The sequence below is a fragment of the Zeus faber genome, assembly GCF_960531495.2.
Source record: "Zeus faber genome assembly, chromosome: 7".
Lineage (NCBI taxonomy): Eukaryota > Metazoa > Chordata > Actinopteri > Zeiformes > Zeidae > Zeus > Zeus faber.
In genome coordinates this window covers 8,181,006-8,318,213 of record NC_137203.1, presented here as the reverse complement: position 1 = coordinate 8,318,213, position 137,208 = coordinate 8,181,006, and the positions used below count along the sequence as shown (strand labels likewise).

General features: G+C 43.0%; 1 protein-coding gene across 2 annotated transcripts; it reads left to right on the top strand.

Annotated features, from left to right (window-relative positions):
• The first annotated feature begins 16,273 nt into the window (after positions 1–16,273).
• Positions 16,274–103,390, top strand: smarca2 (SWI/SNF related BAF chromatin remodeling complex subunit ATPase 2). Of its 2 annotated transcripts, none has more exons than XM_080004441.1 (35): positions 16,274–16,554; positions 20,701–20,768; positions 21,418–21,686; positions 22,557–22,686; positions 22,791–23,213; positions 24,282–24,377; positions 26,984–27,260; positions 30,995–31,121; positions 35,443–35,616; positions 37,711–37,884; positions 38,624–38,794; positions 44,303–44,350; positions 45,296–45,426; positions 46,017–46,074; positions 47,275–47,375; positions 50,273–50,420; positions 54,424–54,587; positions 58,647–58,713; positions 58,810–58,920; positions 61,964–62,206; positions 66,067–66,180; positions 66,723–66,827; positions 69,802–69,888; positions 70,614–70,660; positions 71,602–71,768; positions 79,250–79,413; positions 81,144–81,371; positions 82,241–82,318; positions 86,433–86,651; positions 88,613–88,836; positions 94,677–94,782; positions 95,947–96,048; positions 97,097–97,217; positions 98,419–98,555; positions 101,669–103,390. In XM_080004441.1, the coding sequence occupies exons 3-35, from the start codon at positions 21,453–21,455 to the stop codon at positions 101,702–101,704; spliced, it is 4,812 nt and encodes a 1,603-aa protein (XP_079860567.1). In that variant the 5' UTR covers positions 16,274–16,554; positions 20,701–20,768; positions 21,418–21,452; the 3' UTR covers positions 101,705–103,390. The 2 variants fall into 2 exon arrangements, with proteins under 2 accessions (XP_079860567.1, XP_079860566.1); XM_080004440.1 differs by having other exon boundaries at positions 44,300–44,350.
• Positions 103,391–137,208: the final 33,818 nt, after the last annotated feature.

Genomic DNA, 137,208 nt, shown 5'->3' with positions numbered 1-137,208 from the left:
CACCATCATCATCTCCTCCTGGTCAGGGCATCACCACAACCTTCTGAGTCTTAATGAGCTTGGAGTACCAGGCGCCTTGGAGAAGACAGAAGGATCCTCTTGATCCCAACACGATCTTCAGCTTCATTTCACATGCCGTTTCTCCCCTCGCTATTCGCACTCCCACCATTCAAACACTGCCCTGCAGCATTAACTTCTTAACAAGCACTCCATGTTCCGCATTTGACCATGTCGGCATCCCATGCTCCTAAGGGTGCCAACGACTCGAACCTCCACTGTCTTCCAAGCGCTCTCTGCTCTACACTCACTGCCGGCCTCCTCCATCCCCTCCGTTCGGGCTCCCTCTCACCCCACGTAGACAAGACCTTGGAATCCGGTTTCTCTCTGCTTCCTTCGGTTTCCTCCGATGCTCTGAGCCACCTTATCCCCCTCCTCTTACGACCCTTGTCGTCGCTGCCCATCATCATGACTTCCTAATTTTCACCCTTAAACACAGCAAAACCAGTAAAGGCCAGTTACACCACCTCCATATTCTTGTTCCCTCTCGACTCCTACCTGCCATCTCTACCGAACTTTACTCCAGCCTCTCTTTTTGCATCGACGTCGCTTCATCGCCTTGCCACCCTGGTCCGTCAAACCACACCTTCCTGGTCCTAGGTCGCTGGTCCTCCCAAGCTTTCCGTAGATACATCCGCATTTACATTTCTTTTGGGGATCGGCATGGCTGAGGCCTGACGCCGTGAAGACTCCTTCCCCCATCCAGAGGCAAGATTCCTGGTGGTCCATCTTTCGGCAGTCATGCATCATCCCTTCGCTATCATCATTGTCACCATCACAATCATCACATCACCTTATCTTCCATCCCATCAATCCAAATTTCTTGCTTCTCATCAATAAACCTACAACTCTGTCTTTTCGTTGTGGTGTGGTCTCTAACTCGTGAAATGAGTTCGAAATAACTGAGCTTTCGGGAGAAGAGACCACACCTGCTACCAATCAGCACTTAGCATATATATACCTGTCAGATGCACGTGACATTGGGTTGTTCCGCCTTTTGCTCCCCACCACCTCCCCAGCTCCACCTCTCTCGCTGTCTCTTTCCCTTCTCCATTTCTCTGAAACCACCAGACTCCTGGTGGTCCATCTTTTGCCAGTCATGCATCATCCCTTCGTCATCTTCATCCTCATCACCACATGGAGAGGGAGCCACGGAGAAAGAATCTCACATCACCTTATCTTTTCATTTATCCATATTTCTCCCTTCTCAACTTCAGTAAACCTACAACTCAATCTTTTCGAAAATGGTAAATGTCCGTCTGCGCAAAACTACTCGCTGTTGTACTTGACTAAAACAAGCTCTCCAATTTTATGTGACAAACAAACCTCTGGAATCTTGAATCTTGAATCTTGAATCTTCCCTCAATTAGTGATAAGAAACCTAGATGCAGTTCATCCGACGTCCAACGGGGGGAGGATCCGACTGTCGGATGCGGATGAAGATACGCATTCGGTGTGAAGTCCACTCTACAGAGAGGCTCACTGACAAATTCTCAGTTTTATTTGTAATTACAGTTTGTCCTAGATAGAATGAAGAGTTTGAATTAACTCATGCCTCCATCATTGTATACACTCATTTTTTTTGGGGTGATTTTTCCATCAGCACAATAAGGAAAGAAAGATAGGAAGAAGACGAAACTGAGTGTGGGCTGCTTTTGTTCATGCAAATATTATGTGTATCAGTCAACACACCTCGAAAGAACACCAAGACATTTTTTTTCCTCAAGGTCAAATATTTAAGACTTTGAGCATTCTTTAAAACGGTTCCAGGTCACATAAGTACACTTCAATATATGAAACATCTCGTCCACTAAAAAAAAAAATTAAATGCACAAAGTCTTTCATTTTGCTTGTAACCAGAGTGGAGCTGCTCATTTCGAAGCCCGGTTTAATAAACACAGTGGGCAGGTTTTGACTCGTCGGATCTCCGCTGTCTTTTCAGGACTTGAGATTCGGTTGTCGTGCTCAGTGCTCGGCCCTGGCGTCGCGCCAGCAACCGCCTGCGTTTTCCCTGACGGACCCGAAAAAGCAAACTAAGTGAACAAACCTCTTCCAGCTGCAGCGCTACACTCCTGCGAAAATGAATCATTGTGACAATTCCAGGCATGTTGGGCTCCGGGAAGTGAGATGTTCTCTATCTCAGAGACATGTTATTTGAGTCGGAATGAAAATAAGATGGAAAAGGACTGGTGTCATTAGCACACTGCCCCGAAAACACTGATGAGGGGAAAATTGTCACCGTACAAATAAGTCAGTGCACAACGGTCAGACGGTACTTTAGGAGTTAAACATTCTTTAATGAGGTAACAACGTTTCTCAAGAGCAAAGCATTCAGCGAGGCTGTATCTATGAACAGTTAGAAATTAGGGGTTTTTCAGGGTTTTATCGACTCCTCGGCACGTCCTCAAATCAGCCCTCTCTGCTACATCCATGAGGCTAGAAACGAAAAAACAAGTAAACTAACATCCGGCATTCGTCATCAGTGGGAAGGTAAAAACAGCCAGGCCCGGGTCAAATGACCCTGCCATAGACACAGGTTTAACGGCTCCACCTCTGAAGTGAACAGGACACCCGGGTTAATATAAATAGATGGCACATAAACAGACAGGAATATCAGACAGGTATCATTCCATCATTTCATATCCCATTTAGAATCCAAACTCAAAATCAGAAGTTATTGACTTTCTTTTCCGCATGGGGGACCATGAAATGTTGTGAGCGTGTTGGGATTGCACCGTGGGGAGCACAGCGGAGAACCCCCACGCTCCCGGCCGGGCTCCAAGGGACCTCAGCACCGCCCCAAGCCGCTCCCCGCTCCCCGCCGCAGAAGGCACAGTGCGGCATGGAGTATCCATGCATGGATACTCCATGGGACTATACTCCACGCGAGTATCCATGCATGGAGTATCCATGTTGCCAGTGCTCCATGCTGCTTCTACTGTAGTGTTGGGTCATTTGTGAACGATTTGATTCTTTTGAACCTTCAAACGTTTGCCCCATCGGACTGCACTGAAGCACAGTGACAATCTGAAGCCGATCGGTACGTTCCTCGACAGGAAAGCGTTCGGCGAGGTTGCCGTGAACAATTATAAATGATGGGTTTTTCAGGGTCATGTTGACTCTTGAGACTCATGAGACTAGAAAGAGGAAGTTGTGTTCCTCCTGGCAACCTGTTGCAGTCAACGTTATCCTCTGGATGTAATGCGACAATTGCAAAAACTAGTTCTGGATAAAATGTGATATCGTCATATTGATGTATATGAAAAACATGTAAAAAAAAATAATACACAGATACATGAGTACTATGTGAATTTCCAGTTGTTGAAAAGTTAAAAAGATCATCTGTCTATCTATCTATCTATCTATCTAACCATCTATCTATCTGACAAGTCACCACAGGACTTGTGGGGGTTAAAGGAGGAAAAGCTACATTCACACATCTGCAGCGAGAAAAGGAAAATGTCACCTGAATGCCGCCGAGATGTGTGAATGCCGAGGGATTTCAATGAGTGAAAGGACGGGGAGGAGCAAGGAGGAGCAGGGAGGAGGAAGGTGCGGCGGCTTGACGGGATCCTTTGTCTGGCGAGGAATCCCAGGTCCAACAGCAGAACAGGGCGGCTGCCGCAACTGTCAACGGAGCTGTCGTGGCGAAATACCTCAGACCCTGATCCAATAACCAAACACTTAACTCGCGTATTGTTGCTCTCAAACCCAAGTGCTTAGTCCCAGTCAAAAGATGAGGCGCGAGGTATTTTCGGGGGAGAAATGCCTCATCATGCTTCTCAAGGAAAACAACTGGATGGTTAAGCCCACTGATATGACTGGCGCTGGTGCTATGTTGATACAATGATTAAACATTTGTTTTCATAATTACTCACGGACTTGAGTAAAGCTGGATCAGCGACAGTGAGGAAAACGACACCAACTCCAAACATCTTCATTTCAAGGCAACTTTATTTATACAGCACTTTTCCTACACAAAGGCAATTCAAGGTGCTTTATTATAGTGCATAAAAGACTTTCAGAATAAAATAAATAAAAAGACAATTAAAAATGACAGATGATAGACATGAATACGTCAACTTTTGAAAGTTAGACATGGGCCATCTCTCAATACCAAGTACGCGAAGTCCGGACTTGCGGACTTGGTAGTTCAGACTTGGCAAGTTCGACTCGGGAGTACAGACTCCTGGGGACCAATACCATTACCACCGCTTGGTGCCAAATGCATTCTGGGATATTTGGCTGTCCCAAATCCACACAAGTCTCCACCGATGCATCCTCGATAAAATGGGCAAGTCCACATCCGGACATTTGGACTGGACTTGGCTTGATGCGGACTTTGAATTAGAACAGTACTTGGGATGCGACTGATGACGTTTCACAAGTCCACAAGAACACAAGTACAGACAAGAACGCAGATTGAGAAAGGGCCGTAGTAAAGAAAAATATGGTGAACTACTGGCAACATGGCCCCAAATCAGCAACATGAACCCAGATGAATGGACACTTTCCCTGCATCAGAAATGACATACTAGGTACATTCTACATACTACATACTAGGTACTACATACTACGTACTATGTACGACATAATACGTAATACATACTACATACCACATACTACATACTAGGTTCTACGTACTATGTACTGTATTACATACTATGTAATACATGCTACATACTATGTACTACATACTAGGTACTATGTACTACATACTATGTACTACATACTACTTATTACATACTATGTACAACATACTACATTTTAGGTTCTACATACTATGTACTACCTACTACATACTATGAAATACATACTACATACTACGAACTAGGTACTATGTACTACCTTCTATTTTCTATATACTACGTACTAGGTACTATGTACTACATACTGCATACTACATACTAGGTACTACATACTATATACTATGTACTATGTACTACATACTACAGTATGTACTATATTTTAGATACTACATGCTACCTACTACATACCAAGTACTAGGTTCTAAATACTACCTACTACATACTATGTACTAGGTATGACAAACTTTATACTACATACTAGGTACTACATACTACATACAAGGTACTTCCTACTACATATTACAGACTACATACTATATATAAACTAGGTACTACATAATACTTATTACATACTATGTACTACATACTACATATTACATACTAGGTACTATGTACTACATACTACATACAAGGTACAACTTACTACAGTACATACAAGATACTGTATACTACATACTAGGTACTATGTACTATATACTACATTCTACAGTATATACAAAATACTGTATACTACATACTAGGTACTATATATTACTTAATACAGTACGTACTACAAACTACATACTAAGTACTATGTACTACATACTACAAACTAGGTACTATTCACTACAGTATGTACTACATACTGTATACTACAGACTAGGTACTACTTACTACAGTACATACTAGATACTGTATACTACATACTAGGTACTATTTACTACTTATTACAGTACGTACTACATACTACATATAAAGTGCCACATACAACATACTACAGTACATACTAGGTATTAGGTACTACATGCAAGTCCTCCAAATATGTTGAACACGAATCACTCGCTCCCCTCCTGCCCGGCAGACCCTGGTCTGGTGGAGCGTTGTTCAGAGGAAGATTTATATGTGAGTGTATGTGTTCCAAGCTAATATGAGTGGTATTAAAATTGCCAGACAGACGAGAAGCACGTCGGGACAGGAGCATGATGGGCACGATAGCAGCCGCCCACCACATCCCTACCCGCATAGCTTGTACCTCAACAGCACCGCAAACGCTCGGCCTATTGTGTGGCGTAGGCACTGAATTCGAGTTCTTGCATCGCCCCAAACCCGCAAATATACGTCTCAAGCCAACAAAATGGACGCCAGCTGCGGGCACTGCCCACCCCCGGAGACCGGCCAGCTCAACCCAGGGACAATAGCAGACGCCACCCCCCGGCCCCCCTGACATCCCCAAGGGGCCCGGGACCCCCCCATGCCCACAGCACCAAGCACCAGGGACGTCCCCACAGCTGCTCAGCAGCTACCGACCGCAGAGTCCCGGTGAGACCCAAAAGACCCCCCCACATGCTCCCTAAACACTACGACATTGCCCCGACTTATGAAGACTCAAGTACTGATGGATGGAGTTACTGTATGTCAGTGATAAAAGAAGCTCATATTTCATTAAATGAATCAACCTTGTTTTTGGACATTGCCAATAGTTTTTCCATTGAGATGTATTCATTGGCATGATTATCTCTGTTTTGCAATGAAGTAATATCATTTTCTTGGCAATTGTTAAGGCGATCAAAATGGGTTGGTAGTGTTTGGGTGATGGGTCAACTGAGGAGAGGTCACCGAGGAGAAATACAGACGGGGAGACTGGAATGCTGCGACCCAGAAGGGTTGACAGCTTCTCGGTGATGTTGGTCCAGAATGTCTTGATAGGTGGGCAGAGCCAGATGGCATAAAAGTAGTCATCTCTGGTATTAAGGGAACGGTGAGAACAAACGTCTTTATCCACAAAACCGATTATGAACCTTTGGTGTTGGGTGATATGACCTCTGTGCAATCTTATATTGGATGAGTTGCATTTTGAATTGGAGGTCACAGAAAAGGTGTTGCAAGTAACCTTCCACAGGTTAATATCGGTGGAAACAGCAAGGGCTCTTTCCCATTCCATGGGAGGAAAAAAATAAAGTGTCATCTGTTTTGAATAAAAGTTTGTTTATTCTGGAAAAGGGATTTTTTTAAATTACCTGTATGAGTTAAGATGTTCAATCATCGGAGGTGGTTGTCGGATGATGTTGGTTAATTCGATTTTTTACTTTTAGAGAGTGCTGTAGTTGGAAGAATTGCAGAAAACTGTGACCACCGATATTATACCTTTGGATTAAGGTTGGGAAAAATATAAGAGAATTGACTTCAAAAATGTATTCCAGATGAGTTATTCCTTGTCTTTTCCAAGACCTGAAGATTATTGGTCTGTTTTTAACCAGAAAACCCGAGTTGTGCCAGATTGGAGTGAATTTGTTTGGAGATGGAGTGTAACCACTGAGTTTATTGAATTTCCACCAGGCTGACAGAATCCTTGTGAGGAATGGGTTTTTAAAGCAATTCTGATTCTTTATAGATTCAGTAAGGAATGGGAGATCCAATATAGATAAATCCTGACATTCTGTTTGTTCAGTGTCCCGCCATCCATGGCCCAATTGTTGCCCTGGTTGTAACCATTTATTACCAGGTAATTGTGGGCCCAGGATCAGAGTGGCTGCATACCTGTTGCTCGTTGGTTGGCCTAACGGGCAACAGGTAAAACCCCCATCCCCACACACTCAGCAGGGGAGCTCTTGTCTCTACGCATCTCTATCTGCTCCTGGGCCTATTCCAACTAGCCCACTCTCTACAATAAACTGGTGTCTACTCCCCTGTCGACTGTGTCTCTGTGCTGGAGGTCCCTGAAAACGGCACTTAGGTGGCGGGTGGGAGCTGGAACCGCAACAAGTGGTATCTGAAGTTTCGGGCTGCTAGGCCTCCACAGTCTATGTTTTTCTGTAGTGTTGTTAGTTGAATACTCTGTTTCTTGTGTTTCCAATATAATTTATTTATTATAGAGTCTAGAGTATTAAACAAATTTGCTGTTGGTTGGACTGGGTTCATCGAACATATATAGGTTATGTTTGGTAGTATATTGCTTTTCACTGCTGCTATCCTACCAATTAGTGAGATCTACCCATCTCACTAATTGGTAGGATAGCAGCAGTGAAAAGCATCAAGCGAGGTCTTCAAGCATCAAGCGAGGTCTTCTTCTGTGGATTTGAGCAAATGAGTAAAGTTAAGGGTGAACAAATCTGACAGATTGGTGGAGATATCAATACCAAGGTATCTACTGTTGCCTGTTGTGATGATTAAGGGAAGTTTCTGGGTAACAGCATTCTTCCCACTGAGTGGTCAGACCGTGGTTTTTGTTAGACTCACTGACTCAGACCAGAGGACGACACCGGGGAGCGGGTGACAGTTCACAAAGCAGGGGTTTATTCGAACAAACAGGCCAGGGTCAAAAAAACAGGATATCCGTCAGCGGGGGCAAACAAGTGCACCAGGGAATAGGCAGGGAACCAAAATCTGTGTGACAGGCAGAGGGTCAAAAAACTGGGGAGTCAACAAGGTAATAGAGAGAGCACTAGACGACACGCTGGAGAGCTCAGCCCAAGCAAAGACAATCTTGCACAGAACAGAGGAGGGAGACCAGTATAAGTACTGGGTGACTGATGAGGAAATGAGCTGCAGGTGAGGAGAGGAGCGGGAAACCTAGGTGATGTCGAGCAAAGGGGAGTGGCCGGATCTGAAATGACAGGAGAGTTAATGATGAGGCTAAAGGCAAAACTAGATTACCTTTAAATGAGTAGACAAATGAATATAATACTGGGTCTCAGTAAAGGATTCATGACAGATTGAGTGAGGTTTATTGAATCATCTGAGATGACTGGAAATTGATATAAGATTGAACACGTCCGGTAGGGATGATATTGGGTTCGGTAAATATAACAATGTCCGCAGCATTTAAATTGATTTTGCGAACATAGTTTCTTGTTTGTATGCTAATGATATAATTGTTTTGACAGAGGGCTGCCCCGTGGGGTTCAATGCTTCACTACCTTTCAACGCATTGAGGGTTGTTATGATGATGCTGCCGAGAAATTCATACCAGCTTATACTTATACTTATACTATAGTGTGCAGGGTTTGCGTACTACCAAATATTCTTTTAATAATTTGGCGTACTAAATAGTATTCTGGTACGCTATTTTGGATGCATTTTTTGAGTGCGATTGTAATGTGTTTATCTTTTCATTGACTTTGTTTCTTACACCTTAATACAAGGTGATCTATAATTTGGTTGACTTCCCATAAATCAAGATGGTTTTTTTTATGGATATCTGGACACCTGCCTTTTTCTTTCTACATTAACTTCTTAGAAGTTAGAACTCAACTTTTTATGTGATATTTGTACTGTTTTTGTTCTCTTCTCCCTGTACTTCACAGTAAGGTCTCATGTGGACAAAATTGCATCAACGTGCTGAACATTTTCTCTGATTAATGCTGTTTGAAATCACATTTTATTGGCGGTATAAGGGCCCTTAAAGTGACAATCTGTAAGAATCTGTGGTTTGCATCATTGGCATATATAGTATACAGTATATACGGTAGTTATATACTACATTGCGTTCCACTTCTTGGAACAGAATTCGCAGTTGAAAGAACTACAGTATGAAGTCAAAATGACACCGAAAAAGCAACAAATCAGAATGTGGTGATATAAATTTCATTTTTTAACCAAAGTTTTTTTCCTTTATATTAGTGGGGAGCCTCAGCCCGACATCAAAATAGCACATTCTACATACAATAATACTTATTTTGCGCTTCATGAAAAACCGCTAACACCCGCTAACATCTGACTTTTGTCTTTAGTGGGAAAGGTTACAATCAGCATTCAGTCCCAGGACAAATGACTCTGCAGTAGTCACAGGTTTTTTTTATTGGCTCCAGCTCCGATCCGGTGTGATGGAAACATGGTAAACACTGTATTTTTCGCCCCCTTACCAGCGCGATCTGACACACGTTGGTGTCCCGCACTTTGGCACATAAATAGACAGGAATATCCGTGTATCATTTGATCATTTTATATCCCATTTAGAATCTACAATCAGAAGTTACCGACTTTTTTCCCGCATGCGGGACCATGGAATGTTTTGAGTGTGAGGACTGCTCCGCGGGCACTGCAACGGAGGACCCTGCACTCCCCGCCGGGCTCCGAGGGCCTCCAGCACCGCCCCGGTGGGAGGTGAATCGCCTATTTTTAGTGGGTTTACCCGCGCTTTTAAAAAACCCAGGTATACACACTAAATTTGGTGTAAAAACGGTATAACATACCACACCATACCATACAGTTTAAGCCAAAACAGATGAAAGGTCAGGCTCAGAGGTGAAAAAGCCTCTAAGCGTGTTAAACTCTTTACCTCTGGCCGGTAGATATCTGAATTACATTACGCATTGAGTGATCCTCGCTCGCACATTAACACCCCCTCCTGTAGGAGCCTCCCCGTGCATTGTGGGAAGGAGGCTCCTAAGCGCTTGCAGATGCCCTGCGTGCTCTGGACAGCCATTCAGCACTGACCTCATCCAGACGGCAGAGCCTCAGATCCACTGTGACAAGTTTAAAACACGTGGAGCTTCAGTTCTGCTACAAACTGAGAAGAATTGGAAACAAATTTGGGAGCGCGAGGAGCTAAACCACCCCGTCAGCTTCCTGTTTCCCCCAAAAACCCACGACCATGACACGGGATGCGTCTTAATGACACAAGTTACTGACGTTCCCTAGAAAGTGTCAGTGTGTTAACCGTATCCGGGGATGAATAAATATATCAAATGATCAATGAGTGTTGATTGGAATACTGATGTCTATTGTTAAATGTGTAACATATTAATATACCATACATACTAATTTTGCGTGCTAAACTGATCTGATCTAAACTGATCTGTAATCGAATGTAATCTAATCTGCGTCCAACCACACTGAATCCGATCTAATGTAATGTAATGTAATCTGATCTAATGCAAACTGATCTGATCTGATCTGATCCGATCCGTTCTGATCGTGGCTCTGCTGCTCTGGTCTGGCCCGGGCCGCCACCACATGTCTGACAGCTTGTAACATGGAGCCCCGCGCACTAACAATGACTGGCAGAACACCTGCAACAAAGGCAACTACAAAGCGCTCGTCTTGGACAGCGTTTCCTCTTCCCTAAGCCTCCCAAATGACCCCGGCAACCATCTTGGAAAAACATTTCATTGCCGATGCTCTGCACCAGACGCCGGTCCCCAGAGAGCTGCTGCAAACTGAGTACCAGCAGGAAGGGATGGAGGGCAATACGCCCGTAAATCTCCGAGCTCACCGTCTTTTATTCTTTCTTTCATGCGAAGACCTTGAAGCGAGAGTCAACAATCCCTGGTCCGCGGGCCGGGTCATGGGAGAGAGAGAGAGAGAGAGAGAGAGAGAGAGCGAGGGAGCGTTTATGTTTAGGAAACCGTTAGAAAGACGCTCCACCCAGGGCCAAACTGGAGCAAAGTGGGCAGAAGCTCCGTAGAAAACACTGGGACCTCCACAGCTCTCCCCGAAAAGCTGTGGTTGTATACGGCTTCTCTTGCAATGTAATACTCAGAAACGTGTAGTTTTTCCTGAGAAGTGTTTATTTAAACGGCACTGTCATAAAACCGACACGCCTTTGTTTACACACCCCGGAGTGTGTTTAGTGGCCAATGAAAGCGTGTGTGCGTGGCTGTTGGTGAATGTGTGTGTGTGTTTGAACATGTGTGCTGTGCGCCTTTTTTTATTCAAATTTCATATTTATGATAACAATACAAATAGTACTTATTATGCTTAACATTAATTTGCCTTAATAACAACAATAATGATTGTTATTATTATCATTATTCTTATGTATTTCATATGATATATCTTTTATGAATACATATTATATTTTTATAGCATTATATTAATTAATATATTATATTTACGATATATATATACGTATACGTATGTATTATGCAAGATCAGTTTGTTTTTCACCAAAATCTTTTTCTATGTTGATCAATAACAATGACGCCTTAAATAAAAGTATTTAATAAGTATTAAATACGTATTTAAAGTAGTTGACATATTAATATAGTTTATTTAATATGCATGAGCTGAGCCCTGTGTTCACTTCAGCCTCTTTATTTAGAAGTTACAGTCTTTCGTCCCAAAGATTAATAACGTCTTCAATTCTTGGGCATTGTTAATGTATAAATGTTTTAATGTATTCATTAACATCCATCTCATTTCACTGCCCGCTGCTTTAAAAGCAAAAATGTCCCTGGCCTATAGATGCGCTGCTTGGTCCCACCGCTTAAGTGAGAGCATCTTTACTTTCCTTGGAAAATTGTAAAATACTTATCGTTGGAAAATACTTATACTAAAGGGTGGTTCAGAATTGCTATGTAGTTTAATATTGTATTATATTCATGAAACCATTTAATTTAATAATCAATCATCTTTTTTTCCCTCTTGTCTTCAGGTCTATCTTTCTGGTTCCCTGTCAGGTCGTCTTGGACACCTGGCTTTTTACTTCTTTCCTTTTAGGTCATTTAAATGTTAATTTCTATTTCATTCTATATTGTTTTTTCTCTTATTTTTTGTATATATTTGTTGTTTACCATCGGTCTATCTGTCTGTCTGTCTATCTATCTATATATCTATCAAACATTAAAAGCATCTTATTCCAAAATTGTCCACCTCCTTTACATCATCCCTTTCCTTGGTGATGTATTTCCCTGAAAGCAGTGTATGAATAGAGTTAACTGAAGAGATTACAGAAGGATCATGGCAGGGATATGTTGGACTCCCTGTTGTTGGAGCCATTCATTGCAGACATCAATGCACTTTGAGTAAAATGTCACGGCACTAATCCCCCACTGGAGCCTCTTGCTCGGGGTTTCAAGGTGAGTGGGAAAGCCACAACCACGGGGGCTTTTCACTGACAAATGGCTGCGGCCGAACTCTTTCCTCTGGGGGGGGTGGCGGCTTCCACCACTTGGCCAATTAGATCAAATATTTACCTCCGAAAGCCTTGGGTGTGCACCCCATGATGTGTGAGAATGGGAAGCGTTGTTTGGGAGCGGAAGTCAAGATCAAAGATGAAACGCACTCTGCTTGTGTAACTGTCAGGTGTTGAAATTACCTTGAGATTCCCTCGGGCACTGCGCCACGCCAGGTCACTGGGGAGTCGCTGGGGAGTTACTGGGGAGTCATTGGGGAGTCACCCGGGAGTTACTGGGTAGTCATTGGGGAGTCAATGGGGAGTCACTGGGGAGTCACTGGGGAGTCACTCGGGAGTCACCGGGGAGTTACTATGGAGTCATTGGGGTATTACTGGGGAATTACTGGGCAGTCATTGGGGAGTCACCGGGGAGTCACCAGGGAGTTACTAGGTAGTCATTAGGGAGTCACTGGGTAGTCACTGGGGTGTTAATATGGACTCATTGGGGAGTTACTGGGGAGTTACCGGGGAGTCATTGTGGAGTCACCGGGGAGTCTCTGGGAAGTCACTGGGGAGTCACTGGGAAGTCATTGGGGAGCTACTGAGAAGTCTCTGGGGAGTCTCTGGAGAGTTTCTGGGGAGTCACTGGGGAGTCGGAACACATAAGAAAACAAAAATACCACATGGTCACAGGCAATATTTTCAATACTTCATTATTATTTACCAAATATTTACTGTTCATTGTTTGTCTCTGGGTTCATGTTCTGGTTTATTGTTCTTGTACTTCTTGGTTTATTGCACATGGACAATTTACACATCTTCTGGTTTAGTGTTTTGGTTTATGTACATTGACAAATTATTGTTTATCAACAGGTTTATTGTATATTCCATATTGTATTTTACTTTACTGTTGATCGTAAGGTATATGTATATTCCATATTGTATTTTACTTTACTGTTGATTGTAAGGTTTATTGTATATTCTCACATTCTTCCCATCTTCTTGTTAATTGCCTTTTTTTTTCTCTGTTTTTATTCTATTGCCTTATTATCTATCTATCTATCTATCTATCTATCTATCTATCTATCTATCTATCTATCTATCTATCTATCTATCTATCTATCACACTTTAAAAGCATCTATCACCACACATGGCTGTTCAGGTATTAATGGTCATGCCTTTAAAACTAGGGTACAAAGGCATGTGGACAGACATTAAAAACATTGGTAAAATCAGGTTTTTTCATCAATCATCAACTCTAATTCCCATAACCAACCCTGGGGCTGCCCCTTAAAGGCCTCTGTGGGAATATAACTTCCACTTTGTGTTATCCATCACTCTAAATCACCTATTAAATAGGTCAACACTACTCAAAAAGAATGTGTAATTTCACACAGCTATCACATTTTTTTTCCACGGATCCCTGAAGTCCCCTAGGTTGAGCTGCGATCATTTTCAAATAAAATTTCCAAATATCCTATTTACAAATGTACCTTTATTTGGATATGATACACTTAATGTTAATACAGGCGTGCAGTTCCTGGTGGAGAATAGAAATGTTGATTCAAGTTTGAACACACAAGTGGGCAGCACAAACAGCTTGTTTTCTAAACAAAACAAAGGTTTTTTTTTTGTTTTTTGTTTGTTTTTTATATCTGAGGGATGCAAATGGAGCCGAACAAACCCTTGTGTGTGATTTGCATGCCGTGCCTTTGGAAATCCACATTGTTATTTTCAGAAAGCCCTGAATTAATGGTCATGTAAAATGGGTCTTGCACTCATCACTCCTGCCATGGCGCTTGTTTTAAAGTCAGTGCCCACTTGCAGGTGCAGAACACAGCGGATCCACGCAGGGCACAGTGGGGACAGGGAGGCTGAACGAGCGGTCACTGCTGCCACCCAGCGGTCAACACTAAACTGGACACCAGGGCTGTTCCACTGGATTGTATCATTTAGTAGGTGCATGATTATATATAATATATAATTTGAAGCCTATATACCCATACCAATAATTTATACTATGCATAGAATCATCACATTTTGTGTATTCTGTACATTTTTATAGATTTGACTATCAGTTTTCGAATGTTTGTGTATATTTTATGTGTTTTATGTGTGAATATTTGTGTATATTTTATTTTACTTTTTATTCTATATATATATATATATATATATATATATATATATATATATATATATATATATATTATTTGCAGATAGTTTTGTCTGTAGATAAATGCACACGCACTTACACGACAAATTCCTCTGGCAGATTAAACTCATTCTGAGTCAGATTCAGATTCTGATATGGATGTTGGTACTTTAGACACCTACCCACAACTATTTCAGAATTGACTGTGATGAATCTACAGTTCATGGCTAACCTTCAAATGTATTCAAAGGGGCCGGTCTGCATTAATGCGTGGGCCACATTTGTCCCACGGGCCGCCAGTTGAATAGGCCCGCTTTACAGAGTGGGTCAAGAGGGCAAATAGCACAAGGAATCCTGATTCGATTCAATGCAAAAACTATAGCTATCCAGTTGTCACCGAAACAACAGATATACACACTCTCTAATTATGTTGGACGGACAAAGGTTTGCACAGGAAAGCCTCATTGGAAGCTTTTTGGTTTATCCTTGTACAGCCACAGACCCTAAAACCAGCCCCGTGCCTGGTTGTGACCGTCTGTCTTTTATTATTGTGGCAGGGCTTTATTGATCAATACAATCAGGTTCCCACTAACGAATTTCATAAAAAGTTGTTAAATTATATTACAGTGATTGGTACCTTTTGTGAACCATCATCACATCTTTTCTAGTGTTGCTCACATGTCAAAGTGAATTTTTCTTTGGAAAGAATTGCGTCGCTTGATCACTGGTAATGTTTATAATATTTTGCTTTACTTTGGAACCATATTCTGCACTTGTTTTTTTGTAATGTATGCCAGCTGTACCAAATGTATTCAATTTAATTCATATTGCTTGTGTCACTTTTTTTTTTTTTTTTTTTTTTTTATATTTAGGCTTTTAAATAGCGACCACTGAGTGTTCATGACACGTTTTAGTAGACGTAAAAAGTGTAGGTTCTGAGTTGCAACTTCTGCATGAAATTCAACTTAATATATAATAATAATAATAATAATAATAATACCGTAATAATAATAATAATAATAATAATAATAATAATAATAATAATAATAATAATAATAGTAGTAGTTTGACGCTCGAGACACAAATAGGACGCTTTGGGGAAGACTGACGTGCGGTTCAGCCAATCGCTGCGCCGCTTGAGCGGGACTTCCGGCGCCCCTCACCAATCAGATCATCGAGACCAAAAAGGGAATTAAAAAAAAAAAGGATTGACGCGACATAAATAATAATAATAACAATAATAATAATAATAGTTATGATAAAAAATAAATAATAGTAAAATCCTGATCAGTGTGTTGATTTTTCAGCGTTTGATTATTTTATTTGGATCTCAACTCTGCTGTGCATCTTTTGAACCCCCCCCCCCCCCCCGCCCCCCTTTGTCCTGTAAACTGAATCACGTTTTTATTCCGTTCGTCGTTTTTATTCGGTCCGATCGCGTCGCGAAACCAGACGCGTAGCCCTACACTTTACGCTCCGCGCGTTTTGTTTTACCGCCGCCTTTATCTGCACGGAACTTTGCCTTTACCAGAATAATGACGTGAAGGGGGCGAAAAGAAATCATTAAAAAAAAAAAAAGTGAAGCGCCGAGGGGAGGGAACTTGTACACAACTGTCACTGTACAAGTGGCGTCGCTTTCTCCCGGACTCGCTGCTCCGCGCTCCCGTCCCGTTCCCCCCCGTTCCTCCCCGTCCCCACCCCCTCGACCCCCCCCTTCCAGGTAAAACGTTTGTTGTTTTTTTTTTTTACTGCTTTTTAAACTTTTATCTACCGCACTCCGGAGACCAAACTGGACAAACTTTCTTCCCCGGCGTCCGCGGTCCTCCGGTTGTCTGGCGGCGCTGCGTAGCTCGGCTGCTAGCGCCCGTTAGCACGGAGCTAACACCCGCTAGCATAACAACACTACGTTATAACGTTATTTGTACGTTTTAAAATAAATGCCACTGGAGCCAGTTGTAGTCTGGTCACGGTGTAATAATAGATATTGCATATCGATATTCATATATATATGATAATCAAAACCACGTTGAAATGAAATGTGCGAGAGAGACACTGATAAACAGACAGGTAGATAGATAGACAGACAGGCAGACAGATAGACCAGCATACCTGTAGATTTAACCGCTATTTGTGTATGAAGCAAATATTTTCCACGTATTCCACTCCAACGGTCTTACCGTTAACCGTGCCAGGAGTCCCGTTAAACTTCCCCCGGTTCATAACGCTGTCCACGTTACACCGTGTAAAGTGTTTAAATCAGACGGGACCGGTTCGCCCGAGGCCTCAAAGACAGCGATTTACGTTTAAATTGGGAGTCAGTGGGATCCGTGGGTGACCCGAATTTTGCTTTAAATAATTCAGATCTGGTTGACAACACGCCATGTAAACCCTCTAAACGACAGCAGTTTCTATTATATGTGCTTATTTTAGGGATGTGCAGGAGTTAAAAAAGCAACGAGCGGGCTTGATCATGTTGCTTCTTTGTTTTGCAGGACTATAGAATAACAGTAGTAATGGGCAGTATAAACTTATTTAGGCACGTTGTAGGTTGTCCAATGCTTAATGCTCGGCTGTATTGCGATAATGGTGCGTTTCTGTGTGCTGTTGTTTTGTGTATTGGTTTTTATTGATCCGTTTAAAAAAAACAAAACAACTCATGTCAGTGGAATTGTAGTAGTGTACATCATTAGTCATCGGCATGAAGGCCTCCACACGCGGTGCCGTTTTAGCCGTAGTTTACATGCATTTTACACGTAATCATTTGCCCATTGTGTAGCGCGAAATAACAACAAAAGTCCAACGAGTATCAGCCGTGGTTAGTAGGAATCGGGGGGTTGGTTGAAAGCCCATAATGTCCTCCGTCGTGCCCATCGCTCTCCCCTCCGCTTTGACATGTTTATGAGGCAAGTGTGGCGCGCCAACATGACGTCATCTCGTACCGCGCTCTGATTTGCCAGCCGTCGGGACGGTCTCGCGGCACCCTACCCTGCAAGAGCAGGGGGCGTCTGCAGGGGGTCTACAAGGTGTCTGCGGGGCGTCTGCGGGGGGTCTGCAAGGGGGTCTGCAAGGGCGTCTGCAAGGGCGTTTACAAGGCGTCTGCAGGGCGTCTGCGGGGGGTTTGCAAGGGGTCTGCAAGGAGTCTGCAGGGGATCTGCGGGGGGTCTGCAGGGCATCTGCAGGGCGGCTGCGGGGCGTCTGTGGGGGGTTTGCAAGGGGGTCTGCAAGGGCGTCTGCAAGGTCTTTTGCAAGGGGGTCTGCGGGGCGTCTGCAAGGCGGCTGTGGGGGGTTTGCAAGGTTGTCTGCAAGGGCGTCTGCAAGGGCGTTTACAAGGCGTCTGCAGGGCGTCTGCAAGGGGTCTGCAAGGAGTCTGCGGGGGGTCTGCAGGGCGGCTGCGGGGCGTCTGTGGGGGGTTTGCAAGGGGGTCTGCAAGGGCGTCTGCAAGGTCTTCTGCAAGGTCTTCTGCAAGGGGGTCTGCGGGGCGTCTGCAAGGCGGCTGCGGGGGGTTTGCAAGGTTGTCTGCAAGGGCGTCTGCAAGGGCGTTTACAAGGCGTCTGCAAGGTCGTCTGCAAGGGGGACTGCGGGGGGTCTGCAAGGAGTCTGCGGGAGGTCTGCGGGGGGTCTGCAGGGCGTCTGCAAGACGTCTGCAAGGCGTCTGCGGGGCGCCTGCGGGGGTTTTGCAAGGGGTCTGCAAGGAGTCTGCGGGGGGTCTGCAGGGCGTCTGCAGGGCGGCTGCGGGGCGTCTGTGGGGGGTTTGCAAGGGGGTCTGCAAGGGCGTCTGCAAGGTCTTTTGCAAGGGGGTCTGCGGGGCGTCTGCAAGGCGGCTGCGGGGGGTTTGCAAGGTTGTCTGCAAGGGCGTCTGCAAGGGCGTTTACAAGGCGTCTGCAGGGCGTCTGCAAGGGGTCTGCAAGGAGTCTGCGGGGGGTCTGCAGGGCGGCTGCGGGGCGTCTGTGGGGGGTTTGCAAGGGGGTCTGCAAGGGCGTCTGCAAGGTCTTCTGCAAGGTCTTCTGCAAGGGGGTCTGCGGGGCGTCTGCAAGGCGGCTGCGGGGGGTTTGCAAGGTTGTCTGCAAGGGCGTCTGCAAGGGCGTCTGCAAGGGCGTTTACAAGGCGTCTGCAAGGTCGTCTGCAAGGGGGACTGCGGGGGGTTTGCAAGGGGTCTGCAAGGGGTCTGCAAGGAGTCTGCGGGAGGTCTGCGGGGGGTCTGCAGGGCGTCTGCAAGACGTCTGCAAGGAGTCTGCGGGGCGCCTGCGGGGGGTTTGCAAGGGGGTCTGCAAGGTCGTCTGCAAGGGGGATTGCGGGGCGTCTGCGGGGGGTTTGCAAGGGGTCTGCAAGGGGTCTGCGGGGGGTCTGCAGGGCGTCTGCAAGGCGTCTGCGGGGCGCCTGCGGGGGGTTTGCAAGGGGGTCTGCAAGGGCATCTGCAAGGGGGTCTGCGGGGGGTCTGCAGGGCGTCTGCAAGGCGTCTGCGGGGCGCCTGCGGGGGGTTTGCAAGGGGGTCTGCAAGGGCATCTGCAAGGGGGTCTGCGGGGGGTTTGCAAGGAGTCTGCAGGGGATCTGCGGGGGGTCTGCAGGGCGCCTGCAAGGCGGCTGCGGGGCGTCTGTGGGGGGTTTGCAAGGGGGTCTGCAAGGGCGTCTGCAAGGGGGTCTGCAAGGCGGCTGCGGGGGGTTTGCAAGGTTGTCTGCAAGGGCGTCTGCAAGGGCGTTTACAAGGCGTCTGCAGGGCGTCTGCAAGGGCGTCTGCAAGGTCGTCTGCAAGGGGGACTGCGGGGCGTCTGCAGGGGCGTCTGCAGGGGCGTCTGCAGGGGCGTCTGCCAGGGCGTCTGCAGGGCCTCGACGTTGAAAAATGTCCTGGCCTGGGGGCCACTGGCCAGGGGGCCCGTGTTGAACTTCAAGGGAAAACCGGCTCATATTTTGTTTTGTTTTCTTTTCTTTTTCTTCCGCACAATAGTCAGCTGCCTCGTAATCCTGTTAGGAATAGCTCTCTTAAGATATATCTAATTTTGTGTTATATTTTGAAAACAATGAGTACATTTGTGTGGATTAAGTAAGCATTGTGATTTGAAAAGAAATATTTGCGGGCCAGCTTTTATATTATTATCATGTATCGGGCCACATTAAATTGTCTCGCCGGCCGGATGTGGACCCCAGGGCCTGTAGTTTGAGACCCTCTGCTTTATACCCACCTTCATACTTTCCTGGAGAGAGAATTCCAACAAAAATCTTTGTACCTACCCTTTCAAAGTTCTGGAGAAAAAAACGTCATTGTTTAATTTATTCCAGTTCCTAATCCCTTACCTTGCTATCTGACCTGAAGTAAACTGTTATAATAACAATCATAGAATCATCTAGTTTATAACCTACCCTGTTTCGACCTAATACGCAAGTATGTAGTAATTACCTGCAATACCTCATTGAACAAAACAGAGCTGTTATGTAAAAAAATCGGTCTTCAATATTGTTAACATTTTATTGAGGGGTATTTAATCAAACTGTAATACCTGCAGACACCCTGGAAATTTCTGGCACTGCCAGAATCTAATCAGAATTTTTTCTGGAACTACTTAAAGGCAGCCAAAGTCGCACAGTGCGTGAAAGCCTTTAATAGTATATTGTGATCATTTGAATTATGATTCCTGTGTCCCTGAGATGCATCATACTGCAGGAGTTTTGCCAAAACACAGCCCTAATACTCTTGGCTGCCATGGCTTGTGATTTCTTCACCATTTTTCCATAATCCTCTCTGTCAATTTGTGGGTGTGCTGCAGGGCTGAGTTCTGTGGGCGTATTGCCTGAAAAGACCTTAATAATGTCTGTTGCAACTCTTTTACATTTGTGTTGAATTACAAGCGTTTATTCTCATTCGTTTCTCCAGGAATCTGTCCCGTTCAATGTCAAGAGTAATCAGGAACTCAGAAAGAGTCAAGATATGAATATATAAAGGTATGAATCTGTACAGATATGAATCTATGCTGTTTATTATGACTTACAGCCGGGCAGAAGAATAATTAATAACCACAATAATATGACATTTTATGAGTTAGCAATATTCTATCATAGCTACTTATCTATTAAAACATGGTATTTAAGTTAACTGAGTCCAATTAAACTCTATGGCAAAGTGAAGTTTTATACATATAAAAATCCTTCAAGACCCGCGACCTCATATCATGAGAAATTGTAGATTATGTTTTATTATTGTCATTCATTTTGACCAGATTGTATATCTACAGTAGGTAGGACTTGGTCATGGTCCTGTTTTTATTATTATTATGAAATTAATGAATTCCTGCCAAATCCTGAAATACACCCTGCCATTGATTTATTGTCAAGTGTTCCCTCCTATCTTTCTCCCTTTACAGCTGCAATGTTACACATATTATTTGTCATTATTTGTCACTCCTACCTCTTAGTAATATACATATATCTATATATATCTATATATATCTATATATATCTATATATATATATATATATATATATATATATATATATATATATATATATATATATATATATAAATAATAATATAATATAATAATGCACCATGTTGGGTTTTTAACGCTTTAGTATATTTTTTGTATTTATGCAGCCCTCATCATCCTTTTCAATTATTCAATCCGGTCGATGTCCAACCCCACGGACCCATCGGGTGCTATGGCTCATCCGGGTCCATCACCTGGGGCAGGTTTGTCTCCGGGGCCCATCCTAGGTCCCAGCCCTGGCTCTGACCCTTCCCCGGGCTCCGTTCACAGCATGATGGGTCCAAGCTCGGGGCCTGGGACCCCCAGCGGACCCCACGGCATGCAGGGCCAGGGCCAGGGTGACTACTCTCAGGACGGAATGTACCCCATGCACAAGGTACAGAACAAGGCCAAGAATCAGAATCAAAATCTGTTTATTCGGCCAAGTACGTTCTCATATACAAGGAATGTGTAGATGAGGATTGGTGTGTTGCTTACAGACAATAAAGATAATAATAGATAAATACAAACAGTGTCGAAAAAGATAAATGAGAAACAAATATATAAAAATACAGTATACAGATTCAAAATGTGGTCCTATGCACAGGATAAATTTATTTAAAGGGTGCGGCGGGACTATAAGTGGCAAGGGCAAGTATGGTTACTAGTATGGCTGTGGGTATAAATATAGATGGTATACTTCTGCACAGATGAATAAATTTGTATACAATAATACAGGCATGGATCACTATGGATGAGTAGATCTAAATTATTATGATGTGATTACAAAGTTATTAGTGTCTACAGTCTAAGTTATTGCAATGTTATTACAATAGTATTACAATATATAATCTTCAGTATATTGTATATATAATCTAATATACATATAATATAATGGCCATAACATTATGTTTTTGACTACATACCTTGATATGAATGATGGTATGTATATTGTTTACGCACACATGTTAAGAAATTGAGAAGACATTCAGTGTTCTTTTCACTCAGCACCAGTTGAATAGGTCTAGAAAATATAATCAGTTTTACTTTGATGCAGCCTTTAGTCCTTGAGAAACGCCATGTTAAGGGCAATTTTCCAAGCCACCAGTTTACTAATGTCGATGGAACTTTTTCCTAGACTTGGTAGCAGATAAAGTTTATTTTTGAATTTCCAGTCCCATTGGACGGCCACACTGCAGCCAAAGGAAGCTCATACTGAATTGTGATCTTGGTTTGGTTTATATTGGTTTATTTTATCTTTTCTCAGCCTATGGAGGGGTTGAATGACAAGGCCATGGCAGATGCGATACACTTTGGTCACATGAAGGGTGTGGGCATGCGGTCCCTCCACAGCGGCATGGGGCCTTCACAGAGTCCCATGGACCAGCACGGCCAAGGCACGACCAGCTCCTCTTCACCCTTTCACTACTTCTCATAACCTTTGGCTCAAGTTCAGCTGCACTTTGAACCTAAATGAAAGATTCCTTTCTGTTTTCTACAGGATACATGTCCCCCCATGCGTCCTCCATGGGAGTCCCCGAGCACGCCTCCAGCCCCATGTCCGCAGGGGGAAGTGGGGGTGGACCTACACCACCCCAGATGCCTCCAGCCCAGTCCAGCCCTATCATGCCTATGGATCCCCAGGGAGCCATGCCTGGTATGGGCCAACCAGGTCGGGGGCCCTCCTCCTTCAGCCCCGTCCAGCTGCAGCAGCTCCGGGCCCAGATCCTGGCCTATAAGATCCTGGGCCGTGGGCAGCCGCTCCCCGAAAACCTTCAGCTGGCGGTTCAGGGCAAGAGGAGCTTGCCCACCATGCAGCAGCAGCAGCAGCAGCAACAGCAGCAGCAGCAGCTCCACCAGCAGCAACAGCAACAGCAGCAGCAACAGCAGGGGGCCGGTGCCAGCCCGTTCAACAGGCCTCCAGGTGGGAGCATGCAGGTTTAATCCTCGCCAACTTCAAAAGCTCAGCTTTGTAGTGCTCAGCTTTTTCTGAATTAAAACAGTAGTGAGGGGAAATTCACAAACCTTGGTGTCCCCCATCATCGCCTTTTTCTAATGGAACGTGAGCTTGAACTATCCCATAGGTCATTTATGTGTGTATGTGTGTCTTTTGTTTTAATTAATAGATAGAAATATTTATAAACATGTCAAACAGCTCTAGAAACTAGAGACATAAAAAAGTAAAAAAAAACAAAAGACCGTATTAAAGTACAGGAGCTAAGTCTAGTTTGGCTTAGTGCCAGTCTAAGCTTGTCTGAGGCCTTCTCTTGGCACAAAAATAACATATATGTTATTTTTTCTCGACTGTTATAGACAGCCTGTTCCTCCTGTCTGTCTTCAGTTGGAAATTTCATTTTATACAACATACAGCTTATATTTATAATAACACCAGAAAAGCCATATAAGCCTTGGGAATAAGCTTTTATTTTTTCCCCGCTGGTAGGAATAATCCAAGCTTGTGTAGTGGCCCACCATGTGTCTTAAACACATTTAATCTTGGACAAGACCAACTTATTCTGATATTCTTTTTCAAACGGCAGTGGCAGCCTTGTGCGCCAAGATGAGCTTATGTCTGGGAAACACTGGCGGAGTGATGATATGCGGCTCTTGTAAATAAACGACAGTTAAATACAGTCCCTTGTTGACAGTTTTTGTGTGTACAGTCTTACTCAGGAGACGTCAGTGATGTCACATAATAAATTAAGGCAGCGTACAGGGAGGTAGAGGTAGAGTAGACAGAGGTAGAGGTTGACTACAGTACAGCAAGAGGGAGGTACAGTATTTTAGAGGTAGAGTAGAGGGGTGTAGAGTAGGGGAAGAGTAGAGGGTTCTTGAACAGGCTTGTTTGGCCTTGTTTAGTCTCTATTACCTTGTGTCTGTTTATTCTACTTTTACAAGAACCGCAATGTGCGACTGCATGGACCTGTTGGGACCTGTTAGGCACTGCTGGAGTGAGAAAGAAAAACTAATCAAAAACAAAATGTATTTACAGGCATGCCAGTGGCGCCTATGAGTGGTCCCCAGTCCAGCCCCACTCCCGCCATGCAGGGACACGGCCAGAACACCGGACCCAAGTCCTGGTCTGAGGGTCAGTACTTCCTAGCCTGTCTCGTATACATTGAGCATTTCATTTGAAGTGCCATACACTTTGTTATAAAGGACCCCTTCTATCATAGTTGGCATTTTTACTCCTTGGTAAAACTTTCCTTGTTATTCCACAGCGATCCCGGTCATAATATTAAAGATTTTTTTGCAAATGTGATCAAATCAGCATTTCAGGTAGTAAGTGCAGCTCAGCACGCCACCTACTGGTGGTCTGGCCACTTCCCTTCTGCAGATGTTTACTTCTAGGGATATGCACCAGCCAAATAGAATCTCGTACTGTCTAGCTTAACACTCTAGTGTATCGTACGTAACCTAACCACTTGGCATCCACTGCAGCCTGGTCATCCTGGACGGGAGACTCCTCCTCCTCTGGCCTCCTCTCAAGGTTCCTCCCTCCCCCCCCCCCCCCCTTTTTTTCTTGTAGTTTTCCTTGCCCAGATTGGGTTAAGACGAGAGGATGCTGTTGCTTTATATTTGAAATTTGGGCCTATGAAGCCGTTCGGGACTGGACTGTGATTAGGGCTATAGAAATACACTTTACTTGACTTGACTACCGGTTGAAATCAGCACAATGTCAACACAGGACGCTGAAGTAAATGAGTACTTTAAGTGGCTCTCTACATCGCAAAAACAAATGAAGGAAAAATAGAAAGGCCGCTCAATCCCCACTAACCCTGCCTGGACTAAGCGGAGAATGTGAAGCCACTCCCATTTTCAAACCTCGAGGAATTGAGACACGACCCTCCTCCACACACACACACACACACACACACACACACACACACACACACACACACACACACTCCTCACCCACTTCTTGGTACTTTTTCAAAATTGTGCAAAATTTCCACTTCACAGTGAAACTCTTGACACTTGACACATTTTTACCTAATCTTTATTTTTCCGCCATTGGGATTCCACCCGAGTGATTGGCATCAGAAATTTGGATCACGTCACCGAAGAACGTGGACCACTTCCCCGTGATGGAAAAATAAGGCTTGTGTTGAAAAATACCTCCTTCAAGCTTTCCTTCAAGAAGAAGCTGGGGTTGGGCGAACAGCGGCCACCAAGCTGTTGTAACCGTCCGTTTGCAAGGAAAGTTTGACACCATGTGGTCCCTTCTCAAGCTTTTGAAGGGAACTCCCGCATGTGAATGTCTTTGAAAAATATTGAGCCAGACGCATTGAAGCCACTTTGAGGCGGGCAGTAAGCCTGCTGTGGCGTCTCCAGTGGTGCCATCTGAATCGTTTACCACAGATTTATAAGCAGTGTTCCTGTCTTAACGTAAGGTGCTGTCGAGCCGTGGGTTCCAAAGGAAAAATACTCCAGGCTTTCGATTGGATGGATTGTCTTGTTATCGGCAATAATGTATTGTATTGGCATTAACAAGATAACAATAATTTTACATTATTGTGTGACGTATTACTAGAAGAGTTATCAATAGTGTACCAATCTAAAAAAGGCTTTTTTAAATTGTCCTCAAATGTGCCCTGCCATACATAACTATATGAGTAAAGAAATATAAAACAAGTCTGCACAGGAGTAAACATTATTATGAACCATTCAGTGTTAACCAATATATAGCAATTTATCATTATCATTTTCATTTTATCACAATGTTCTCATAATATTGACTCCAAATGATTTCTGAATGAATCTAGAAATCCGTAACTCTGTGCATCTATAGTCACTGTGTACTAGCCCTTCCAGGCACTATGTCCAAAGGCCACATAAAATGAACTCTGCTTTTATACTATGAATGGAAATGGAAGAGACGTTACAGTAGCAGTGAACTGGGATAATTTTACTGCTAGTTGAAGGGGTGAAAGTGGCAGAACAATTCTATGTGCCTTTGAAAAATTTTGATTAGGTTTTTTTGTTGTTGTACTTAATCAAAGCACTCTAAAACCAAATTAACTTCCTTTGACAATGGAAGGTGTATTCAATCGCATCGGGTCGACTGGGTTCCACGCCGCTGGAATTCATGACGTTTTAGAAGCACAAGCCTCTTGTGGAGACAAATGAATTTGACTTCGGTTTGTAAGCTCAAAAGCTAGCATGTGGAATATATATGTTTTCACAGCATTGTTTTTCAGAATCCTGGTCTACCGGCAGGGGGCGCTCTCTGCCTGCTGGGCTCCCAGCGCCGGACAAAAGAAATCTGACCAGGTGTTTGCTGTACAGAGGCCAGTAGGTTTTAACTGTTAAGGCTGTGGAACCACCTGTACCAGAGGTGCCCCAAATGTTTTAACATAATAAGAAAACAAGAAAAAAGAAACGAAAAAATCAATTAAATTAGTTAAAATAAATTAATTGTAAATTAAATAAATTTAAAAAGGACAATAAATTAAATTAAATCATAACATTGTCAAACATTAATAATGACGGTATATAATGTTAGAACAGAAAAAAATAGTTTTACTTATTATTTTTTATTAATACCTACTGTAGTAAAGATTCCCCCTCACGACCCACCCCTTCGGCCCACCACTGGGGTCATGGGCCACAGTTTCAAAACCCGCTGCACTGCACCACTGAGCGTCTTAACCGACTCGCTGACAGATGTGTGTTTGTGTTTCTGTGTCTCAGGGCAGAGTGGGGAGAACCCGGGCATCCCTCCTCTGAAGCAGCCGCAGCTCCCCGCCCCCGCCGGCCCCGGCCCCGGCGGGCGTCCGTCGCCCGCGGCCCCGCTGGCTCCCCTGGCGCCACCCGGGCCCCTGCCAGGAGGCCCCCCAGCGGGCGCCCAGCCCCCCGGACCGCAGGGCTCCCCTATGCTGCAGCTGCAGCAGAAGCAGAACCGCGTGACGCCGGTGCAGAAGCCGCAGGGGCTGGACCCGGTGGGGATCCTGCAGGAGAGGGAGTTCAGGTCAGCAAGCCCCGGCGCCTCTTCCTCCTCGGGTGGCGGATCATTTGTGTCCCCAGTCAGAGGCCACTAACACGATTAGGGATTTGAGTGTGGATCCTGATTCAATTACCCAGTTACAATTACACGGCTGCAAGCTGGGAAAACCAAAGCTCTGCAATGAGGAATTACTCACTTTTCTGTAGCGGAATCCATAACAGAAGAGAGACCCGTGTGTTGGACATGTTCAGTTTGGTGCATTTAGAAAACTAAAATGATGGTTTTGTTATGAGCTCATTCACCAAAATTTTTTGAGTCACAATTCAATATTGCTTTACAAATACAACAGCAGCAGAAGTTGTCATAACACAGTGCAAGTCAAAAAGAGAGATAAAAAAAATGTAATAAAATAAGGATAGGATAATGATAATAAGGATAATAGGGTCATTGGAGCTCTAACTGAACAATGTTTTGATCTGTATTATGTTCTAAATTCCAAATCAGAAATATTCTGTGGGTTTCGGCAATGTTTGTGTGCAGACCTCTTAAATTCATTTCCTTTAATCCCACATGTTCTTAAAATAATAACATGTGGAAGAAGAACAACCACCGACTGATTTTAGGGCTGGGATCTTTATTTGCGGTGGGCTGCCTCCCACTAAGGCGGGTGTGTGTTGTAAAAACAGTCATTGAATGGGAAACTGGGAAATAAGAATTATCAATGGACCCGAAAATGTAACGGTGGCTTGTAGGAAGATCTGTTTGTTCCTTGGAAGGAACGTCCAGTGCCGTGTGGATCCAGCCGTTCTCTCCGGTCCTGTGCTCTACCTCTCTTTGTAGCCAATCATGATCTGGCACTGGTGAAGAGGGGGGGTGGCGGAGAGGTGTTGGACCTTTGATCCACTTTTGGCTCTTGAGGCGGCCGACGTTCACTCCTTCTTCTTCTTCTTCTTTGGATCAGATCCCCTCAGCGGGCGTAGATCATTCCTGACTGCTCGGGTGGCTCAAGCATGGCTCTGAGACCAGCGTGTGTTCTTGTCTGTTCAGCCGGCTCCGAATGACTTAAGCAGGTTGAACAAAAACGACAAGGTGGTGTAAGGGGCTCATATGTTTATGACCGTTCATCTGGGCCACCTTGACCGACCGACGCACCACGCAAGGTCAGCAACAGCTTACATAATAAAATAGGCAATAATAATAATAAACCACAATCACAAAATTAAATAAGAAAATGGCAATATGTGGAAATATATAATAAAATGGTCGACTCTACACAATTAAATACGACAATATACACTAAACCTAATGATGAACCAAAAAATATGTAACCATAAAAAATAACAGAATAACAATAAAATCAAAGTGACTCAAAAAAATGTACTGGAAAAAAATGTTATCTACTGTACAAAAACAAATTAAATATAAGGGTGGTGAACCAGAAAGATTCACCTTAAGATGATAAAAAAATGTAGTGTACAATACACCTAATGACAAAGCATTAAATGGACAAAAAAATAAACAGAATTAAAATTAAACGGTAATATACTGTATAAACAAGAACATCAATGCCGCAATGCAAACCTCACTACATACATCCAGTACAACCATCGGACACTAAAACTCCATTGGCAAACGACCCCACGCTGAACCTGGGCCTATGCTTTCACACCTCCCATCCCCGAGAGCTACAGGGTCCTCAAACTGACAGAAAGTATTGCAACTTCGAAATTAAATTAAGTTAAAAGTAAATAATGTCAAGTTAAAAGGAAATGTTGACCTTAGGGAATCAAGATTGTACTTACAGTAACTTAACTTTTTCTTCCCCACCCCGGCTGTGTAAGTATCAATTCATATTGATTACAATATGAAATTGCAATATGATTACATATTTTTTATTGACTCAAAAACTGTTGTTTGTGACAAGCTGTGACAATGTCCAGCTGTAGCTCGGAAACCAGCCAAATAGTACCAAAGATTTTTTTTTTCCCCCCAATATTATCTATATTACAAATGATTTTGGTTATATAGCTTGTTTTTCGGTTAGAAACTGTGACTTTGTCTCTCCAACTATGTGCTAGTTTGGCATATCTTGAGGAGTTGGAGTTAGAGATTGTTGAGATAAGGTGTAACATGAGAAATGGGTCTACTATGGTATTTGGGAAATTGGGAAATTTCAGTGTCACAGCAGCTCACATCATAAATAAATAGGCAAAAAAAAGAAACAAGGCAATAGAATAAAAATAGAAAAAATAGATGAACACAGTACACAATAAACCTCAAAGTTAATGAGGGGATGGGAAACCTGTGAAAATATACAATGTACCTAAAAATCAACAGTAAAGTATAATAAAAATATCGCAATATACAATAGCCCTGTTAAAAAACAATATATATATAAACCCCAAAAATAACTGGGGATAAAAACCAAAAGACCCCTTAAAATTAAACAAGAAAAAATTGACAATATACATAAAACCTATTTGCTAAACCAGAGGGAGAATACACAGCGCTTCCCCTAGATTTTTTTTCAGGCCTGTTGCTACGCACTTACTGTGAAAAGCCCTTATCAGATGAGGCGGGCCGGAGAGCATATTGGTGCGGTCGGCTTTGGTCAAATGGCGCAGCAGCTGGTTTGCAATTTATAAACAAAGTAATCACAAGGAGAGGATGACTTAATTAGCTGCATCTATCACATTAAAAAAAGCCAATGACCTTTGCAAAACATTAGCACATCATGAACACAGTGTGCATGATTCATTGCTGCACTTTATCTTCCTTGGCTCTGAGAAAAATTTCACCATGGCATCAGCATATGGAAATTTTGCCATGGGAGACCCATTAATTGACATATTCATGCAGGCCCCCCAACTGCTCTCCTTGCACCGCCCGGACACCCGCTACCGCTCCCATTTGGAACACAATACCGCTGTTTTTTAATTTTATTTTGAACATTTTGAATAGGCTATTTTGGAAAACAGTAAAGTTTTGAGAATGTTTTGAATAGGCCGGTTAGTCAGCACATCTTAAGATCCCCGGTTTGTACATGTGTTTAAATAGCATAAATGGACTGTAAATTCCAAAAAAAAAAAAAAAAAAAGAAAAAGGGGCGTAAATGGTTTGCTTTTGGACCGTAGGATGAGCTTCCCGGGGGTTATTTGATGAACAAATTTCCTCCGTAGCTAATTCATAATGAAGCTCAAGCTTTGTCATCATGGAGGCTCATTGCACCTCAACTTGTGAGGCGCCTGTTCCGGGCAAAACATTTCTTATATATTCATGCCTGATCAAAGCTGCGTTTATCAGCTTTCATTCGTTCAAGGGTAGGTTCTCAGTTTTTCATCCCAGGCCATTTTAAAATGTTGCTTCCCATCATGTATAATGTTGAGAAACTTACCACTCTGCTGCAGCTTCTCACTGTGCTTAAATGCAGCCCAATAGGGCAAACGTTTCAAGCCTTTAACAGAGCAAAGTGTTTCTAGGCTGTGCATTATCCAGTTGGTGTGGTATAGTGATTGATTCCATACAGCATCAGCCGTAAGTGTTATATTTTAATTCACTTTTAAAGCAGACCAACGTTCTGTCAAAACCTATAATTACTTTGCCGTATTTAAATTAGTTCAAAATGGGGAGTGGATTAAGTCAATTTTAAGCCCATTTAGAATTAACACAAATGAATACCCCAGGTCCACCCTGCTGACGCGATGCCGCTGTTGATGCCGCAGTCTCAGTTTTTTGTTTTCCCTGCTGGGACTCCGCAGGCTGCAGGCTCGCATCGCCCACCGCATCCAGGAGCTGGAGAGCCTGCCGGGGTCGCTGTCGCCCGACCTGAGGAACAAGGCAACGGTGGAGCTCAAGGCGCTGCGTCTGCTCAACTTCCAGCGCCAGGTACTCAAGGATGCCCCACACATCACACTTTCCCTTTTTGCAGAATCCTTCCAACAAGAGCGGCACTAGAGAGACGCAAACCCGCTGTGCTCGGCGCAGTAAAGCTGTTCTTTGAACGCCTCTGGTGGAGGGCAGAACGGTTTAAAACACCAAGGCACTTTAACCAGCTATTAGTCGTTGCTGAAAATCCTGTATTTTAAAGGCATGCCCGCAAAGAATAGGTTCTATACAAGGTGAAGGCTACCACCCAGGCACACCTTCAGCCTTCATCAAAGTGTGGGCTGAAGATTCACAGCTTTAAATAAATCAATGTTATGTTTTGATCTCTCCATTGCCCTCAACAGGAATCTAAACTTCTAACTTCTAAAATAAATTAAATGCATCATAGATACAGTCTTTATTCATTATTTTATATGCTTTTCTTTAATTGCTTTTCCTAAATTTGACATTATTTTGATGCAGGCTTTTTTTGATAACCGTGGGTTTAAATGTTTGGGTGAAGCACTTTGAGCGGCTGTAGTGGACATTAAAGTTAAAATGTAGACCACAGCATTTGCCATTTTAGAGTTTCTCCCATTGGGGCAAAAAAGGCTGTTGTTCACTAAAGGGCGTGTTTTAAAAGTCAACAAATTCACTTATTACTGTCCGGAATATGCATCATTTATTTTTATTTTTATTTTATTTTTTTTTGGAAACAAAACGGCTGGATATCGATATCAAAAGAGGTGTCCCCAACTCGACAGACCCCTGTTTTAATTAGAAGATTGGAAGGTGGGGGGGACTGTTTCTCCCAGAGAGATGCAGAAATGCGGAGGGGAGTTGAGAGCAGGGTGTTTTCTTTTTGTTGTTGTTTTTTCAAAATCCAAATATCGATTTGGACTTGCTTTGGATAAAATACAATAACATAAGCCCAAATAGTAGCTATATTTAAATGGGCTCCACTGTGTGGTTTTAGTCGGGAGAAAGAAGACAATAACTCCTTTCCCGATATAAGTTTTTATTATCACGGCAGGAGAATAACGTGACAATACTAGTGTTTGAACGAGTCGCATATTCCAGATTAAATGACTTTATTTAGCTGGTAGGAAAAAGGAGAAGAGGAAGTCCAGACAAGCAGAAAGTAGCAGATTTATTTTCTGGGCAAGAGCTAAATATTCATGTGATATGCATTCTGAACACATCGTCATTGATCAAGTCCAAATAAGTCTTTATTATTATAAGCTAATAATTTATTATTATTATTATTACATAGTCTACTGCAAAAGAGAGATTAAAAACAATGCTCTCTTTGCAATGCACTGTAAACTTGAAAGACAGTGCAGTCTTTGCGGCGAGATGTACTGTCGGCTTTGTTTTAGAGAGATTGTGTGGTGTTTAAGCGTACATGAAACTATTTATTTATATTTATAGGAAAGGTAGATAGATTTCTTTTATACGTTTTATAAAAACATTTAGCGATTATGCGTTTTTTTGCATGTGTGTCGATGACCGTTGATTACCCTCAATCACCTGATTGACGGTAATAACCAGCCCAGCCTGGCTATTACCTTATTAAAAAGGGAAGGTATCATAAAGTTCACATGGTGGGCATCAGGCAATTAAAAGGAGAAGAGGATGGACGGCGAATGCGTCCCCCCCATTCACGCATCTGTGGAAGCGGAGTGTCTCGGCACCCCAATGGTGGTGGTGGACTTCTCTATCAGGAGGGAAACTGTTCATTATTGTGAGGAATCAGAACATCAAAGCTGCCTCCTCCAGGTTCAACCACCAAGTTCATGTGTGAAATGTGCTCTGTGCTCCTCTGTGAAAGTGCTCCTCTCCAATTTCTGACATTTACTTTGACATTTCTATTTGAATCCCTTTAAGGCAGCAGTTCCTGACCTATGGGACATTTTTAAATGTAGGGAAAAAAAATAATTTCATGGTATTTTTTCCTTTAAAACCTTCAAAAATACTACGTTCGTTGATCGATCGACCAAGCTGGACCACGATCGATGTGCACCTGTACATCTTTGGACTTGAGGTGATAATCAAAATGGATGGTTGGCGAGCATCAGGCACACTGAAAAGGGCAGAAGCCATTGGTACATCATTCACAAGCGATGTCCCGGTGGGATAGTCCTGCCTGTCAAACAAAAAAAAAAAGGTTCGGAGAAAGTGTAGCGCTGAATATTTAGCATTGGGATTTTTTTGGACTGGTACGGAAGACGAACCGCCACCGCTGTGTGGGGTGTGTTCCGTGATTTAATCGAACGTAGCTCTGAAGCCCTGTAAACTGCACCGTCACCTCGAGACAAAACACCAACAGTGCATTCTCGACGCATAGTTTGACGCATTTTTTTTCTCGACGCATAGTTTGAACCAGCGCATCGCTTCAGTGATTTTGAGCGGCTGGCTAAATTTGGATACCTGGCCGACATTTTCAGCCCCGTAAAATGGACTCGACCTCAGTCTCCATGGAAAAGCAGTGGATGTTCAATGTCCAGAATAAAATGAGAAGCGACCATAAGAAAAATGGATATTTGGGCCGGGCGAGTTGACCGGTCAAACTTCGACTCGCTTGAGAATCTGTCGGATTTTTTGACAAAGGAAGAAACGCGGCTTCCCGTCACCGTGATCCGTCATGTCAAAGAGCAAGCTGCGCGAATACTTCCCCATCCCAGATGTGCAGTGCAGCTGGATGGAAAACCTCCTTCGCCGGCCGCAGCGACGAGACCCTCGCAGGCCTGAGCGCAGAAGAGGAGGACGGTGCTGTGGATCCCTTCTGCGACAGAGCATCAGAGCTGTCTTTCTCATAGAAGTACCTGACAAACCTTTGGCTTCATGTTGCTTCTGAGTGTCCCAATCTGTCCGACAGTGCTGTGCGATTTCGGATGCCTTCCCGCGACGACGTATCTCTGTGAGACTGGCTTTTTGGCGCTTGCGGCATTGAAGACGAAATACAGGAATAAACAATGTTGAGCCACATCTTTGACTGAGAGTGTCGTCCCTTAAACCAGACATCAAGCATTTGGTGTCTGCCATGCAACATCAGCCTTGTCATGAGGTGAGTTAATATTAATGTGCTCCTGTTATTGTTGGTTTCATCAGCGCTGGCGTTAGTAGTTAGGCTATGTTCAAAACACTGCGCCCTGCAGACAGCGCTTACTAGATACCGTTACTAATGTTCCGCAAAAGTTCCATGGATATAAGGGTATTTTTAAACCAACTCTTTTTTTGTTTTACCACTAGTGCACTGTATGTATGAGAATGCGTATGATTGTTCAAATAAACGTCCTCTGAGAACGCATCGTTTGGCTCCCGTTATACTTCTGGTCGGATGTGGGCCAACACTTTTGAGGTTTTGAAGTTCGCCTTGAGTCCGAAAAGGTTGGGAACCGCTGCTTTAAGGGAATCCTTGTTTTTCCTCTCGCCTTCAAGTCGGGCCACGTGGTGCGTTGCGAAGATGTCAGTTCAGGTCTTTGTTGCTCCTCAAGGAGAAATCTAGTTTGCAGAAAAGATGCGCAATAACGCAAACAATAAGGATGTACGTGAAAGACATGAAGGACCCAATAAAACAAGCATCTAGTCATGCACAGCATGCAACCATGAGAAATGCTGCGTCCGGAAAGTGCTATTGTGCAGTGTGCAATTTAAGCATATTTATTGCACGGGGAACAAAGGCAAATTCCCAGGGGAGGCTGTACCTCCGAGGCCAAATTTCTCTAAAAGAAGGTGGTCAGCACAGCTTTTTGTTTTGCACATTTAGGCAAGGTAAGGCAAGGCCAGTTTATTTGTACCACACGTTTCATACACAAGGACAAAGAAAAGTGCTTTACGTAAGGCATGGAAGACATTGAATAAAAGCAAAGACAGATAAAACCTTGAAATAAAATGCTTAAAAACGAGTAAAAAGTTGTAAAAATCAAGGAGAGAATAGGTTAAAGTGCAAATGTTGAAAACATACTTGAACACGGCAGAACTCAAACCTACATCTACTTTGGTCGTTAGGACTCAAACCCAGCGCCACACACTCGGGATCTGGGGATCTGGGTTACGGATTCGGGGGATTGTAGCCCAAATAGAAACTGAGTAGGAAGATAGAAGGTTACAAAACAGTTTTAAAATAGGCTGATTAACTGGAAAGCAGTTGCAGATATAAGAGTTTTCAGCCTAGATTTGAAAGTAGTACGTATGGGGATGAGTCTGAGACCTTCTAGAAGTTCAGAGGTGAACCCAAAGCAAGTTAAAATGGACTCTATAAAAGATCTGCGGAATATACTGAACGTGTCCATCGTTAGGGCTACTACTAATGATTTCCCCGTCTTCCAAACGGCCGCAGCTACGGCAGGATGTGGTGGCGTGCATGAGGAGAGACACCACGCTGGAGACGGCGCTCAACTCCAAGGCCTACAAGCGTAGCAAGCGGCAGACGCTGAGGGAGGCGCGCATGACGGAGAAGCTGGAGAAGCAGCAGAAGATCGAGCAGGAGAGGAAGCGCCGGCAGAAGCACCAGGTGATTGTTTTTCCTCCGACAGATCCGAGTAAAGGATTGCGTTGGGGCTTGTCGGGATTAAGGTGGGAATCCACCACATTGTCGGTGTTGGCTGGGTTACGCTACACGTCCCAGGATTCCTTCAACATCCGCCTTTACCCCTGTCTTCACTTTCTTTGTCCTTTGCCTTCTTCTGGTCAATTGATTTGTTTGGATTTTCTGTGTCATTTGATATGGTTGGGATATAATTATATCAATATATTAATAATAAAATTAATATATTGATATGATTGTATATATGATTATATAATATGAATATATTATTATATATAATGGCAATATAACTGCAGCTGATTTCACCGATTACTCTGATTTTACTGAAGCTCGTGTCATTTGCAAGGGTCACTTTTATATGGCGCTTTCACTGCCTCTAAAAAGCAGATGTAAATTAGGGAAAGGTATATTAAAAGGAGGTTGTGGTGGCAGATGAGTTTCTCTCACAATGGCGGGAGTTTATTTCAGTCCTATCAATGCATCTAGCCCTCCTCTCCTGAGGCCTCCTCTGCTGGCTGCTTTGGCTTTTGTTGATAATATCAGCAACCTTTATTTCCGTTAGGTGCAAATCGCCCAAATTGGATTTTCTCTCATGAGCCGGGCCCTAAGAGAGGGCCAGGGTCAGTTGAGCAGCGCACATGTAATGACTGACATTTATCTGTACAGATTTTCAGTCTCCACACACAAATAACAAATTCTCTCTTTGAGGAGCACAAATCCTAAGACGAGAGAACAGCCGGACGTGGTTTTGTGGTACTCCTGCAGCCTAAATATCTCACAATACTTGACACCAAATCCAACATGGATGCCATACTGCGTGGGGGGGGATGCTAGAATACGGTCTATGTTGTGGACGGAGAAGGGAGTTCTTCTTCGTGCAGGTACATTTTTTCGTTTTCGTAAACTTCCGGTTTTCTCTCTTCTCCTTCCTTTCTCGTTCCTTTTCACAATTTTCATTGGCTTTTTAAAAATTACCGTCGGGATTTGGGGCTTTGATGTGCACACACCAAATGATCATGGAAAGATTGGATTACATCTCTCCAAATTAGATTTAATCTCCATGTCACTTCATTAATCAATATTTCCTAGTTCAGGGCTTCTGTGGTGCACACCACCATGCCCTAGAAGGTGGTCCCATTCGCTGATTACGTGTTTTGTTGCTTCCTTAACAAATCAGATGTTAATTTTATGCAATTTAATTTAATTTTGTAAGGTGCAGTGAAAGATTGTGCTGTAAATAAACCTAGTTTGTGAGTTTGGGTTTAGTGTAAAGCTCAGGGAGTCAAAGCACTAAGTCGCTCTAACTTTCCCCAAGTTGCTTCTGAGCTGCTCCCTGGGTTCTACACCACGTGGGGTCCTAGTTACTGTCCAATTACTTGGATTGTTATTAGGGGTCCAGCCCTGTTGGCTGGTTCCCCTGCTGATATTGTTACGGGAAAAAGCTCTGAATTTTGAAATAAAAAAACATTTGAAACAGAAGAACGGCAGAAATTACGAACACGGTTGACATCTTGTTTGAGCCGTATGTCACAAAACACCTTGTGGTTGAAGTTTCATCCAAATCGATCCACAGACGGAGCAGAAATTGGTGAAAAACTGAACTCCGCGTTGCCCCGTGCGATAGGGGAAAACGGAGAGCTGTGATAAAAATATATTTATGACTCCCCTTATTTATAATTTCCCATTGAACTGTTGTCCCTGTGCGTTTTTGTAAATTTCTATCTGTTTTATCATGTTATTGTAATGCACTCTGACTGACTGGTGAAGGGGAGATACCTTCCGCACACACATTATCCGCCCACCTGCAACTTACGATCCGTTCTCCGTGATCCAGCATTAACGGCTCACTGTCTATCCAAAGAAAACAAATACAGTTTTTTTTATTATGCATGCATTTATTTTAATAATACGAAACCAAAAAACGCGATGTGCAATTGTGCGTAATGGGAACACTTTCTCCGTCACTGCCTTCTCCCCCTCCCCAGATTGAAGTATCTTATCTTCTTTTGTCATCCTATGATCACTTTTTCCTCATGTTATCTGTTGGATGTCGTCCTCCAGGAGTACTTGAACAGCATCCTGCAGCACGCCAAGGACTTCAAGGAGTACCACCGCTCTGTTTCTGCTAAAATGCAGAAGGTCACCAAGGCCATCGTCACCTGGCACACCAACACGGAGAGGGAGCAGAAGAAAGAGACGGAGAGAATCGAGAAGGAGAGGATGAGGAGACTGATGGTACCACCCTCCGTTTCATCTTCCATCTGTTGTAGCGCGTGATAGGATTTACTAAGTATTAGATATAGTGGGGAATTACAGGGAATGTTTAAAATATTTATATCCAAATATAGGGAGATGTGTGATAGTTGTGAAAACAACACTACTACAACTGGGGTGTGCTGCGATTCTATAATGCTATATCATTTTGCAGATTGACGTGATATTGTAAGTGATTTTTTATTATTAATTTTATTTATTTATTTATTTTTGTCCAAATGAACAGTTAACAAAGAAAGAGCGAAACAATGAAACAGACTGAAACAGACTTTGTGCCAAAACATCATCTATTTATAAAATCCCTCTCGCAGAGGGGTGAGATTCACAGCAGAGTTCCTTTCATTACTCGTTCTAATCAATCGTGCCCACGCCTCTCGTGTTGATTGGCAGCCATGAATACGACGTGCAGAGCAAATAACTATCCAGCCTAATTTCCCTTCTCTGAAACTCTTTTATTTCTCGGCAGGGTTTTATTTTTATTTGAAAAAAAAGTCAAACTTTATTCATTACCGCCACCAGGCAAACTAAATTGGAAATTTCAAATTCCATTTGCTTCGAAAAGCTCCCCCCTTCAAAGAAACGGCATATTTCGTTATGCTTTGTTTCCCCAACAGCTTTATAATTGGCTGATAGTTGAGTCGTTGCCGTTCCTTTAGTCGTGTTTTAGAGCGCTGACCTCTGCCCGCCCTCCACCTCGCAGGCGGAGGACGAGGAGGGATACCGAAAGCTCATCGATCAGAAGAAGGACAAGCGCCTGGCGTACCTGCTGCAGCAGACGGACGAGTATGTGGCCAACCTCACCAACCTGGTGTACGAGCACAAGGCCGCGCAGGCCGCCAAGGAGAAGAAGAGGAAGAAGAAGAGGAAGAAGGTGGGTAGAGGAATGCCTGCCAACGTCCACCTGTGTACCCGCTGTTCTGCTGTCTGCTCAGGAGGCCTGTTTATTCCTAAAAAGTCTTACGTTTGGCATTAGAAGTCATTGCATTGTCTCACCTGCGATATTTTATTGGATAAGAGAGGGATGCTTTCTCCAAAAATCTGCCTTAAAAGATGACATTTGACTGTCAGATACCTGCAGAATCCCTGTCATCGGAGGCCTTTGGCGATAAGTTGTGGCACTATTCTATTGTCCAACGCTTTTGTCCAAAGCGACGTGCAGAAAGTGTCGGGTGCGTCTAAACAACTGTGAGTAGAGTAGGATCCTAACCCTAGACCTAAAATACGGGAGGTGCTTTAATAGATCCAAGCGGGAGTGATGTAACAGGACTTCACACAGCTTTAAAGAGTAAGCCACAGATTGTTCAAAACGCCAGAAGTTCAAGTAATTGAACTGGAATCTTCGAAAAACATTGCTTCTCATCGGCATGGAAGTGTTTATGAATTACGGATGCCTTTAACTATAGCTCATAAAGTTGCTAGCTAGCTATTTAATTTCACTTTTAGTTTCCTCCCCCTATGATGTCATGTACAAATCCATTGGCGTATTCAACCCTTATGGTTTAACTTTTCTAATCTTCTAACTTCTTCTAACTATAAAGGAAGGAATCGCTGTCTGTCTATCTGTCTGTCTATCTGCCTCTGTCCGATCCGATATCTTATTTACCTTACTTTTAACAGGTGTATTGCTAATGACCCAAGGTCGTGCATTGTCAATTTGGTGCAATTTGGACACGGGACATGTGTAATATTAAAACAACACGTGGCCGCTCAGCTCTGTGCAGCAGCGGGGCGGGGCTTCAGGGCTCCAGGGCTCTGTGACTGAACTGCTCCAGCCTGTCTAATATCTAATTTCCATGTCAAATACAAAAGCAGTCTAGATGTGGTCCATTTTGTGAACATCTCAAGGTGTCTGGGATCTGTTTCTTACCATTTAACGGCACGGCCCTTCACCGGCCCTCTGGTCTTTTTGTCACAGTTTCAATCTGAGGTCACTTCCTATTTTAATTTCTGTTTCTTAATCTGTGGGAACCACGATGAACTGGACCCGGGCCTGTGCCGCGGTGACAGTCTGATTGTCGCCCTTAACTTCTGGTAATTCGATGGAATGTTTTCGACGAGGCGGCCTTGGCTCCTCCATGATCGTGGGAGAGCCAAGACCGATGCAGTTTAAAAAAATAAAAAAGAAAGTGAAACCTTTTCCCTGTATAATAATAATAATAATAATAATAATAATAATACTATAATCATGCGGTTGCAGAGGGTTATGAAAAGCCTCTTAAAACGTTGCCTTGGTCGGGCTGAGGCACAACAGGATCCTTTGAAATTGTGCTGGATATTGACCTCACCCTCTGAAAGATGAGTGGTTCACAAACCAATCTATTAAAACACTCGACACCATCACAGAAGCATCGGCGGCCGGCGGACACCAAGCCGGGCTGTTGTACGTTTAGTCTGGAAATGCTCGGATACCAACACCCACACCGAGGGGAATTGCCCGCTACCGAGAATGGAGACAAATAATAGAAACGTGATGACAGCTATGGTAGTAGTGAGAGCACTGATTCTTTCACTGTGACCGTGTCCGAAGAACAAATCATGGAATGGGAAGTTAATGCATCTGCTTCGTGTCGGTTTTCAGTTCAGTTACCAAAGCATTTTGCCTTGAGTTGCATTGTTTTATGCAGTCCCAAAAGCACAGCGTCGCTGGGGCCGGTATCCACCACGAGTAGTGGGGGAGGAAGTACTCAGACCTTTTACTGAAGTAAAAGTACAACTACCTGGACACAAAATTACTCCAGTCTAGGTGAAAGTACCACATTGACCTTTGTAGTTAAGCAAAACTATGGAAGTACTTGCTCTTAAAGGTATTAAAGGTAAAAGTACTTGTTGTATCCAGTGTCCTGTTATATGTGTACAGTGGTACCTTGATTTACGAGTGCACTAACATACGAGTTTTCTGAGTTACGAGCCGTCTTTCCGTCGATTTTTTTGTATTGACTTGCGAGCAAAAATGTGAGTTAGGAGAAGCGAGCTTGAGGTGCCGCTGCTAGTTGGCGTGGCGAGCGAATGCGGCCGGCATCCCGCGTCTCACTCCTTCACCTCACGTGGTACCCTGAGCGTAGAAGCATCTCTTTTGTGTTTTGTGCTCGCGATTTGTGCTTTTTGTGTAGTTATTTTGCCAATTTTTTTTTCCCAACCATGGGTCCGAAAAAAGTAAGTGCTGAGAAGAAGAAGCGGATGATGTCCATTGACTTAAAGCGCACAATCATAGAAAAACATGAGCGAGGTGTGCGTGTGGTGGGATTGGCGAGGCAGTACGAGCGTAGTACTTCTATGTTATGTACCATACTGAAGCAGAAGGAGGCGATAAAGGGTATTACGCCAGCCAAGCGTGTTAAAATAATGTCTGAGCTGCGGACCGCTGTCCATGAAAAGATGGAGAATCTGTTGTTGGTGTGGTTGACGGAGAAGCAGCTCGCAGGGGATAGCGTGACGGAGGGTATCATCTGCGAGAAGGCAAAAATTAGATTAGATTCAACTTTATTGTCACTAGCAGAATACAGGTACAGAACCAATGAAATGCAGTTGACGTCTAACGAGAAGTGCAAAAGAAGCATTTAAATACCAAAGTGCTATTTGAGTACAGTGTTTCTGTGCAGTTATGTAGGCAAAAGATATGTATTATGTACAACAGTGTAAGGTTATAAATACAGGTTTGTCAGGAGTATAGGGGGATTATGTACAGAGAGTATAAATAGACATTTTATGTAAATACTATATATATACATGTCTCTATGTATATTGTGCAGGTTTTGGTCAGGTTATGGATTATAAAAAAAAAAAAAAAAGTTAGGTTAAAAAAAAGTATTGTGCAGTTTTTTAGGTGATAGCAGTGCAAGGGCAATTGATGAAACAGTGCAGTAGTGAGTGTAAACAGTTATACAGGGCAAGGCAGTAAATTTAAACAGGTGAACCTTGCAGAAAGTGAGATGCAACAGGTAAGCAGGTAACAACAGGTAAGCAGGTAACAACAGGTAAGCAGGTAACAACAGGTAAGCAGGTAGCCATTTAAAAGTCCAGTGCTAGAGGGTGGGTGGGGGTGTATTCAACAGGGTTACAGCCTCTGGAAAGAAGCTGCACTTGAGCCTGCTGGTGCGGGAGCGCAGGCTCCTGTATCGCTTGCCAGATGGGAGAAGAGTGAAAAGTCCATGGTTAGGCTGGGTGTCATCCTTGACAATGGATTTGGCTTTGTTTAAGCAGCGGTCATGGTATGTGTTGTGGATGGGGGGGGGGAGTATACAACCAATAGTCCTCTGGGCAGAGTTCACTAGTCTTTGTAGTGCCTTGCGGTCGGCAACGCTACAGTTACCGTTCCAGACAGAGATGCAGTTTGTAAGTATGCTCTCAGTGGTACAGCAGTAGAAGTCCGATAAAATCCTAGGACAAAGCTGTGCTTTCTTAAGGGTCTGTGCCCTGCTCCTGCTTCTCCTGAAGTCCACAATGATCTCCTTGGTCTTCTTGGTGTTGAATTCCAGGTTATTGTTTTTACACCACATAGTAAGATGTTTAACCTCATCCCTATATGCTGTTCCATCCTTATCTCTGATCAGGCCCACCACAGTGGCGTCATCTGCGGACTTGATTAGTCGTGAGTGAAGAGAGAGTAGAGCAGAGGGCTCAACACACAACCCTGCGGCACGCCAGTGTTCAGGGTGATAGTGGAGGAGGAGAGACTCCCCAATTTAACAGCCTGGGGTCTGTTAGTAAGGAAGTCCATAATCCAGTTGCAGAGTGAGTTGCTGGTGCCAAGCTGGCTGAGCTTGGAGATCAGCTTGGAGGGGATCACAGTGTTGAATGCAGAACTAAAGTCAATAAACAGCATTCTAACATGTGTTTTGGGGCTATCCAGGTGGGTGAGTGCTAGATGGAGCACTGTGGAGATAGCATCCTCTGTTGATCGATTGTGTCGGTAGGCAAATTGGTACGGGTCCAGTGAAGGGGGCAGGCAGGCTTTCAGATGTGAGAGGACCAGCCTCTCAAAACATTTTGCAATGATGGGTGTCAGTGCAACAGGGTGGAAATCGTTCAGTTCCTTGGCTGTAGAGTGTTTAGGCACCAGAACAATGGTGGCAGATTTGAAACTGTGGGGGACTGTTGATTGGGCTAGTGACATATTGAACATGTCAGTGAAGACACCAGCCAACTGCTCTGCGCAGGCTCGCAGCACATGTCCGGGGCCTCCATCAGGGCCAGCAGCTTTCCGAGCATTCACCCTGCTCAGGATGTCGCAGACCTCTGAGGTGGAGAATTGGAGTGTGTCCTCGTCTGGTGAAACAGCTGACTTGAAGGCTGCCTCCTTGTTTTCACGATCAAATTGAGCGTAGAAGTGGTTCAGCTCGTCTGGGAGGGAAGTGGAGGAGGGTTGGGGAGAGTTGCATGGGGATTTCATGGGGATCCTTTCCTCAGATTGGATCTGGCAGAGCTGTAGGCCTCCTGGTCTCCCGACCTGAAGGCTGCGTCCCTGGCCTTGAGGAGAAGGCGAACTTCTTTGTTCATCCAGGGTTTCTGGTTAGGGAATAATTTCACTGATTTATGTGTCGTCACTCCCTCTGCACACTCGTTGAGGTAATCCATGACAGATTTGGCTACTGTGTGAATGTTGGTTGGAGAGACCTTGGTGGCGTCAGCAAAAAACGATCTACACATTCTCTTTTATTGTCTTTTATTATGTTTTTATACAATATTTGTTATTTATAAATACATTTTTCTTATTTAAAAACACGTAACAAAAAAAAGTTGGGGTGTTTTTTTTGGGGGCTGGAACGGATTAATGGCATTTCAATTAATTTCAATTGGGAAAATTGATTTGCTATAAAGCAGATTGAATTACGAGCTCTGTCATGGAACGAATTAAACTCGTAAGTCAAAGTACCACTGTATATGTTATATGTTATCTATCGTATGATATAAAATAGCTACTGTAGCCCTCTTTCATATGAATGTTCATCCTGATTACAAGTTAGAAAAACAATAATCCTGATTTAAAAATAAATAAATATATAAAAAACTAGCACAACTGTGTTAAATGTAGTGGAGTTATTATAGATATTTGCTTTGTCGTGGAGTGAAAGTCGAAACCCGAGCATACAAAAATTGTACTAAAATGTGGCGGCAGTGCTTTTATATGTCAAAATATCCAAACATAGTCTTTGAATATCTTTAAAAGAATCCACACCATGAATCAAGAACAAATCCCAAACCCTAAACTTCCTCAAAGTGTCAAATCGCAAGCGTCTAGATGCAGACTAGAGTGCTTGTCTTCGTTGTTGTTGTTGCTGTTGTTGTTGTTGTTGATGAGGGTGGTGTTTCCTTTGTAGCCACGTGTGTTTCATGAACATCTGACGTTTTCCCTCACGCTATGTCAAATCATATCTAGAAGCTGGACGGGGACAGTGAAGGCACCAGCGCTATAGGACCTGATGGAGAGGTAACACACACACACACACACACACACACACACACACACACACACACACACACACACACACACACACACACACACACACACAATTGACCTTTTAATATCATGCACTAACGATTATTTTATGGTTATTCTATTTTGAGCCTGGTTGGACTAGCTGGTCATTGTAAATTTCAAGATTCAAGATTCAAGATTTTTATTCGTCACATACATATACAGATTTGATTACTGTCTTAATGTTTATCCGTTACTAAAGCAACATGTTGAAAATAAGACAAACAACACTTATAAGACATCAATATGGATTCCATCTTCTACTTTTATATTATATGAAGACCATGTTGAACATGTCATGCTGACTGCTCTCATGTGGCTCACCCTCAAAATAACACAACCTGCACTTAAGTTTTGATCTGTTCCCAAAGTTGAATTTTGAGATTCTTGGTCATCAGAGTGCAATAACAGATATTCACAACTTACGTGTTATCTACACCTTGTTCAAGATTGAAAAAACTTTACTGTCTATCACATGATGACAGAAAATTGTAAAAACATACACCCATGACAGACTCACATTAAATTGCATTAAAACACAAACAACTCCATAAATAAATAAGAGCAGTTGTGCAAAGCCGCATTAAAAAGTGGTAACAGCTTATTTGGCCTTGTTTAAAATGGATAATGAAGTGGCAATGAAAGAGTTTTTCTAAGTTCTCTTTTTGGCCAGCGGTGCTCTGCAACGCCTGCCTGGTGGGAGAGGCTGAAAGGAGCGGTGAAGGGCTTGTTGTGGCGTCAACAAATGTTTTTTATGAGCTCTGCCCACAAAGAGGAAAACACCAGACGCCAGCAGAGGCTCAGAACCGTCTTGGCCATCCCAAGTTTTTAGATCTTGTCCCATGTGAAGCTCTGTGATTAGCATGTTTTCCTCCTGGTGATGTCGTTGTCTCGTAGCCCATGGACGACAGCAGCCAGATGAGCGAACTGCCGGTCAAGGTGATCGAGACGGAGACGGGCAAGGTCCTGCAGGGGACGGATGCTCCCAAATCCAGCCAGCTGGAGGCCTGGCTCGAGATGAACCCTGGGTTAGTCCCTCCGTCACCTACACCTGTGGTTCCCAACCACAGGTGTAGGTTCCCTTCAAGAGGTTCCAGGGGGTCCCCAGTGAAATGATTAGTAGATAGTTCAACTTCAACATTGTTTCATTTACAAGACCTAATTCTTATCATAAATTGCAACCATATGCGTATCAAATTATGGATCCTTGATTTGGAAAAGGTTGAGAATCCCTATCTATACTAAACTATGTTGTATTCCCTAAAAACCAAGCTCTCTCGACCATGAAATTAGAATTCAGGCAAAAATGACAGCAGACCGCTAATGAATAGAAAAAAAACTCCAGGAAAAAAACAACAACCTGTGTCACACCTTTTAAATTAGGGGGTTCAGATTCAATCAGGTTTGATTTAGGGCGTTGTCGAGGAAAGACGATTAGGAACCGCCGCTCTGCACTGTATTCCAGTCCATCACACATTCATACTTTGCAGCACAGATCAGGCTGAAAGACCAATGGAAATGGCCGACAATTATCCTTTGAATGAATGTGGAATTACGGTAAAGCAGACAATATAATATGACTGTCTCCTTTATCCTTTTTTTTTCTTTCAAACCCCAGATACGAAGTGGCTCCGCGCTCTGACAGCGAGGACAGCGGCTCAGAGTTTGATGAAGAGGTCTGTGGTCTTTTCGTTTCAATTCTCCCCGGGTGGGGGATTTGCTGGCTGCCTGCCCCCGACTTCCTTCCCGCAAACTGATGAAAATGTCATGAGCCGGGATCCACCAGGGGGCTGTAGTTGCACTTGCATGCCTCCGTTCCACATTGTTAGGGGTCCAGCTCGGAAGGGGCCTTTTGCTTTTGTTTATGACAAACTGATGTCAGTAGTCTATGGATGTCATGGATCCTCCGCACTCACAGACAAGATGAATAAAATGTGTATTGAAGAACAATAGTATTTGTATTACCAGAAGACAGTTGGGTTAAATAAAGCGCAGCGTATCAAACCTAATCAATATTTATGCTTCTAAAGACAACCTGACACGCATCAGAGTAAGTTCTAAAAAATAAAAACACAATAACATCACTGTCAGAATTTATAGATATTGCGGAGATATCAATGTATACAAACTTCCTGAATTCTAATTACTGGTAACGATAACCATAAGCAATTACATAATACAAGGAACGTGTATTAATTGTGTATGTGTTTTGAAATATTGTATTATTTTAGTTTTTGGGTTCCCTTCCAGATGCCTCAAAGTTTTGTTAGAATTGCAACAAATATGTGTAGCCCACTAAACACAATTTATTTCATTATATGTCCTCTACAATTCCAGTCAGTTCAACCACTTACCTGAGTTTATTTATTTATTTATAGGTTTATAAAATACATTATTATTGTGAAGGCAGTTTTCTGTTGCTTTACAAAGTGCCATAAAATAATTCTGTCCCCCAAAATGTATTAATAATCGTGATATATAATTGGCTCATAATATTGACTAAAATAATAATTTATTAATGATATAAATTATAATTTCAGCTTTAAACATGCAGCCCTACCTAGGAAATACACCCACATCAGGCGCAAACACTTCCCAGTCATAGCATTACACTGTAACCAGGCCGGAGAGAATGAACTTCTGCAGTCACAAAGCACACTCATCCATTGAACTTTAACGAAGGGCCAACTACCCTGGACCCCGCGTATTGCTGCCTGCAGCTATATTTATATTTATTATTATGATTGTTGTTACTCTGATCTTCATCAGTGTCTCTTTCTCCACCTCTCTCTCTCTCTTTCTCTCTCTCTCTCTCTCTCTGTCTCTCTCTCTCTCTGATTCATCCCTCTATGCGTCACCGCGTGTTGTTGAGGAAGGAGGAGGAGGAAGTCGCCCCGAAGGCAGAAGTGGAGGAGAAGGTGGCCATCGATCCGAATGGAGACAAAGCATCTGGGCGAGCAAGCAAGCACATCATCGAGTACGTGTTAATGTAGCTTCCCTGCCGGCTGCAGCTCTTTATCTGGCAGCCTGTCACCAAGCATCCACGCAGGGCCCCGCTTTTCTCCTTACATCTGGGCTTGTAGCCCTGAAGAGTAATTAAATAGGACTGTCACGACTGTGAAATTTTATGTGGACGTTAATTGTCCTACAAACAAATTACATTTAATTGTTTTTTGTTTGTTTTATTAACACTATCATAGTGTGCCTTAGAGCTTCAACCATTGAATTAATTAACGAATAAAAAAAGCCAGCACTGCCGATCGTCTTCGTAGAGCTGGTGCAACTGAAGCTCATTTAAGGGGTGTCACGCCAAGACATTCTAGTGATCTGTAAATTATATTTTGACATTATCATTGAAATTATTATTACTGTCACATCATCTGTAGGTAGCGAAAAAGGAAGGAAGGAAGGTAAAAGGAAGGTAGAAGTCCGTCGTGGTTTTCAAAATGCACTCCAAAAGCAACCTGTTGAAATGGAATAATGTTTTGCACAAAAAGCCGTTACAAACATTGACAAAAAACGGTTCTCTAATTACTATTCAACTCAAAAGATATCCGAAAAAAAACCTGCTAAAAGTTATGGGGAATAGCGATAAAGTGGTCAAAACTGGCATTGAACCACCGATGGCATCGAACCTCAGGACGATGGACAGCTCCGCAGGCTGGAGCCTTTCCAGTGCAGTGGCCCGGAACTTTGTAGAGCAAAGTATATTCAATCAACTGTCATCATTTCTACACTGTAATATTAAGATTCAGGGGGAACTAGAACTTCTTAAGAATTGATTTTTATATATACACATTTTATTCATGCAAAAAATGAACTGTGATTGAAGAGTACGTTTAATTATAGATTTACTCATACTATTTAAGTGTTTTATAGTCACTGCACATAAACAAAAACCATAAACTAAAAACACTAAGTAAAACCTGGGGCCCTTTGGGGGAAACTGTGATCGAGATTTCGAGGACAATCAACTCTAAAATAATCTACAGCTTAATCGATAATGAAAATAATCAATAGTTGCAGCTCTAGTTAGCCAGTGGTAGTCAAACTATTGTTGCCGAGCCCCGCTCCCTTGGATTTCAAAGACCTGCTCCCTTGGATTTCAAGGGCTTGACCCCCACCCCCGCCGCCCTCCAAAAACGTACAGATACAAAATGTATCAGATGCAAACCAAGGTAGTTGACAGTCAACCAGGTCGAGCAGTCACCTATTCACACAGGCATTCACCATTAGGTTACGTTAGGTTAGGCAACTGGTAAATAAGATGATGCTAAATTATCACAAGTATTATCACATTCCATTTGGAAATGTTAAATAAACATATTTCATGTAACGTAATTTGTCATGTCAAATTAGTGCAATATATTAAAATCCCACTTGTTGTCTCGCGCAATTCCTCCACGCCCGACAGGGGTCACGCCTCACAGTTTGAATGCCACTGGTGTAAGCCTTTGACAGTGTAGTAGCACACATCCATCTCCTGAAGAAAACCCATAAATATTACCATTGGAACATTCGGATAAATCCAAAAATATACTAACATCCAAAATTACAGGTAGGCAGATAATTTGCCTCGCCCGACTGATAGAATCCCACCTAATTTGCATTGCACTGATTGAAAATTTTCTCACACTGGCCTAAAACAACCGCGACATTTGGTGGAAATTACCAAATGTACAAAATCACTGACTGAAATAATTGTCGTCAGGTGATAACGTCATCATTTCGAGTGACAGCTCCAGCAGTAAATCAAAGTAGTAGATTAGATTGATAGATTATTTATTTTCTTCCGGGAGGAAATTCATTTCCACAGTTGGTGCAGCGACACAAAACGATGGATTCAAACAAGCAGAATGAGAGGCACCGCGGTGGAGCAGATGCAAATCAGCAGAGATGTATTTTCTTGACATATTTGATTAGTGGCGTGGGATGAGAGGGACGCAATTAGGGAGCAACTACGTGCTGCTCATGTGTGCGCTTAGGTGTATCTTTGTGCATGCGTTCAGATGAGGAAATCGGGAAGAGGCGGCGTGAGAGTGTTAAAAACAAACGTGTGAGTGCAGTACAACACACGCTCCTTGACGACCAGTGAAAAATAAATATTTCAGGTTTCGCAGAGGGGGTTCAATCTGAATCAGGACTAAACGAGTCCTACTTCAATTCATCCAGAATTTTAAAAGACGCCTCTCTGAGCCGTTGCTTAATTTAAGATGAATTAGTTCCGGAATAGGAAGTCCCAGACGAAGGTGATGAAGGACAAGTCGGCTCCTTCCGTCTGGTCCTGGAGCTGGTCCCGGTCCAGGTCCACCTGCTCCACCTGGAGGCCTCACATCCATTAATCCCAAATTTTAATTTTTAAGCCTTCACTTAGACCCGGATTAGCTCTGATCTTCCGGAAATCAGATTTTTTTTTAAACCAACAACCTGTTACCCAACCTTGGAAGGAGAAAAGGGGCGTCAGGAGCACTTGTGGTGCTCCCCAAAACCAACTTAGAAAGAAAGAGGAAACATTCTAACCGCAGAAAAATTATAGCGGCATAAGAAATCCAGGTCCAGGCACTCAGCACTCCCTCAGGGTATTTTTCATGGTTAAGTCCACGTATTAAATGTTCAAACGTTTTGTGGTTATAACGGCTGCCCTTTCCTTCTTGAGCCTTTGGACTTGACATTAGAACGGAGCCTCAGAGTCCCGGTCATGACCTGCGTGCCTCCTGGAGGGAGGGAGGGAGGGAGAGGGAGAGAGAGGGAGAGAGAGGGAGAGAGAGGGAGGGGGAGAGAGGGAGAGAGGGAGAGAGAGGGAGAGAGAGAGAGAGAGAGAGAGAGAGAGAGACGTGCGAGTGACTGACACGTTTTGCGTCCCCTCGGCTCCAGGTCGGCCAAGCAGGATGTGGACGACGAGTACAGCGTGTCGGCCGGAGAGATGAGCTCCCAGTCGTACTACGGCGTCGCCCACGCTGTCATCGAGAGGGTGGAGAAGCAGTCGGCGCTGCTCATCAACGGCTCGCTCAAGCACTACCAGGTGACGCCACGCAGCCTGCGCCTCCACCCCCGCCTGCACCGGCCTCCTCCCTTCCCTCCTCTTTATCGTACGCCCTCTTAGGGCGAGAACAGCGGCGTTTTTGTTTTTTGTTTTTCTTTCACCGATCGACAGTCAGCAGCGCGCCCACACGTGTCACACCCTACTGTTCAGAGTGATGGGCCGTCGGCCTCCACCACCAGAGACAGGCAGAGCAGAGGGGCCTGGAGGGGGCGGAGCCTGAAAAAAATGTCTTGAAGGGTCTCCGCGTTACAGAAGTGCAGGATTTATTATTTAGAGAAAAAAAAAAATCTTTTTTTTTTAAACAAAATTATGTCCAATACAGTCGCAACAGAAAACTTTTTTTTCGTCTTATTAGGAAATGGAGGAAAAGTCATCAAAGCTGAAGGAAAGCGCTCATATTCCTAAATAATCTCTAGATACCTAGAGACCAATAGTGTTTTTATATGACTCTGTTGGATTTGACAAAGCAGTGAATTAATGACTTGTAAACACGTGGGGTCTTCACAATCTGTGACAGTACTCAAGGACACAAGGAGCAGCGAGCTCTCAGCACCCGGCCCCAGGCCTGTCACGATAAGGACATTTTAGTTTCCGTTAACATTTTAATTGTTAATCTTTTATGTTGATTTGATGCTATTTGAAGATGTTACAATAGGGTAATAATTCACAATCCAGGAAATCCATGAACACTGAAACGTAAAAACGTGGGCCCACAGTTAATTTGCCTCAATCCAACCGATGAAGATGAAAATTGAACGCAACATTTCCAAGATCGGCTCAGAACTAAATCTGAATTTCGATGGAAACACATGATCGGAGAATCTCGACGATTCCTCATAATGATCGTTGTTAACAACTATGCTGCGACACCTGAACACTTGATTCATGTGATGATTCATATTCATGTGACTTTATCAGTCACTAGTTTATTGAGCCGCATGTTGTTTTGTTTTGCATTATTAAATGATATTACATTCCTTGTTTTACACTAAACTGCGTTTGCTTTTCATCTTGTCCTCAACCGTTTTAACATTAAGCCAAATTAATCAACGTAATCCTTTTTACAGGATCACTGGGTTACAGATCCCTGGACAACAAAAACAAACATTTGTTTGTTTATAAAAAAATACATATTTTATCTGCTTGATATGATTAAATGCCGTTAAACCTTAGAAATTATATAAAAACTACATAAAAATTTTTGAAAAATATATATGTATGTAATATTATTATAAAAAAATGATATATATATATTATATATATATATATAAAAATATATATAATATTTATTATATAAATATATATATAAAAAAGTGTAAAATTAAAATATATATAATATTTATTATATAAATATATATATAAAAAAGTGTAAAATTAAAATATATATAATATTTGTTATCTAAATGTATATAAAAAGTGTAAAACTAAAATATAGATCATATTTATTATATAAAAATGTAATAAAACTGTGAAACAAAAATACATAGATAAAATAAATAATGGTGTACCCTGGGCAGAGAGGAAGCAGCCAACGCTGCTTCCTCTCAGTCTGTCTGTTAGAATACTGCTTCCCACAAAATGACAGCTCTCTTGACAGAACGAGAGCTCTCTTAACAGCGTGTAACCAAAACGGGCTCCAGACGGAAGGGAAACAGTTAAGTTGTCCCACTCGCTCTGCGTTCTCCAGGCATTAAATAAGATATAGTGACAACATCCTGGGGATACAGTTTGAGGTTTCACAGTAATTGGATCAAGAGTCAACAACGCCAGCAGCCACATGTGCAACAAACCTTAATTGTCGGCAGTTTTTTCTCCCCCGCTCTCCGTCTCTGACAGTGAGAGGAGATTTATTCCACGTTTTTGCCATTTCCGCTTAATTCCAAGCTTCTCTTTTTTTTTTTTTTTTTTTTTTTTTTTTTTTCCTGTGTACAAATGCATTTTGGCTGCAAAGCCTTAAAATGCAGCTGGAAAAATGAACCGCCGCTCCGCCCGTGAAGCCTCCCCCGTCTCCTCTTCCGCTCCTTTCATCCCTTCCTCTTCCTCTTCCTTCTTTGTTCTGTTCTTCAGCCGCTCATTCTCCGCACGATGGAGCGCTGCAGCGGCTCCGGCTCCGGATCCCGGCGGATTTGACCTGACGCAAATTAATACGTGACGGTTTACTCCCATCCATCTCCCTGATTTGAGGAGCAATCCACCTACGGTCGCCTTATTTAATGACCTTTGCCGGAGCCGTCTTTCATTAAAATGACTGTATGAATATCCGGCGCACAGAGCAGCCGCTGCAGTCGAGCTGCCTCCACCTCCACCGTCGGTCGCATTTAAGCTGTCTCCACTACAACAGCAGAACAGTAAATCCTCAAACCAGCCCTAGTTTTATAAAGACTGAAACTGTAATACATTATTAACATGGACACGTTGTTTTATGGACAGGCACACTGTTATACCACCTTAACCTGGATTATAATTTCTCTTGACATCATAATTAATTCATACATTATAATAAACTTTGCCGGCAGCGACATGTGCAACAAACCTTAATTATCAGATGCATTCTTCTGCGCCGCTCTCCATCTCCCAAAATGAAAGGTGGTTTATTCAACATTACCCTTTAAAAACCTGCGATCACTCTACTGATACTTTCTGCAATGTTGTTGTGATGCCATTGCACGTAATTACTGTGTACTATATACTGTATACTATATATTGTATACTACATACAGTATACTATATACTGTATACTGTATACTGTCCACTATATACAATATACTGTATATAGTATACAGTATACTTTATACAGTATACTATCTAATGTATATTATATACTGTATACTACATACAGTATGCTATATACTGTATACTATATACTCTATATTATATACTGGAAACTATATACTGTATACTATGTACTATATACAATATACTGTATACTAAAGTGCTACTAGTAAGCACAGTGCTACTAGTTAGAATAGTGCTACTCATTAGGATAGTGTTACTCGTTAGGATTGTGCACTAGTTAGTATAGTGTTTCTAATTGGGATAGTGTTACTAGTTGGGATAGTGTTACTAGTTGGGAAAATTTAACAAGTGTGGATAGAGTTACTTGTTGGGATAGTGTGACTAGTTGTGATAGTATTACTAGTTAGGGTAATATTACTAGTAAGGATAGTGCTGCTAGTTGGGATAGTGTTACTAGAAAGGATAATACAGCTAGTTGGGTTAGTGTTACTAGTTAGGACAGTGTGACTAGTTGGGAGAGGGTGACTAGTTGGGAGAGGGTAACTAGTTGCGATAGCGTTACTAGTTGGAATGGTATTACAAGTTTGGATAGTGATACTAATAAGGATAGAGTTATGAGTTGGGATAGTGTTACTAGATAGGATAGTGTTGCTATTTGGGATAGTGTTTCTAGTTAGAATAGCGTTACGAGTTGGGATAGTGTTATTAGTTAGGATAGTGTTACTAGTTGGGATAGTGTTACTACTAAGGATAGTGTTACTAGTTGGGATAGTGTTACAAATTGGGATAGTGCTACTCGTTGGGAAAGTGTTACTAGTTGGGATAATTATACTAGTCAGGATAGTGTTCCTAGTTGGGATGGTGTTACTAGTTGGGATGGTGTTACTAGTTGGGATAGTGTTACTAGTTGGGATAGTGTTACTAGTTGGGATAGTGTTACTAGTTGGGATAATTATACTAGTCAGGATAGTGTTCCTAGTTGGGATGGTGTTATTAGTTGGGATAGTGTTTCAGGTTGGGATAGTGTTACTAGTTGGGATAGTGATACTAGTTGTTAACTCTGTGGATGAAGGGCACATACTTTTCTTTTTATATTTTCTTCTCTTCATATTCTTTTTTGACTTTCACTGCTTTTTGCTGCTGTGACACCTGCATTTCCCCAGAGAGATAAATAAAGTTTTATCTTATCTTAAAGACCTTTGTTGTTGTTGTTGTTGTTGTTGTTTTTCTTCTTGAATCGAACCAGGTCCAGGGTCTGGAGTGGATGGTGTCTCTGTACAACAACAACTTGAACGGCATCCTGGCCGACGAGATGGGCCTGGGCAAAACCATCCAGACCATCGCCCTCATCACCTACCTGATGGAGCACAAGAGGCTCAACGGCCCTTACCTCATCATCGTGCCGCTCTCGTCAGTACTCCGCTCCCCTTCATCCTAGTGCTCATCACTCTATGCCACACGTTAACCAATGACCGTGGAAGGTCACATGATGATCTGGTGTCACAGGAGGTTGGATTCATACCCATTTTGGCCGTTTATCGGTCATGATCCGGTGCTGGGTTCTCTGGAGGGTTCTGCAGGATCTGTAGCCGGATCAAAGTAATAAGCTGTATTTGTATCACATCTTACAAGGAGACATCAAGTAGCAACAATAAAAGCAAAGCAAACAAGCTAAATCCATTAACAGAGTGGAATAATGAAATATCTAAAATAATTAAATACATTGAAACAGGGTAATAAAAGAAAATATACAAAATTGCGTGAAAAGAAAAACTAACAATTGAATTGAATTGTGAGATTAAACAGTTAAGTTAAGTGAGTTAATTCAATTTAATACAATTATAATAATTTCAAGATTTGGGTCATCAATTTAGACTGAAGGATCACAGTCGTTCTTTTTGTAATGGAGTCAAAAATCATTCCTCAGCGAGTGATTTCTTTTTGAAATATTGGTCTTAATTCTCGAATGATTCTCACCGGTGGACTTACCCACAGCCACCAGCGTGCTCCTTGCTATCTTAAGTGCTCAAACTGATTACACAGATCGTCTATTCTTACTCCAGTAAATGCAATCATTCTGATGTCATTGCTAAGTGAATGATTTGTTTAATTATATAATATAATGAGGTTGCACTTTTAATCGGGAAGAAAAACACTCCCTGGGTTTGAGCTTGGAAATGGACGAGTTTGGTGCTTCCCTTTTTGGTGCTGCGGCACATTTAAGTGTGTGTTCCGCCCAGCTCCGCAGCCTGTTTCTCTACCTCCAGGGTGTCTCTAACCGAGGCTGACAGCTGCGGTGCTCACATGTCGCCTTCGTCTCCCCTCAGTCCCCCCCTCCTCCCCCCTCCCCCGTTAAGTAGGACGACGTAGCTGTGAGCAGAGCACAATTGCATGTGAGCTCTGATCGGCTGCTATTTTGATTTGCAGCTCATCTCGTTGGTGTGAGGATGAGGTGAGACGTCATGACAAGTTCCTCTCTCACATGTGCAGCGTTCCTTGCCCTGCTCAGGGGTCCCAAACCTTTTTGTTATGGCAAGCCAACCCCCCTCCCCCCGACAGTCCGATCTCTGGCTGAGGACTCCCCACATCCACCGAAAGAAATTTATCTGCTTATACTGCCGTCTATATAAACTGCATATAATATTTGAATTAACCTTGCTGACAATAAGTACAAATTCCACAGCTAAAATACATTTCACCATCTTGAGCGTGGTTGAGTGTATACATATGTTTTGAAAAATATATTATACACTGTAAAATAAAAAAAATATCTATAAAATATAAAGAATTAATAATATATAAACTACATTTAAAAAAGTGTCAAATAATATCATTATTATTATAAAAAAAATATATATATATTTTATTCTGTGACCCCCTTGCGTTTCCTTCAGGGAACCCCAGGAGGTCCACAGACCCCAGTTTGGGAACCCCTGACCTAGCGTATGCATTTCATCAGCGTGTTGTTCCTTCTTCAATAACATTCACAACAAGGTGCAGGCCGTAGCTGTGTGTGTTTATTGATTTTCTTGTTTTGTTTGTTTGTGTGGAATCCTAAAAATTCTCCCAAAAAATAATCCGCCTATGAGACTCCAGAAGCTCCCTGACTGTTTCCCTCTAACTTTTAACGAAGCCCACTTTCCTGAAAGCAGCGTGAGACCGTGATGCAACTCCCTGGGTTGCATCATATGCCGAACCGAAGCGGCACTTTCAATTGGTATGGTTTCAACCTTCCCAAAACCAAACGCAACACGGTGGAGCGATTTACTCTATCGGTGTTAAAGAAAATGATTAAAAAAAAAAAAAATGTAATATAAAGGCAGCTGACCTAGATCCCAAAGCCCTACATTTACATATTAATTAGGAATTTGGAATTTGTCATGATGAGGATTGCACCATTAGCATAAAAAAAAATTATATATATATATATATATATAAAATATAATAGACTAAAAAGTAAAGGAAAAGCAAAACTCAAAAATGCCAAATAGACACAAATAGCTGATAAATACCAAACAGCAATAGTAAAATATATAGAAATATACAGAATATACATATGTGGTTCTGTGCACAGCATTACGTATATGTATATAGGGGACAGGGTGTAAGTGATCATTTATTGCTATTCACTAAGTTATGACTGTTTGTACAGTGTTATTGCATTATATTATTATACAGAGAGAGAGGTATTCCAGTGTATTTGAAAGGCCTGGTCCCCCCCACCACGTAGCGCTCGGTGCCTCACGACTGAGCGCCGCGCCGCTGATCAGGAGTCTGGAGCCGAGCGCGGCCGGCAGCTTAACTTCCATCTGGCTTCAGAGCTCTTTGATACGTGCGCACAGTCACAAGCTCCAGCTCCTCCTGTGTGTCGGCTACACTTAATAGGCGGAGAGGGGAGGGGGGTCTCGGCAAAGACTCGCCGGATAATATCATCTTGGCTGCAGCCTCGATGCTTTGCCTTTGTTTTGTTTTTTTGGCAAGCCATTGTCAAAGTAGTGCCCAGCAGTGACGCTGCGTGGCATTACTCTTATCTTTTTCCTCCTCAAATTACGTCTAGATCTGTGACAAAGTCTTAGTGGGGTGACGCCCACACTGTGTTGCCTGCATTGACTATTTTGAATAGCACCCTATTGTTATTGTTAGTTTTGTCATTCCGCCATTTTTCTGGTTCGGCGTGTTCCGCCTCTTCGATATTTTGGCAGTTCGGCATGTTGATGGGTATTGATCCCAATAAACTGCAGTGATTCTAACATTTAGTTTCCTACTCTGCCTGGTGATGAACCGACCAGTTTCACCGAATATAGTGGCAATTAAAACCTGGAGGATCGCCCACTGTGCCACAAATTAAAGGCTATTATCCCTGCTCACAGATTAGAAATTATACTAGACTTAAATAATTACCCTGGACAATTAATTAGTTTTTACATGAATTAGGTGTATGTTCCAAACTCTTGGAACACTTGGTCCAAGACTTTGGACCAAGGAATTTAAAGCAATTACATTTTTTTATATCTATTGTTCTTGGCCACGAGATAGCAGTCTGATTTAAAAAAAAAAAAAAAAAAAAAAAAAAAAAAAAAAAAGGTATAACAGATAAAAGATACGTTATCTGTGCTTTTGACAGCACATGGTGTCTTCGATGTTCTTCGTTTCGAGTCACAATTTGGCACATTGATGGATATTGATCCCAGTAGTCAAAATCCCAGATTTTGGCCCAATTGGAACATGCGTCTAGCGCCACCATCAGGCCCAAGTCGGGTGCTCTATGGTCTAACGTCTTTGAGCCCGGATTCTGCCTCTCTGCAGCTACACGTCGACGTCTCTGCGGAGCCAAGCAGCCAAGTGGGTTATGGGTTAACGTAGCTCGGAGAGGCTCGCATTTCCGTATTTTTGGGGTCCAAAGTTTTCAAATAAAGTTTGGAAAAAAACAAAAGGTTTTTGGTACATTGGGGTTCACTAAATGTGACACTGCCCCCCTGTGGACACATAAAGTTACACACAAATCGGTATAAGTATTAAAGCAAACAGCCACGCAAACTAGTTCCCGTATTGATATTTATTCACCTTGTGCAGTATGTCCAACTACAGTATATTTATACTAGCAGCCATTCTAGCCTTTAAGCTCCAGCTGTTGCCATTTGACTTAACTCATCCTGTGCATAGTGTACACACTGTGTATTTTGTATATTTGGCCATTATTGTTTTATATCGGGTATTTTCTTCCTTCGGAAATGTAGCTGTTGTTTTACATTTGTCTATTTTTCCGACTGTGAAGCTTTTTCTGCCAACGATCTGTTCAGCAATGCACTAATCTCTACCATAACTAATTCACTGCGTGTGAAAATGGCAAAATAAGCAAATTCTGATTCTGATGAAGAGCTCTGTTTGATCCCTCTTGTTTTTCCTCATTCTTCACTTCTCCTAAACTTCCCGTTTGTTTGTTGTTGTTTTTTTTGTTTTTTTTTCCAGAACCTTGTCCAACTGGGTGTATGAGCTGGACAAGTGGTCGCCGTCCGTGATAAAAATCTCCTACAAGGTGAGGGAGGAGTCCCGTTCGTTTAGTTTTTATTTCTACTTTGGTTTCCGACTCCTTTTTCTCTGACTTGCTGGTCTCTCTGCTTCCTGTTTGTAGGGAACCCCTGGTCTACGCCGGGGGCTGGTTCCCCAGCTCCGCAGCGGGAAATTTAACGTTCTCCTCACCACGTACGAATACGTCATCAAGGATAAGCACATACTGGCCAAGGTGAGCGAGATGAAAGCCTTCCGCTCTCCTCTCCCTGTGTCTGCAGACGCACGCATGCCATGTTCGTATGATATTCACATTGCTAATACCTTGTTTTTATGTAAGTACATTCTCATGGCTTGTATTGGGGGCAAAGCTATTTATGGGCCGACAAAGCCGTTCTCAACATTTGGAGGATGGTATTCATATGATTTTCATGTAATATCATTTGTGTTATGTGCTGTTTCGCAGCCTCACCAGAATTTGAATCCTCGACTCGGTTCGTTTTAGAACGCTGGGAAAACCTATTCAGCAATTTTATAATCACGTCTGACTGATCGGAACCTCCCCCTAGTGGCCGTCGGATGAACTGCGTCTGGATTTCGCGTCACAAAGTATGTTAGGGAAAATGGGAGAGTTATTTTTTTCCAGTACAATAGAGAGTAGATTACCATGTTCCACGAATGACGGTTTAAAACTCCCTTTATAAAGTGTTTGCAAAGTGCGGAAAAAATAAATCAACGAATCCACTTATTTAAAAAGTGATTTATTATTAGTCGAACACGGTCAACTCTAACGTTAATAACATCATTATTTTGTATACGTGGCTTATTTACTAGATTTCAAGCACAATTCCGGTAAAATAAAATTGGGCTGACTTATCTTCGAGTTGTTGTGTCGGACCAAAACTTGCCACAAGATTTGGCAAATTGGACCGCCGTCTCACACCGCAGCGCTTCATAGCTTTTCGCTTGCAGGACTCGGTTTTCCCTTATCATTTGTCGGATTTGGTGTGAATCAGGCTTTACCGATAAATCTTGCACTTCATTACCTTCGCTTCTATCATTTTATGGTGGATCCAAAAGGAATTGGATCGATTAATCGATCGTTTAATAAATGTTTGAAATTCACTGCATCTTTTACTTTGTTGTTCAGTGTGTACTGCAGTCAAAGGCAATAATAGCAGACCTGCCAACCTGCACACATTTTGTGTACCAACTATGCAATTCTTAGTTTTGTGTGTGTGTGTGTGTGTGTGTGTGTGTGTGTGTGTGTGTGTGTGTGTGTGTGTGTGTGTGTGTGTGTGTGTGTGTGTGTGTGTGTGTGTGTGTGTGTGTGTGTGTGTGTGTGGAGATATATATATATATGTGTGTGTGTGTGTGTGTGTGTGTGTGTGTGTGTCTACTGTATGTATGTATATATATAGCCATAGTTAGCCATAGTATCTCGCATAGGATGTGATTATCCTCGTTAAGAGACGGCTACGGTGTGAATAACTGATGGAGTCATTAAGCTGCAGCAACTCAAACACCACAGAGACTCCCTGTTACTCTGTTGTGGTGCTCTAAATATTTACCAAGGTTGGCTGGTCTGTCATAGAGTTATGGTATTGAGTTTAGAGATAATATCATTCACAATATATTCATAATATAACATTTTTTCACATTAAATATTGATTCATTGATTCATTCATTTTAATTGACCCTCAACTAATAACTCCATTCACCTCGTTATACCCCTTTTTTAACATCCCCACCCTGCGGTAACCAGAAGTTTGTGTCTTTCCACTCTAGGGTAGATATGGACCTATAATTAATATTTTGTTTTGTTTAGTTTGGACGCCACTGAAGTTTTAATGAACTTAAAAATTCAATTTAGCTTATGGTTGCAAGGGGATGGCGATAAAGGCCCTGAGCTGTCAGGGAAGCGAGTTCTTTTACATTCACAAATGGCCACACAATACATCAGAACACAACTTCTTAATGAATCAGTGAGTGTTTAATTATAATAACAGAGTTCTATCATAAGGTAAACATTTTGAGGTAGGAAAACGTAGTTAAAGTGAGTTAAAACACAAGCACACATCCGGGGAATGAAATGGAGGGATTGTATGTAAATGCACTCTAAGCGAGTGGAACAGCAAGGAGGGTTCAAGGATATTTCCGTATTGTCGGGTCCTGGACCGGCGAGGCGCGGCCGGCGTGCTCAGCAGGGGTTCTTCTGGGCTTGGCGTGCAGTGGGTTGGTGGCGTGTCGGCGGCTTCGGGGGATCGGGTGTGTTCCTTCAACGTAGGAAAAATGACTCGGCCCAAAACGGTTATTCGAGGCCGGAAGGCGGGATCTTTAAACGCTGGTTCTCCAGCCAGCTTTAGGGGGACGTAAAAAGGAGGAACGGCTTTCAAGGTGCGATGCGTACCTGAGGCTCTCTGCGACGTGGTTGCGTCGGCTTCTGGAAATTACTTTCATTCGACGGCCATGACACTTTCCGTAGACCCGCCGTGGAGAAGGGCCGTTCCTCTTTCTTTGTGGTGCGTTCAAGACCCTATTTACGTAGGGGACTTCTAATTTTCTCTAGCTATTCTTCTCTCTGTTCCTACAACCCGTCTTATTCAACCCTTAATATCGGTATTCAATTTGTGCTAGTCAAATACATCCTGAAAATGAAAAAATATAAAATTGCACGTAATTACATCTGTGAGATGCAAGAGTGTAACATTACACGAGTAAGTAAATCTTTGCGATGCAAGAATGGAAATTGTACATGTCACTAAATCTCTCAAATGCATGGATAAAAACCAAACAGTATGGTCTGGGGTAACACAACGGTGGCCCCTAGGGGGTGTCCAAGTTCAGCAATTAGTAGGTTAGTTTAATACACATTTATCATACTTTGTGCAAGGAACGACACCACTCATGACTTTGGGAAATGTATAATAACAATCACAGAAGGAAAAACATTATAGTGGGACTTTTATTAATTGGGACATTTATTTCAGCCCAATCCCACTCGTAGGGAAACAAGAGTTCAGGTCATGTAAATCTTCTGTGCCAAACGGCTGGCCAGCAATTCACTGACCCAACCATTCGTTGGGGGCTTCTTGCTGTTCACCAGAGGGGCAAGGTCCACAGACAAAGACAGAGATGGCTGTGTCTGCTGTTCTAATCAGTCTCAACTGTTAATTGTCTGGATCTTGCCGAGATCATTGTCTTACTGTGGGCGCCAGACGGAGGGGAGCACGATCCTCTCTCATAGTCCAGACGGCCTCTCCTTACGCCACGCACAGATTCGTTGGAAGTACATGATCGTGGACGAGGGCCACCGCATGAAGAACCACCACTGCAAGCTGACCCAGGTGCTGAACACCCACTACGTGGCCCCGCGGCGCCTCCTACTGACGGGCACGCCGCTCCAGAACAAGCTGCCCGAGCTGTGGGCGCTGCTCAACTTCCTGCTGCCCACCATCTTCAAGAGCTGCAGCACCTTCGAGCAGTGGTTCAACGCCCCGTTCGCCATGACAGGAGAGAGGGTGAGGACTGACACGAGACTAGGGATGAACGATTTGGGAAAATAATCAAATTGTGATTTTTTATTTATTTATTTATTTATTTATTGACCAATATTGCGATTTAGTAAGCGTTTTTTTTTAAGTTCCTTTTCTTCTGTATTATTCACTAAACACAAGCAATTAATCTTTCTATAGTATGACCAACACAACATTAGATACAGTCAACATATAAACTGCTCTTTTCTGTCGGCCAGGCCTACGTGTTGTGATGAAATGAATTGATGCATGAACTGATATGAATTACATATATTACATATCTTTATTTTATTTTATTTATTGTATTGATTATCATCTTTATATTAACTGTTGAATTGTAAAAAGAAAAACCTTCAATCACAGTAGAATATTGACTCATTGATTCAACTGCGAGCCTTGTTATTGTTAGAATCTGAAAGTTAACATTTGAAAAATATGCAGTGTTTCAGCAGAAATGTATTATTTTATAAAATTGTTGCGCGCATACGTCCACGTACACAGAGCGCGGCACCAGCAATGACCCCCGCAGGGTCTCACCGGGGGGGGCAGCCCGGAGGGTTAAATCAATCACTATAAGCGTCGGGTCACGGAGAAAATGTCCCCTTTATGCGCGGTTTGGTTCCATTAGGAGACGTAACATAAAATAATAACAGTGTTTTAGCACGCGCACCACAATTGCAGGCTTCGTGTTCGGTTAAATGGCGATTTGAATTTGATTAATCGTTCAGCCCTACACTAGACCAAAGATCACTGCTTGATTACATAGAGCCGTGGAATACTTCATTTGACGACAGAATATGGGTCTGAGAGTAGGCAGTCTCTCTGATTGGTTTTAGTGTCATTACAAACACATTTAAATGAATGTACTTTACTTTGTAATTGAAATTACGCTTAATACAATTGAACGGTCCTGGCATGGTGAACTTCAGAATGGCCTTGAGTCTTACACTTAACAGCCTGGGATTGGTTTTAGTGTGATCTTAAACCCCATTAACTCAATGTGCTGTTTTGAAATGGAAAACACACCCGACAAAATGTAATGATCCAGGCGTGTTGATCTCGTTCATCGTTCACCCGATGTTCTCACAATTGACTGCCATGGTGAGCTGTTGTTAAAGCAACTGTCTAGGTTTTTTTACAGGCAGAGAGGACAAACATACAGGAAAAATGTAGGTCATGAAGGTCTTTTAACTTTGCAGGTTAAAAACACATTTTATATAAAAACAAGTAATAATAATATTAATAAAAAAAAGTTTTTTTCACATCTCGACTGGGAGTCGTCATCTCGCTGCCACAGTGCAGTAGCAGGGTGGTCGTCAGTCAGCTGGTCAGTTAGTGAGTTTCACAGCTTTTTAGGATGGTGAAGAACTGTGTTAAGGATTTATTATTTAGAAGTAAAGAGTATTTACACCAAAAAAAAAGCAGTTTCTACAAAATTAAATCCCACAGATCACCGCGGGGAAATTTAAGGGAACAATGGAGAGACGTGGGTGACACTGCGTTTATTTTTGTTTCGTTCAAGTAGGAAAATGAAGGAAAACAAATACCGCCAGATCTAAAATAAAATAAGAAAAAAAAAAACACACCCCGTCTTTTTTCTTAAATGTGGAGAGGTTCCGCGGCAGAGACACTGCGGAGAGAGGGACCGGCCCCGTAACGGCGCCCTGTCTGCAAGCGGAGAGACGGGCGGGAGTAACGGTGTTGTGCAGCGGAACGGGCCGGCCCCATCAGCGGCCAGGTTGGACGGAGCAGTTTGAGCGATTCACACTCTGAGCGCTGTAGCGCCCGCTCCGTCCCGTCTCCCTCATGTGACGCTGTGTTTGAGTTCGCGGAAAATGTCAGATTTTTAATGTGGTCGTGACTAATTGCATAACAAAAAGTTGTCTAGATGTAAATTTAAGTAAAAAAAAAACAACATAAAATAATTCTTAAATCAAATTGCTACATAATTTGCCCATGCATTAATTTGCTGTGTATGCCCATCAACAAGTTGCCTTTTAAGCCTGTGTTACTTTACGTCATTCATCATCCAAATAGAGTCGTATACTGAATACAGGCGCGGCTTGGGAAACATTATTGATGTAGCGTATTCAATATGCTCAGAGGACTACTATTCTCTTTGTTGTTTATATTTCATGTACAACAGTCCATGAATTATGAACAAAGAAAATAAGAACTACAGAACATGACAATTAAAAAGAAAAACATTAAGCCGCCCAGGGCGCTGCTAATGCACTTTCAGTGTTGGTGCCATAGCATATAGAAGACAGCATATTTCAAACAGTGGTCGATATTACGATCAGTCGACAAAAAATATATATATATAAAGAAATAGATGTCCAAGAATGGATCCCTGGAGCACCCCACATTGAAACACAGTGAAGAATAGCAGCGCTTAATGCTAACAAAGTGCTCTCCGTTTTAAATAATAGTTATGCCATTCTTGTATTTTTTAATGAATATGATTTACAGTATACACTGATCAGCCACAACATTAAAACCACTGACAGGTGAAGTGAATAACGTTGCTCATCTCATTCCAGTGGCACCTGTCAAGGGGTGGGATATATTAGCCAGCAAGTGAACAGTCAGTTATTGAAGTTGATGCAGTTCTTGAAGCAGGAAAAATGGGAGATCTGAGCCCCTTAGACAAGGACCAAATTGTGATGGCTAGACGACTGGGTCAGAGCATCTCCAAAACTACATGTCTTGTGGGGTGTTCCTTATATGCAGTGGTTAGTACCTACCAAAAGTGGCCCCAAGGAAGGACAACCGGTGAACCGGCAACAGGGTCAAGAGCGCCCATGGGCTCATTGATGCACAGGAGGGGCGAAGTCTAGCCCGTCTGGTTCGATCCTACTGTAGCACAAGTTGCTGAAAAAGTTCATGCTGCTATGACAGAAAGGTGTCAGAACACACAATGCATGGAAACTTGCAGAGCGTCCATACTGACCCCTGTCCACCACAGAGGTGGACAGGTGGCCTGGGCTGATAAATCACGTTTTCTTCTACATCATGCGGGTGGGCAGGGTTAGGGTCCGGTCCGATGGCACATCTGTGGGATGTGCTGGAACAACAAGCCAGATCCATGGAGACCCCACCTCACAACTTCCAGGACTTAAAGGATCTGCTGCTAACGTCTTGGTGCCAGATATCACAGGACACCTTCAGAGGTCTTGTGGAGTCCATGCCTCCACGGGTCAGAGCTGTTTTGGGAGCACGAGGTGGAGCTACAAAATATTAGTGGTTATAAGTGGTGGTTTTAATGTTGTGTATATACTGTATACACAATATTTGTGTAATATCTGTAATAGCTACAGTTTAAAATGTTCTTGATACAACTGAATATTCACATTTACTGCACATGGCATATTTTTTCCAGAGTCCGCTTTTGAATTGGGACTTTTACTTTATTTCTAGCTGTATATACTGTATATATACAGCCTACAGCCCTATAATTGCTTTACAAGTAAAAAAAAAAAGAAAATATATAATTTCATTCATATTAAATAGTAATTTGCTGAAAAGCCTCTGATTCATTTTAAATGCTGTATTTTCTCAGAACGCAAGGAAATAATTCTTTGCGAAACTCCCTGTGCTTTTAAGTCTATGTTGTATGTACAATGTACATGTAATGTACTATGTACAAATTTATTGTCCAAGGTTTATTCATGAGTCTAGTATTATGTCTGATCCGTGAGTTGGGATAAAGGAAGGTATTAGAAAATGGCCTTTAATTTGTAGCACAATTAGTGATCCTCAAGGTTTTAATAAATCAAATAGTAATAGCCTATGTATATTTGTTCCTACTCGGCCACACAGTTTCAAATCTCCTTTTGTTTTAGGTCGACCTCAATGAGGAGGAAACTATCCTGATCATTCGCCGCTTGCACAAGGTCCTCCGCCCATTCCTCCTCCGTCGCCTGAAGAAGGAGGTGGAGTCACAGCTGCCTGAGAAGGTAGGATATACTTTACAATAACTAACATGCTGATCCTCCCAGGATCCTTGGAAGGGACCTACTCATTCTAAACAGAGGACTTTGGAGGTTTTTAAGGTCCTTCTTTTTAATCATCCAAATCATTTGGAACTATTTTCTGATAGACATACGTTTTTATCGTATACTTTTCGCATGTTAACAAATAAATGAAAGTGTATGAGAAGAAAAAAAAGACCTACATTTTTATTTTTTTATTATAATTTCTGATCATGTTGGTGTCTAGATTATAATGTGTTATAATCCTGCAAAAAAAATTTGAAGAATCTGTGCAAGCGCTCCCAAATAGTATAATTGATATGTGTAGTATGTGTTGTATAATTAACGATGCTAAAGGTATGCAGTTTTTTTAATGGACTAGACTCTCTCAATGCTAATTCAAATATTTATTATCTTTCCTGTCTTTTCTCACCTGCCCTATTTCACTTTTTTAAAATAATATTTAAATTGCTTTCCCATTTTCTGCTGTCCAAGTCAGTGAATATTTGCTTTTTCAATTTGCGTAGGTGGAGTATGTCATCAAGTGTGACATGTCTGCCATCCAGAAGGTTCTGTACCGACATATGCAGAAAGGCATCCTGCTCACTGATGGCTCAGAGAAGGACAAAAAGGTTAGAAAACTGAGACATATACATTATGTGTTTGTATATGGGTGATTCCACCATTTGAGTGCCTTCTAGCCTTATCCTTTAGCACTCAGCCGCTGGACGGCTGTCCTGTCCCTCCTAAGCGTTCCTTTCTCCCCGTGGCTGGAAAGCACACACTTACGGTGAGAAAAGACACCATTTGCCCACCTCGGTGCCCGAATCACATGCCCCATTCCCCCACACCCTCCACCGTGAGAGTGCAGCAGGCTCCCGTTACAAACGTAACCCCTGCAAACCGACCGCGGATCACCGTTTGAACCCAATCATGAAATTTCCACCTGATCCTGGATCTGTTATTAAAATTCCAGACGCTGACCACACGTCAATCGGTGAGGTTTATTCGACCTAATCCGACCGATCTAATTTGGAATTTGATCTCAAAGACACATACTTTCACGTCTCCATTCACCCCCGGTACAGGAGGTACCTACGCCTTGTGCCTTTCAGGGGCGCTCCTGTTCGCTCTCTCTCTAGCCCCACGGGTCTTCATGAAATATGTAGAAGCGGCAATAGCACCACTACGCCAGCAGCAGGTGAGAGTGTACGGAGTGTATGGAGAACAGTATATTCGTTTCGAGCCAACACACCCCCGTCTCTTCTGGGCATGGAATTGAACTTGGTTTCTATGACTCTATATATATATATATATATATATATATATATATATATATAGCTCGGGCCATCAAGTCATGTGTGTCACAGTTCAGACCCGGACTGTCAGTGACGTCACTATTGTCTCAAACACTACCGGGCATGATGGCGTCAGCAGCCGCGGGCACTATCCCTCGGCACGCTGTGAGCCAGTGCCTTACCAAGGGTGGTATGCGACCAAGTGTTTCCACCCAGTGAAGGACAAGCACCGCAGGTCGACTGTGTCACCGAAGTGCGAGAGGGCCTCGTCAGTGTGGAGAAGTGCACGGCTCCTTCGTGCGGGATCCGCGCCGGGGAGCGTTTTGTATCGCTCCACCATTACCATGTGACCACAGGATGGGGAGCCGTCTACAATGGCGCAAAAGCCAACGGGCGGTGGGCTATAACATAGGCGAAACGCCACATAAACGTGTTAGAGCGGCACGCAGTGCTATTTGCACTTCAGCACTTCCTGCCAACCCTCAAGGGCCGACATGTTCTGATAAGGTCAGGCAGCACGTCGGCGATAGCGTACATCAATCGCCAAGGCGGGTTCCAGTCCCCCCCCCCTGGGTCAGATGGCGAACCATTACTGCTGTATGCAGAGCAGAACCTCCTTTACCTCCGGACGGCCCACATCCCTGACTGCCTCAACCATGGGGCGGACCTGTTGTCCAGGGGGAACCCCTGGTCGGCAGACCACCCCGAGTCGATGGTTGAGATCTGGAGGTGGTCCGACTGGGTGGAGATGGACCTGTTTCCATTGCAGGAAACAACCAGCCACCGTTGAGTGTGGACACATTGGCCCACCCGAGGCCGGAGGCGCTGCTCTACGCTTTTCCCCCTGTGGCACGCATTTAGCCGGTGCTGGACAGGGTGCGGGAGGAAAACCTGGTGCTGCAGCTGGTGGCTCCTTATGGGCTCAGCCACCCATCGTTTGCCGATCTTTGTGATATGAGTGTTTGCTGAGGGGAAAGCGGCAGCTTCATTAAAGGTCTATCTGGCAGCTATTTCTGCATGTCATGTGAGCTTTGACAGCTTAACACTTGATCTGACGATCAGTCCCATGAGTAATAGATTTGGTCCCTCCTCAGGGAACCGTGGCTGCCTACGCAACCTATGCCGAGATGAGACTGTGTGATCCTGGGCTGATTTTCTACTTGCCAACAGGTTTTAGGAGATTGTCGAGCCCGAGTCCCAGATCGTAGGAAAATCATAGTGCGCTCCCTTGAGCGATGATTGTGTGATATGAACTGCTCAGGATGCAATCCGAGCTGAGCGCTCGGCGACACCCGCAACATATCAAGCATGTTAAATATCTGTTTATGTCGGGATCGAGTCGGAGTGATGCAACAAGCTGCAGCCAATGAGAGCAGACACAGTGTGACGGGGGAAGGGGGGAGTCGAGAAGCAGCGATGGGAGTGCCCAGAGCAGCAGCCAGTCTGCAATATAGTTTTTATTGGAATTCTTCCCCCACATTGTATCGCGTAATTTCCGGTGTTAGTTCTCGCATGTCTTTTCGTGACAAAACGTAGTTTAGAGTCCCTGCAAACTCGTCTGGGATTCCTCCTGGTGACAGATCTTGTAATGTGTGACCCCCTGTCGCCGATCAGTCATGTAGGGTGAAAGCCACGAAGACGTCAAGATTCCCGATCACAGGACAGAAAGTTGTGTAGTGTGAACAGTACAACGATCTGACCACTTTGAAAGTTGTGCAGTGTGTCTGTGGCAATAGATGTTTTCTAAGTGTTATCGATAGTTTTTTTTACTGTCAGCTGTTTATCTGAAACTTGAAGGTTGTTGTAACTTGCATGTAGGTTGTTGTAACTTGCATGTAGCTTGTTGTAACTTGCATGTAGCTTGTTGTAACTTGCATGTAGCTTGTTGTAACTTGCATGTAGCTTGTTGTAACTTGCATGTAGCTTGCTGTAACTTGCATGTAGCTTGCTGTAACTTGCATGTAGCTTGTTGTAATTTGCATGTAGCTTGTTGTAACTTGCATGTAGCTTGTTGTAACTTGCATGTAGCTTGTTGTAACTTGCAGGTAGCTTGTTGTAACTTGCATGCAGGTTGTTGTAACTTGCATGCAGGTTGTTGTAACTTGTATATAGGTTGTTGTATAAGACACTTTACTTAAGTATAACAACTATTTAACCTTTACTTTAAGTGTATATTTGTACATTTAATATCAGCGGGACACCAATCGAGGAATCACCCATATAAACAGTAAATATCTATGTCTGCTGTCCTTCTTAGGCATGTAGAATGAGTTCTTCTTTTTAATATAATTTGTTGTGAATTCAACAGGGTAAAGGAGGCGCGAAGACCCTGATGAACACAATCATGCAGTTGAAGAAGATCTGCAACCATCCATATATGTTTCAACATATCGAGGTGGGCCGACCGCTCATACCGTTGATATCATCCATACAATTGATAGTTGATATGATGGATGCCGTTGAAAGTTCATAGAGTTATATCATTAATTTTTTTCACTTTCACTAGAACTGTCTTGTGTCAATACTGTGAATTCTGACAAGATGTTTCAAATGAATTTGTTGCTGCTGAAAGCAGATAGCCTGGCCAGCCAGCTTGATTGATTCGGTTTATTTCATTTGTTTTAGTTTTGTATACAGTAAGTGGATGTGAACTGACATTATATAATAAGGCAGTACATTAATTCAGCACACACACAGGATTGTGCAGTCTCCTTTAACAAACTCGCAAACCCATTTCAATACTTTTCGGGTATTTTGATACTCGTGAATGAAGAATAACAATTACCAAGTCTAGTGACCTGGATGGCAGCCATGTTGTCTTGGTGCCAGAAGTAGTGTTTTTGTTTGTTAAACTGTGTTCCGGGAAAAAAAGATCTGAAAAGTTCTGAAGTGGAACAATTGTGGTGGAATGCGGCATTTAAAAATGTTTTGTAAAACCGAATCCACCTGCTGGTAATCACCGTGTAGCTCCGTTCTTTTTCCAAATCACACATAATTTAAGAATACAAAACAAGAAGCGTTTGAAGCGATTCCCTGTCTGCTTGATAGGGCACAAATTAAGATAATTGTCTTTGTGCCGCTATTATCACTGAGACAAGCTCTGGTTGTTCTCTCCTTTAGGAGTCTTTTGCTGAGCACCTGGGTTACCCGAACAGCATCATCAGTGGGTCAGTTTGACAAGCGTTTCTCCGTCTTTTGGGAAAAACAAGTGATTCATTTCCCCCTATTATTGTCTGTATGAACCCATACACAGTATCTAACATTGTAGTACAGAGGTAAGCAAAACCCCTTATGTCATAACAAATGCACCGTGCCTCTGGCGGCTTAAAGTGCCTGCGTGCGAGGTATGCAAGATGAGATAACATTTATAGATAAGGCATATAACTGTAGGTACTGTAAGTGCAGGGCAGTCAAGAAAGAGACAAATTGAAATGACGCCCACATTTCAAAGTACTACATATTCAGACCCATTAAACCAGAGAGGTAGCGGTGGAAGGAAAACTGCCAACGGGAGTCCTCCGCATCCAGCCAGGCAGCGTGTTGATAGTCCTTCTTTCTTATCCATCACATAGTTTCATGCAGTTGTTCCCATAAATTGTCGTAAAAATGTATGTTAGAAAATACTGTTCATTTGTAATACGGGGGGAGAAATCTCTGCACACACACACACACACACACACACACACACACACACACACACACACACACACACACACACACACACACACACAAACACGTGGTATAAACTGTTATATAAGGAACTACCGTCTTGCTTCACAAAAACAAATGTTTTTATCAGACTCTGTGGATTCTGTTAACAACAGATAACGAAACCAAGAGCTCCACAGTAAATATCTTTCAGGTCAATTTAATATTTCAGGTGGTATTGAAGGGGGAATAAAACATTTATTTTGGAAAACTGTGCAGCGAGTTGGAGACAACTTATTTAATAAGTTACAGTATCCGTAACTCGCTGCATTTTCCATCTATTATTACTCAGTCGTGGCCCAAAAGCAACATATCTGCATCAGGATAGAAACACTTCAGACAGAGTTTATTTTGTCAGGAGACTCAGTAATTGATCGATTATCTCCTCGTTTCCGCCCAGTCATGATCTGTATCGAGCCTCGGGGAAATTTGAGCTGCTGGACCGCATCCTGCCCAAGCTGCACGCCACCGGGCACCGAGTGCTGCTCTTCTGCCAGATGACCACCCTGATGACCATCATGGAGGACTACTTCGCCTACCGCAACTTCCTCTACCTGCGTCTGGACGGTGAGCGTTCCGATCAATCCAGTTGGTGAACCATCAGATTAGACGAGGGGGCCCCGGGTGCCCAATTCTCAATAAGTAAGCATCTCATAATACTGTAGATCTCATGAATGCATTTACAACCAAAGTTCTTGGCATTGAACTCGACGGCGACGTTAAATTTGTTTCATTTCGCGTTTTTAATATGAATAATCGCCAATTGTGCCTCTATTAATGGTATTTGGAGTAAAATGATGGTTCAGCCTGTACCAAAGCATTATGTAATTGTGCTGCCGTTTGTCATAACTTACCAAGATTTAATACACCTTCATTGTTTGATAACACCTGGATTTTAAAATAAATTCTTAAATGCGTTACATAATTGTTGCCACATTTCGCAGTAACCTATTACATAATGCAATGGTTATTATTGTTATAGCCTATAGTTATTTCATATTAAACATAAAAAAAAATGCTGCAACCCCTGTATATGTAATAACTACAGCATTATGTAATAGGTTAGTATACGATGCAGCAAGTTATATGTTACAAAATGCAAGTGTTATTACATACAGTAGTAAAGGCCAAATTTGTTACATTTTGGCAGTTATTTCACATTGCAGTGTTAGAAAATAATGATTTTTTTATAAGCCTACTCCCAGTTTGGGAAACATCTTTCAATTAGTGGTTCTGTCTGAGTAAATTATGTGAACGTCGCTGGCAGTGCCACGTTTTTGAGGAGCTTATTGAGCAGCGGACATGTGAGACGCTGACTCACAACACAACCCGTTTATATTTATTGAACCTTAGACGCCGCAAGAATGAACCAAACGGAACAGAGAGCCGCTTGACATCAGAGGAAAGCGGGAGTTTCCGTTTGGGTTTTTAAAAAGTCCTGTGTGGACAGTCTTCTTCAACGGTTGTCATGTTATGTCACTGTTGGGTAAAGGTCATGAAAGGTAAAAAGCACATTTCACAGAGAGCCTTTGATCCAAAGCAGCTCTCCTCAGAGATGAAGCGCAGACAGATCTTCACTGTGTATACAGAGGTCTGTGTTTGAGAAATAAAATAGCCTCGCAAACATGCCACACGTAACCGCTCAATTTGACTGTCGAGAGAGAAAACAACAGAGGGCAAGAAATGAAAAAAGCACACAGCTCTTTCTGCGTCTTGCCGCCAAATGATGATTTCTTCTGCCCACAATTCAACTTCATGGCTTCTGCTTGTCGCCAATGAACAGAAGTTTTAATGGAGGCTGTACCTGTGTACCCTCTTCATGATCATCCCTAAGCCTAAAGCCAGCCCTTAGCCTAAAACGTACCGAAATTCATGTAGCACTGTTTAGTGGGGTTTCTCTGCGACACATTTTGAAATTAGTGTGCAGAAAGATAAGATGAAACGTTATTAATCCCTGTGGGAGGTGTCACAGCAGCTGGACAGTGCACGTTAAGAAAGGATAAAAAGTACGATGGAGATCAAAAAAACAACATGAAAGATAATATAACATACGTACACATATATCCACAGAGTTAACATTGCAGTATTGCCGAACTTTTCTATATATCCAGCATGTTGCAACACATCTGCTGAAAATATCCACAGATTGTCTATCATGGCGACTCGACCAGATGTGTCCGCCCACGTTCACTGTTTGGGAGCCTGTCTCAAAAGCACCTCCTCTTCATAAGATACACTACTAAGTGTGCTCTCTGCTCTCAGTGGTTCTGATTCTGGTTCTTGTGTGGTGGTTGAACGAGCACTCACATGTCCTTTTCACTCAATTATTACATGGGGTTATAGTTACACTCATGTTTCTTCACTGTGGTAATTATTAATCGTCAGGAGGATGGGTGCTTCACTTGGCCGCAGTCAGCAGTGTGTGTGGGTTCTGAAATGAAAGAGACCGGGCCTCTGACTTTCAAAGCCCAGGTCCTCAAAATGAGTTAAAGGTTTACTGTGTTTTTTTTAATAGAGCTCTGTACCTTCTCCTGCTGGATAGAGTTCTTTATGTTTTTCTGGTGGATAGAGTTCTGTACCTTCTCCTGTTGGATATAGTTCTGTAACTTCTCATGGTGTATAGAGTACTGTACCTCCTCCAGCCGGATAGTGTTCTGTACCTTCTACTGATGGATAGAGTTCTGTACCTTCTCCTGATGGACAGAGTTCTTTAACTTTTCATGCTGGATATAGTTCTGTATGTTTTTCTGCTGGATTGAGTTCTTTAACTTTTCATGCTGGATATAGTTCTGTATGTTTTTCTGCTGGATTGAGTTCTGTACCTTCTCCTTTTGGATACAGTTCTGTATGTTTTTCTGCTGTATGGAGTTCTGTACCTTATGCCGCAGGATAGAGTTTTGTACCTTTTCCTGTTGGAGAGAGTTCTGTACCTTCTCCTGGTGTATAGAGTTCTGTACCTTCTCCTGGTGGATAGAGTTCTGTACCTTCTCCTGGTGGATAGAGTTCTGTACCTTCTCCTGGTGGATAGAGTTCTGTACCTTCTCCTGTTGGATATAGTTCTGTAACTTCTCCTGATGGACAGAGTTCCTTAACTTCCCCTGCTGGATAGAGTTGTTAAACCTTCCCTGCTGGATAGAGTTCTTTAACTTTTCATGCTGGATATAGTTCTGTATGTTTTCTGCTGGATTGAGTTCTGTACCTTCTCCTTTTGGATACAGTTCTGTATGTTTTTCTGCTGTATGGAGTTCTGTACCTTATGCCGCAGGATAGAGTTTTGTACCTTTTCCTGTTGGAGAGAGTTCTGTACCTTCTCCTGGTGTATAGAGTTCTGTACCTTCTCCTGGTGGATAGAGTTCTGTACCTTCTCCTGGTGGATAGAGTTCTGTACCTTCTCCTGGTGGATAGAGTTCTGTACCTTCTCCTGGTGGATAGAGTTCTGTACCTTCTCCTGGTGGATAGAGTTCTTTAACCTTTCCTGCTGGATAGAGGTCCTTAACCTTTCCTGCTGGATAGAGTTCTGTAACTTTTCCTAGTGGATAGAGTTCTTTAACCTTTCCTGCTGGATAGAGTTCTTCACCTTTTCCTGCGGGATAGAGTTCTTTAACCTTCTCCTGATGGATACAGTTCTTTAACCTTCTCCTGATGGATAGAGTTCTTTAACCTTTCCTGCTGGATAGAGTTCTTTAACCTTTCCTGCTGGATAGAGTTCTTCACCTTTTCCTGCGGGATAGAGTTCTGTACCTTCTCCTGATGGATAGAGTTCTTTAACCTTCTCCTGATGGATAGAGTTCTTTAACCTTCCCTGCTGGATAGAGTTCTTGAACTTTCCCTGCTGGATAGAGTTCTGTATGTTTTTCTGCTGGATAGAGTTCTGTATGTTTTTCTGCTGGATAGAGTTGTGTACCTTCTCCTGCTGGAGAGAGTTGTGTACCTTTTCCTGCTGGATAGAGTTCTTTAACTTTTCCTGCTGGATAGAGTTCTTTAACTTTTCCTGCTGGATAGGGTTCCTTAACCTTTCCTGCTGGATAGAGTTCTGTACCTTTTCCTGCTGGATAGAGTTCTTTAATTTTTCCTGCTGGATAGAGTTATTTAACTTATCCTGCTGGATAGAGTTCTTTAACCTTTCATGCTGGATAGAGTTCTTTAACCTTTCATGCTGGATAGAGTTTTGTATGTTTTCTTCTGTATTGAGTTCTGTACCTTCTCCTTTTGGATATAGTTCTGTATGTTTTTCTGCTGGATGGAGTTCTCTACCTTATGCCGCAGAATAGAGTTTTGTACCTTCTCCTGGTGTATAGAGTTCTGTACCTTCTCCTGGTGTATAGAGTTCTTTAACCTTTCCTTCTCGATAGAGTTCTGTACCTTTTCCTCGTGGATAGAGTTCTTTAACCTTTCCTGCTGGATAGAGTTCTTCACCTTTTCCTGCTGGATAGAGTTCTTCAACTTTTCCTGCTGGATAGGGTTCCTTAACCTTTCCTGCTGGACCGAATTCTGTACCTTTCCTGCTGGATAGAGTTCTGTACCTTTCCTACTGGATAGAGTTCTTTAACCTTTCCTGCTGGATAGAGTTCTTCAACTTTTCTTGCTGGATAGAGTTCTGTACCTTCTCCTGGTGGATAGAATTCTGTACCTTCTCCTGGTGGATAGAGTTCTGTACCTTCTCCTGGTGGATAGAGTTCTGTACCTTCTCCTGGTGGATAGAGTTCTGTACCTTCTCCTGGTGGATAGAGTTCTTTAACCTTTCCTGCTGGATAGAGTTCCTTAACCTTTCCTGCTGGATAGAGTTCCTTAACCTTTTCCTAGTGGATAGAGTTCTTTAACCTTTCCTGCTGGATAGAGTTCTTCACCTTTTCCTGCGGGATAGAGTTCTGTACCTTCTCCTGATGGATAGAGTTCTTTATCCTTCCCTGCTGGATAGAGTTCTTTAACTTTTCCTGCTGGATAGGGTTGCTTAACCTTTCTTACTGGATAGAGTTCTTTAACCTTTCCTGTTGGATAGAGTTCTGTACCTTCTCCTGGTGGATAGAGTTCTGTACCTTCTCCAGGTGGATAGAGTTTTGTACCTTCTCCTGGTGTATAGAGGTTCTGTACCTTTTCCTGCTGGATAGAGTTCTTTAACCTTTCCTGCTGGATAGAGTTCTTCAACTTTTCTTGCTGGATAGAGTTGTGTACCTTTTCCTGCTGGATAGGGTTCCTTAACCTTTCCTGCTGGATCGAGTTCTGTACCTTTCCTGCTGGATCGAGTTCTGTACCTTTCCTGCTGGATAGCGTTCTTTAACTTTTCCTACTGGATAGAGTTCTTTGACTTTTCCTGCTGGATGGAGTTATTTAACTTTCACTGTTGGATAGAGTTCTTTAACTTTCCCTGCTGGATGGAGTTCTTTAACGTTCTCTGCTGATTGGAGTTCTTTAACTTTCCCTGCTGGATAGAGTTCTTTAACTTTCCCTGCTGGATAGAGTTCTTTAACTTTCCCTGTTGGATGGAGTGCTGTACCTTCTCCTGCTGGATAGAGTTCTTCAACCTTCCCTGCCTTTACCTTTCCTGCTGGATACAGTTCTTTAACTTTTCCAACTGGATAGAGTTCTGTACCTTCTCCTATTGAACGCTGTCCTGACAGACAAGCGGCAGAAAATGTTTTTGTCTCCGCATGTGTGAACTCATGAAATGAATGAGCAGAGGTTCTGACTTTAAATCTTTCTTGACTGGTGAAGCAAAGCAAAATCAACATGGTTAGTATGTCTACATTTCCAGAAGGAATACAATTTGGGAGACATTGTTCCATCAAGTGGTCCATTTGGGAGCATCTTAAAATAAAACACAGCTGTCGCTGCTGCTGCTGCTGCTCTTCTTCTCGGTTCTTTCTGAAAACCTTTCTAAAATGGTGTGGATTTGGCTCAGAATGGCCTTTTGCTTTGGGTTGTTTGGATGTCAAACTGTGAATGGGATAAAGAAGGAAATTGTGGTTGCTTAAAGTCTACATTTCACTTGAGTTGCAGATATCTTTCCACAGACATTTTATCTGCATAAACTAAAAGTTTTTCCATTTCTGTTACAGCTACTGAATTAAACATTATTGGGAGCAGTTGCTCAGGAGGCAGAACGGGTCGCCTAGTAATCCGAAGGTTTACTCCTCCTGCCGTAGTGTCCTTGAACAAGACACTAAACCCGTAATCTCGCTTGATGGCTGTGTCCATCGGTGTATGAGTAGTTGTAATTTGCTTTGGACAAAAGTGTCTGCTAAATTATAATGTGTTTAATGTTAAAAAATAAAAAGATGTATTGAAAAACGAGCATAACCTTGTCCTTGCATCATCATGAAGTATGTGAGGAAGATGGCATAATCTGAGGAGGACTGAGCATTCAAGGTTTACAGGATGTGGCAGACACAGCATCTTTCCCATATAATGTATGTATTTGCAAATATACTTGCTCTTGGCAAGTCCATTCAATTTTTTTGAATAGGACATTTCTTACAAGCGCAGCTGAACTTGCTTCATTTGAAAAGAACATTGATGATGGAAATGCATGGTCTAATATATTTATTGGAAATAACTCTTTCATTGTTAAATCCATTTTCCTTTTCTGGTATTACTCTCTGCAGCAGCTTCTCTGGGCAGTCACAGTCCTTATTCCTCTCCAAAGAGCCGTCGGTTTTTAACCACACAGTTTGAAGTGCGACCACGGTACATTTCATTTACCTTGAACCTTTATTCTTCTTCGTTTACAGCTGTGTTAATCAAGGACTGTGCGTCGCTGCAGTATGCCGTTCACCTCAGCAAGTCTCAGAATTGCATTCAAAACTTCAGATTTTTTTTTCCGCTACTTTCACCACTGCTTACGCTTGTCTTCACGCTAGGATAGTCAAATTATTTTCTCGGACACCCATTAGCCATCCTCTGATCCGTTGATTTGTACTGTATATTTTTTGGTGGGGGCAATGCTGGGGATATTCCTTCATCGGAGTGTGCTGTTTTTTTGTGGAATGTTAAACAATATCGACAGCTTACTGACCCAGAACCAGTTACGCTGATGGGGGGGGGGTGTTGAGGAAATTAGGAAACGGAGAAAAAGTAAATGCATCTTCAATAAAACACACTGGTTTTATTTGCTCTGTCTGGAGAAAACATGGCTCTGATCGCGCAGTGGAGCAGCTGAGTGGAGACCGCTGCAGAGCAGGAACAGCTGCTCCACTGCTCTGATGGCGCCGCGGAGATCGCCTCTTGAAAAAAATTTCCGCCGCCTTTTCACGGCCCGCTGAGGAATGCCCCACGGCCTGGCACCGGTCCGCCGCCCGGCGGTTGGGAACCTCTGCTCTGGTATTTTACATTCTGAAAGGCTACATTCTAAAGGATTAAAATCAAAGCCTGGCATCTTCCCCGTGTGAGAACCTCCTCACCTTGGCCCAAATTCTAGTCACAATACATAATCCTCACATCAAAGTCTACAAAGTGTCCATAAAAACAGATCTTAGATGAAATCTGGGATGTGTTAACTGCTCAGCATAATTAAGGCTTTCTGTGGTGAGAAAGATTAAAAGTGGCCAGCAGCGGCTGACAGTGTGTAGGCTCAACTAATTAGGACAATGTGTCGAGGCCTCCAGCAGAGATTACGATCCCAATCTGTTGCTATTTACCCGCTCGTGAAACAGTGGAAGTCATCAGAATCGGGTTTTTGTCCCCTCGTAATCCGCCCCCCCGCCGCCCGTTTTGCCGCGCGCGTGTTGGTGCACGTCGTGGCGCCGAGAAGCTTGAAGAGGAAGCGTCGCTCAACCGTCGGAGGAAAGGGTTAGGAGAGAGATTAAAGTTGTACAATTCTGTAATGTCAACCCTGACCCATCTGTAATCAGAGCGGCTGTGTGGTCGTTTCGGTCGGCCTCTGGAAAAAAATATGCATCTCTGAATTTTCCTGGGCTCGGAGACAATATTATTCCTCCGGATCAATATGCTTAGGAACAGAGCTGTCCAACAAGGACATTGCACGCGGTAGCTTGAAAGTATTTTCTGACATGACGTGGGGCGACTCGGCCTGTCACACTCAATCATTACAGGAACGACCAAGTCTGAAGACCGCGCGGATCTGCTCAAGAAATTCAACGAGAAGGGCTCCCAGTTCTTCATCTTCCTGCTCAGCACGAGAGCCGGCGGCCTGGGCCTGAACCTGCAGGCCGCCGACACGGTCATCATCTTCGACAGCGACTGGAACCCCCATCAGGTCAGTCGGCCTTTGGGGGGACGGGGGGGTTTTGCGATCAAGAGGCGAAGAGAAGAGTGTTTTTATATCTGTGTTTGAAAGAAGAAGAAGAAGAAACAGTCTTTATTCATCACGCAACACACCACACTATAACACATGCTTGCACACACACACACATGCACATGCTTTGATGGTGGCCGGTGAAATGGATTCTTTGCTTTTGACCCATCCTTTCTGCTTTTGCTTTGCTCTTCGCGAACTGTCACCGACCCCATTGATGAATTTTAGAACAGAATAAATTTATCCATCTATAACTGCTATCCAGAGGCTTACGCGGAGTTTTAAATTTGTGTCTAACGAGCTAACACATAAATAATAAAATAAAATAAATAAATAAATAATAATAAAAAAATACCGGACCTCTATTGAACCACTTAAAAAAACGAAAAGCTTCTGCAGTGGTGATTTTCGACCGCTCTCAGAAAGTTAGTTTGCAGAGACTGTCATTTAAAGGCTTATGAAACCCAAAGCGAGCTGTGGCTCAGCCCATTCCCGCACTGTTATGTTTGGCACCCCCGAGAGGCCTGTAAATAGGATTGTCGACCAGATAATGGATTAGGACAGGAGAGTGCTGAGACTCGGCCAGGATGTGGCAAGTCCCTCGCTGCAGGAAAACCTCCAGTGGAGTCTCCTAATATAAGAACATTTTTGGTTATATTGCATAAGATGCCTTTAATGTTCAATATAGATGTACAATACAAATATTGGTATTGGATATGGGCCCAAAACCAGGCTGAAATACGGTGTCGGAGTACAGAAATCTAATTGTGAGAGCCATGTCAAAGATGTTACATATTAGAGAAACATGTTTTTCGGTTATTTTGACACAAAAGCACGTTAGAAGTCTGTAATGGAGAAAAGGAATTTGATTTCAGACACTATGTTGCGATGGTTTAACTCTAGTATACCTCTGTCATACTGCTCTGTACAGGCAGTGGATTGTATCTATGGGTGAGTTTTGACTGTTAAATAGGGTGAGTTGAGGGCAAATAGCTTTGAAAGCAACATTAGATACCCTTTAAAAAGCTTTGTTTAAATTAATATTCATTGTAACTAAATATCAAACAACAGTAGCCTGTCAGATTTACTCACAACAAATTCCCTTCTGTCTTCCCTGTTCATCAAATTTAACGGGGACACCCTCAAGATGACACATAGCCAGGAATGAGCGAGTGAGGGCAAATAAGAATCATTACGTTTTCATATACAAGGAGTTTGTTGTGGTTAGAATTGGTGCATTACTCTACAGAAAATTGGCAGAAACCAGCTTAACAGTCTGGTAAAGTAAAATAGCCAAATCCACAAATATAGTCAAAGGTACAAAAATATACAGAATGTACAAAAAGCGACTATGCACACGATAAGGAAAGATAATTGTCAATATCTATGGCTATGTGGCTGTATGGGTGCTAATATGGCAGTGGGTATATAATATAAATATGGATGGATATACATCATGAATACATACTGTTTATGTATAATAATTCGGGCATGGATAACAGCGGATGAGTAGGTGTAAGTTGATATAAAATGCCTCCAACCATGATTGTATCATTAATCGGACGACACTTAATGTCTAGGACTTAGGCTAGGCTTATTTGTTTTGGAAATTGGGCATAGAGTAGGGCAGAGTATTGGTACGTCCCTGACATCAAGGTGATGGATCCTGTGCGCTCTTCCCCGGACCCCAGGACCTCCAGGCACAGGACCGCGCCCACCGCATCGGGCAGAAGAACGAGGTGCGCGTGCTGCGCCTGTGCACCGTCAACAGCGTGGAGGAGAAGATCCTGGCGGCCGCCAAGTACAAGCTCAACGTGGACCAGAAGGTGATCCAGGCCGGCATGTTTGACCAGAAGTCCTCCAGCCACGAGCGCCGTGTCTTCCTCCAGGCCATCCTGGAGCACGAGGAGCAGAATGAGGTGAGAGAGAGAGAGAGATTTTTTTGATTTTTAAAGCATCTTTATTTGAACATTTCCTCTAGTTCACAGTTGCAGACAATACAACAAACACACTTTGTTCACTAACAGAGTCCTACACGTTCAAAACAGACTGGAAGCACAGGTCGTCCTCTACCGGGGGGGGGAGGGGAGAGAGAGAGAGAGAGAGAGATTTACCATTTGACTTTTTGCAAGGTACTTCGATTTTTTCCGCTCCCTCCTGATGTCAATGGCATATAATGTTGATGGATGGATTATTCATCCCAAGAGAGAAATTGCAGTGTCAGCAACAGCTTACTTAAAAAAAATAGGGGATAATAATCATAAAGCAATGGAATAGAAAATAACAATATATGGAAAAACAGTACACAGTAAAATAATATTTTATAAACATATAATATGTGTATTATTGGTTTAGCATATATTGTCATATTATGACTAAATATGCTAAACCAATAATACACAACTATGATATGACCCCAAAAAATAACAGAAGATTAACCATAAATTAAACTAGAGGTGACAAAAGATTTTAGAGAAAAAATAATGAAAGAATGAAATAACATGATATTGACATTACATACGAAAGATGGATCTAAACGTCATGGATGCTGGTTTTGATCACACAAAACCAGCATCCATGACGTTGGGTCGGCGATGTCGCTGAGGGGACCTTCAGAAGCAGTGCACCCTTTTTTTTTTTTCCAAGAAATCTCATTTATTTGGTTGGAATTGTTTAAAATCACATTGGTTAGAAGGTCAAGCGCGCTGAGCCGTTCGAGTCACAGATGCGCTTAAGCGGTTCTGGCGACTGAAGTACGTCTTTTGTGTATTTCTCTGCGGGACTTCAGGAGGAGGACGAGGTGCCTGATGATGAAACCCTGAACCAGATGATCGCTCGCAGTGAGGATGAGTTTGAGCTCTTTATGGTAAGAAAACTCCTCGTGATCTTGTGTAGCATGTGAAATATTGTGTAAAACATTCATTCAATGTGAAATTTGTAAAAACTACAAACAGAAGTAGGCCAAAACTATTAAATCGCAAAACTATTTTGCCCATGTTTTGCCCTGAACTTGGTCCCTCGTCAGCATAAGTGTGCAGAAAGTAATTTGTTTGAATTTTAACGATTATTAATCAATTCATTAATTAAACCAATTAATTTGCTTTATTAGCTGCTTAAAATCATGAAACAGAGTTGGAAAATAAATTGTGGAAAATAAAATAATATTGATGACCTGCTGGAATTTCTCTTATTATTTTTACAGTTACAATTACGGTGGGAATTAAGGATGATTTGAACGTCCATCCCTGCTCATAAACCATTCTAGCAAAACAAACGGCCCGGCCAATTTGTAACCCATGTAGAGAGAAGGAAATTCCTTGTTATGTTGAGGTTAAAGTAACTGGAGTTAATTTATGGTAATTACCATTTAAGCAACAACAATAACATCAGAAAATAGCTTAAGTGCAATAAAACCCGGGTTTCGAAGTTGACCTCGACTGAAGGAATGAACGTTGAGGTTTGTTTACGCAAAGAAATACATAACGACTGATGTTTCAAAAGGGGCATAGAAATGCGGCTGTGACTGTTCTACGCAGGGAGGCGAGAGGAAGAGGATCCATCGCCGTCGTGAAACCATTTTCGATGCGCCTTTTTAAGGTCCCGTATCCTCCATTCCGCGAAGTGTTGTTCCAGGCAGGACACTTACAACTGATTGATTAAAGCACGTCTCTTCCATTAGAGCCGCAGCTAAACATTACCCAGAACCGCGTGGCACCGGGGCCGGCCCTGCCTCTCCTTCTGCCGCTGTTGAAAACAGCAGCTAAACTTATTACTCGCAACACATTGGTGACGTACGGCGAGGCCTTTCGTGGGGGGGGGGGGGGCCGAGCAGCATCTCGGCGATTGTAGCTTTTAAAAAGAAAATTGACTCAAATAAAATGAAAAATACTGTGATTGCAGCTTGAGATCTGACCTCCCCGCCATGCTTCATTTAAGGATGCTCTGGCCTTTACCGGGAAAAGTAAGGCTTCCCTTTTTAACATTTTTTTGGGCAGTTCTTTTTTTTACAATAGAGAGCGACAGGAAATTGGGGATATAGGTAGAGAGAGACACGCAGCGAATGGCAGGCGGGATTGGAACCCGGGTCGCTGCAGGGGTTTTTGCCTATATGGCACACGCGCTTATCCGGTTGAGCCACCGGGATTCCTTTTTGTGTTCAGGCGTTGCTTATTCATTATAGCATTCCATCTTGTTTTCCAGTCAACGAGGCTCCGTTTTTGTATTCATTGCCCACGATATCAACAACCGAAACCTAATAGTAAGGCAGCGCTCCTCCTCACATAGCGTTTAGTCCGTGCAGGACAACAGCGGGACACCTCTGTGATGGAAATATGTGCAAGCAGGGAGGCTAGGCTGTTTGACTTCTTGTTGTTTGTTTGTTGTTGTGGTTTCAAAACGACACAAATATGTGAAGAACGGCATGTCGGACCTTCACGCTGGAAAAACGACCAGTGATGTCTCGATTGAAGAGTTCCTCGTTTCCACACGTTGCTCCGAAGCTGGAAAAAGCTGGACGGAGGGAAACAGGGGCGGGTGTACGTCCGGTGCCAAGGGAACAGGGTTTTTTTTGTGTTTTGTTTTTTTTTTGCTGCTAAAGGAGAAGGTGAACCACACTGAGGAGTCGTACGTTTCATGAGGAACCTCCATCGGCGCGTCTGAGATCTCCAACAGAGACAACAGAAGGGACAGATGGAGAAATTTAATTGACACTTTCTTTCTGTGGAAAAAGCGGGTGGAAGTTTCTTGTAGATCAATTAGATAACACCCACTATGTCATTCGTAAATACAAGGGCAGGGTTAAAAAAAAACCAAGATTTTTGAATGGATTGAAATCTCAATAACTTGTCTCGGAGTCATGCAAACATTTTCCTCTTCAATGAATTTCCACCATCATCACAATTGAATTGAAATATTGAATTTCTGTATTAGACTCAATTTTTTCCGCGAAATACGTATTTAAGTATATTGCCGTCAAAACTGAAGTTAAACTGATGCTAAATGTTGATACCAATTTCATTTCGTATGAAGTGTCAATACGTCAATATAGTATGAATGCACAGTAGTAGTATCTTATCGTGAGCCATCTCATCAATGTCAGATTGAATCAATATCGATGTTGAATCAAATTGTGAATCCTGCCCTATACCCAGCCTGGAAGTCTTGACATTTCCAAACTGAACTTTCTCAAAAATACATACAAACAAAATCCATGTTTCTGCCTTTCTCCCCTCTCCTCTCTTTTGGTCTGTTAACTGATGAGTGGATTGGCTCCTTGCATGAATGCTTCCACCATTAGCCTTGGATTTACCCTTTTTAAAAAAAATTATTTCCCCTCCATGGATTAAGTGGGAATAATGTGCAGCCAGCCGGAGGTTATGGCAAACTAACTCTGACAGGGTGATCAGGTCCTGAATCACTCTGAAGGGGGTTAGTTTGCCATAATGCCCAGCTGGCTGCACATTATCCTGCTTAATATAAAAATATAATAATATATATTAAGATGGAATATTGATTTGAAAATTATTTTATAACTAGTATGCTTAATTTTACAATTCGTATGTCTATTTTATAACTAGTATGCTTAGTTTGACAACTAGTATGTCTATTTTATAACTAGTATGCATAGTTTTACAACTAGTATGTCTATTTTATAACTAGTATGCTTAGTTTCACAACTAGTATGCCTATTTTACAACTAGCACTGTTAGTTTTACAAGTATGTCTATTTTATAACTAGCACTGTTAGCTTTACAACTAGTATGCCTATTTTATAACCAGAACCTTTAGTTTAAAAACTAGTATGTCTATTTTATAACTAGTACCCTTACTTTTACAACTAGTATCTATTTTTTATAACTAGTACCCTTAGTTGTACAACTAGTACTGTATGTCCATTTTATGAGTACCCTTAGTTTTTAAAACTTGTATGCTTAGTTTTACAACTGGTATGCTTACTTTTACAACTAGTATATCTATTTTATAACTAGTATGCTTACTTTTACAACTAGTACCCTTTGTCTTTCAACTTGTATGTCTGTTCTATAACTAGTACCCTTAGTTTTACAACTAGTATGTCTATTTTATAACTAGTACCTTAGTTTTACAGTTAGTAGGCCTTTTTTATAACTAGTACCCCCAGTTTATCAACTTGTATGTCTATTTTAAAACTAGTACCCTTAGTTTTACAACTAGTGCTATATGTCTATTTTATAACAAGTACCCTTAGTTGTTATAACTTGTATGCTTAGTTTTACAACTAGTATGCTTACTTTTACAACTAGTATATCTATTTTATAACTAGTATGCTTAATTTTACAACTAGTACCCTTTGTCTTTCAACTAGTATGTCTATTCTATAACTAGTCCCCTTATTTTTACAACTAGTATGTCTATTTTATAACTAGTACCTTAGTTTTACAGTTAGTAGGCCTTTTTTATAACTAGTACCCCCAGTTTATCAACTTGTATGTCTATTTTAAAACTAGTACCCTTAGTTTTACAACTAGTGCTATATGTCTATTTTATAACAAGTACCCTTAGTTGTTATAACTTGTATGCTTAGTTTTACAACTAGTATGCTTACTTTTACAACTAGTATATCTATTTTATAACTAGTATGCTTAATTTTACAACTAGTACCCTTTGTCTTTCAACTAGTATGTCTATTCTATAACTAGTCCCCTTATTTTTACAACTAGTATGTCTATTTTATAACTAGTACCTTAGTTTTACAGTTAGTAGGCCTTTTTTATAACTAGTACCCCCAGTTTATCAACTTGTATGTCTATTTTCAAACTAGTACCCTTAGTTTTACAGGGGATACAAGGGATGTGAATCCAGGCGGAGAAGTGGTTGTCCATGGCAACGCTCATTATTCAGAAATAACAGACCGCTGACCGTCCCTTTTGACCAATCAGAATCAAGTATTCCACACAGACGCGTAATAATAAAGCTTTATCTTCTCTTCTCTTATTGTCCAGCGCATGGACATGGACCGCCGCCGCGAGGATGCCAGGAATCCCAAGCGTAAGCCGCGTCTGATGGAGGAGGACGAGCTCCCGTCCTGGATCATCAAGGACGACGCCGAGGTGGAGCGGCTGACGTACGAGGAAGAGGAGGAGAAGATGTTCGGCCGCGGCTCGCGCTGCCGCCGGGACGTTGACTACAGCGACGCGCTCACCGAGAAGCAGTGGCTGCGGGTGAGGGATGGAAAGTTACGGAAAGTTTTGGAGAGCAAGGCAAAGGGTTTTTGGTCGGGCAGTCGGACTAAGAACCCAACTCCAGCTGGGCTGATTTATTCCCACTCATCCGTTTTGTTTCCTCAGTGTTTAATTAAAGGGGACCTATACGTTCCTTTTCACCAAGTTGATGTAGGTCTCTGAGGTCCCCAAAACATGTTTTTAAAGTTTGTTTTTTTGCTGAAAATACCACTCAGACGATGCATTCCAGCCATTCTAACACCCGTCCAATCCACCCTGTCTGAAAACGGGCTGTTTCAGTGGGAGGAGCCTCCCTCCCGACGCCCCTGGTTATGTCAGCCAATGGGGTTTGAGCACAAGTTCCGTAGTTCTAAGTTCCGGTTCTGTAAACTTTCACTGATTTGGCCTGATCAGTCCACTAAAATTTGTTTCTGAACAAATTTGAGGTGAGAAATAGGCAATCCAGTTGCTGAATCTTAGATGCCTCATCACTCATATTGGATCCACAAGACATCATTTAAAAAGGTAGTTCCGACTTCCGCCGCGGTGTCCGAAGCAGCGCGGGCGGAGCTTGGAGCATTGGCAAGACACGGTGGGGCTCAGGGCTCACATTTCATTCAATTACGGACACGTCAGAAAATAAAATAAAACGTAACGAAACAAGTTCGGCAGCACAGTAACCTAACGTGGACACACACACACACACAGAAAGAAAAACATAGCAAACACTTACATTTATGTCGTCTGCAGTTTTGTCACGGACAGTTGTTATTAATTCCTCAGGTGTGATTCGGGCGACTCCTTGAAAATAAAAAGAAAGCCCCCCCCCCCCCCCCCTCACTTGTCTTTATCATAATGAAAACAGTCCAGCACTCAATTCGGACCCCCCCGTGTCACTTCCTCCGAAAACGAATTTGTATTGAAAACAAAAAGAATCAAGTCATTTGTTTGGTAGGGGTTTTGGAGTCTTGCGCCGAGGCTTTTTTCTTTCTCATCTGGTGGCGGTGAAAGCAACAATCTATTATTCTAATATTTGGCCGTCTCAGCATCTCCTGCCCACAGCGGTGTCCTACACAGCCCAGTTTCCTGGGAATTAACATTGTTTTTTACAACGCTGCACCACATTAATATTTCAGCTCCAACGTTGCAACATCTAATGAGCTTTTTGGCTGTTATTACCATCGTGTTTATTTTATAAAACACCCACAGTTCCTGTGTTGAACAAAAGATTTTGTAGCTAAAGAGTATATCCAAGGTTCTTAACTTGTCTTTGGGGTGCTTGAAGAGCTTGAATTTTGACCTTGGAAATGGAATACCTTAAAAAATTGCCTCTTTGGTGAAGTGCTTGAAAAGTCCTTGCAAGAAACATGATCATTGAAAACCTGTGATATTCCCCCTGGTTTTGTTATTCAAATCGTCAAGCAAAAAAATCTTTCCAGAATCTTTTTTTTTTAATGACAGGGAAATATACATTTAGTCCAGCATGGTTGGAAACCATCGTTGGACACTTATAAAAGTAGATTAATAGATGTGATTAATAATAGATCTATCAATAAATAATAGACAGAGGCTGAGATTATACTAGATTTTAATGAATGAAGATGACTATATATGATGACTTTATTTGTTTTGCGTGAAGTCCTTTAAAATGAAACCTTTTTAATCTCATGAAAATGTGATTGGTACCATGCAATCATTTCTACTAAAAAACAAAGTATCGTGAGGCAGCCCGTGAAATACGGATAAAACACATTTGAGATTGAATTTGCGATGTTTATCGAATCGAAAAATCCAGCTTTCAATTAGAAATCCCTTCCTCAAACCGTAAATATCGGCGCCGCTGCGGCGGAGGAGACAATATGGCGTCTGGGAGCCTTATAAATCTGTCACGGAACATCTTTTATTAAATTCTTGTTTTACCGTCCAATAAACAAGGGTCGAGTTAACCCTTCCCGTTCCAGGCGATCGAGGACGGCAACCTGGAGGAGATGGAGGAGGAGATCCGTCTGAAGAAGCACAAGCGGAAGCGACGGCAGGACAAGGGCTCGTCCAGCAGGGAGGACGGCGGGTCCAAGGCCAAGAAGAGACGGGGACGCCCGCCGGCCGAGAAGATGTCTCCCAACCCCCCGAAACTCACCAAGCAGATGCACACCATCGTGGACACGGTCATCAACTACAGAGACGGGTGAGGCAGTGTTGAGGTTTTCACAAGGTTTTCACAGCAGTGCTTATTCGGTCGTGTCAAGGGTCATTGGATTTGATCAGCATTAGAACACCGACCCCGTTTTGATGAGGTTTAGCCTCTGCGATCCCAAATCTGAGATCAGAATTTTATTGTTGGATATGATTTAGTGTCTATGCTCTGGTTAGGGAGACGACCAAACAGTCATCATTGTACATCCTCCAATGCTAATGTCTTTTAAAATGAATGAATGGAACCTCTTGAAGGGCCCCTGACCCCATGTTGAGAACCACTGATCTAAAAAGACTGTGTAACGCTATGTTGCTCACGTGAAAATTCATACAATTTATCAAGTCATTAAATTTACTGAAATATTCAATGATCATTTATGATCATTAGATCGATAGATAAAGAGATAGATAGATAGATAGCAAGTTATTTCATGAAAATTGGAAAGAATGGCAATATGCAATAAACCTACAAATTAACAATAAATGTTAAACAATGAAAAAACTAGACAACTAAACAAGAACAAATTGTGAGTCTACAACAAATGGATTATGCTATATGATAAAACCGAGTATAAAAATGCAGGAGTCAAAAAGCAGAGTGTGAAAGTGTCTTATGGGCCTTCTTCCCCCAACTGAAAATCCAACGAAAATCCCAACCACAACAAAGGAAACTTTTTATTTGGCGGCAGCTCAGCTCTCCCAGTTGCGAAAGGGTAATAAGAATTTTGCAGCTTGTCATAATACATGTAATTAATATGGCACCGAGGGACTGCCACCAAGCTTTTTCCCCCAAAACTGCCTTTATTTATATTCACGCCTCCGTACCTGCCAAGAGGCGGGCTCCATGTTTAGTTTAGCTGAGGCCAAGCGTTAGGTCATTAATCTGTTGTCAATCGACTGCATACCGCAGACTAAATGATGATATTGTCAGTATGCAAAACTCTACGTCAACTCTGGTCGTCTGTGCACTGTATCAAAATGCACGTTTTGTGTTCCTGCTCCTGAAAAGTGTTCTGGTTGCCTGTTCTGGTGGAGTCCTTCCAGGAATCTGCTACCTGCTTTTCCATGACTCAAATTCTTTCCTTTCGCTGCGGATCCAATTTTCTTCCCAGACCATCTCAGTCGCAGCTCCCATCTCCCCCCGCGCTAGATTTAGGATTTTCCACAGCAGGGATCCCGGACATTCCGTGGAAGCGGAGGCTGTTCCCGCCGTAAAGGGGGATAGAAAACCCTGAATGGATGCGAGTGGTTTGGAAGGCAACGAAAACGCCCGAGCCGACAGGGACACACAGACGCTCTGATGAAGCCTAATCTCCCCCGGCGAACCGGATAACTGCCTCGGCCTGCCCGGCGCTCTTAAAAGCATAAAGGTGAAATTTTCAATAAACGTAAGATGATCAAACAGGACAAATGGGATTGTCAACGTTGAGGATATCTCACGCACGGAGCAGATTGTTTTGAAATCACTGATTGATTCCCGAGCCATTATGAGAAGCCCCTTCTCCGGGCCTTTATGGTTGCATTTCAATTCATCCCTGGCTCTTTCACGGAAACGACCAAATGTTGCTGTTCCCAAAGGCCACCTTTGCTACGACAACAGGATGAAGGGTATTGTACCCCATACATCGAATGTGTAAAAGCCAATTTTCTTCCAACCGGCCATGTTTGTCAGAAGTGGATCCAACCACCTGCGACATTCTCCAATCCTGGAGGGGCCTCGCACCGGTGTGATTGCTTGATTTCCAAGTCATTTGAAATCAATAGACATCGAAGAAAAAGCTTTTCACAACGGCCCTCCAGATGCAATCTAAAGCTCAAAATGACATTGTTCAGTTGTCGAAAACTGTTCAACTTCAACACCGCGTTGTTTTGGGGCCGGCACTCGTCACCGAAAAAACCCTAAACCCTGCATGGGGGATGGCACAATGACTCTGTGGTCTGTCAGTAGAATATAGTTAGTTTATAAAGATAGAGAACAGAGTTCAGAGCCCTTTGTGTTGGGAGAAGTGGTTGTATTGAATTTTTGTTTCCTGTAGGGATGTAATTTTATTTATTTCAATTTTTTGGTTTTCAATATCCCAAAATACAAAAAATAAATAAATAAAAATGACCAATGATTGAAATTATTTTGAATGATTAATGAGCTTGACCTTCCTGCCATAGCACTAGTGAAACCTACAGTGTAGATGATTTAATGCCCGTTCATTGCTGTTTATGTGTTTATTTACCAACATTTATCAAATCATGAATAGAATTGACTCTCTCAATGATTTATTTGATATTCATAATAATAATCATCTTAGTTTGTCCTTTTTTCTGATTTCATACATGTATTAGAAGATCACTTGATTGTCAATTTAGACCTGTCACTATTTTCATTAAAGCGGCATTAAACAAAATGAAACAAAATTACGATTGATGTAAACAAACTCAGACCTTTTGCAGCATGTCCCTCGCGCTCTGTTCCAACAAATGAATTTTACTTCTTCCTACAGATGCCAGAAGGCAACAGAAAGCACATGTAGTATCTGTAGATTGGCGAGGTGATTCTCAGGCCTGATACAGCTTTAGGTTTCTGTTTGGGACAGTGCTGTGCAGATGCTACCAAGCCCAAATCAATAATGGTTTTCAAATCAATAGGTGTTATTTTGGCATATCTATTTACCTACCTATCTATCTAGTACATACCTACCTATAGCACCTACCTACCTATCTATAGTACCCATCTATCTATAGTACCTACCTACCTACTTAAAGTACCTACCTACCTACTTAAAGTACCTACATACATAGAGTACCCATCTATCTATAGTACCTATCTACCTATAGCACCTACCTACCTATAGTACTTACCTACCTACCTATAGTACCATCTATCTATAGTATCTACCTACCTACTTAAAGTACCTACATACCTATAGTACCATCTATCTATAGTACTTACTGTATCTACCTATAGCAACTATCTACCTATAGTGCCCATCTATCTATAGTACCTACCTACATGCCTATAGTGCACATCTCTCTATAGTGCTTATCTACCTATAGTACCTAACTACCTATGGGACCTGCCTATAGTACCGACCTACCTTCCTACCTGCCTATAGTAATCACTCATCTATAGTATCTACCCACCTACCTAACTACTAATAGTACCAACATAGCGTACCTAACTACCTGTAGTACCCTACCTACCTACCCTCCTTGTTTGCCACTTATGTCTGCAGTATGCTACATAGAAGTTCCTTCATTGAACCACACCGAGCACGGTTGTTCAAAATACCCAATACGAAGTGAAGTCAAGCCGATACGTCCCAGCCTGAGCGAGCAACCATCCGTGTGAACCGTCGCCCGGAGAAGATGGTGGAGCTGCCGGGGACCCGGTGAACAGTTCACGCCGGGGCCACACTTGAAATCAAACCGTTGTGTCCCTTCACTTATTTGTTGTTGTGAGGGTTGAGTTGCTGACAGAGAGCACGCACGACCCTTGGCCAGACCGCTTTCCATTTAGCGGGACACTCACTGAGCATCGCAGCGTCTTTCAAATTGATGCAAATTGAGGCACCGGTTGACCCGACAGATGAATACAATTGTCTGGAAAAAAGAAAAAGAGTGAGGATGATGGTAATTGTGACTCGGGATGCCAAAGAGCCGTAATAACTACAGAACAACTTGGTGCTTTAGCAAATGACCCTGCATGAGGAAGTGCAGCGTATTTCTTCTGGGTGCGAGTACCAGAGGGGCTTTAGAGTCGCTTTTTATTTTCCATCCAGAAAACCTAATGGATACGGACGTCAGAGACGGGGGAATTACATAAAAAACAAAGGAAAAATAATTAAAATTGTAATGTCTCAAGCCTTGTTTCACACCTCAGATGCTCAGTAAAGTTTATTCATTTAGCAAACACGACAGAAGTGACCTCAAGGACCAGACTTGAACTTTACTTAAACGTGGGGAAATAAAGCCTCACTTGAAGAATTTTAGAGTTTTAGAAGTCAACTTCTTCCACTGCTGCAGCCCACGCATGCATGCGCTTGGAATTTCAAGTCGAAATATATTCTCACGAGTATGCGTTTGCGCTCGGCAAATTTCTGCATTCTTACTTTTTGAGGGGTGCACTCAGAAATGTAGATACTTTATATTTGCTATATTTGTTTTCACACAGCGATCAGCAGTGGAAGCTAAGGCCACGGCGGAGAAACTGATAAACCCAAGTCATCTGATCATTGAGATCATGTAATAATAATGCTAATGTTATGATAATAGCATCTAACATATTGTGATTATAATTACATATTGTGATTAGCTCTGAACGCCACATTACGACAACGCAGGGTTCAGCCTGAACAGGGATTCAGAGAAAGATTAAGATTGATTTTGTTTCCTTATTTTCCCACTTGTTTGGAATATGAAAAAACGTGACCATAACGAAGAGAACTGGAGTGGAGTGGAGTGGAGTGGAGTGGAGTGGAGTGGAGTGGAGTGGAGTGGAGAACAGACAGCGGCGCGCCGAGTGCGCCACGGCGGTTTTCGCGCCAGTTTTCCTGTGTTTTTATTTTAGATGTATTTATATTCGTCAATTTCCTACTTGTATGAAAGAAAAATTCTAAACCCCACTGAGGGACTGTTCTGCTCCGCCTTGGATCGCTGCGTAACGGAGAGGGAGAGATCTCTGGTCCGCATCCCCGTGTCTCCAAATAAAAACAGGGTGTGTTTTTGTTTTACATGTTTTCCTCCGTGTCCTAATTCCTCAGACACTCAGGCTCCGCCCCCTCTAGCCCCCCCCCCGCTCAACTCTGCATGTCTCTGGTGATGGAGGACCATCAATAGAGTGTGACACTGATTACCGAAAGATTAAAAAAAACAAAAAAAAAAATGCAGCTGTTCTACTGAGGTGTTAATCTTTCTTCAGTTGGCACATTGCCCCCGATTAATAATCGGCACTGAAATTTAACAGCCAAATGTAATTTCACGCCCAGGAACCAACATTGATCCCTGTAGCTGTAAGGTTTCTATGCCCTGCACTCTTTCTCTGCTCTGAGTTGATTTGTGTTCATTAAGTTGCATTAACGGTATTAACATTACAGCACTTGGCTCTGAGCTCAAGCTTCACTGATAGCACAGGATTTTCCATCTTGAGTCAAAACCGATATTAAATCTAGACCAAATCCACGTCAGAAGAAAAACGAATCAACAAAACGATTTCAACGACATTAATAGCGACCAGCCATTTGATTGAGTCTAATGTGTGGAAGCAAATGACCAGATTGGAATACGTCCACGCGTCCTTTCTTCGTTTCACCTTGAGGTTTGAGCCGGAGCCGCAGCTCATTAACGCAAGAACAGCGTCGCCGTCGAGGGACGGCTCGCCTCCCAGCTCCTCAAAGTCAACGTCTGGCCAATGACGAACCTCCTACGCACCGCCTCGGGTAACGCGATGGTGCGTCGATGCGATCTGGCGCTCAGCCAACGCCGCTGTGACATTGAATTGGAAAGGCGAGGCCGGTGATCTTATAATGGCAGCAAATTTCATTACGATTTTTATTATTTATTTATTTATTTTTTTTCCTCTCCAACTCAACTCAACAATCTTCCAACACGCTTGAAATGGCAGTGTAGATAGTGGGATACATACTGTAAGAAGGGTGTTAATCTCATGGAGATTAGGGGACGTTTGAAGTTCTGCAAGGAAATGAGTTCTACGTAAAGACCGTCCAGAGCACGGCAAGGAGTGGGAACGGGAATCAGGTCACGTTGAGGTACCGCAGCGAACGTCGAACCGCGCCGCGTTTCACACGCTGACGTCTCGCTCCCTCTTGTCCTGGCTCACAGGTCGGGGAGGCAGCTCAGCGAGGTGTTCGTCCAGCTGCCGTCCAGGAAGGAGCTCCCGGAGTACTATGAGCTGATCCGGAAGCCCGTGGACTTCAAGAAGATCAAGGTCTGTTGGTGGCAGCGACGTTGCGATGCCGATACATGGTGGTGGAGCCAATGTGGGCTCAGGCTGCGGCGATAATGAAAAATGGTTTTCATCTTACCTTGTGAGCCATAATCACAATCAGTTTTTTTGGGTTAGGGTTGTACATTTACATATACAGTCCAAGGAATTTATCGTGGTAAGGATTTGTACAATGAGACAATAAGCATAAATAAGCTTAACTGCCTGAAAGAAAATAGGCCAAATATACAAAAAATCCCCAAATGGAAAAAATAAACATATACAGAAAATAGCCAAATGGAAAAAAAAAAAAAATCCCCAAATATACCCAAAAATATTCTGAATATACGAAATGCAATTCTGTGAAAGTCAATAAGAACATAATTGTTCTTAGTGATCAATATCAATCAGTACCTATCTAGGTAATTGTTATAAATCTGGTAATACACAATGATATCTTGTTCTTGAACAATACTTATGATATTATATATTATTACTAACATATTTTATATTTTTCATATATTTATATTTTATTCATAATACATTTTAACATTTAACAACAGATCACCGACAATACAGCAAAGGAAGGAAGAAACGTGTGTTTCACAGTAATACAAATGAGCTCTTTAAAACCTTTTCTCTGGTTTTATTGTTCCTGACATTTTTTCTTTCTTCTTTCTTCTCAAATAGTAATACAATAATTTTCTCATTTTGCCATATGGTATAATGAGTATAGTATTGGTATAACAGCTCTGTTTTTTTTATTTACACTCGCATGTTACAAGGTTGTAAGCTAAATCTAATGTTTGTAATGAAAACATTACCCTTCAAATCAAGTATCAATCCCCTGGATAAACCAGTGCTCTAATCTAATTATTTGATTTGTCTATGCTTTTCCCCAACATCAAACTGGCTTTCCAACTGTATTCAGAAAGTAATATCAAAATTCAAATTTTTAAATGTATTCTTTTTTTTTTTAAATTTTAAAATCAGATTTCACTTTATTTGTCATATTTAAACAAAACAAAAAAATCTCATTTAACTTTTTTCCAGGTTTTTTTTTTTCCAAGTTCACTAATTGGTCCTGAAATGACAAAGTGATGAGACTTGAGTGGCTTGAGTTTGAGATTTGCTGTGTGCGCGTACGTACGTGTTGTGTGCTAATAGGACCGCGTGCGGAGCCATAAGTACAGGAGCGTGGGCGACCTGGAGAAGGACGTCATGCTCCTCTGCCACAACGCCCAGACCTTCAATCTGGAGGGCTCTCAGGTCAGCGCCTCCAGGGGCTTGTTCTCCTCCTTTTCTCACTCTGTCGCTGCAGTTATATTTGTCTTCTTTTGCACTATGACTCCCTCCCCTGCTGTGTTTTTAAATCATCATTCTCCACCAACACTCAGGTGGCTTCCTTTTCCACAATTGCCAAATGGCTAAAAGTATTTATACTCTTTCTCTTATTATTGCTATATAAATGTTGTTTACTTACTATGATGACATGCAACTCAAAGTGCTCAACATTAATAGAAGACAATCGAATGAGAACAAGCGAACAAGGAAATGACATTTGATAAAAAATTTGTTAATATTAAACTCTGTCAAATTAGGGTCGTCCGAGAAGGGTCAGGATCATTCCTCAGCAAAGGATTTTCAATTATTTTTACGCCTCACAAATGTTTGGGGCCGTTTTCAATGGTTGAATCTATTTAAAAAGATTCCCCTTCTGCGTAGCATCTGTTTCTTTTAGCTTATTTTGGTGAGTAACTTAAAAGTCATGTTATAGGGGACTTGTTGTTTATTATTTTAAAGTCTAGGTTTGCTAAAGCTCATATATTTGTTGTTATTTTAAATTTTTAATATTCGAAATAAAAGTTAATTACAGAAGGTATTGGAGGCAGATGATCCGCTGTGGCGACCCCTAACGGGAGCAGCCGAAAGAGAAAAGGAAAAATAAAAGTTACTTGTTGAAAAAAAGTGTTTTTCTCTACAAATGAAGATTTGATAGTCGAACATTGGCATAGCCTTCGTTGCTGGAAAAAAATACATATGTTTAAATCGAAAATCGAATCGTGGATTTGGAGAATCGTGACACCCCTGTTCTCAAGGTTTCTACTCAATGCTTGTACCTGCATGGTCATAATATCCACATTACTAAGGATTGTTTCTCAAATATTACTTGCGTGTAAATATCGTGAAATCACCAGTAGTCTTCCCCAAAATATCATCAAATCATGTTCGTATTTGTCAAAATGAGATACCGTGATGTCTCACTTTGTTGACAATGCCCCTGAGTCCCCACTGCGTCCCTCCCTCCCTCCTCCAGATCTACGAGGACTCCATCGTGCTTCAGTCCGTATTCAAGAGTGCCAGGCAGAAGATTGCCAAGGAGGAGGAGAGCGAGGAAGACAGCGATGAAGATGATGATGAGGAGTCAGAGGCTGAGGGTAGGAACCAACACACGCACACACCCGCGCGCGCATGCGCACACACAGGCACACACGCACACGCACACGCACATCGTCTCGTTTGAATTCCGCGCTGCAAACGGGTGCGGTTTAGGGTTGACTTTGCCACCGTCCCACCGGGGCGGTTGCCGGGTTGTCAGTCACCGCACACAGCAGGTCGGACAGATAGCAGCAGCAGCGCACTTTGTTGGAATTAAGTCTTAACCGGTCGCCAGGAGAGACAATGTGAAGAAAATAAAGTTGAACGTGAAAGGTTTTTCATAAAGGTCGTTCCTTCTGACTCCTATCAACCTCACCAGGGGTCCTCACTGAGCCACACACATAGGCTCCACTACCTTACTGTACTGTATGTAGCACACTGTCCCGCATACTGTGTCACTGTTCAGGGTTGTTCAGTGATGCTGTATTGCTGCGCCGTCCTGCTGTATACTGTGCTGTATTATCCCAAACACTACCTCACTTCATTCACATGCCACTTTAATGCACATATCTGTATATACATAATTGCCTATTCCATATACATAAGCATATTCCCTCTATCTATTCCATTTTATTTTATTTTATTTTATCGTATATTAGAACATATTGTGTGTTATCACCGGGTGCGTTGCATTACATTTCACTGCATATATGTATGAAAGTATGTATATGTATGTGACGAATAAACCTTTTGAACCTAAACGGTGTGCCGTGAAAAGAGTGAATTGTTTAACAAGGTGGCATCGAAGCGTAGTCACCTCACTCTGCCTCCATGTTTTCTCTTTACTCTCAGTACGGACACTTTAGAAGTGGTTGCCGAGTTGGCAACCGCGCCTCCGCGCTGGGTTGGCCGGGCCGACTCAACGGCTGGCAAATTTATTTTCATTTCATAATGGAGGGACAATGATCAAACGGCAGAGGTTTCTAAACATGCAGAGGTATAATACTTTTTTTTTTTTTTTTTTTTTTTAACATATGAAAACCGGTTGAGGACGGCGGCCACCGAACCGCACGAGACGGTTGACAATGGAACCAACCGGGCAACCGTTATTGTCAGGCTCTGAGTTAGTAAATGGGTCCCAGATCACCTAAGAGGCCTCGGTGACATCATGGCCCCCCCGTCGGGTGAAATGCAAATTGGTGTAATCTGGATTAAGACTCCCTTCCCCTCCTCCTCCTTCCCCCTGTGCATCTCCCACAGCCAAGTCGGTGCGAGTTAAGATCAAGCTGTCCAAGGACGAGCGGGGCCCCGACAAAGGCAAGCGGAGGCAGAGCCGAGGGAAGGCCAAGCCGGTGGTCAGCGACGACGACGACAGCGAGGACGAGGCCGACGACAACGTAGGTCGCCGCTCGTCAACGCGCCGCGCCGCGCTGCTGTGACAGCTTTCAGGACGGATGAATATTACCGCGCCACTTCCTCCACGGATGCTAATGCCTCACCTAAAAGCCTGTGTGTGTGTGTGTGTGTGTGTGTGTGTGTGTGTGTGTGTGTGTGTGTGTGTGTGTGTGTGTGTGTGTGTGTGTGTGTGTGTGTGTGTGTGTGTGTGTGTGTGTGTGTGTGTGTGTGTGTTTGCCTTTGTGTGTGTGTGTGTGTGTGTTTGCCTTTGTGTGTACGTGCGTGTGTGCGTGCGTGTCAGTGAGTGTTGGATGAGGCAAGCAGGGTGCGGACACTGACCTAAATGGCCGGAACCCAAAACATTCTACTGAATCGGCCCGGCTGTGTTTGAATGTTTTAGTTGCTTTTTGGGCTCAGAATGAACCAGAATGTACGTCCCTTGGATGGGAACGGTGGAAATAAGCTATTCCAGACGAGGGTCGGGAGACATTTCTAAGACAAATAAATATTCGTATTTGATTGATTTTAAATATAGATTTAAGTTAAATGGGTTAGAAGTGGTTCATCGTATTTATATCATCCATTTGGAGCTTCCTCCTCCTCCTCCGTCCCTCACATGTCTGCACCAGCCAGGTTTGTCCAGTCAGAAAAGACGACATTTTTGTCAAGCCTCAATCTGTTGCATATTCGCCTTAACGCTCATTGTCACGCATGAAAATGAGGCGTGCGGGCTCCAAAATAATGTTGAAAGGGGGGGGGGGGGATACTTTTTGAATTTTGGCACCTAAAAATAGGGTCACGGGCCAGAAAATGAGGGGAGGAACCCCTCGCGTTTATGCCCCTCAGATATCTGTTGATTTTAGCCGAGCAGCGGTGCCAATTGGGGAGATGTCGCAACGAGTGAATCTGTGAATCTATCCATAGGAGCGTATTATCAAAAACCGCGATGAAACGCTAAACCGCACCGAGGGACACCAAAGGTCAGCGAGGACAACAAGCAATCTGCCAGAGTGCGGTTCCGTCTCTGCAAACACACTTCTCGTCAGCAAATATTTGGTTTAGCAGCTGAGCTACAAAAGTTCACGGCTGTGTGTTTATTTGGTTAACAACAGCTTTCCAGGTGACTCAGGACCGCTTGGACCCGCAACCTACAGTCCCGATTTCAAATAAAATGTCTAATTTTTTAATGCACAAATGATGGTCTGTTTATGCATAATTAGTTGCACACAGTCTGGCCAGGCCCGCGAGCAGAACCTTCACGTTGGTGGTGATACCATTCCAAAAGCAGAAGGTTCCTGGAGCCATGTTTGAAGTAATGCTCAGTAAACGAGATCACAACTATTGCCACTTCGGAACTTGCTTGGACCGAGAGCTGGGATGAGGACGAGACTCAGCTTATAACGCAACGGATCAAACCCAGAAGAAAAAACTGTGTCTTAGAAGGCCCGAGCACAAAATCTCCAGGATAAACCCCTTTTCACAACTTCATTCAAGATTCTTTCCTTTTTGGCCATTACTACAAAACCTTAATATCAAATTAAGAATCAAAATAAAGCCCTTTTCTTCAAATAATTTGCAATCGCATAAAACACAACGCAGAGGGGATCCAGACCCTCTACCAGGTTGATCCAAATCCTCTGTCGTTTTGGTCGTCATCCAAACACACCTGCATGTGTCGGGTTTTCCCTCCGTGACAAATTAGAATGTTTAAATTTGGCTCTAGATAGACTGGCTGCTGATAAAAAGATAAAATAGATAGACAGACAGACAGATAGACAGACAGACAGACGGATAGACGGATAGATAGACAGATAGATGGATAGATATACAGATGGATAGATACAGATGGATAGATAGACAGATCGACAGATGAATAGCTAGATAGATAGATAGATAGATAGATAGTATACAGATTGACAGATGAATAGATAGACAGATGGATAGATGGATGGATGGATAGATAGACAGATGGATAGACAGATAGATGGATGGATAGACAGATAGATAGATGGATGGATAGATTGACTGGTTAACTCTACACAGTAAAATATGACAATATAAACCAAACCTAATGATAAACAACAAAATATGACCTGAAAAAGTGACCCATGAATAAAAACGAAAAGGTTTGGTTAACTCCATTTAACTCGTGAAATCAACTTGACAGTGAACCCAGAGAGATGAACCCAAAAGGGAGAAGGAAAAAAAGAAACATTTTAACAAACAATAAACCTCATGCCCAAACATTGAACGTGAGCCTGAGAAAATGTTCATACCTGTTGCGACAAATTTGGCACGGGACAGCGAGCGGGAGCCACTGCTGCCGTGGTTCCAAGATGGAACGGGGCTTGAGACCAAGTCACCACTTTTGCAGGTGTAACATAATGACGTCATTAGCGTTGAGGTTGGACGCCAACATGTTCACCATCAATAAATACACGTTTATGGTCATGTTAATCAAATAGTGTGTGTTTTTTTTAATGCACAACTTTAAACACTACATACAGAGTGTTTTGAGCTCTCATTCATGTAGAATGTTCAATGTCCAACTGGGCAAAGTGCTCGCTGCGCTGCTGGAGAACGACCACTTCTGCTGTCGTCTGCGACACATGACGCCCAGGCTCGTGCTCTACGCACAGCCACACCTACGCCCCTTAACGCCGGATTAGGGATGTCGCGGTGTGATATTCCACAGCACGGTATGGTATCTGCCAAAGTACAGTGGTATGCGGTATTTCACGGTGTTCATTTTCCCCCGCTGTGTATTCCGTATATTGAATTAATATTAATATGAATTTATACAAAAAAATAAAAACACACGGTAAAGCCTCTGACGGGAAGGCGCTCGTCAGGGCTCTCAAATTCACAGGAGAGGCAAAATAAGCGACATTCATTTCGAAATCCAACTTATTTGCCTAATTGAAGATTCAAACGTTAATTCAGCTCCCCTTATTTGGCGCGGTTAGCCGCCCCCGTCGCTCGCCGGCCTACGTATCATTTGGTTGTTTCTCTTGTTTCTCATATTCCCTCTCTCTCTCTCTCTCTCTCTCTCTCTCTCTCTGTCCCTGTCTCTCCGCCGCTCCTTGGCCTCCTCCTCCTCGCCTCCGTTTCTCAGGATCATTCGGAGCGGAGCAAGAGCGACGATGAATGAAAGCAGAGGATGAACCATGACCCCGCACTTATCAGAAAGCAGATTATCTTCCAGTCTGTCTTCTAGTTTATCTTCTACTTTTAACTTCTACTTTTATCTTCCGGTTCATCTTCTGGTTTAATCTTGTGGTTCGGATTCTGACGTGTCTTCTGGTCTTTTCTTCTAGTTTATCTTCCAGTTTTATCTCCTGGTTTATCTTCTCATTTATCTTCTGGTTCAGATTCTAATGTATCTTCTGGTTTTATCTCCTGCTTTATCTTCCATTTCCACGGCTGCTGAGCTTGTTGTCTTCCCTCCCTCCCTCCGTCGCCCTGTTGCCCATCTCGCGTCGTCCTCTCCCGTTCGCTTGAAATGTGTTTAAGAAAAAGAAAAAAAAAAACACGGGAGACTTTGCTCTTTTACAGCAATATCAATCTGCGTTTGTACCAATTTGGAATCTTATTTCGTTGGATTGTTATTTTTTAAAGTCTATGCAATGGAGAAAAAAAAAAAAAGAAAGACGGATTTAAAATACTGTTTTGGAAAGATTTGATCTTCAAATATCGGCGAATGTTTTATTTGTCACTGCTCGCCTGCACTTTTTAAAATAATGTTGAGTTTTAAAACAAAAACGGTTCGAAAGGATCCGTCAAAATAACTGCTTTTGCTGACTTGAGTTGCAACATCCATCTTGTTTTTCAATTTGGACTGATTTGATCCTCGAATGGTTACACTGAAATTTTGGGAATTCTTTTTGTTGTTTATCACAAGATCCCTAAACATAAAATGCTGTGGCACTTGGATATTATTCATTTTGTTTTCAGTCTTTAGTCTTTCTGCTAGGACCTTTTTAATTTCAAGGAAAACAATTTCAAACGACAGTGACATTTGGTTGATGTTCAACCAGATAAGACCTGATCTTAGTCGGTGCCTTATGAAATAAGAATTATTAATTTGCCGTGCAAAATTTAGCAAAATGCTAAATTGTTTTTTGTTTTTGTTTGTTTTTTTTTTTGCTTTTTTTAAGAATGTAGTCACCTTGCATGATGCTCACTAGTTATTAAAAAAAAACATATATTTCATATTATTCTATCATTTCACAGTTTTCAAGCGTTTTTGTGGTAAATCTGTAGTTGTAGAAAAGATTGATCTGGCTGATTTATTGGTTTATTAGCGGCTTGTCATTGAGCGTATAATTACAATTTTACAGGTGTTTACTTCCAGCCGTGTCCGACCTGGCAGCACATGTAGCTTCTCTGATCATCTGAAACAACGTGTTGGAAATGCAGTTTACCAGATCAATTCTAGAATTTGAAAAAGGAGCTGCTCCGCTGAGAACGATCGGTGACGGCCCGCTGTGGACGACTCAAGACATTGAAAAGAAATTATTATATTTTTAATCAGTTCAACAGTGCCATGCAGTATATGTACATTATCCATATTGATAAAGGTTTCAGGTTGCTCCAGAGTTCTCAGACTATTGATATACAGTATATATACGGTATATATGTTTGTTTTGCTTGACAATATCCTTTCTGCTGAAATGCATATACTGTATATATCTATATCCATCTAGATATTGATATATACATAAATATGATAGATCAGATGTTACCTGTGCGCTTCACTCTTTGCTTTCTTTGCACAAACTCTTTGTGGTTGAACTTCGTAGCCCGGGCAAATAAAGTCTGATTTTGAGCACATTCAGTATCTTGTCTTTGCCATTATTAGTTAATCTTCTACGGTATATTTAGGAATAATTCCTACTGTCCTCGCTCGGTGTTCAGACGGCTCTTTGTGGCCTGTCTGTATTTTAAGAATCTGGTGGAGTTGTTTGCATGTATTGATTCTGGGTTTTTTTGTGTTAAATTTTAACTGAGCTAGTTAAAGGCCGCCCTCAACTGGATATACAGCCAAGGCTTCAAATGTATTCCCTGCATTATCAAAAAAGTATATTAAAATGTTCTCTGAAATATTAAAGATGAGTGTTTGATCGCCCCAATCCTTTATTTCACTGTTAATGGGTAAGAAAACACCTGCAAACAAGCTCTTACTGGAGCCAATTATCAGATTCCTTCACCTCACTTTGCCCTGGCATTTCTCTCTCTCTCTCTCTCTCTCTCCCTTTACAAACTACTCCAGTTCTCTCAGATCTGAAGGTGAAAGGTTCCTTCACCCCCAAACTGCTGCCCTCAGATCTCTCCATCTTGGCTTCCTGTGTCTCTCTCAGCAGTGGCTTCCTCCTGGGTCTCCACCCATTTATCCCTCCTCTTATTGAGGTGAAGCCCCTGGACCAATGTGTCTGAAGTTCAGCTGAAACCTGAAGCCACGGTTTGGGGGATCCCTCATTCCGGAGGGGTGTTTGCTTCAGCGGCGTGGCCTGAAACTTCTGGAGAGCATTGCGTACGATGGATGGGAACACCCAAGATCTCTGGAGATGAACTTTGAGGGACAAGAACATTAAGGTATCTGGAGATGGACTTGGAGGGACAGGAACTCCAAGGTCTCAGGAGATGGACTTGGAGGGACAGGAACATCAAGGTCTTGAGAGATGGACTTGAAGAGACGGGAACATCAAGGTGTCTGCAGGTGGACTTGAAGGGAGAAGAACATCAATGTGGCTTGAGGTAGACTTAGAGGAACTGGAACATCAAGGTGTCTGGAGATGGACTTGGAGGGACAGGAACATCAAGGTCTTGAGAGATGGACTTGAAGAGACAGGAACATCAAGATGTCTGCAGGTGGACTTGGAGGGAGAAGAACATCAATGTGGCTTGAGGTAGACTTGGAGGAACTGGAACATCAAGGTGTCTGGAGATGGACTTGGAGGGACAGGAACATCAAGATCTTGAGAGATGGACTTGAAGAGACAGGAACATCAAGGTGTCTGCAGGTGGACTTGGAGGGAGAAGAACATCAATGTGGCTTGAGGTAGACTTGGAGGAACTGGAACATCAAGGTTTCTGGAGATAGACTTGGAGCACCAGGAACATCAAGGTCTCAGGAGATGGACTTGGAGGGACAGGAACATCAAGGTGTCTGGAGATGGACTTGTAGGGACAGAAACGTCAAGATGTCCGTAGATGGACTTGGAGAGAGAGGAACATCAAGGTCTCTGGAGGTGGATTTGGAGGGACGGGGACATGAAGATGTCTGGACTTGGAGGGACAGGAACATCAAGGTCTTGAGAGATGGACTTGAAGAGACAGGAACATCAAGGTGTCTGGAGGTGGACTTGGAGGAAGAAGAACATCAATGTGGCTTGAGGTAGACTTGGAGGGACTGGAACATCAAGGTGTCTGGAGATAGACTTGGAGGGACTGGAACATCAAGGTGTCTGGAGATAGACTTGGAGGGACAGGAACATCAAGTCTCTGGAGATGGACCTGGAGGGACAGGAACATCAAGGTGTCTGGAGATAGACTTGTAGGGACAGAAACATCAAGATGCCCGGAGATGGACTTGGAGAGACAGGGACATGAAGATGTCTGGAGGTGGGCTTGGAGGGGCAGGAACATTAAGGTTTCTGAAGATGGACTTGGAGGGACAGGAACATCAAGGTCTTGGGAGATGGACTTGGAGGGACAGGAACATCAAGGTCTTGGGAGATGGACTTGGAGGGACAGGACAGACACAGGTACATCAGGGTCTGGAGAACCTTGTGCATGATAGACAGGATGGACATGGGACAATCAAGGTCTCTGGAGATGGACTTGGAGCCTTGAGATCGACCATCTTCTGTCCGATCTCCTCAGACAAATCTTCTTCTTTCTCCATTTCCAGCAGAGTAGACACTGCAGGGAGTATTGCTGCCACACAATTTATTATTATTGATTCAAAGTCTTTCAATCCTGAGATATAAGCCTGTTGAAGGCAAATAACTCAAAATAACTTCAACTTCATGGCGCTTGGAGATGCTCCCATGGAGAGAACTTCTCCAAGTCTTTCAGGAATAGGGAAAGATATTCTCCAAGCTCCTTGGAGAATTCTGCTCTTTGTTTTGTGTCTCGTTGGGAACTCAAAAGTACACAAGGTACGAGGCCTCAGGAGATCCTCTGCTTCTCTTCCTTCCCATGCTCACGGTGATATATATTCGAGAAAATTGTATCTGTGACTCTCCGCGGGTGAATTCAATTACTAATTCATGGAGAATCTCCTTGAAACTCCTAAAATGATTCCAAAAAGCCATTTGAGGGATCCCACTGTGGAAGAAGGTAAGATCCAGTATTTGTCATCCTTTTGGTTTTTTTTATTCCACTACAAACCAATAATATTCATACGTGGATACCAAGAGATGCTTTATTGGTGGTTTCAACAATTTTAGGGAAGAGATGTTGCATAATTTGAAGAAAAAAAATGCAATCAGGCCATTATTTTCAGCCATAAATGTATAATTAACGGCTACAGCTGGAGTCAACGTCTGAAAAGCCCGATGATGCGCCGTCCATTTACCATGTTGAATAAATAATAATGATAATGATTGTAGTGGTTGCCATATTTCTATTTCAGATCAGTGTCATGTACAGTCTCACTGTTGTAATTACCAATGCATTCAAGTAGTGATTGGGTTGGTTGTGTCACATTTTGGGATTCATGAGCCACGTCTTACCGTAGGATGTTCCAGGAGATGATCCTAAATATTCCAGACAGCTGAAATAACATCTCAAAGCTCCTCATTGAGGCCTCACGGCGGCTAAAAGCATCTGGCCATCACACCCCACGCCCCTTCAGCCTCCACTTTATCATCATCCGCTCCAATCCCGAGGAAAGGCTTTTTTTTAATGTGGCAAAGAATTCTGACGGCTTGGTCTTGAAGTGTCACAATCGTAATATAACATCTGGGGATGCACCGATTTATGGGGCCGTCCGTAGGCGTTGGCCGATATTCGCCTTGTTGACTGCCATGGGCCTATCAGCAAATAAGATGGCAGCGGCTGATGTTTATCCAGTGTTTCCCACACACAGACTTTACTTGGGCGGGCCTCCCAGGTATGTTAACAGCTGCCAAATTATATTTACTGACCCATTTAAGCATTTTTATTTATTTGTTTGTTTGTTTGTTTATCCGTCCAAGAGAATGACGCCATCCGCAATCGTATTAAGAAGATGCAGACAAGCAGGAAGCGATGCTGCGTTCATGGGAGCTCGGAAAACTGTATGTGATGCTGCGTTTAGGGAAATTCGGAAAACATCGGCTATCGACCCAATTGTTATTTTAAACATAGGTATCGTCCCAGAATTCGGCAATCGGTGCACCCCTAATAACAATGTCTAACGTCCTCGATGGACTGTGGCGGTATAATGGAAGTAGCCTTGAATAGCGTTTTCCAGTACTGCAAAAGAAATACCAGAATAATAATGGGAAGGCCTCCGACGAGCTGCCCTTCGTGTTCATTTCCTGTTTCCTGTTCATTAAGGGGAAATGTCATTATCTTAAAGTATCTCATCTGATTTGCCTAATGGGCGTCAAACTGCGGCACGCACTTTCCTGTTCAATTGAACTTCACTTTAAATGGATTCCTCTGCGATGGCAGAGAAGCCCGAACAAGTACAGCAGCGCAGAGGCCGCCCGGGCAACCTGGTTTAACTGGCCCTTTGTGCTGGGAAAAGGCTCCGAAACTCAGTGGTTTAAGTTTAAAGTTTTTATTTAAGAGGGAAATTGTTTATTCATCACAGGCTCAAAGCATTAATTGCGAGATAATTTATATTTACTCGTCTTAGCTTTTTAATGGGAAACATGTCCTCGTGTACACCCGGGTTTGATTATGAATTCCATGAATATGGGGGTGGTAGCTCAGGAGGTAGAGCTGGTGGTCTAGTAATCCAAAGGTTGCTGGTTCGATCCCAGGCTCCTCCTGCTAGCATGCTGTAGTGTCCTTGAGCAAGACACTTAACCCCTAATTGCTCCTGATGGCTGCGTCCGTCGGTCTTTGAACAATTGTAAGTCGCTTTGGATAAAAGCGTCTGATAAATGACTAAATGTAATGTGATGTAATGAATCACACAGAATATTACACAGAATATTTTATCTCCACTGGCAGGAATCATTTCTCTATGCATTTTTAAATATTCTTCATTAGGTTGAGATGACAGCAAGAGATTGTTATCCGCAGCCGGTACCTCTCTGCTCTGCGCTGTAATCGAATAATAACATTTCATCCCAAAAGTCCAATCTCAGTAACTTGGATTTTATTATGGCAGCTCTGCACCATGTTGGAGTCACGTTTAAATTGGGAAAAGTATCAATGAAGTTTAGAACGAAAAGAAAAAGGTAAATCAGAGATTTTAAGTTTAAATTAAATTTACAATTACCGTATACCACTTTATAACTGTTACTAGTACAACTACTACTAGACTGACACCTGCAATATTGGACTCACTAGTCACTAGTTACCTTATTAGTTACCTTCGGTGTTATTAGTTACCAAAGTGTAATTGGTTACCTTGTTGTTATTAGTTACCTCGGTGTTATTAGTTACCTTGTGGTATTAGTTACCTTGGTGTTATTAGTTCCTTTGGTGTTATTAGTTACCTTAGTGTAATCAGTTACCTTGGTGTTATTAGTTCCTTTGGTGTTATTAGTTACCTTAGTGTAATCAGTTACCTTGGTGTTATTAGTTCCCTTGGTGTTATTAGTTACCTTAGTGTAATTAGTTACCTTGGTGGTATTAGTTACATCAGCATTATTAGTTACCTTGGTGTTATCAGTTACCCTAGTGTTATTATTTACCGGCGGTGTAATCAGTTACCTTGGTGTTATTAGTTACTTTAGCGTAATTAGTTACCTTGTTGTTATTGGTAACCTTTGTGTTATTAGTCACATTTGCACCACTAGTAACATATTTAGTTACTTTATGATTACTAGTCAACTTAGTGGTTACAAGTTACCTTAGTGCTACAAGTTATCTAAGGGTTACTATTTCCTTGGTGATACTACTTACCTTTGCGTTATTAGTTACTTTAGCCTTACAAGTTACCTTAGGGTAACTAGTTAACATAGTGCTACTAGTTACTTTAGTCTTAACGGTTACTTTAGAATTACTAGTTACCTAAGGGTTACTAGTTAACCTAGTGCTACCTAGTTACTTTAGAACTAGACCCTAACTTAGGGTTACTAGTTATCTTAGGGTCACTAGTTATTTACTGCCACAAGTTATCTTAGTGTTATTGGTTACTTTAGTGTTACTAGTTACCTTTATATCATTAGTTACTTTAGGATTACTAGTTACCTTCGGGTTACTACTCAGCTTAGCGCTACTTTGTGTCAACTTGTATTTCTTGTCTCATTTGAATTGGTTTCTCTTTCTCGACTGCACTGCACAAAAGTCTCATCTTATCGCGTCCGAATGGCAACAAATACAACAAACAATAAATCACAATAACAAAAAAACAATATATATTTATTGCAATAAATACCCGAGGGAGTATTTGTGTCGATGGGCTTCAGAGTCGACATCGACACGATGTGCGGACCGAGGGACCGAAGGACCGGAGGGCACAGCAGAGGTCCCCACACTTACTGTACAGCTGCACACACGCACACACACACACACACACACACACACACACGCGCGCATCAAAGCTTTTCTTTTTGTATCCCTGCCATTTTAAACAGAGCTTAACTAAGCCCATTTGGGGGCCCGGGTCCGCCGGCCTCTGTGTATCTGGCTCTGCCTTTGAAGTGCCGCGCCGCTGGTGGAGTCCTGAGCCCGAGAAGAAAGAGGCAAATTAGATGATAATCCTCGTCTGAGAGCCAGAGATGTCAGCTGGACGGAGTCGGGTGCCGCCCGCCGTCCCGTCCCGCCCGTCCCCGTCCTCCGGAGCTCTTTGTCATCACATTCTAGCATCCAGGGTCCGCCCCGATCCCCAAACACCGGGATTTTTGGACTCCAAAGCCGTCCCGATGAGTCCTGAATGAGCGGCGGTGAAAGGGCCAGGTGCCGTGTATTATCAGAGGGGAAGCGCCATCGATTAGAGACCTCCTGCACAAGCTAAAAGGAGGCGGACGAAGCGCTTTGTCTCCCCTCGGATTCCGGGGTTCACTACCAGTTTAACGCATGATCGAAAGAAAAGAACTTTAACTTTCACGGTCTTTTGTTTTTTTTTTTGCTTGTTTTTCCTTCTCATCTCTCAGCGGGGGCTTTGTGTCGGAGACTTTCGAGGCCGGTTCCCGTCAACTGGAATATTCTAGTATTCGGAAAATGTCACGAAATGTGCCGTGGTAATTTTCCTTCCAAGGTTCATGGGAAAACAGGATAGTCAGAATAACCGAGACGCAGCCGAGGTGGACGCTGAATGGACTGGGTGGGTTACAGCTGTTTCTCTAGTCCGGGCACACAAAAGCCCCTTTACAATGACGCCTCAATCATCCCTTCACAACTTCTCTCGTACACGATGGTGTACTACACATACAGTATGTGCACTTTAAAACGCATGGAATGGAGGACACACTGGATTCATCAGATGCATAGTTGGTGTGAATGCTGCTCCTTCACATAGAAAGATGAATGTTTCTCCACTTCTTACAAAGGTGTTAAAATATATTATATATACGACATATAAAAAGTGTGTGTGTGTGTGTGTGTGTGTGTGAGTGTATTAAAAAAAAAATAATAATAATAATATATATATATACACACACACACACACACACACATACACACACACACACTGTATATACATATAAACCGATCAGCCACAACATTAAAACCAGTGACAGGTGAAGTGAATGACATTGATCATCTGGTTCCAGTGTCACCTGTCAAGGGGTGGGATATATGAGGCAGCAAGTGAACAGTCAGTTGTTGAAGTTGATCTGTTGGAAGCAGGAAAAATGGTCAAGCGTAAGGATCTGAGCCACTTTGACAAGGGCCACGTTGTGATGGCCAGACGACTGGGTCACAGCATCTCCAAAACGCCAGGTCTCGCGGGTCGTTCCCGGTATGCAGTGGTTGGTACCTACCAAACGTCGTGCAAGCAAGGACAACCGGTGAACCGGCGACAGGTCGTCTAGCTGGTCTGGTCCGATCCCACAGTAGAGCTACTGTCGCACCAACTGGTGAAAAGGTTCATGCTGCTGTGGTCATGACATCTCGCCGCATATCCAGCATGTATATGCAGCGACCGTATGTATGTGACAAATCACCTCTTGAGCTTGAACTTGAATTTGAAATAAAGGCGTCAGAACACACAGTGCATCACAGCTCGCTGCGTACGGGGCTGTGTGGCCGCAGACCGGTCAGAGTGTCCATGTTGAGCCCTGTCCACCACTGAAAGCACCGACAACGCGAGCGTCAGAGCTAGAAGAAGAAAGAAGAAGAAGAAGGTGGCCTGGTCGGATGACTCGTGTTTTCTTTGACATCATGCGGATGGAAAGGTACGTGTGCGCTGTTTACCTGGGGAAGAGGTGGCACCAGGATGCATTATGGGAACGATGTTTAATAACTTCAACTAATGCCAGAAGCTGCCTTGGCGCCACAAGGCAAACCTACACGACATTAGGCAGGACATTAGGCAGGTGGTTTTAATGTTGTGGCTCATCTGTGTATGAGTGTATATATATATATATATATTTATATTTATACTGTAGTACCAGACAGAACCATCCCAGAATAAAATAACCGTTGTGTTCACAGATGGTTCTGGTTCTTTATCTGTCCCACATGGTTCTTTGTGGGTATTTAAAAGGGTTTTAAGAAGTATGTGAGTTATTGCCCTGGCTAATAAATGGAAATGATGCCGCGCAACATAACCACTACTGATCTATCTGTGTCTCGTTCCATCTGTCCCTATACATCATTCTATCTATTTCCATCTGTCTACCATAATATCCATCGCTCTGTCCATCTGTCTCCAGGGATGGGGACCGGAGTCATTGTGACCTGGACTTGAGTCGCTGTTTTGACAACTTGCAACTTGACTTGACAGAGAATAAATGACTCGAGACTCGACCTGGACGTCACGGCCTGGAGATGCCACGACTCCGACGGCTTGCTTTGCGCTCACTTCCGTTCACTGGAACCTAGAACCAAAACGCGATGCCGGGAGTCGTCGCTTCCCGGTTCAAAAGGTTCACTCGATCATTTTCATTCAATCGGAGCAATTTGTCCAAATCCATTGATAACATTTTGAGGTATTCCGCGAACAGGCAGACTGCCGCTATTTCACTGCTCGAAAGTCGTGGGGAGGGAGTATTTGTTTTGATTGTGAAGAAATTAAGAAATATATAAGCTTTTGTAAAGTTATTTGTTTTTTCTTTGATCACATTTATTTCACCGAATATCAACAATTATGACACAAATTTAATCCGTTGTCATACTTTTTGAACAGGTTGGATGGATCGTCCAATGATGTCATTTTGAGAAAGGTACAAATACCGTCGTCTTTACTCGAAATAAAGATGGACAGCGCAGGTAAGACTCTAGTATCTTGGGTAGAAAGTGACTTGACTTGCCCAAGGAAACACAACCTGAGACTCTGTCTATCTGTCTGTCTGTCTGCCTGCCTGCCTGCCTGCCTGCCTGTCAATCAGTTCTACCTTTTTATCTGCAGCCACATTTTCCAGATCTTCAGAGTTGTGTGTTTTGAGAGGGTCAGAAGCGGTGGTGGTCGGTCGGGGACCAGTCCGGGACTCTGGCGAGAATCTCAGGTGGACTTTATATTGTTTTTTATGTTGTCTTCGGTCTCAAGCCTCGGCTCCGACGGTGAGGAATCCCAAGACCTGCTCCACGTCCCCTGTCATCGAAGTCCTGTCGCGCGTGCACTAGTGGGATGGAAGAAAAAGGTCTTTCAGGAGGTAGAGCTGGTGGTCGAGTGATCTAAAGGTTGCTGGTTCGATCCCAGGCTCCTCCTGCTGGCATGCTGCAGTGTCCTTGAGCAAGACACTTCACCCCTAATTGGTCCTGATGGCTGCGTCCGTCGGTGTTTGAATAATTGTAAGTCGCTTTGGATAAAAGCATCAGCAGCTAAATGTAAATTTAAGTGTGCAATGTCCGTCTCTGAAAGTGTTTTGGTGTTTGCCTGCCAAGAAAAAAAACAAACAAACAAAAAGGTTTAGTGCATTTAACGACATAGTACATGGAGATATGTTTTTAAACCAAGCCAATCCAGATTAGTAGTAATTAGCATTTTGATCATTCATAATGTGCCCGACCTGGATTTGAGGTGACATTTAACCCAGTGTGTGTTATCCAGACCCCCGGCGGCGTTCCTCCTTCCTCCTGGATTTGTCGTTACCTGATGACTCCACTGGGAACCAGGACCAAATGTCAGCAATTACCACAATTAACGGGGTCGACACGTCCATCCAACCAAAGCCGAAACGTGTGGAACGACCACTTTGACTATCGATAGATAGATGGATAGATGGATGATAGATAAATGGATGGATAGATAGATGATAGATGGATAGATAGATGGATGAATAGATGAATAGATGGATGGATATAAAGATGGATCGCTACTTTATTCATCCCGGAGGGACACAGAAGCTCACATAAAAAAAATAGACAATAATAATAAATAAATGGGAAGCACAATATAATATGACAATATACACGAAACCTCATGATGAACAAAAAACAGAAGCAGTTGGTCGTATGCGATAACCAATTAAATAGTTATTGGAAAACAAAAGCCTAAACAAAATGAGAAAAAGAATCGGTAAACAGAACGGTGGCAACAAACCTCAAAAGTAATCAGTAAACACAACAAATTCACATTCTGGAAGTTGTGCACATTTTTTTGCACAAGTATAGACGTGAAATATGGACCTTATTTGCAGGTGGAACATTTTCAAAGGAAGTCGTGATGTTTTCGCCTACAGCCGTTTTGGGTGTGTGTATTGGACTCCTCTTTGAAAGTTATTTCAAATTTCTACACCCGTGTTTATCCCTTTCACTCGATGTTGTTGCCGCTTGGGCTGTGAAGTGCTTTGTATTCTCTGTGAAAGGTCATAAAACATGATTATTTATGTTTTATTATTCCAAGTGTTTGCCTTTTCCGTGGGAGGGAGTGGGGGGTGGCTGGCTCTTTGTACCAGGTTATGCAAAATGTTGGTATTTGGCAGAGACAGTGCTTCAGACAGGTACTTTGCAGACGTCCCACAATGCATTTCACTGGCAGGGACCGAGTCCTTTGAGGAACTTTAAGCTCCGAAATGACTCTAAATGACTCCCACCTGTGTCTTGATTTGTTTTCAAAATGATCGGTGAAACTTTAGAGAATACATGTAAATTACCAAGATGAAAACATTCATTCCACTCAACTTTGGAATAATTACTATTATTATAATTTTTTAGATTTCAGCACAGTTTTATAAGAGCGGCTTTTACGCCGCAGGAAACATTTTTGGAACCAGAAGCCTACTTCACACCGAATCCCAAAACCTATCGGGCAGCCGGCTCCTCCCCCTAGTGGCCGTTGGATGAACTGTGTCTGAGTTTCGCATCACAAAATATGTATGAAAACGGGAGAGGTTTTTGTTTTTTTTCTGCTAGACATTTACCATTTTCCGCGAAGGAGGGTTTAAGACGCCCTTTATTTCGTGTTTGTTCTCAATCCACTAATATAAAAATATATTAATTGATAATGAATATAGTGACATCCAAGGTGGATAACGTCATTATTTTGTCTAAAGAATTTATTTACTTAGATTTAAGCACAATTCCAAAAGAAAAAAAAAGAATTGTCGCAGGAGTTCACCGTGTCCCCGAGCCTCCGTCGCATGTGAAAAACTCCTCACCGCGTATGGGGGCGGGGCCTGTGCGTGCAGGGCGTGGATTAATCGCCGAGGGGGGCGGGGCGTCACAACTAATGGACTTCCGCATTGTTGCTGTCGTTTGCCGGATTCGGTGTGAAGCCGAATGGAATGGCACTTGGCTTTGAATTTGGTTCCACTTGGACAACTCCCGGTCCCAAAAAAGCGGCAGCTGGTACTTCTAGAGGGAACAGGACCCTCCTGGGTGAGGTTATTCCGTGGTGATTTTAATTTACTCGCACTCACCGCGACAGCGCCGGACGAGCTCCGGGGGCCCAATTTCTCCGGCCCTCTGCTCCCGCTTTGCTTTCAGATTCCCTTTCTTCCGCCACGGGCCCCTTCGGGGACCTTTTTCGCCCCTTTCCCGAACTCAATCGCTGCAATCCTTTTCAGAAAACAAACATCCCCCCCCGGGGCGGGTCCACTTTCCCCTTTTTACTCCCTGCCCCCCGGTCGCTGTCGCCAAGGGCTGGTTCTGTTCCCGCCGAAGAGGCTCGGTGCGTTGTGTTGTCTGCAGCCAACACGGTGGGAAATGGGTCCAACAGAAGACAAGGAAAAATAACACGCTGTTGATCAGCGGTGGGGGAAATCCCGCAGAAGACGGCACAACCCTGAAAGGCCAAAAAGAAAATGAAAATGCAATTAAAATTAATATCTGTCCATGAAAACAGGGAGCGGTATAATTGGAAATAATGTGTCGTTATAATTTGCAGTTAAATGTTGAAATATTCTATGGTACGGACTATGTGTGGATCTGTTCATTGGGAAAAGTACATTTCCACAGGTTAGCGCCGTGTTTTATCCAGTGTTTGGACCCAGTGGTCAGATCGCGTTGGTGCGGATTATATTTTTGGAAAGAAAGCGTAAAGTTGTGTGGTATCCATGCCGTTTCTGCCGCTCACTGTTGCCACAGTGTTGGCGAGTCACAATCGAGTCCTCATTAGAATTTGATATTTCACTTAAATAAAAGAAATGTCCCGACTGCAATTTTACTTTACTTTATCAAAGCCCCTGGTCCGTGAACATTCTATGCGCTGATGATAAAAAGGTTGGGCCCCTGCTTCTTTTCAGGGGGGCCCCACTTTGAAAGGGGCCACAAATTCATCAGATCTGCCCCTGAATATGAGCCAACAGTGCAAAGGACCGTTATACTGGTTGAAGCAGAATGGTTCCAGAGGGCATAATGTCAGAGTAAAAACAAGTATTAAAGGGATACTCCAGTTTCTTGGAGTACTTTTTATAGTAATTAATAGTTCATAGTAGTTGTCGATGTAGCTGCATCCATCATTTTGTTTGAAATCATAGAAACCCAAAGAAAAAGGTGTATTGCTTGAAAAGCTCTAGATACTACATAATCTATATGCAGAATTTGATGCAGCATAATGGATCTTGATTCGGAGGTGTCAGAGGGGGGGTTTGGTTTGAAGTAGAAGAAGAAGAAGAAGAAGAAGAATCTTTATTTGTCAGATGACACACCGCACTACAACACATCCATACACACACACACACACACACACACACACACACACACACACACACACACACACACACACACACACACACACACACACACACACACACGCACACACACACACACACGCTTTTTGGGTGGTGGCCAGTGAAATGTGGCCTCTGCATCTTTCCCATCCTGGCTTGTCCCTCCTCTGGGGAGGCAGCCAGGGGCAGTGGGCAGCATTCGTCGACGCCCAGGGACCTGGTACCAGGTGTCCATCGCTGGTCAGACGATGGTGATGTGTGCATGTTTTTGGTGGGCGTCCTCACTGACGGTAGGTGGAGGAAACCCCATGTGAGCACGGGGAGAACATGCAAAAGGCTCCTATTCGGGAGATAACCCGCCAGACAGCGCCCCAGGCGGGAATCGAACCCAGGACCTTCTTGCTGGCTAAATATTGTAAATATATGTAAATATTAACACACTCCGTTCACCTCCAACCCGGTGCCGTGTACCTCCTGCGGCAGTGGAGCCAGTCGTAACACTTGTTACTAACGCTGGGCGGGCGGTTAGCGCAAGGGCGTCCGTCCGTCCGCGAGGGACCCCGCCCCGGGGCCTGCGGTCCGCGCCTGGCGTCCGTGGCCCGGGTTCAGCGCCTGCGGCTGGGTCTCGTGCCTGAACGCGGGGGTGGGTTGTATGTGCGCGCCTCAGTGGTGCAGGGTCTCCACGTGCCCTCTGGCCCCGGGGCCGTGCGTTGGTGTTGCTTAATTCTGTTCTGTCAAAACATGTTTCTACGTTTGTGTTTTTCCATGTACATGTTGTTGTTTGGTTCTATGTTCATTTGCCTCACCCGTGGTGATTATCCCCCGCTTGGAGTGGTGTTGATGATTAGTTGTTCGGTTGCAGCAGTTCTCGATGATTAAAGAATAATCAAAGAGTGTCATTGCAGGTTGAGAAGTTGAACTCCACTTGCAGACTAACTCTGTCCCAGATGCAGTGGCACAAATACTCTGTGTTGTATGCCCAGCACGCTGGCAGCACAGATTAGAGGAAATTTTTTTATTTTATTTTATTTTTTTTCAAAATAAAAGAGTCCAAAATATATCCCGTGTTTGTGACCTCACAGATGGAGTTCACTTGCAGCTCAAGAGCAACAGGTCTGAATCGTGTCCGTTTTAATTGAGTCCAAAATTTAAGAAGTTGATGAAATGTCTCTGAGGGACATGTAGTGTTTATTATTATTATTATTATTATTATTGTTATTATTGTTATTATTATTATTATTATTATTATTATTATTGTTATTACTATTATGGATAAGTGCATTGGTAAATATTGAGTTTTCTTTTTTAAATAAAATCCATTTAAATTGATTGTTGTGTGTTGGCGGTTACACTGGTTCTACTGGTTTCTGATGTTTAGAAAAAGGGCCAAAATGTTTATCGATCCCAGTCCCTGTGCTGTTGCCGTGGAGATACGGTACATACATTCCTCTGCACTAAGCCTGAAATTTCCTTAATTTGTTTGATTGTGTTTTCCCCAAAGCTATAATAACCTTGTTAATTATTTTTATTGGTGTAGTGCCAGTACAGGGCTTTTTTCGCTGCATCTCCCTGTTTTATTTGTGTTTAATTGAGAAATAAAACTCATTAAGACAGCTCCTGCAGTAATGGCAACAATAGACATTTCTCCCAGGCAAAATTATATTATCAAAGTGTTATTATTAGGGGTCCATCCAAAACTTGAAAGCTAAAACTATTTGAAACAGAAGAATGGAAGAGGCTACGAGCACAGTTTGCGTCTCATTAGAGCCGGTATGTCATAAACACCTTGTGGTTGAAGTTGAATACAAATCGATCTACATATGGAACAGAAATGAGTGAAAACCCACTTAATTTGACCCAAATCACAGACACAATCGAATTCATCGAATGCCAAAATATGTTCAACAGGGATCCACATATCTGGAACACAAAAATGACATAAGCTACAAAACTGACCAAAATTCACCTGAAGTATTCAGCTGGTCGTGCTTGACTGACATGCCACTATTCGCTTTTTGACGTTATCATACTATTTGTTATAAATGTGCAGGTTCTGATTCAGAATGTGCTGTACATTGGCACGACTACCTCCGTAAATACCTAAACCTCGGTAAATAGGTCACGAGTGACGCACGTGAGACCCAACGTCACCTACCGTCACTGAGACTGCACACGTACCTACATACAACACGGTGAGTTATAACAATGACAAGATCTAGTGTTAAGTCAAAAATAATTGTTAGTTTTTTTAAGAAACTCCATGTATGAACACTTTCCTAGGTTAGGTATTGACAAATTCTTCCATAATAATTCTAATGCCAAATTAATGTTAAAGCTCCATAAATGTTGTCTGCATTACAGACAAGTAATCTATTAAACTGAATTTTCCAATTGTATATTATTAACATAAAAAATACAATGAAGTACTTGTATTTATTGTGTTTCTAAAATAGCATGTATGTTTTATTATTGTTAAGCAAAGTAATTATAAAGTTTGTTTTTGTTATTGTTCCAAGTGCCGAAAAAGTCAAAAGACGCGACAAAAGTCTAAGACAATGAAGAAGCAGTTGTCCAAAAATCCAGTCCTCGAGATCAGTCCATGCTGATTGGTCCAGACGTAAGTCCACAATGTTCATAACTTTTGTAAATTGTGATGCGTTCCACAGAAACCAAAAAACTTGAATAAGTACGGATAAACCAGATCCTGTATATTGCTGCCTGCAGCTGCTATTATTATTATTATTATTATTATTATTATTATTATTATTATTATTATTATGATTATTATACTGAGTGATTATAGTGAAGCTTATTCAAGATAACATGACGCGAGAAAGCTTCAGATCCTTGCCCGGAACATTCTCGAAAGCTACGCTGCAGTATTAACCGTTCCTCTCATTGTTTTTGTATTATACTGTAGGGCTTTGAAAGTCCAAGACGTGTCATTCAAACTCCAAAGCAAAATCTGTTTTTGAACCAGGGCCAAAGGGGAGAAAAATGACCCCGAGTAGAAGAACGTCGAGTGCGTTGATTTGACTTTTTCTTTTTTTTCATGCGTTTGATGGAGACGGCCCAATCTGACACAACTGAAGCACAAAACAAGGAAGAGTGAAAGAGAAAAAGAAGAAAAGGAAGCTAAGATGATGAAAGTTTGCCAGATGGTCATTACCTACCCAGACTAGAGTTGGAAACTAAATCCAAAACATTTTAAATCTGCAACATAAAATGAAAATGTATAGTTGTATATGTATGATTTTATATTAAGAATATTCATAAATATACATTTCCCAGATTTTGCTCAGCTATGCAAAATGGGTTTGCAAAAGGTTTTACTTATGTCAAAAATATAAGTTTACTGGGTTAATAAGCCACAGTATCTAGAGGTTAAAAAAAATTACATCGCTCTGCATATTAATGAAATTGCAAATAACAAAACCATTTTTATTGCGAAACGGTTTCTGGTTCTATTTCTGTCTGTGAGATGGACACACAGTCCATCACCTTGGAGGGTAATTGCTTCACAACATGAGCTTTCCCCAGAGTTCAGGTGTTTGATAGGGAGGGTAAGTGGCCTGGATGGAGAGCCCTCTCTCTCTCCATCTCTCTCTCTCCATCTCTCACCCTCTCCATCTCTCACTCTCTCCATCTCAGTCTCTCCATCTCTTCACTCCAGTGCTCTTCTGCCTTCATGTGCTCGGGAGGAATTTGAAGTCGGGATTAGAGGCGTCCAGCCTCAGCAGGTGGCCGCAGTGAAAATAAAACCTTGTGTCCGTGGCCTTGTTGACTCTGCGGCCGAAGCTTCTGAAAACATGTCCACCACAGCTGCATCATCTGCTGCATCAACTGCTGCATCATCTGCTGCATCTTCTGCTTCATCACCTGCTGCATCATCTGCTGCATCATCTTCTGCATCATCTTCTGCATCATCTGCTGCATCAACTGCTGCATCAACTGCTGCATCAACTGCTGCATCTTCTGCTGCATCTTCTGCTTCATCACCTGCTGCATCATCTGCTGCATCTTCTGCTGCATCTTCTGCTTCATCACCTGCTGCATCACCTGCTGCATCATCTGCTGCATCATCTGCTGCATCATCTGCTGCATCAACTGCTGCCTCATCTGCTGCGTCAACTGCTGCATCATCTGCTGCATCTTCTGCTTCATCACCTGCTGCATCACCTGCTGCATCATCTGCTGCATCTTCTGCTGCATCTTCTGCTTCATCACCTGCTGCATCATCTGATGCATCACCCGGACTGATGTTGACGGATCATCTCCTTTCACAGCAGCTGAGAGTTTTTTCGGATTCTGGTTGCTTGAGCCCCCATTACGTGACATTCTGACTCAGTTCTTCTCTAGGTGAATGAGGGTGGAAAAAAATATCAAATGTATGTATGTACACATATCAGAGAAAATAATGGAAGAAACCGTCCTCTTTCAACCTGAGAGCCATTCTGTACGTAGACTGTTTCTGTCTGTCTGTCTGTCTGTCTGTCTGTCTGTCTGTCTCTGTGTCTGTCTGTCTGTCTATCTGTATGTCTGTCTGTCAGTCCATCACCTTGGAGGGTAATAGCTTGATAACATGATCTTTCCCCAGAGTTCAGGTGTTTGATAGGGAGGCTAAGTGGCCTGAACCCATGGAGAAATGGAGAGCCTTCACTCTCTCCATCTCTCAGTCTCTCCATCTCTCAGTCTCTCCATCTCTCAGTCTCTCCATCTCTTCACTCCAGTGCTCTTCTGCCTTCATGTGCTCGGGAGGAATTTGAAATCGGGATTAGAGGCTTCCCGCATCAGCAGGTGGCTGCAGTGAAAATAAAACCTTGTGTCCGTGGCCTTGTTGACTCTGCGGCCAAGGCTTTGTCCACCACAGCTGCATCATCCGCTGCTACGTCTTCTGCTTCATCATCTGCTGCATCTTCGGCTGCATCTTCTGCTGCATCATCTGCTGCATCTTCTGCTCCATCATCTGCTGCGTCATCTGCCGCATCTTCTGCTTCATCATCTCCTTCATCATCTGCTGCAGGAGGCTGCAGTGAAAACATTTCCACCACAGCTGCATGTATTGTATTTCACTATATATATATATATATATATATATATATATATATATATATATATGAAAAAAAAAACAATTAAAGAAACCTTCCTCTTGTGAAGCTGGCAGCCATTCAGTACTATCAGTACTACTAGCCATTTGATGATCCATCATGTTCTGTAGCAATTTAAATTTCGCCTAAATTCTCTAACATCTCTAGCCATTTGGTTAAAAAAAAAAGTTTACAAATGTTGAAAAATTGTTGCTGTGGAAATTGAAATGAAGTGTCAAACATCGTGTCGATAATTTCCTATCGAATTAACTTTATTACCCAATTACAGTGTTTTCTAACAAAGATGGAAGCCCCAAACAAGAAAGAAAGAAAGCTGCAGTGTTGCACGGCAGCACCAGGTCCTGCTTCCACGCTGACTGGAGGTCTTTGTGCACGGAGCTCCTCTGAACTCCCCGTAACGTGGGTTTCCTGCGTGCGCTCCAGCTTCCTCCCACTCCAAACAACGTGCACACAGGGTGCACAGACTGCCACGGTCCTGGGGCACTGGCTGTGGAAATGGAGTGGATCTTACCGCCCTGGCTGTGGACGCCCATAGCTTCTAAATAGCCTCATGGCTTCTAAAGTGTTGGCATGGGTCAAATGCAGAGGACGGGTCTGACGTTTATTTTCTTTCCAAATATAAATCACATATTTTATACTTTTTAGAGATGGTGCTTTTTAAAAAAAACAAAACGTATTTGTGTTCTCCTCTTGCTCCTCTATACCCTGTTTCCATTGTTGGTGGAGGGGTCGGCCTTTCCCGGCAAGAATGCAAAGATCGGGCATGCGCAAGAAATTAAAAAGAACCGCGCCCTTGGATTAAAATATTTTCCCATTACCTCACGCGACCGAAATAAAAACCAAATCAATGGCCCAGAATAAGTCAAACTTTGGACAAAAGAAAGTGAAGGGTATGTGGGGCGGGGTGGGGTATTGCAAATTCCATTGGAATTTGGGGACTTGTAGTGTAATGCACCCAACACGCTTTAAATAATTGAACTTATCTTTATGTTTCCATCAAAGATAGCAGGCACTGGATTTCAAAACCTTCTCCTCCCGTCTGCAGAACTCTGCTGACATCGCTGGATGGGGTCTGTTCCGGTGCCACTTTGGGGAAGATGCCTCTGCTCTGTTCCAGAGACTGAGGCGCACTTTACTGTAAACCAGCTACGGAAGCCACTGAACTGACGACATCCAGGCGGAATGACTTCCTGTCTTTAACTTTCTGTTTCTTTCAGAAACAATTGGAAATGATCCGGTTAAAAACAATAAATGTGTGTCCGTCTGCAGCTCGAACCTCTTCAAAGAAGTGCAAAAGCTGGTTATAATTGAATACCCTTTGGTGCAATTAAGTGTATGGCTTTTTTGCTTTTTCTTTTTACTGCTAACCAGATTTAAGCTCATTTAATTTTCTACTCAACATACTCTGGCTTCCTGTGGGAGCCGTGGAAACAGGAAGCGCGTCAGCCACATCGGTTTGCGGTAGGCACAACGTGGTGCCTCCTGGCTTTATGCTCGCCACCATCTTGGCAGGATGGAGCCAGAGCTTTATACACATAGATTTGGGCGGAGTCGTTGGTGTGCTGAGGGGGCGGGGCAAACGAAACCACCAGACATTTGGGGGAAGGAAGTGACGCACCCACTGCTCAAACGTAAACATGAGACCTGTCAATCACGGCGACCAGATGCCCATTTGATCAAGTTAACTCGTATATTGAGACCCTAATGTCTTTATGAGTTTCACTGACCGAGTGACAAGTTTCTCGTTTTTCCACTGACTTCCATTCAGTCTGAGGTTTTCCGGAGCAGCACCGTCTGGTGGCCATTAGCTGAACGGCACTTTCAAGGGCTGCACTGCATCGGTTCCAACACCGCAACGGTTGGTTAAATACTTGCGCCTTGACGCAACAATCGGAACAGGTTCCAGTCGCTGTGTGGTCTGGTTCAATTCGGTTTTTGATCTATTTGAACGTAAAGTCCAAAAGACGTTAAAACACCAAAGATGTGAAGGACAGGAAACATGCGACGCAGGGCGAACAGAGCTTTGGGCTTGAATATCTATAAAGGAAATGTTGAGGAGATTTTGTTCTGTTAACTTAGCACTTGAAGGTAAATTCTTGACGGCGCCACGCGCTTCCACGCCCTAGTCAAGCTGCCAAACCCCCCCGCTGTGTTGTGTTGCTGCGCTCCCCGAAACTCCCCTGCCTCCACCTGTCGGGCTCTACTTTTCGACGCAATGGGGGGGATTTGAGCTCATCACTCCTACAGTGGAGCTCACTGAGGATGCCGGCGTCTTCTGCACACCTCACCAGGAATGAAGAGCAGTGGAGCCCAGACACCAAACTCCTACGATGAAAAATTAAAAAAAGAAAGGTCGTTGGAAAGTGATCTGGCAGCACGGTTGTGGTTGTTGTGCTGCGCAAAGTCAACTTTTAGCATCCTAACATTAACGTTACTTCCTCCATCTTCAGAGTAGCGATCAATATGAATGTATACGGTAACTGCGTTTGAATCCCTTTTCCATTTTTGTGCGTGCGTTAGCTGTCACTCGTTGGAGCTGTCGTAACCCATGGAGAGCAACATGACTCCTGGGCGGATTGACAGATGACTGCACATCAGGGGTGGAGGGGGCGTTCATGTCGAGGTGTTGCTCTTTCTGCAAGTACTTGTTTGGGTTCTGAAAAGAGACAATTTAATCTGGAATCTGTCACAACCATGCATGAAATAAACTGATTTTGTTTCTTTTTAAGAAAGAAAAAAAAAGAGAGAGAGAGAGAGAGAGAGAGAGAGAGTGGGAATAGGACAATTGATTATATTCCTGTATTCATTTTTTTGTTTTCTTTTGTCATGTCAAAATTTTCTGGTTGTCACCCTTTGAGTGTTTTTTCTTAAGGCAGATTGTTGTGTTCTGCGAGCGCCGCTGACAGCTGGACTCCTGGGTGTACACGGGGCTGAGCGGTTCAGGAAATGCTCTTTAAACATCCCATAAATGTCACCGCTGCAGTTTAGCACAGGGCTGTGTTATCCTGAAGCATCCTCGCCTCGAGCCTTTCAGCATACCAGCCAAACAACACAGCCCAAGCAGAGATCAGAGGTAAGAAATGTGGGTTAAATTTTATACGTCAGGGAAGTGGCCCTAGAATTAAGCTCTCTCTCTCTCTCTCTCTCTCTCTCTCTCTCTCTCTCTATATATATATATATATATATATATATATATATATATATATATATATGGTGTGGGGGTGGTGTGGTTTAAGAAGCCACACCTCTCTTGGTTCCCCTGTTGCTCGTTAGATTAATCAACGGGCAACAGGTAAAACCCTATCCCCACAGTCACACACGGGAGGAGCCTTCTCCGGGCTTGTTCCACCTTGCCCACTCGCTACAATAAACTGGCATGATTCTAACCCATCGTGTTTGTCTCTGTGCCTGAGGGCCCTAAAAGTGCCACTCGGGTGGCATCTGGCAGGCGGATCTGCTACGATACATATAAATATATTTTGAGAGGTATAGTAGTATATATGGTTAGTATATATATATATATATATATATATGTATTAGAGGTGTGACTCATCACCGGCCTCACGATTCGATTTGATTATGATTCACCTGTCAACAATTCTCGATGCATCTCGATTGCATCTCAGTGTATTCCATTCACAATTTTCATTATGGGCACCGATGTAATTCTTTGGTAAAGATGGATCATCATACCACCCCCATTTCCTTTTTTGTGTTCTAACTGCTCTGTACTTTCCATTTAACCATATGTAACCAAGGTTATGTTATTTAGTCCCTTAGCCAGTCTCTGTGCTTATTGTGCGGGTGCACACAATGTTGAATGTCCCTGGAATTTCCCGAGCACAATGATCTTTCTTGAATGTCACACTTGACACAAAGCAATGTGCAGAGGGTGGTGCGTTCAGCCGAACGTACCACTTGAACTACCCTCCCCTCCCTGCAGTACCTATACACTAGGAGGTGTAGTAGCTGAGCCCGTAGGATCACAAAGGATCGTCATCACCCTGCATCTTAAAATCTAGAAATGTCCACACCTCTATGATATAGTGGAATATATAGTGTATAGTAGTGTATATATATATATATATATATATATATATATATATATATATATATACACACATATCACTGGTATGGTAGTTTGTTTTCATCAGTCTGGACGGTGTGAATGTTGTGCGTCCCAGTCCCCCCAGGGTGGCTCCCACCTCAGGGACCACTCTCCAAAATCCCCTTCCATGTTGCTCCCCAGCCCCTGGGATTCCTCCACCGTCCCCTGCTGCTGTGTCGTGCCGTCCCGACTGTAGCCATCATTGATTTGCTTTTCTGAACATGATGAATGACATCACATGGAATTGACTTCTTCTTGTCCTTATTTTCATCGACCCACTACTTCTTGCCATCCCTGCTGAGCTGTTGTCCAGGTTGTTTTGTGTACTTATTGATTGTTTTGTTGCTGGACAAGAATCTGGATGAGATCCGCCTTAGTGCCTAAAAATCGGCTCCGCAGCTCAGCTGAAAATGCACCTATCAGTCGGATCCCGCCGCATGGCCTTCAGATAAACTGCTTCTGGGTTTTGCAACCCATAATATGTCGGAAAATGGGAGAGCTCAGACATCATCGGGTTTGAAAAGGGGATTTGGTCAGAAAAGTTGCGCGGTACCGGACAACAACATCCCATGTCAGCAAACATACACTACCAAAACTAATTTTGAAGTGGTAATCCTTTAGGGATTACATTATTACAGGCTTGAACCCAAAAGGAAGGCCAAGACTAAGACGTCCCCATTTTATACCTTCCTGGCTCCTCTTGGTATTACAAAATAAAAGCCACAGGGTTTATAAAGCATCCCTGCTAAACTAAGGCTCTAAGGATTCTATATATATGGTGTGTGTGTGTGTGTGTGTGTGTGTGTGTGTGTGTGTGTGTGTGTGTGTGTGTGTGTGTGTGTGTGTGTGTGTGTGTGTATGAATAATTTTTTCACCTTTATTTATCTAATATAAGCCCAAAAATAATTAGCCAAAATCAATAGAAAAATAAACCCGAAAATGTAAATGGTAAACACAATATTGGCAAATAAAATTTTAAACTCTCTATCTCGGCTGTTTTCATCACATGCTATGAAAAAACATATAAATAAAACCCTATCTCCTCCACGGCACCCTCTCCCTAACTCCAGACTGCACCATCCCCAGTTCAACACTTTTCACTGTGGGAGTGCAGTGAGCCGCGGCCGGTCGCTGTGGAAACGCCGACTGGCAGGAACGTCAACGACAGTTCCAATCTGACACAAAGGTTACACGTGTACAGACGTTTCTTAAATCTAGAACTCACAGTGTAGCAGTACAAAACCCTCCAGAGGTGGCCGGACACCCGCGTTAATCCGCTGACGACGTGGGGCCCTACCTGCCGAGACGGCCTGTGCCCTGCAGCCGGGAAGGTCAGACGACCCCCGCCTATAATTTGAGAGTTCAATGTGGCCGGGCGAGGTGCAGGGCGGGCGGGGGAGGGATAAGAGGCTGATGTGTGATGAGGTTTGGTGCGGTGGCGCTAGCAGGAGGTGAACCAGCGCCGTGGGAGTGGGATCGCTGCCGGCAGGAGCTTCCGAGGTTGTAGGTTCGGCGACCCCGCGATTTATCAGCATATCGCATTTTTGGAAGTGTCCCATCCAGCGACAGGCCTGTAACAGGAGCCGTCTGTCCGCTGTCACTAGTGATATTCCTACATTTGCACTGTCGAGCGTTTTCTCCGGGAATGTAGATGGTGGCGTGCACTACAGTAAATACAGGCAGCAAAAACTTGATGACTCCAGTGTCGCAGCGATGGAAGGTTCGCCTCCTGTTTTTCCGATTCGGTTCTTGACGAGTCGCTCGGTAATAAAAAGATAAGTTCCGTTTTCCTGCCTCCCCCCCTCACACAGGGAGGCACACTGTGGATCCCAGAATGTTTTTGGTCTCGCAAAAAAAAAAAAAATCGATATTTTGGCACACAAATGCGCAGTGTGAATCACAGAATGTAATTTACTTCTGACAAAATGATTTATCTCGGGTGGAATGTTAACGTGGGAATTATTCACTATCACATTCAATATAAATAATGCCTTGGACTTCAATTTAGTCCTCGGTTATTCTTTTCAGTTGAATATTAACTCTTTTGCCAGGGTGACCCTCAAGTCGTTTGCGAGTCGCACATCACCACCTGCAACAATAAGGCTTTGTGCTTTTTTTATACACATTTCTACATGTTCTACAACGTCTGCAGGGGAACGAGGCGTGTTGCTGCCGTGTCGTTTCTCCTCCCGCTGTGCCCGTCAGCCCTTCTGCAAAATCCAGCCCTTCCGAGCAATAAAGCCGGAGAGGAGCGATCGTCATTCAAATATTTGTCTTTCCTGCAGAGCCGGTGCTTTTAGAAGCGCCTTGTGCCAACATCAGCACAAACTGCCGCGGAGGCCCCGACTTATTCTGTCTGTCTGCGGAGAGATGCTCAGACGGCATCGTAAGTCTCGTACGAGGAAGCATGGAGCGAAGAGCACGACATTCCGCTTCAAAAAATTTTAAGCCACTTCGTGTAATGTAAGCTCCATCAATACAAAGTCAAATATTGGACTATTTTTGATGAAAAAAATTAAGAAATTATACAAAAATAAATGAAATAAATGACCATTTCATAGCCCAACTCCATGGACAATTTCTCCTTTTTATATTAAAACGTATTTTTCTTCGGAAACATTATTTTTGTGCAATACAGCCCCGAACCCAGCACCTTGTGTCATTCAACGATTTTATTATCATATTTCGTGAACAATTAACATCTTGTTTTGTTTGCAGTGTTCTTGCCAGGTCAACCAGCTGACACACGCCGGTACAAATTATCTGTAACCCCTCGAGGAGAATGGCTTTTCGGAGTGAATTAACGCCGTATGTTCCCCTCTATGTTTTCCGTCGCCGCCGTTCGAGTAAGGTCGTCACCCGAGTCGTGTGCGAGTCGTGTTTGGTTTCGGTTCAGTCGGTTTCGGGCTCCAGGAAGCGGATCAAACCCCCCGACGCTCGGGCTGCACCAACACCGTGTCAAACAATTCGGCAATGAATCCCCCCAAACGTCCTCTGGTGGTTGAACGGCTCCACGCTTTGTGGAGACGGGCAAGACGCACCGACAGCCACATTTATGGAATCCGGATTAAAGTCCTTCTCCGCTCCGCGTATCCCCGCCAGGCAAAAACCCAGGGCTTGCTTTAGTTCCATGTTATTGGCGCAGTCATGAGACTGATCCAATGTGGCTCGGTTATTAGGGCTGGAGTTCATTTGTTTTGCACATGATTAATGTCGCTGATCCCGGGGGGAACAATGGGTTGATCCCAACGACAGGTAAAGGCAGCACAGTGGGTGTCCTGTGCCGTGACGCCTCTTTGTTTTTTTGTTTGATGGTCGTGAAATGGGTTTCTATCGCCACCTGAAAAGTGAATTGTTTTTGTGTCAACCTCTTCGCATGAAGGTGATAATCCCAGGAGCTGTTCATCGGAATGAGCTGGTGAAGTGTATTTCAGTGGCGACGTCGCTTCGACCCGGCGATGATTTATTGCCGCCTGGAGAAAAATTTAAAGTGATTTTTTTATTTATTTATTTTTTTTCCTGTTGTTTTTTGATAGGTTTTTGTTGACTGTAGAGAGCTGAGAGGCTGATCATCCTGGGTTCCAAGCGACGTGAGGGCAGCATTTCTTCTAGAGGAAGGAACCCAGTCACTGGGTCAAAGGCCCACTCTCTGACCCCGCAGAGGTGTACAGTACTGATGCACGACTCGCAAACGATGCGTTCGTAGTGAACAAGCCCTTTATCGTGAATTGAGAATCTTCTATCGAGAATCCCAAAAGAGTCATCCCTTTTTGCAACTCAGTAACTGAAGAAAATAATAACTATTTAATTAAAGGAATGTGGAAAAAGGCGGTAAGGGTGAAGTCATTTGGCATAATTCATATTGAACGTGATTGATTCACACTTTGCATCCTTCCTAAAGAAATAATTTTGACAAAATTAATTGATTCTTGTGAGAATTCCGTTCACAACTCGGAGCCGAAAGAACCAAACAAACTGAATCGAACTGAATCGAACTGAATCAAACGAATGAAAAGAGTCGGAAAATTTGAACTCGTCTTTTAGCAGAGTCACTGGTAAACAGCCGAATCCCAAAAAATAAGAGCTTTTAAAAATTGGAGTTGGACCGAAACTAATCACTGGATATAGAATATTTGTCCTCCATCCTGCCAGTCAATATAGCCACCAGCCCTTGCTTTAAGTCGTTGTTTTCCACCAGAAACCAAACTTAATCCTAAAATAATACGGAGGCTTTGCAAACTCTCTGTTTGTGTTTCTGGGTGCTCATATTTGGACCTGAGGTTCTGGAGGATTAGGGTTCCTGGGTGTGTAATTTGAAGTTTGTCAAGCAAAAATCCTACGAACTTACTGTAAAGACATTTAACAATACAGTCAAGTGCTTAGGAAATTCAGTGGAAAGATGTCCATATCTTCAGGTTTTGGAGGTGATTTTTAGAACTGGATTTGGAGGATTTTGAAGAATTTTGGAACTTCCTGAGTGTCTTGGCTCATAAACATAATTTATGATTGACACATCTTTGTCAGTGAACGTGCCGTGTATCCACTATGCTCCTGTTGATTTTCTTCTTCACTTGACCATCATGTGCAATTTGAGGCAAGTGAAGAAACATCAGTTTTCAAAATTCAATATTATCTTGACATGGAAGTGTACATGTCTAATGACGTATGCGGAAGAATTGGAGAATTTACATGTGGTGAGCAGTAAAGATAAAAGGATGAACGAATTTGCGATGTTGGCTCATTCTGTTAAGTGTTAAATATTCATTATGTCAGTAAACTCGACATCAACAGACATTACATGGTGCCGGGGTAGTCTGTGTATCCGTGCAGTGAATGTCCATGCTGGAGTTTAACCCACCGGCTGAATTCAAGTTTGACTGCCCCGCGGAGTGGCCGGAGTGGAAACAAGAGGTTTTCGCGCTTCAGGTTGGCTACAAAGCTTGATGCATATGACGGGGAGACTCAAGTGAGTTTGCTGATTTAGGCAATGGGAAGCGACCATAGGTTACTCAGCTAACAGAATGGTGCGCCGCCATTGTGGCAGTGCTCAAATCCAACAAGGGGGAGATTCCTTGCTCCGCAGACCTCAGGAGGCTGGACCGAGTGGTGAAACGTGAAAACTACGTACTGCCCACTATGGAGGAAACAATGCCAAGGCTCCCCAGGTCAAAGGCGTTCACATCATTGGATGCAGCAAGCAGGTTCTATCAGATCCCTCTGCATGAGGACAGCAGGAGGTTCACTACTTTTTCCCCCCCGTTTGTGTGGTACGTCTTCCACCATCTGCCTTTGGGATAAAGAGCACTGCCGAAATTTTCCAAAGGAAAATGGCAGAAACCTTGACAGGACTTGAGGGTACAGAGGTCTACATGGATGATGAACTCATACATGGAGAAACTGACTAAATCAATGACCGGTGCCGAGCAGAGGTGCACGAGCTAAGTGCACGTTCAAACAGAAACACTTACGCTTCCTGGTTCACATCATTGATCAGACAGGCATCAGCCCGACCACGACAAAGTGGACGGAATAGAGAACTTTCCCCAGCCCCGCGATGCGATGGAACTCAAGAGGTTCCTCTGGATGATGAATTATCTGGCAAAGTATATTCCGGAGCTTTCCACTGTGGGTCAGCACTTCATGAGCTGCTGAAGGCAAAGGCAGAGTGGTTATGGGGGCCTGCACAACATACAGCGTCAAACGGCAGAAACCAGCAGCTATGGGCTGGGAGGCGTCCTGCTCCGGCAGCATGAGGACCACCGGGAGCCTGTGGCCTGCTCCAGATGACTGAGCGGCGCAGAGACGAGGTAAGCCCAAATCAAAGGAGTGCGTGGCCGGTGTATGGGCCTGCGAAGGGTTCCAGAAGTACCTGTTTGGGTTTGATAACCTCAGGCTGATCACCCATCATAAACCTCTGGTACACCTCATAAACAGCAGCGACTTGGACAATGTACCCATCAAATGCCAGAGGTTGTTGATGAGGATCATGCATTTCAACACCATAACTGAATGCGCAACAGGCAAAACGTCGTGGCTGATTCTCTCTCCAGAGGCCCAGAACAGTGCTATGGAGACGGAGCTTCCCATGATGATGGGGCAGCACATTTTGGTGCTGACGCATGCCGTGTGCCAGCCGCTACCCAGAGGATGGAGGAAAGAAAACAAAACACAGAAAACGATCTGCAGCTCCAGACAGTCTTGGGCTTCATCGGGCATGGGTGGCCTGAGTATACAGAGAAGGGGACTTCTACCAGGTGAGAGGGGTGATATCCGAAATAGCCGGCTTAGTCATTAGAGGGAGTTACATTGTCATTCCCGCAGATATGAGAGAGATGATTTCAGAGAGAATCTATGACGGGCATCAGGGTCTAGTTAAGTGCAGAGAAAGAGCTAGCCAATCTGTTTGGTGCCCTGAAATGTCAGAAGACATCACAACAAGAGCACAGCAGTGTGCATTCGGTCGGGAAAACAAGAACACACAGAGCCAGGAGCCATCCAGTGAGCAGCCATTCAGACCCTGGCAGAAAGTTGCCATAGACCTTTGCAAGTTTAAAAAGCGAAACTACTTGATAATGTCTATAAGTCTAGATATTTTGAGATTCTAAATCTGCCAACAACTACTATCAGTCAGGTAGTGGCTGGGGTGAAAGCTTCATTTGCACGTTATGGCATCCCTGATAATGGGCCAGTGCAGACAAACTGCTGATGGGTAGGAAACTCAAAACTACCTTACCCACCTCGCAGGACAATCTGAAACCGAAATGGCCCGAGGAGGATGAAATAAAACGGGCCGACGCCACAGCCAAACAGAAGCCGGCATACTGCTGCAACCGCAGGAACAGTGTGAGGATTCCACCCCCACTGAGCCCAGGGGCAGCTGTGCTCACAAAGTTGGACGGACAAAAACAATGGACAATGCCAGCCGTTGTCCACTGTGAGGTTAATGTTGTTTGCAGTAAGAGTTCAGAGGAACTTTGACATAATCATCTTAGAGGGGGAGATATAAGGGGTGGAAGTTGTTCACGGCATTATCTCGACATGGAAGTGCGCATGCCTTACGACGTATGGGGAAGAGTTGGAGAATGTACATGTGAAACAGCATTAAAGATGCACGGCTGAACGAACGCGATGTTGGCTCATCCTGTTAAGTGAATATTCATTATGTCAGTGAGATCTACAGACATTACACTTATCTGCAGACAGAAAGATAAAGATGCCAGCTACAAGCAGAGAGTTCTTCAGATTGATGGATGAAACGTTCTTTTAAGAACCATTTTATTGATGAAGACCCACCCTGCATTGCAATTCCTACTGAATTGCCCTTGTGTGGGATCATTTAAATGATTGTCTATAGCATCCACAACAAGACCATGGAGGGCTCTGCCTATTTCCAAATGTACGTCATCGCCCACCACCCAACAACCGAACGGACGATTAAGAACCTTTTAATAACCGAAAGAACAGTCTGAGAAGGGGGAGAGATGATCCCAGTTGTCTGGACGGGTTCCTCCTCTGGATGTTCCTCAGCCCCGTTCACATCTCTGCTGTTTTCGGGAATGTTTCTATAATCGACTTTGCAGGTATAATGATTATTATTTGTTTCTCAAACGTCTCTCAAATAGCATAACGCTAAGCCAAATGTTGTATTTTACTATAAAGCGACGTGTGGCTCAAAATGAAAGGGGATTAAGGCATTATGTAACGGGGAATGTTTTTGATGATGCATATTCATCCGAATCTTCGCTTCACGCTGTTAATCCACGCTGTGCAATCTCTTGAACCAGAATGGAGACCCTATTTCAAACAGCCGTTCGGGGAGTTTGCTCCCAAAACACAGCATATGTAGTATGACGAGTAGTAAAATAGTAGTAAAATATTCGACAATTACAAAATTCGTCTTGGCAGAATACTTTGGACCTACTCGGGCAAACACAAGGTAATTGTTTGAAAGAGAATTCAAATCATCTGAGATTTCTATGCACAAGGAGCCACAGTCTAATGTCTCCAGCCACTGTGACTGAAGCCTTGGATTTACCTTTTAGGACGGTCGTGGCAACGCTCCTCTTATACTAATATTACTCACAGATTGTCGATTTCTCAGAAGAAAAACTCCATGTGAAGCGAATTACCAACTTTCCATGGAGGAGAAATACGGGGAGGAGGAGTTCCAAACAAGGCTTCTGACGTTCATAAATGAAGAACGTCTTCGAGCTCGGAAACGAAGCAACACAGCACAACACAACACAACACAACGCATGGAATCCAGAAACTTACCAGGAAAACAAATTCACATCAAATAACGACACGATAACAGGGGGGAAACGTTGGGATAACCTTGCTTCGGGGGGAGGCTTTTCAGGAAATCCAAGAAGGGCGAAAACCAATTCAATTCTGGTCTAAATTCTGGAAGTTTAAAGCTGAAGCACCATAGCGAAGGTTTATTGGTGATTTTTTTTTAATTCTTAAACATATGTAAAAAGCTATAGTTTTTCCCATCCTAAAACCAACGGTTAAAGGTTGTGATCGGGAGTATTTCGGATTTTTCGATGAACCCCTTTCATTGCGTGACGATGCTACGATGTGAAAATGTCTCTTTCGAGGCCAATTTACTCTTTTATACTTAATAACGTCATCTTCCCTATTTTATTTTCTTTTTGGCAGGATATGGATATCGAGGGTGGACCTTGAGTGACATAAGTGTCCATAAGGGGGACATTTGTGTTTCCCCCGTTGTGGACCATTGGATTATTGTGCAATTTTAATGTGACTTACATGAATTATTTAGACTTAAAGGATTATCAGATTCACCATCAGCAGTTCATTTCTATTATTTCTTCTTCAAGCAAACTGCTTTATTATTGAAAAGCTAACAGCTGGCCAATGTGCTCGTCCTTTATGGGACTCTAACAAACGACCTGTATGCAGATATACAGTAAATATTATATCTAGTTCAGTCCCACATACATCCAAAAGTGTGTGTGTGTGTGTGTGTGTGTGTGTGTGTGTGTGTGTGTGTGTGTGTGTGTGTGTGTGTGTGTGTGTGTGTGTGTGTGTGTGTGCATGCGTGTGAGCGTGTGAGCGTGTGAGCCGTGTGTGTTAGTTATTTACACAAAGTACTTTTTCACATACAAGGAATTTTTGTGAGTATTGGACAATTAGCATTCAAAAAAAAGGTTAACAGTCTGAAAAGTAAAAATCCTAAAATAAAAATAGCCACATATATATTCATGGTAAAGATCTTGTGCGGGATGGGGTACAGCAAACATAGGCCCGCTTAGTCATAGGTCATTGGTAATACACATACTGTCGGTCAGCTGGAAATATAGGAGTGATGAGCTTGAATCCCCCAGTGGATAGAAGAGTAGCGCTCGACAGGTGGATGCCGGGGAGGTGGAGGGAACGCAGCAACGCAGGCAGGCATCAAAGCAGGTGGAGCGGCAGGGACTGGCAGCTTGAACAGGCCGGCCTAATAAGGGCGTGGAAGCGTGTGGCGCCGTCAAGTTGTCTGACAGAACTGACTCCGCAAGCCACGCATCATTTGTCACAGTCTGTGCCTTGATGTAACAGTGCCTACAATAATTGATCAAGTTTCTACTTTAACTTTTTTCGGCATATAAATAGAAATAAAAATCCCGATATAAATTTACAAAAGAATCGGGTCGGTGGTGCCATAAATCGGCAGGTTTTAAACTTCCAGTCGCTGATCTAGTTATTTTTACTTGATTTGATTATTTAGATGTTATATCTGACATACACATGAATGATGAATGAAACATGACTCCTGGTTAAAATAGGGAAAAAAAAACAAACGTAATAAATAGTAAATATATTTACTTTGAAATGCAATGGAGTAAGTCCCCCAAACTGAATACATGTACTGAACAGTAACGTCCTTTCCACCTCCGGTTTTCTGCACATTCATGAGCTGCTCCCTGTGTTCAATTTTTACTCTTTCCGATAGAAAACCTTATTCTGAAGTGCTGTTGTCTTCCCACCCGTTCGACAATGAATAGCACCCTTGTCGTTTTTTTTGGGTGGTCATTATTAATGTATTCAAAAACGTGAGTCTTAATGCACCGCCCTGCGCTGGTTGCGTTATATGCAGAAATGTCCCTGGCTCCTGGTCCGTGGGTGGAAAGTGTTCAAGTCCCCCCTGGACGAGCGTTTTCCATAAGGTTCACAGTGGAGGAATTCATAACTATTTATAAAGAGCGGGACGGGTCTGTAAGCCAGCGTCTCAGAGTTTCAACGGGTCAGGTCCATCCCGCCATCCGTGTCCCACGCTCCGTACTTACAGAGGTTCGATCCGACGACAACGAGTGGAACGGCGTCTCTGGTTGTGTCATTCAGCTCAGTTGATACAACGAGTCAGAAGAGTGGGTTCGGCTCGGGGTCGTCCACGGAGTTCTCTCAAGGAGCATTTGATTCTGTGAAAATTACTGGAATGCGTCATCGCCTCTGCCTGCGACGCCTCCATCCCTCGCGGCTCTCCCGCTGTTTTTGTTTGAGATTCGAGTCCTGCAGTAACTGAGTCGTCGACGAATCGCTCTTTTGCCGGAGGGACATTTTATTTTTTTGACCCGGAGTCATTTGAAAGATGTGTTCGGTACGGACAAAAAGTTTGCGGGGTATCTGGGTATGGGTTGGCTATGGGTTGGGTATGTATTTATCCTCTTCCTTGTAGGGCTCATCCCTGGTTTGTTTCTGGTTGTGTGTGTTGGCTTTAGCTTTTGCATAGTGGGTGCAACGGCAACGGTTGCCCAGTTGCGCCGGGCAGCTGTGCTTGTGCGGTCCTGTTGCCCCGTATGTTTAGAAACCTCCACCGAGGAAAATGACATTTCCTGGCGCGATGACTGTATATGGGATCATTCTCACTTTATTATAAAATGGATTAAAATGATGCAACCATTTTTGTCCCTCTCAACCAACTGCTGATGCATGGCTGCCAACTTGGCAACCGCTTCTAAGAAATGGCGTCGGGCCCTGTTCGAGGTTGTTTTCCCCATTTTATTTAATGGCGCTGTATTAAATTATCTACTAACTGACTTTATTGACATTGATATTGTTCTCGATATGGCAGTGGAGTTTTATTGGTATTTGGGTCCTGAGCGAATATGACCCTTCTCTTAGATCTATCCGACTTATTTTGGAACTGTGTGATCTTACGGAGGGATGGGTGACAAACCCCAGTTTTACCCCTTATGGATTACTAAAGCACATCTGATTATATCGAAGTCATGAGAGTGAAACCATTCAGCTCATTTCCCACTGATAAATATTACCGCAGACACTGTGCATTTTAACATTTCCAACGCATCACTCAGGAGTTTTAACGCCTTCTCCTTTAAAAAGAGAAAAAAATATATTTTTCAACGTCTGAATCATTTATCTTCCACTTCAGCAAAGGGTGCATACGTGCCGCCGTTCTCTTGAAGAAGCAATATATCATTTCTTAGCGAGCGATTGAGGAGAACTTGAGGAGGAGGAAGAAGAGGAGGAGGAGGAGGAAGAAGAGGAGGAGGAGGAGGAGGTCCAGGATGTCTGTAGGAATGATGTACCGACCTGGGACGGAGGGGGAGAAGGCTGAAGGAGAGGAGGTTGAGGAGGAGGAGGAGGAGGAGGAGGAGGAGGAGGAGGAGGATGCTGGTTTAGTGGAGCCATGTGTGCAGAGCGGCTCCGTCAGCAGGAAAACAATCATTGCTCCGACACAATGTTTGGCTCAGAATTAAGGCGGCCATTAACGTGCATGTTTACGACCCCCCCCCACACACACACCCACACACACACACACACACACACACACACACACACACACAATATCTTAATGACCACCCCCTTTCGTTTTTCATTAAATGCACCATTATTGGATCGGTTTGGTCACTTGAAGTACAGTATCTTACATAACAAGCCCCAAAAAACGGTAATGGTGTAAAGCTGTCAGAAGGGGACGTGGCCCCGTTCTGGCTCCGCAGGGGGGGGGCATGTATATCACCTCCCTGGCGTTTTGGGTCGGGTTTACGGCCTTTTCCATCTGGCTCCTCCTGGTTAAATTAAG

Bases quoted from the DNA above. Each gene is read 5' to 3' on its own strand.
- smarca2 (XM_080004440.1), top strand. From the start codon at position 21,453: ATGTCCAACCCCACGGACCCATCGGGTGCTATGGCTCATCCGGGTCCA. The intron at 44,351-45,295 runs GTAACACACACA...GTTGTCTCGTAG, and splicing joins CTATAGGACCTGATGGAGAG to CCCATGGACGACAGCAGCCA. The intron at 98,556-101,668 runs GTAGGTCGCCGC...TCCGTTTCTCAG, and splicing joins AGGACGAGGCCGACGACAAC to GATCATTCGGAGCGGAGCAA.